Source organism: Piliocolobus tephrosceles, chromosome 2 (assembly GCF_002776525.5).
Source record: "Piliocolobus tephrosceles isolate RC106 chromosome 2, ASM277652v3, whole genome shotgun sequence".
NCBI lineage: Eukaryota > Metazoa > Chordata > Mammalia > Primates > Cercopithecidae > Piliocolobus > Piliocolobus tephrosceles.
In genome coordinates, this window is record NC_045435.1 from 187,081,070 (window position 1) to 187,199,283 (window position 118,214).

Consider the following 118,214-nt stretch of genomic DNA (forward strand, 5'->3'; position numbering starts at 1 on the left):
TTATGCACATGTACCCTAGAACTTAAAGTATAATAAAAAAAAAAAAAGACGTTATCCAGAAGTGTACAGTTAATTGCCATAAGGATATGTAGTAGGTGATAGAATTTGATGATATGAGCTTTAAAGAAGTTGAAAATATTTAATAATAGGAAAGACATATGTTCTAAAAAAGGCAATAAGATAAAAACAACCATGGCACCTCCCGGTCCACTGGGGTCTAGGGTATGTAAGAAGGAACAGCCTCCAATTTAGAGGACTCCTGGAAGAGCAATGTCCCCAGGTGACACCTGAGTTCCAGTAGGAAAAGAAGGGAAAGGGAATGGTTACAAAGGAGATATGAGGAGTTTTGTGAGTAACTGATTATGAATTCCATAGGGCAGAGTGAGGGGACTTGAGCAACTGGGGAAATGTTATATGAGAGTCCAGACAAAAATGCCTCAAGGCCTGGAGTAAAGAGGCCTAAACAGGATGGTTGGATTATTGTCCTAATAGTCTCTATTATGAGCTGAATTATGTCTCCCTAAGATTCACATGTTGAAACCCTTGGCTCCAGTACTTCAGCGGGACCACACTGCAGACAGGTCCTTTAGGGAAGACATTTGGGTTGGCCCTAATCCAATCTGCAAACTAAAAATAGTGATTTCAGAAGAAACCAAATGTTCTGACACCTTAATCTTAGACTTCTAGCCTCCGGAACTGGGAAAACATATATAATAATTTCTGTTATTTAAGCCATTCAGTCTGTGGTATTTTGTTATGGTAACCTTAGAAAATTAACACAGTCTTCTTGGTGAAAGTGAATAACAGTTCTAATTACATCCTCGTTTTTGGAACTGCTCTCTTAGATGTATTGTGCTGATGAGCTAGGAAGCAGTGGGGGCCAAGGACACCGACAATTCCCTCCAGAAGTATAGTTCTGTGGGTCCCCTTTCCTGTTTCGCCAAGGTCCAGTGTAATTTATTCTTTTGCCTATATTGTTTTTTAACTTACTTTTAATTTGTGATTCTTACTGATAATAAAATTGGATAACTATATTTATTTATGCAACAAATATTTATTGAGTGCCTATTATGTGCCAAGCACTATTCTAGATACACGGACATTAGGGAATGAAACAGATAAATCCCTGCCCTCACAGAGCTTACCTTCTAGTAGCTCTAACTAGGGGTTGCCTTTGTGGAATTTGATAGTTTTCAAACTGGAGTTTTCATTTCTTATGACCAATGTTTCCCTACTCCAATCCAAGTATTTTATTGTTACCAAATTCACCTTATAAAAGTAGAAAATGTATCATGTAACTATCCACCTAGAAAAAAATTAATTGATGCCTCCACATTGCCTTATAAATAAAATCCTTATTTCTCACTATGGCATTCAAGTTGTGCTTTGATGCTGAATCACTTGTTTGGGATCTGCCCCAAATTAGGGATCTGTATCCTTCCTGAGAATCCTTATGCTTTCTTTTTTATTGCAAAATGGACATTTCAGGACACCAAAAGATGTAAACTTGTTACAGAAATTCACCATATGTTCATTCCCTATAAATACTCAAAAGATACTAGCTCTTCCCCGTGTGACTGTCAGTGCTTTGCTAGAAGTTGCCTACTCTGTAATGCTGAGCTCTAATTGTTTGCTCAAGCTGGGGGCCTATACAGAGCAGGTGTGGAGGAGGAGGAGGAAAGCCCAACTATGCGGGGGATTTCCAGGTTGTCTGCTCTAGTACCTGAAAAGGGCTCCTGGTTTTCACTACTTTTTCTAGTGAAAGCAGCTGATTCTCTAAACAATAGTTGTGGCTATTATATATGTTTCCATTTTTTTAAATCTAGGCCAGTAATGTGGATATTTTTATGCATATCTTATTATAAGCATATCATATTTTCAGCATATCTTACTTTTGGCATATCTTACTGTAATAGTTACAGTCTAGGTAGGAAACAGGAGGTGCACTGAAAGTGATTTTACTGAAAACATTGTAATGAAGAAACTATTTACAGAGGTATTAGCTAGGTTAAGAGAACTAGGGGAGGCCGGGCGCGGTGGCTTATGCCTGTAATCCCAGCATTTTGGGAGGCCAGGGTGGGCAGATAACTTGAGGCCAGGAGTTCCAGACCAGCCTGGCCAAGATGCCAAAACCCTGCCTCTACTAAAAATACAAAACATTAGCCAGGTGTTGCGGTGCACACCTGTAATCCCAGCTACTTGGGAGGCTGAGGCACGAGAATCACTTGAACCTGGGAGGCAGAAGTTGCAGTGAGCCAAAAGGAACTAGGGGAAACCATTACACTCTAGGCCTGAAGGGGGCACCGGAAAGAAATTGTATTATTATTGACCCATGAGAGCCGAAGCCATGGAAAAGAGGCCTCTATACAGGCCTTGTAGTCATAGAGGGACAGGACTGTGGCCAAAATTTTGGGTTAAAGGAATGAAGAATACCCTGATATTTCTCTCCTCCCTTCTTTTGATTTTCTGCCAGTGCTTCCCATTGGTCAATCACAACAGGAAGCCACAGGTCAAGGGGGCCTAGTGATTTATCTATAGGCTTCCGAGGTCACGGCTTGGTAGAGAAGTAGAAACAACAGATTTGGGGAGGGAATCAGAAAATACTGCTATTATAAATATTCTCTAGACCACAGAAAGTAAAAAAAAAAAATCACTAGATTGTAGGACAATTAAAAAATCCCTATACATCTACCTTTCTATTACCACTTCCTTCTTATTACCACATTTAACTTGCTGAGTGTTATCTCTGCCTAGCACTGGGGTGGGTAAACTTTTTCTGTAAAGCATATTTTAGGCTTTGAGGTTTAAGAGGCAAGGGTTGGAAACATTATGTCCTATTTATGTAGTGATTTAAAATGTAATTATTTGAACATATGAAAAACAGCCATTCAAATTCAGTGGGGTAGATTTGGTCTGTGGGCTATACTTTGCTACCCTCTGGCCTTGAAAGTCGTCTAAATTTTTGCTAGCCTAAAATCCACCTACTTTTCAATGTCAAGTTCAAATAAAACCTCCCCTATGTGGCCTCTCATATTGGGACTCTGAGCTGTGAGTGACAGAAAATCAACTATTACGAGCTTAAGCAAAACTGAAGATAAATTGAGAGTTTGTTGGCTGTAGATCCCAGAATCCAGGAGCTGCCGAAATGCCAGCTGCTCTGGGGATATCCTGCTTTGCTAGATGGTAACATCAGAACATGCCCTCTTCATCTCCCTTTCTCTTCTCTTTGCTTCTGTCTTCAGTTTGGCTTCATCATCTCCTAGAGGCAGATCTTTTCCACAAGAAATAGAATACATATTTCTTTATGTGCCCAGGAAAGTATTCTGCTTGCCCTGTCTTGGTCATCCAGCCACCCTTTGATGAATCCATGTCGATGGAGGAAGGGCGAAGAGTGATGTGGTAGTGTCGAGGTTCAGACATGGCACACGTTTGGGAGAGAAGCTCACCTCTGAGGAGGGGAGAAAGAGGCAGTTTCCCAAAAGGAGGGTGCCTTCTGTTGCCAGGAGATGAAACAGGAGAGGCTGTCTATTTCAGAGAGAGAGAAATGTCACAATTACAGTCCAGTGTGTAGCGCTGTAACAGAGATAAGTCTGACGCCTCGTTACCACCCGCAGTACCTAACATCACACTTGGTAGACACATTCATGCGATTTTGATGAATGAATGACTCAGTTCTCCCAGCTGATTGTGTACACACTCTACTCCAAACCGGCCCGGAATTTTATCAGCTGCTCTTTATTGTGTACGTTGTATTCGGGGTTTTTATGGCCATCTATCATCTCTCTTCTAATTTCGGGTGCAAAGAGAGTGTATGAGACAGAGGCAGGCATGCAGTAAACATCCTGTGTTCATCTCAGTCCCAGAACCAGACCACAGAATGCTGACTACCCCGCTCATGGGAACGATTGTGTTTTGGGTGACCCGTGTGGCCTTTTCGTTGAGGTCTTCAGGATACAAAGCCCCCACCTAAAGACGCGACCCTCCCGTGGGAGGGGGGCAGGGCCCGGGGGCGGGAGCACAGCGGGGCCCCAGCCTCAGGCGCGTCACTGAGCACAAAGGAGACAACAGCGAGGCGGCAGCGGGCGCAGATCTTCGCTCGCCAGCCACTCGCAATTGCGGTTACAGACCTGCAGCTCCCCCTCCCCCACCCGCCCGCCTTTCTGTCTCCTCTCTCCCTCCGTACTGGACGGCCCCGGCCCATTTCCGGGCTCCGGGTATTTGGCATCGACTGGGGCCCGGGACGCGGAGCAGGTGGTGGCGGCGGGGCAGCGTGGTGGCGGCGGGGCAGCTGGGCCGCCAGCCTGGTGCGTCGGGGACCGTCTCCCGCTGCTTTGGTCACCAGCCCCTGCCCGCCCGACCCGCTCCGTTCTCCGGCCTGCGAGCCCTGCCGGCCGGACTTTGCGCCGCGTCCGGCGCTGCTGCTGCGCTCGGGGCCCCGCTCAGCGCCGGCGGCGGCCGGGAAGCCCGCGTTAAAGGGGCAGCCGGGACCCCGGCCCAATATGGCTGAAGTCAGCATCGACCAGTCCAAGCTACCTGGAGTCAAGGAAGGTAAGGGCCGCGGAGGGAGGGCGCGCGGGACCCTCCCCTCTCGCAGCCCGAGGTTCTCTCGGGTCAGGGGCGTTGCCGTTGCGGCTCCCGCGGCCCTCGCCCGGCGCCCGTCCTGCGTTGGTCTTGCCTGGACGTGAAGGGGATTGAATTCAGGTTCTAGTGTGGGACCTTGGGCAAGTCACCGACGTTCCGAGCCTGTTTTTTTCTCAAGGGGGTGGTTGAGGGGGACTAGCAGCACCCCCAGCAAGTGGCTGTGCCCGTGTTCTCGTGCATGGCAAAGCCTCAGTGAACGCTGAAGCCTGGGTCAATCTGACTTACTACGCTTCTTAAAAATCGAGGCCCAGCCTGGCTGGCTGGAAGGCTGGGAAGTGGGGAGGGGTTGACATTCGGTTCCGTGTGGAGCCTTTGTTTTGAAACATGACTCTGTCCCTCCTTCTTTCCCTGCTTTTCCTAGGCCAGCGTCTGGCTGGCTCACTGACTTTCCCACCTTCCTCAAGGTTTAAAAGTTTAGTCTTGGCTGTGTTCTGCGCGGGCGGGAAGCCACTATAAGCATTTTCTTACGAACAAAACAAAACAAAAAACACGGGGGAGCAGGGGACTGATGACTTTGTCATTGCTTTTTATACCAATGTCCAGGAAAATTGAGATTGATTGGTACTGACTTGGTTTCAGCTGACAGCAAGTAGCCTTTTGACTTCCCTTCTCTGTTTTTCCGCCAGCTGCCTCAGGACCTAGCGTTTTTTTTTTTTTTTTTACTGAGGTCTCAGGTGCTGGATCGCCTTGTGCCTTGAGTTATCTTTGTTTATTCTTTGATCCTAGGAAGCATAGACGTTCCAGAGTGCTCCTGCAGACCCCTAAGTTCCAAGGGCTTGCAAAGTCGGCTTTTGTTGGGAATGTCATTTGTTTCGACTGAATACTGTAGCGTGAGGTGTCGTGGAGATGTGGAATTGAAAATAATTTTTACTTTCTTGGAACTGCTTGTTTTATTGCCGGCTTAATTTGACTCAGTTGGTCTTGTGTGTGCTCAGGGCAGCCCAGAAATCTCAAGAAAATCAGGGACTGCTTGATGGCTTTCCCAGAGTTTCAAGCACTAGGAGACTAGTGACTAGTGGTCTCTGATTTGATGTAGAATTTCTAATGGGCCTAGTTCTGTCTTATTGTTCCAGAAGGATGTTAAAGCTTAGGCGTGAGATTTTAGCTTTAATACTTTTCTACCTTTCTGTCCCGGGTATGGCTTTGATGAAGACTTAGGACTTTTACCTGTAGAAAACAATTTTCACTCCGCTGTCAAGACTAAGGAGCCTGAGTGATAGGAAAGGCAGATCAATACTTTGAGAGTTCTTATCTTAGAGATTGTCTAGTTATCCTTTGCTTTTGGATATAAGGGTTTTTTTTGTGTGTGCGTATGTGTTGGGTTTGTCTCTAGAGAAAGAGTGATCCTTGTGCAGTGTGTAGTGCATGATGAGTAGAATGAAAATTGGAGTTCAAACAAAACCTGGTATGAATAGTATTAATCGTATAGTGCTATGATTTTATCCAATCCCCTATGCATTTGCGTGACCTGGAAAAAACATAAAACTCTTTACATACATTTGTATTACTCTCAGGTCTTCTGATTTCTTACCAAGACATGATTTATTTTAACGTATTGTTTCTCAAAGCGTCCACAAATACCTTCCATCTAAAAGTGCAAGATTTTTCCATTTCCACACTCTAGAGTTTAATACATTTAAATTAGCTTTCATTTTGCGTAATACGGTGTTTGGCGATCTCTTTTATGTAATTTGGTAAATTGGTAAGGAAATTTAGTGTGGCTGTTTCATTAAGTTAGAATTAAATATTTGTTACTTTTGAAGGTGGTCAGGAATTGAAGAGATCACTGTCTTTGTAAACATCTGACTTTTTTGATTCCAAGATCATCAAAGGAAATGATGTATTATCCTCGGAATGTCCTATTAATGGTGGTGAAGTTTTTGATCTGAGAAGTGTTCAAGTCTAATAAAAGTGTATCCTTCCTTAATATAACTCTTAATTATGGCCCAGTTACTCCCTAACAGTCTCTTTATCCTAATTAAAGAGAATGAAGCTGGTGCCCCTGATAGGGTAAAACATGCGCAAACATTGAGACTGTGGTAATACTGAAACTCCAACTTTATTTGAGAAGGGTTAGTAGTAGTAATTAGTTTAATATTCTGATGTAGATTTTTGAAGCCCATTCAAAAAAATTCCTGTATCTGTCTCCTCTACTTCTTAATTTAAACTTTTGGTAGATTTATATACAATTACAATTTATATTCAAGTTGGTATCATGGGGTAGATTTCAATAGAGATTACGAATAAAATAGTGTAGTGAATGTGTGCCCCTTTTCATTGCTGTTTAGGAGGGGTTGGAGCACCCTGTGACCTTTTGTCGTGAACATTTCAATAGAGGTCGTGGGTAGCAGCTGACATTAGGGTAAGGGGATATTTAAATATCTTTCCTAGGTGGACATCTAATGCTTGCTTACGTAGTTTTTAAGGAAGTCAAAAATACTCATCATTTGGACAGACCTTTTGAAAATACACACACACATCTATGGTAGTATTTATACCTTGGTAACTCTCTTAAACTGGGAGACGAAGGGAAATGGTTGAGTTCATATGTAGGTGAAAAGAATCAAGTCAACTAAGTGTCAGCACATCCTTTTTTTTCTGGTTAAAAGTATGTTTGGAACATCTGTATACTTTTTGTAATGGAAAACACTGTTGCCAATACTCAGGAATAATACTCTATTTCTTCTGAAACATTTGAGGTTCTAGATTTGAAATAATTTCCAGCCATTTTAAACTTCAGTAGATCTATAACTGAAATGCAAAATGCAATTTGCGAATGTTAGGGAAAGGAACAGGCATGTTTCAATAATATTCTGAAAGTTTCTTAGTTTAGAGTTCAGAGTTGAAAACATATTTTTCTAAAAAGGAACACTTTTAATCACTTGACAAACTTACATTTTTGGGGGGGTCAGTTTTAGTTGCTTCTTCGAATTTTTCTTTTCTGAACCAGCAATCAAGACTCCCTACTTTACTTTTGCTCTCCAAGTTCCCGTATGGGTAAATGAATTGTCCACTTGCCATAATTTTGCCATTTAGCCCTCTCTAACCAAGGTGTTGATCGAAGCCTTTCTGGACATTTTGGCATTGCGTCAACTTCTTTGCAATTTCTTAAGCATTAGAGCTTTACCACTTTTAGCCATGCAGTGCATGCTTTCAGCCTCTCCTATTTTCTCCAAGTGTTAATCTTTATTTTTCTTTCCTTACAGCAGTTCTCTCAATCTCGTGTTTTATGTTCTATTCTTCTATTCTTTAGGTGGAAAGTTCTGCTGGCTCAAAGTTGGTGAACACTGTGTGTATTGGTGTGCATGTATCTGCTTAACATCTGAAACCAGTTTGCCTAGGAGTGACTTACTTCTTGAAGTACAGGTAGCTAGCTATTCTGCTGGCAAATCCTTTTTCCTTAGTGAAAGGTACAATTTAATACATTTTTGGAAATGTCTGTAAAAGGAGACATACCTAGAAAGCACTGATTTATTTTAGGTTCAGGACACTCCAGTGGCATAATGTGGTAAATTAAGTTAATGGCATACATCCAGAACTTCAAGGGGGAAAGACATAAGATTATGTCTGGTACAGTCAGTTAACCCATTAGTCTAAGAAATTTAAAGCTTATTACATGCACACCAGGCATCTAAACAGATGGCAATGTCCATGAGATGTCCATATATCTGGCTACAGGGCAAACTCACTTTCCCTGTTTTTCAAAATTCCGTAACAGTTTTTGTTTTGGTTGTTGCTTTTTAATGAGACCCTGGCTGGGTTTCTTTGAGCTAAGAGTTTTGTGTCTTAGTTATCTTGCTTTACCCTCATTTGGATGAAGGTCTTTTATGTGGTCAGCACCTATTCAGTAAATATTTGCCTGTGTGAGTAGATGAATGAGTGAATTGATGAATACATTATTATTCTCCGTTGGTTTAGGAATCTTCTCTCTGGCATAAGTATTTTGTATTCTTTTTCAGAGTATAAGCTTTTAAAAGGCAGGGATAATACCTTTTAAACCATGTGTATCACTCATCATTTATACCAGCATTAAATTGATAAAAACTTGGATATTTTTTCTAATATTTTATGGGTATGTCTTGTAAATAGAATTCATTCAGCATAGATATGTATTACATAGAAAAATTAAAGAATTTGTTGCTTTCTCTTCTGACTTTGGAGATAATCATTAAGAATAGAATTTTAGTAAAATTTTCTAAATGCTGGTTTGTGTTTTTGATTTTTACTTGAGTAATAGGTTTAATTTTTTGTCTAAGTGCAAAGCAGTATCGCTCCGTTTGGGAGCAGGAAGGAATCTTACATAATTTGCATATCTGCTGTGTGCCGCGTGTTGTGTTGAGGGTATTTCCACAATAAAAACATTTTCCGTGGCACATGAACATGATCTTTGCTGTGGTATGGAATGCATGGAGTTGTTGAAAGAACTTTCTGAATTCATATGTGCACCAAAATGGCTTTCACAAAAGGGAAGAAAATAGTTTGTTGCCATATGTAGACTTGCAATACTTTTTTGAATGACCAAGTGAAGGGGTGGCCTGCCCCTCCACACCTGTGGGTGCTTCTCGTTAGGTGGAACGAGAGACTTGAGAAAAGAAATAAAGACACAGAGACAAAGTACAGAGAAAGAAAAGCGGGGGCCCACCCTCACTGGCACCGGCCTCTGAGTTCCCTCAGTATTTATTGCCAAAAAGATAAGGGAGTGAATCAGCAGTAAGACATACAGATACACGGAGATGTTCCATTTTCCCAGGGACGGGCAGGAGACAGATGTTTTTCTTTTACTGAGATTTAAGGGAATGGTACTGACCTTCAACCACACGCAGGCTTTAAACATTTGCCTAACAAAGCACATTCCACAGCCCAAAATCCTTTCAACCTTAATTAACACAGCGATGTTTTCTAGCAAGGACAAGATTGCGGGTAGAGTCACAGATTAACAGCATCTCAAATACAGAGCCAAATGGAGTCTCTTAAACTTACTTCTATCTATAACAACACAGCAACAGGCTGACCTCTCTTTTCCCCACAACCAAGGGAATTTTCAAATGGATGTAACTGTTAATTTGTAAAATACATGTATTTTTAAACTAACAGATACTTAACGGACAGCTCACACGTGGGAAACCATAGTTAATTGGTACTTTAAAAAGTGATTTCAGAGTAGAAAGCCTTAAAAAACACTGTTCTGGGCCAACTTCCTTATTTTCCAGATGAAAATTGAGGGTCAGGGAGGGCAAGTGAGCTGTATTAGACCATCGAGGCTGAGTAGCTAGGAATTGGCACGTTGGGGCCTAGAATTAGAAAAGTTTAGAACTGTGAGTAGTTACTTACACAGCTTATTCTTCCCTCCTTTTCTTTTTATTAAACTACCTTCTCTTTTTCTTTTCCTCCTTCCCTCTTCCCCTTCTTTCTTTTAAATTTTTCTGTAGATACATAAGATTCATTTCTGATGTGTTTCATTTATGTGATATGCCATATGTTTAAGACAGTAGAATGAAAATAATAAGACTTTTTCTGAGGATGGTTATTTTAAGGGTAATGTATCATATGGATGCTGAGTTAACGTAGGTTTAATTAAAATTTTTTACAGCTTTTATTTTTGATTCAGCAAATGAATTACTGAGTGAACTATAGGAAGTCACACTCTTGCCTCACTGTTTTTTCTGAGTGAACTATAGGAAGTCACATTCTTGCCTCACTATTTTTTCTACCTGAAAAATCTTGCAAAAATGCATGTCTTCTCTGGTATATTCATTCTAAAGAGGCTAATATTTAAAGGTAGAAACTCTAAAATTAAACGTATTGGAGAAATAAAGTCGTAGGCCATGGTCTTTTCTCAGCCCTTGTTAGGGACATAACAGTTTTTGTTGAGATAAGTGAATTTTTCCTCAGTGACAAAAAGCATGTGATACTCTACCATTCATAAAGAAAACAGTTATGGAGACCACTAAACTTAAGCAAATGCTGCTTGAAATCCCGATTCTCCAAGTACAGAAGCATATTTAGAAACGAATCGCTTTGACCCATAGAGGAGAAAACAAACATTAAAACAACTATATTAGCTGCTTCAGAGATAGCCACTGGAAGTGCCATTGGATTAATGTTTTTAACTGGTGACTCATTTAAAGGGGTCCTGTGCTTCAAAAATGTAAAACCAGGATAACCTAGATCTTAGATAAGACCCACAAAGGATAATTAGTTTTTATATTTAGAAAGACTTTGGGGATTACTTAGATGTTTGATTCTAGAATGTTCCAGGTGTCTGAATTTAAAAACCAGCGCAAGTGTTCTCAGATACTACTTTTAAAAGGACTGTTAAGCAGAAAACAATCATTATTTCCTTTTGTTATTTCGTTAAAAAAGCATACACACATACATTAAGTGTGTATGCATATGATAGTTGTTAGCCTACATTGAGAAAAAGGAAAAAAAACAAAGCAGTGGAGACTTTCTAATAAACCAGAACCAATGTATTACCAGTCTTGTTTACTTATCAGTGGTTCTTTCCTTTTTTTTTGTCGTTTTAGTCAAGTTCAGTGAATCATTTACATACAGTAAAAATTCCTTCTTTTTTAATGTGTAGTAGCTCTGAGTTTTGACAAATGTGTAGTCTTGGAACCACCACAACAATCAAGATACAGAGCAGCTCCTAACCCCAAAACTTCTCAACCCCCGTTTCATGCCCCCACCAGCCACTGATGTGTTTTCTGCCCTTGTAGTTTTGCCTTGTCAAAAATGTTATATAAATAAGATCATATAGTAAGTAGTTTTTTGAGCCTCCGCAAACATACTGTTTATCCATTCACTCATTGAAGAACATTTGAGTTGTTTTCAGTTTTGGTGGGTGTCAGTAAAGTCACTCTCAACATTTGTGTACAAATTTTTTTTGGTATGTGTGTGTGTGTGTATTTGAACATAAGTTTTTGTTTCCCTTGAATGGACTTTCCGGGTTATATGGCGAATGCATGTTAAAATTGTCAAACTGTTTTTCAAAATGGCTGTACCATTTTGCATTCCCACCAGCAAGCTATGTGAGCTCCAGTTGTTCTGCATCCTTGCTGGCATTTGATATTTTCAGGGCCCACTTAATTTTTTAAATTTTAACCATTTTAACAGATGTGTTATGATATCTTATTGTGGCTTTAATTTTTATTTCCCTAATGACTCATGATGTTGTGCCTTTTTTCTTGTGCTGATTTGCTTTCTTATTTGTTGAAGTGTTTGTTTCAAATTGTAGCTCATTTTAAAATAGACTGTTTTCTTATTATTGAATTTGAAGGTTCTTTACATATTCTGGATACAGTTCTTATTAAATATACAGTTTGCCCATGTCCATGGTTTTAAAAATCTTAATTCAATATCAGAATGATATGGGGTATCTAAACACCTTCGTAGCCCTACTTGATATTAGCTAAATCTCTTAGAGATGGTTTCAGGAATCTAGTTTTTACATACAGACTGTGTACTCAGACTTATGCATTGGCATTTGGAAAATACAGAATGAGTATACTGTGGCCACCTCAATACAGGGATCTTCTCCTAATTTCTTAAGTTTTTGCCGTGACAACTCATTTATCTGATAAAGAATGAGCAGTAATCCTCTCTGGTAGTTGAAATTTGTTGCAGGAACCTACAAACTACTGCCACTTGTTTTATGTAGCAAGGTAGTTCAGGATGGCTTTTATATTTTTTAATGATTCAAAAAAATGTTTTGTGATGTGAAAATCATATGAAATTCAAATCTCAGTGTCTGTAAGTAAGTCTGCTTACATACTATAGAGGCAGAGATGAGTAGTTGTAGCAGAGACCACGTGATTGGCAAAGCTTAAATTTTTTGCGAACTGGTGCTAGACAGAAAAAAAAAAGATTTGTTTTGGAGCCATTTTCAATGAAACTTTCAAAAAACTTTCTTATTTAACCCTTTTTGGACAGTTGATTTATTGGTATAAACACTGTTTATCATAACTTTGCTTTAATATAATGATGCCGTTGGGAATTACTGTTGCTTGAACGCTTATGACAGCTTATTTAATTTTTGAAGTGACTTCAAAAAGTACAGACTTAAATCATTTTTCTTTCTCTCTCTCTTTTTTTTTGAGACAGTGTATAGCTCTGTCGCCCAGGCTGAAGGGCAGTGGCGTGATCTCTGCTCACAGCAACCTCCGCCTCCCAGGTTCTAGTGATTCTCCTGCCTCAGCCCCCCAAGTAGCTGGGATTACAGGTGCCTGCCACTACGCCCAGCTAATTTTTGTATTCTTAGTAGAGACAGGGTTTCACTGTGTTGGCCAGGCTGGTCTCAAACTCCTGACCTCATGATCCACCCATCTTGGCCTTCCAAAGTGCTGGGATTACAAGCATGAGCCACTGCATCCAGCCTCTTTTTTTAAGAAGAAAAGAATTACACTCCTGGTAAATTTCTGGGGACTTTCAAAATCAAATGTAGGTAGAAATCTTACGTAAAGTAAGATTATGCCATATGCCAGCTCTGAGTAAGGGTCTGTGGGGCTTTCAGAAGTTCATGAGTATTCAACAGATTCAACCACCTTAAAATGTTTGCTTATTTTATTTTATTTTTTTAGCTTATATTATTGGCCCTGTGTAAAACTTATTACAGATATTTGTGTGAATGAAGTATCATTTCATCTTTTTAGAGACTTGTATCAGAGGTACCTAGGCTGATTTATCACCAGATTTTTCCTCTTGCCTGATGAGCATTTCCAGTCCTGATACAGCTCTTCGGTGACCAAATACCAGGGGAGTCTCCCGTGGACTTTTTTGGCTTTTGTTTTTCCAGTGAGTCATAAAGGCTTAGTCATTTTCCATTAACTTCAGGAGTTTTAACTGCATATAGTAAAACTGTGAATGACTTATAAGGATATCTTTCCCTCTTCACTGCTTCCCCATCAGCAACAAATTCTGTTTTGTTTATTAACTATGGAGGAGTCCATGATTGACTTTAAGTATTATATTCACTAATTTTTGAGTAGCATCTTCCCACCAAATACTTTGAAAATACTAGATTTTTCTTTTTATGTTATGAAGGTGTGTGTAAATATAGCATATAAGAGTTGACAAATACTGTGAAAGACTCTTTTTGTCTAGATGGGAGTCCTGACATAGAAGAAAGAGAAAGATAGAGGCTCACTTAATGTTCCACGTTCTTCCCATCTGTACATCTTGAGTTTGCCTTAATATCTGGACCAGTAGCTGTTTGGGAAAGGGCTATTCACGCTCAGTGACTACATTTATAGATCACTTTCTGGCTTTTCCTAGAAACTTTCAATTCTGTCAGTGATCGCTGGATTCTAAGTTGACATGTTTGCTTCTGTTGTTTTCCCAGCATTCTCTGGTCAGACCTCATTATTTCACATTGGTCTTTGGTGTATCCACAAATCGTTCCTTCTTTTTATAGTTTCTCCATTGAAGCTCCATAGAGCGAATCTTTGAAAGATCATTTTGCCTATGTGTGTATGTTAAAGGGGACAGACTGTAGGTGGAGACAATGGTTAGGGAGTTTTACTGTGTTAACCCCTGAATTCCAGGAATTTGGTTTCTGTGGCACCCAAACTCCCCAAAGTAGAATGACTATTGGGGCTTAAAGTCAGGGTCACCAAATAATTTACAAGCCAAACCTAGATATTTTGTGAGTAAAAAGGGATGATTCTAATAATTTCAACAGGATAGATATATTTTGGTGACCACCCAAGTGAAGGGGACTTTGCTGAAATACCACAGGAAGTTGGATATGATGACTGGGCGAAGTCACTGTTACAGAACTTTCTGACCGGCAAATGTAAAGTTTTAATTGGCTCTTAAAACCCAAAGGATACCTGTCTCCCATAGACTGTCTTGAGGTTCTTAATTTATTTTCTATTTCATAATCAATTACTAAATGAAACATATAATCTGCCCTATAGAATGTAGTCGAAATCATGGGGGTTTTATTTATTCGTATTTAGTAGTCACAGAGTTTATCAGAATTCTGTTTGGATAGCTTATTTTTGGTCCCTAATTTATAGGTTCCTCTATTCCCCAAAAACGTGGGGAACAGATGTTGAACCTATTTGTGCAATTGAAGGAAGGTAAGACATGGACACATTTCTGATTCCTACTACTTGGCATTCATTTACATTTTAAATAGAAATGTAACAGGCTACCTTTTTACTCTGCATTTCTGTTATGCATCTTTTCAGTAATTGAGCTCCTCTCAGAATTATTTTGCAGTATTTTCTTTAGTTTACCAGTACATTAAATAATTTATGCAAATTGAAATCTAGCTTAGAGTATAAAATTCAAGTTCAACTGATTAAATTGTTTGTAAAGGGAAGTACTTTGAACGTGGATTTGTAAGACCTGGTTTCACGTCTCTTCTTTACTACTTATTAGCTGTAAGAACTCAGAGAAGACAATATCTCTGAGCTCCAGTTTCGTTATCTCTTCATTAGAGATAATATTTAATGTGCTTTGGGAATTAACTGAAGAACTGGATATGGAAACATTTTGTAAAATGCAGGAGTATACATTTTCTTTTGATATTACTGTTCAAGTTGACCTGTAAATAATTCCACTTTGCTATCTTCCACACCATTGATCCTATGAGCCCTACTAACTGTCTATCTAGAATTTCCTTCTTCAGTGTCCACATATGTTCTACTTCTGTCCTACCTCCCAACCCCTGGCCTTGCTCAAATGCTGTTTTTCTGTAAAGTCTCCTGCTTCTTCCCTGTGTATCTCTCCAGCCCTCCTTTAAGTATTTACTTCCTTAAGCAACATGTCTTCATGCTGTATATCAGGCTGCTATTTCTCTCAAGATGAAGCTGGTTGCTGACTGATCTCGGTATTTCTTAAAGGTCCTCACACATGGGAGCTATATCCAGAAAACTTGGGAAATATCTGATAATTTGTTCTCAGTGAGCAAGCTTTTCGAGGTAACCAAATTAATGACATGAGAGTAAGAGCTATGATCATTTGCATGAATTCCCTGGCATAGGAGTCCGGGACAAGGAGCAAGTCTTTTGCTTTTTGTTGTGTGAGTTGGTCCAGCTCTCAAATTTCTGTAGGAAGTTGATTGGTGTTGCGATGGACAACTCCTGAAGTCAGAGTAATCTCCTTTGGAGGCAACAGTCTTCCTTGTTTAAGACCCTGGTAATCTTTGTACACGTTCTAGTAAAGTGATAGTCATTTTGTTGCTCTTACTAGAGTATGCAGTTAGTTTCTTAGATGGTATTGGGTTCCATCAGAATTTTTATGTGTGCTATTTTCTCTTTTAGATTCATTTTTAGATAAAGGGGGGAAGACTCTTACACAGTTTAAACTAGTCAAACATAGTGTGTATTTTTAAAATTCTTGATATAAGGGGAGACAGTTGTGAAGAATCTGAAAGTTTTGGGTTGGAAACAATGAATGTGCAGATTGCAAACTTGTCTTGATTTATATTGAAAAGGGAAGAGAGCATGAGCAAAAGAATGAGCTGAAGCCTTTTTGCTTTGGGGATGGTATGTTCAATTTGTACTTATTTTAGAATGGTCTCTTTCAGGTTCATATGGTGTATTAGAAGTTAACACTGGTTAGAAATATGCAGTGCTATGAAAAACAAATGTATGCTTCAAGGGAGTTACGATATAAAATTTTCTGAACCATCTGAATAATTTTGACTCCATATGAAACAAGTGAGGCAAATGATTCCTTTATAGCAGAAAAGGATTTGGACAGCTCATCTTCCTGTTCACAGATACAGGCTGCCCCTGATTTTCTTTCATTTCCTCTGCAGCGGGTATTACATGTTAACCAAGCAAACTGTAGGTTGTACTGAAGCCAATTTCGGTAGCAATCGTAGAGAAATCTAGGGCATTTAGAACACGTTCCAGATGAACATAAAAATTTGCTGATCTTCAAGAAGCCTTCTGAATATGGAAAGTGTTGACTTTCCCAGGCTGTCTGATCATCTGGCCCCAGGAAAACCTTTTAGTAAATGTCATAGTCCACATTTATATTCATTGGACAGTTAGTGACTGATAACATGGTCTCCTTTTACTCTGATAGTGAAGACCCTATGAGAACTGTTAGTTGAAACAGGAAAAGCTCACCTTTTTAAAAGGTGCTGGATTGAGCAAAAGATTAAAATTTATTTATGGTTAAATATACTATACAGATGGATAGAAGCAGATATTGTTATCTTGGATGCTAGAAATAGTGAAATCAACAGCAACAATGAAGAAAGCAATATTTGGTGTAGGTGAAAGTTAGCATGACAATTACCCTAGATGAATAGGCTTTAATTATTACATTTTTACGTGATGTGTAATACTTGTATCCAAAAGACAAATGTCTATTACTAACACCAAATCAACTACATTTCATTCTACCTTATTTTTAAGTTGGATAGATTCTTAAGAGGTAATTTAATCTGTCTCCTCACAGGTCAGGACATGAGGCTCTGATTTGGAAAGTGACTTGTCAAAGTTCATTCACTTGATAAGCTACTGACAGAGCCAAGACTAAAACTCTGACAGGTGTCTGGAATTAAGAGGGCTCTTTATACTATGATTTACTTGTGCCTTATATACTATGATAAAGTCCTTATATTTCTGTAAATTGGGCAAGTAAATCTATATTTATTACATTTAAGATGCTAAAGTGTCATGGAGATGTAGCAGAAAGCTTTTACTACAGCAACTCAAAATACAGAATTAGGAAACTACATTTAGATTTAGCTATGCCAAAAAGTTTTAATCTGCATGTAATATGCTGGTTAGATTTTGGTTGGCTACACTTCTACTCAACAGTTTTCCTTCATACTCTTCTTGATGGTGATAATTTGATGATTTTTCTATTTCAGTAAACTGTAATTACATAATTTTCACATAGAATTCAACTTTCTAATCTTGGACATTCAGCTGAAAAAGTTTGGAGTGGCGGAGCTCATTAAACATTTTAGACATTCTGATTTCCCCGTAACTCAGGTGGACAATGTGTATAGTAAACATGTATTCTCCCTCAGGTGGACATATGAGGTTAGAAAGAGCTTTAGACGTGCAGTAAACTATTGATTATATTGTTATTCCTTGCCAGGAAACAATGCTTCAGATTCTATTTCTTTTTCTTCCAGAGACAGGGTTTCACTCTGTTGTCCAGGCTGGTGTACAGTGGTGCAGTCAGCTCACTGCAGCCTCAAGCTCCTGGGCTCAAGTGATCCTTCTGCCTCAGCCTTCTGAGTACCTAGGACTTCAGGCCCATACCACCATTCCTGGATAATTAATTGTTTTTGGTTTGTTTTGTAGAGTTAGGGTCTCACTATATTGCCCAGGCTGATCTTGAACTCCTGGCCTCAAGTGATCCTCCCACCTTAGCCTGCACTGGGATCATTTCTGCAGATTCCTAAGAGCAAGTACTCACTGCATATTCCAGCACAGATTTGGTACTAAACAAGTGACTAGATCTGTGTTAATCAGTGACTTAGTGGGACCTCACTGGAACTAATACCTAATAGAAAATGACTAATTATAAGGATTTATTAACTTTGATGAGGCCAGTAATAGGCTCTATTTATTGAGCTGCTGCTTAGTGAGTAGCAGGTGCTTTCTTTGGCCCTTCACATACCTTATCTAATTTAGTCCTCACAACATTTATCCTTATTTTACAGATGAGGAACCTGAGGTTCAAATAAATTAAATACTTGTCCAAGGTCTTTTAGCCTATAAGTAAGCAATATTTGAGTCCTGATCTGGACTCAAAATACTCGTAAATACTTCTTAAACCCTTAACAAAATTCAAAACAGATCCAGGTTGTTGCTCTGTATACTCTGTTTGTTTGTATATTATTGAAGTCTTGGCATCCTCCTCACTGGAGTCTCTCAGTATGACTGGCAGCATAATGTTTTGCTTTTCTATTCTCAGAGTGCTTGCTTGTTTTCAGCCTTTGTTGGGAATAGAGAACTATCAAGAGTTCACATGTAACTTAAGTACCCATAAGGGGAATATAAATTTCTTTCTTAAAAAAAATTACCCCACTCTTGTGAAACTACTTGGAGATCCAAAGTCGTTGACAGAATCACTTCTTAAAATCTATGTGTAACTCCCTGTTACCCGTGTGGGGATTTTCTGGACGTACTTTGAAACACTGGCTGGCTTCCTCAAGTCTACTGTGGGGTCACCTTATTCTGTATAGACTGTATTTCCAGCGGAATAAATATTATTTTAATATAAGCTTACTTTTATTAAAATTAGGAAGACATAGCTCCTGATCTTCTGTGGAAGTGTCCCCCTAGATTGCATAAAACTGATTTGATTCTGGGAATGTACTCATGGTCTCATCTCAAGGTATCTTTTAGACAAACACATTTCTAGTCAGTGAACATGGCCAGTTACTGAGCATGTGGTGTCCTAACAGTGGAATTGCAGAAATTTCAAGATTTACACATTTGTTTTCTGTTCCTACCTTATGATTTCGTAATCCAAGATTTCTAGAAATGTGTATAGAGTTCTGACAAATGGTTATCAGAATGGAATTGTGAGCATTGCGGTTTGCTTTATGGGAGCAAGATTTTAAGAAATTATTTTACCATGCCTGTTTATCCGATGACTCTATCTAAAGAAAAGTTGTTGGGGAATTTTGAATATTGCTCTCATTCGTTTAAAGTTGAAATGAATTTACTAATTCTAATAAGAATGTGCTAGCCAAAGTATCTAGTTGCAAAAGAGAATTGGAAAATGGAAATATGTGACTCAAAGGATAAATAGAACTCGCAGTAGCTGGTCCTTAAGGAAGCTCTTTTGTCATATGAAGCCAATAAACCGGAATGGGTTTTCTTCCCCTGGTGTAAACGTGTACTTAAGTTGGGCTGGAAGTGATCTTTGGGTTTTAATGGGCATGACCGGGTTTATCCTACAGAGGTTTAGGGAGACGGGTGGCTTTTCTTTCTAGGCTAAGGCAAACAGTACTGGCTGCCAAACCATTTGAGGGCTTGTGTAAGTGCCAGGAAAAGTGCCATTCAAGTAGTGAAACAGCAGAAGGTTGGAGTTTCTTTAGGAATACATGGGGGAAAAAAATAAAATGAATTCTTACTATCTGGATATGCTTTGTGAAAAATTGCTTTGGAAAACATTGTCTACTACTGCTTATACAATGGTATTTACCCTTTTGAGGATGCCTCATGGCTATCAGTGGCCTGTTTTTTTCATAGAATGTCTGACTGCCTCCATGAGAATAATTGATAAGTACCTTTAAAATTTCCTGCAGTGCTCAAGTACAGTTGACCTTTGAACAATATGGGTTTGAACTGTGTGGGTCCATTTATACATGGATTTTTTATTCAATCAAGTGTAGACCAGAAATACAGTATTTGCGGGGTGCAAGGCCTGTATATACTGAGGTATTTTTCATATACCTGAGTTCCGCAGGGCCAACTGCAGGACGTGAGTATGCACCAATTTTGGTATCTTTGGGGTTCTGGAATCAGTCCTTCTCATGTATACCTAGGGATGACTGTACTTAGGATGGTTATTATTTCTCTCATATTACAAGGGCATAAACATAAGTGATGTTAGTTTGTTTAAGATTATTTAGTTGGTGAGTGACAGAGCTAAGATTGGAATCAAAGTAGGAGTTCTCTTGGTTACACCATGCTGCTTTCTTGTGCAATAAATATTCACTGAGTATCTCACAGAGCCAGTGTTCTGTGCAGTGTACTGCAGAAGCTACTGTATAACAGTTTCATCTTTCTCTATAATTTTAAGTCATCTCTTTATGTTTAATTATGAAATTTTGTAAACCCATTTAAAAAGTAAACTGAACAATTTAAAAACAGCAGAAGTGCTTCCTTTTTACTCATCTTTATGATTTTAAGAGTAATTATTTAATTGCTAAGTTCATATATTCCTGAATTCTAAAGCAAAACAACCATGTAAAATGCAGTTGTATTTTAAAGAAGGTACGGGAGACAAGAAATCTAGGAGAATGTTTCTTCAGTTGTGACTCGTTTAAGGGCCAGTCGAAATTCATAAATGTTCACATTTGTTCATCGGAATCCAGGGTACTTCAGTAAGTGTTTGGTAAAGTATTAGAGATTTGGTGGGTTTGTTCAGTACCAGTTGTATTTCAAGAATTGAACTCCTCTAACTATGTTGAATACCTGATTCACTTTACTTTCTAATCAGGAATTGGTTCACTTTGTGTCTGTGACTGTATCTGCACAGTGGTTGCTAGATAAATGTAGGATAGCTCTTAACCTTTCACTCTATTGAGGTTAGCAAAACTATTACGTTAGGCCTGAGGAAGAAGCAGCATAGGAGAAATGTAAATATACAAGCACTTTGAAGATAAATCAGTGGCTGACACAAGACCAGTAATATACTCAAGACCCTTGGTTGTCTGAAATGGCAAAGCAAATTATAACATCATTGTGTTTGCAAGCTCACATGCTTGTGCACGCATGCACATACAGAAGGTTAAAATGGTTTTATATGCTGTGAAGTCTCTACTTCAGGTTCACTGAGTGGTCCAGTTGTCTAAATTAGTTCTGTCGTACTGTCACATTGTGATTATCGTCTAGAGCAGTGCTATCTAATAGAACAACTGTGATGATGGAAACGTTCTGTATTCTGCACTGTCCAGAGTAGTAGCCACCAGCCCCGTATGGCTATTTAGCACTAGGAATATGATTAGTGAAACTGAGGAGAGCTGAACTTTAAAAATTAAATTTATGTTAATGTAACAGTTACATATGATTGGTGGCTACCATATATAGTGTGAAACAATTGTTTGTGACACTAAAGGATAGAATGATGATGGATTGATAGAACGTATTGATTTTGGTTCAGTTTAAGGATGTCATTTCTGTTTGTTTGTTTTGGAGACAGAGTCTCGCTCTGTCACCCAGGCTGGATTGCAGTGGCACGATCTCGTCTCACTGCAATCTCCGACTCCTGGGTTCAAGCAATTCTCCTGCCTCAGCCTCTTGAGTAGCTGGGACTACAGGTACATGCTGCCATGCCTGGTTAATTTTTTGTATTTCAGTGGAGTCGAGATTTCCCCTGTTGTCCGGGCTGGTCTCGAACTTGGGAGCTCAGGCAATCTGCCCGCCTCGGAGTCCCAAAGTGCTGGGATTACAGGCGTGAGCCACCATGCCCGGCCAGGATGCCATTTCTAACAGATGTTCCATTGAGCATTAGACTGTGAGGAATGCACATCATTAGGGGTTTTGAAGAGAACCTTAGTGACTGCTTGGTGGGAATAGAAAGACAGAGCCCAGGAATCAATTTGATGGGCACTCAGAATAAATAACCTCCTGATTGAGCTCATTTTGAGGTTATGGGATGTTTCTTGAGAAGAAAGGAAGCTTAACTTGAGTGCTTTCTGTTAATACCTGCGTCAGCATCTTCTAAGAATAGACAAGGCTAAGGCTTAACTTTTCTTGGGTAGCTTCTGTTTTGTTACTCCCCCCCCCCAAAAAAAAAAGGTTTTGGATTCAAAGCACCAATCCATACAGTTGATTCCTTTAACACAGGAAGCTTGTGAGGTTGTCCATGTTTGTGGGCATTTTAAAAATCATTTATGGTAGCCGAATCAGATAAACCTTATATGGAAAGTTTTATCTGTATTTGACAGTTTAACCAATGTAAGTAAGGACTGCTCTGTTTCTACCTTGCTACCTTTGCCCTGCTTTTTCACTGTTCCTCTCACTCCAGATCATTTGTCCTGTCGGATGGAAATTCTGACTCAGCCATTTTCTCTTTCCCAGTAAGTTACCCAGTTACTCTGTGGTCGCTGATGGTAGATGGTCTGTGATACTAAAGTAGTACTTCTGATGTGAGGACTTATATCATCTCAGCATTTTCGAAACCCACTTGCCTGCAATCTGGTGTATCTGCGGTTAGCTATAACATATCTATTTGCCAAACAAGTGGTTTGGGTTACTGGAGTGTTCATTTAACTTTGAATTTAGGGGATTAGAAAAAATGTAACTCAGGAACATACTTTGATAAATTGCGTGAGAATGAAATGTTGGGATTCAATCAGTAGTTTTACTTTTCAAAATGATTCTTTGCAGTGTGTTTATTGAAGTGTGCGTGTGTTGTTGGCACACAGTTAAAACTTGTGCTTATTACCCTTCTTGTAAAACTATTGATGATGCTATTATATAATTTAGTGTTCCCTATTTTAAGTTGCCACATGACAACTGAATTTACTTGTACAGTTGATACCAATAAAACATTTCTTTGCAGCAAAGAGCTGGTATAATTTCTCCATTCTGATAATGAAAACTGAACAACATTTCCTATTTCTCTCCTTACATTGCTGCTCAGGAATATTGTTGACAAATTTGGGACCACATGTGGGCTTCACTTTTGTTAATGTGCAAAGGAGCATTATGAAATGAATCAGTAAAATTGCTACTACTACTGATTTTCTTCCTCGTAAATATTTCTTATATTTACTGTTTAGATGCTTATATTAGAATAAAAACATGTATCTTTCTTTATTATGAAATATTTTGAAGAGGATTATCAGATTCTCCTTCATGGAAGATGAATTGGAAAAAACGGAAGTATTTAAAAAGGAAGAGAAGCTACATTGTAGTCCCATAGTATATTGTTAATGTTAGAATTTTGATTATCCTTTCTAGTACCGTCTAAATTTAAATTGAATAGTCAAGTAATTCATCTATAATCAGGGTATACTATAGGGAGGCATAAGATCAGCCCTAGACTCTGCCTATAACATGGAGAGTACATTTGGGACTTAACCTGTGCATTAACCTGTATGATATGCTACATGGATTGTTATCCAACAGACGTCAGAATATCAGTTGTTTCTACAAAACACCTACATACACTCTGGAAAATGTGAGTTGGGCTGGAACTAGGACCAGTTGATAATCACTATAGGTTGGCAGATTTTGTCCTTTTGAAGACAGTTTTACTTCTGGTTATCGGAAAAATGGGCTGTGTTTTAAAGTAAAGGGGGTTTCCAGTGGCTGAAACATTTAAAAGGAGTCCCAGCTGATTGCTTGGACAAGATAAGGCTGAATTTGACAACTATTAAAACCCTTTCTGATAATGTATCTGTAATTTTAATAAAGTGATAATTGGCATCTTTTTATGAACAGTGACTGAAATTTAGAAGTATTTGAGGAAACTAGGAAGCCTAGTCTGCCATTTAGGACCATTATAATTGGAAATATTTCCTTGGGATTACAGATTCTTGATACTCTTGACAGTTTGGTACTATAACCAAGAAGGTGACTTTAGCAGGTCAGATATTTGGAATAAATTTGCAGAAGATCCTGAGTTATGCTATTCTGGTGTTTGTAAAACTTTTTGTGAAAAAAGCAGCTTTCTGTCTGTAATGTTTATTGTAGGATAGTTAACCCTGAAAATGTCTTTGTTACTAGAATTTCTGAAGGTTTTTCTCCTTTCTTCTTCTTCTTTTTTGGATATCAACCTCGAGTTTTTTTTTCTATTCACCTTATACTTAATTTATTAACATTTTAAAATTCTTGGGATGATTTGGCAGTTTGCAACTACAGGGGAGTTCTAAGGATATGGGGCAGTTATCTAAAACCAGTAATTCAGGAGACTAGCTCCAGGTGGTGCAAATTCCTGCTAGCACCTCAGCACATACTGCTTTCTCTGCTTTAAATGCCACATATATCCTAAGCACCCCATTGCATTGTTTAGCTGAACAAATACATCCATATGTATACACACATTTTTCTTGATTCTGAGCTCTAATCTTAACAGTGCCACTCATTTAACTGTGTGATCTTGGGAATATTATTACAAATCTCAGAGCCATCATTTCTTTGTAAGTTGAGTGATCTGTTTAATTGTGGCCCAAAGAAACCAAGAATTGACCACGTGCCTGAGTATATCACTTTTCTAGGTATTCTAGGATTCTATTAGGCAACATATCCTTTCATTATAACAAATCTGAAATTCCAGGTGAAGGAATTTACTGTTGTTTGAGGTCATGTTGATAGACATGTAGCTCCATAGCCTTGTTTCAGATAAGCTGGAGGATGTGGATGAATCAATATGCTGGATGAATGTGGGTGGAGAAATCCAACGTCTCATGTTATGTCCTGTGCACTAGCCATCATTGTTCTAAGGATCTATCTTTTTCACAAACATTTATTTGAAAATCACTATCCTGGGCACTGGGATAAATGTGGGAGATAAAATGATCCATAATATTTTTCTTGCTTTTCAGGATCTAGAATGTATGCTGGGGAAACATGAGTAAAATTTTTTAATAGTATAATTAGTGCTACAGTACTATCCTGTAAACTACATGCTATGAAAGTACTGAAAGAAAATAATAGATGAGTCTACTGCATGTTTGTGAGTCAGCTACATAGGTGACATTTGAATGGGTGTCTTGTAGGTTGATTGTGAATTTTCTAGATGGTGGAGAGGTGGATGGGTGCTTTGGGCAGATAGAACACAAGGGATTCCACCAGCACTATCTGTGTAGTAATGGTGACTAAGTTTCTTGCCCATTTGCAGGGCTCTCCCGTTCTCTGTGTTTCATTCTCACAACAATCAAGCAACCAAAAATAGAAACCAAAACCAATAACCATAAGAATCTCTAAACGGATGAAATATTGGAAATATTGCTTGGTTCTTTAGTCATCTGTATAAGGTGTAGAATGAAAATCTTTGTTCTTCACAAAGGAATTACAAAAATTCTGTGTGGACTTTGTGGACAGTTTAGTAGTGGGATTATTATACTAAGGATAATAACTACAAGACAGTGAATCTGATTTAATTGTATTATGGATCTCTGTTTAGAAGGATCATCTATCTCCCAGACAGGTGGAATATCATGGCATATTGGAAAGAACAGGGCATTTAGAGACTTAAATTAGAAAAGTAGCCCTGCCGTTAATTACTTTGGCTAGTAACAAAATAAATGAAGATAGAACACCTATGTAGATTATTTACTTAACTTCTGGCAAAATTAGATGCCACTGCCCTCGCACTGTCATACTGTAGTTAGATTTTGTTAATTTCAATGACATGAAAATTTTAGAACACTAAAAAATGGAGAAGGATCAAAAGTTTGTGTTACCCTTTGTTCTCTAGTAAACGAATTGCTCATGCATTACTTAAGTGTTCTTTTGTTTTCAGCCTTGAGCCTGAAAGTGAGAAATTTTAGTTATCAGTGATCAGTAACTCAGAGCTATGTTTGCTTTTATGGGGCTCATAATTGGGGTATTTGAGTAAGCGTAAGAGAGTGTCTGCTGTCTATAGCCAAGCATCTCTAAGCTCCCTACCTGCCCTGCTGGTGGGGTTGGAGGAGGGGTTTGGTTTTGCTAATGGTATTGGCGGTAGTGATATTGATGTCATTTTGTTGATCTCTGTATAAACGTTGCTGAGGCTGAGAATGTAGAGGATTTGTCATTAGGATAAGCTCTATTCAGTTTCTCTGAATCCCATTTCTCTTTTACTCAGGTAATTTTATTAGAACTTTTAATAAAGAGAAGAAACTAACCGATTAGGGAGACATTTCTTTTGTAGGGCAGCATAAGAGTTTTATAAAATATGTTTATTATTTCACAGTGTCATTAATATATCTTAGAGACACGAGTCTAAAATTTAACAATATCTTCTCTACCCAAGTGGAGGGAAACTTGTGGGTGTTGAAAAGAGGATTAGAGAGATGAGGGCAAGTGGTAGGTCCCAGAGAGAGATTTCCCTTGGAGTTTTTCGCTGTAGTCAGTACCTAGGGTGTCCTGTAGGTCACTTAGGAAACACTGAAAGAATCTGAAGGATGGGGTGATGGGAAGAGGGTGAGAGATGAGAAGGTGCTTAATGGGTACAGTGTACATTATTCAGGTGGTGATTACGGTAAAAGCCCAGACTTCACTACTAGACAGTATATCCATATAACAAAGCTGCACTTGAACCCCTTACGTGTATACAATTAAGGAACTTCTTATTCCTGTTTTTTTCAGGTATAAATATAGGCCGACTGTGATTGCTAGAAGTCTATTTTTGGGAGATAGTGAGGCAAAGTAAACTAGGTCTCATTTTTATTTGCATTTTGGGGGACCTGGAAACCACTTTATGAATACATGTGCCATCTTTACTAAAAATTACTTTTATCCTTGATTTTAAAGAACTTAATGCACATTTATCTTCTTTTAACTAGTATTTAATAATACCCCCTCCCCCCTTTTTTTTCCTGATACTCTAAGCAGAAATATCTGGGGCCAGAAGAGGTGGATTTGATTTTCAGTTCGTTTTATTTGTTGGGTAGTCTTGCTCAAGCCGTTTTATTTCTCTGGAGCCTTAGTTTCCTTGTAAATAAAATGGGGATGTTGATAAAGCCTTTATCCTCAGATGGTTAGGAGGAATAAATGTGAAAGTGCCTTGTAATCTATGAAGTGCTGTATAAATGTCAGTTGTGGCTGTCTGTTATTACGAAACTTTCACAAGACAAAATGTATCTCTTGAATATCTTTCTTGTTCATAGTAGATGTTTTCATGTATGTAGAACAAAGGAAAGCAAGCATAATCCCTGCTTTTAAAGCAGAGTATGTAGTCTATCTACTACTCATAGCATTTACATAAAAAGAATAATTCACAAAATTCTACCATTCTATAAAAGGGAAAACAGACATAGGTGAAAGAAATAGCCTCTTGTTAATGTATTATTAGTCCAAGCATTTTTATGTGGGTGGAAGCTTGTAAAGATGTATCATGGCAATTGTAATTTCAGAAAGTCTTAGGATGTAGGTAAACGAACAAGGGAAGGGGAATGGTTTTTTTTCCACTTCCTTTTTAGGTTATGTAGAATTAGTTGGGAAAGCGTTGGGAATGTGCACATTATTTGGATAATATGTGAAAGGAACGTGTAGCCACTCATTGAATCAGAAATTTCTGGGTTTGGGTGAAACATGTACTCATTCTGCTTACTTGACTGAGGTGAAAAAAAGGAGTTCTTGATAGCAGGAGCACTGTTCACTGTTTAGATTTAGTTAATCTTGTGCATAGCTTTTAAACTTTGGAGCAGAATTTGTTTAGCAAAATGTCCCCCACTAAGTTTTTTTCCTCACTGGCGTTGCCAGTATAAATACAAGTTAAGTTCTTGATTCTTGTCCAAAATTTGAGACTGTGTTCATTTAGTGGAAGAGTAAACAAAATTTCTGCTGCCCTTAGGGGTATGTGTGTATGTGGGGGATGTGACAGGGGTTGGGAGGGACCCTTCTGTTTGTCCCTGAGAAAAAGGTAAGGGAATTCTCAAGACTCTTACCCCATCACTTGTCAATCTGAATCACCTCTTTGAAACAGGCTTTCAAAAGAATATTTTGTTTCTGAGTGAGAAAGAGAGAAACTTGCTGTAAATGAGCTTTCTAAAATAACAATCTCAAATATGTTTTGTGAAAAATGCTCAGTTTACTTATTTCTTTGTTGGTGAAAGCTGAGAAGATCTTAATCTAGTACTGTTAATGCCTAAGAAAAAAAATTTTTAAAGACTATTTTAGGCCTCCAAATTTGTTGTCATTTGGGCCAGAATTTTAAGAGACATTCAAATCAATGTTGGTTTGTTTTTTTCTCTTTTCCTTTAAAATGTTGAATTATTAAAGTATACAAATTTTGTCTCTATTTTTCTACTAATTGCCAATGGTAGGGCAGACAAGGGTGTTACCTGTAGAAGAAGAACGAGTAGTTCTGCATCGAGGTTTATGGAAAGCTCCTACAGTTATTGGTAGGGAAAGGGGGAGTGGGCTGTGTCTGGAGCTAGAGGGGTAAAGTTGGCAAGCAGATGTACCTGAAAAAAGGTGTGTGAGGAGAAGCAGTAAAGCGAAAACAAAAATGAGAGACTTAGGAAGCAAATGCAAAAAGAGAAAAAGTATGAGAGGTCGAGTTTGGTTGGTGTGAGGTGGAGCGGGGTGGTGATCACCCGATTTTCTTTGGTACGTTTCAGGTAAGTTGTGTACCAGGAATGCCTAAAAAGGAACCCGTTTCTCATGAGGGTGCACAGGGGCTTTCCTGTCATATCGCTTGCTGTAATTGCCTTTGGGGCTTCTGTGCTCTGGGCACACAGAACTCCAGAATGGCTTGTGGATTTTCATCTTTTTGGCTTTTTCCGTAATTGGCCCCTTTGCCAAGAATGTTTACCACTTCTGTCCATAGGAATTTTAATTTACCTTGAAATACATTTTATGTTAATTACTTTAAGGTTTCTTGATACAAAGTTTCTGGATGCATTCTGTTTAAATCACTCCCACTTCTTACATCCACCCCCAATTCATAACAAGCATAACTGCTGCAGTGTTTATGACTTCAAAGAATTGTCTTTAGTACAACAAATTGTCTTTAGTGCAGTGTTTATTAACTTACATTATACTTGTTTTCCTCTCTGATGTTTCACCTCATTGATGGCTTGGAGATGACTCATTCATCCTGAAATAGAGTTCAACGCATGTTTATTGAGTAAATGAGTGTTTATTAGGTGCATTCGATGCCATTCATGTATTTAGGGGGAGATCAACATCTCAATGAAAACCATTCTTTAAGGAAATGGGTGGGGGGTGTATATATGTACATATTTATGTATGTCAGCCAGTCGTCCTTTCCATTTCTGAGACCTGCTTGGCCTGTTGTAAATTAATTCACCGTATACTAATTTGTATGTACGGGCATCCCTCGTTTTATTGCACTTGCCTTTATTGCGCTTTGGACAAACTGTGTTTTACAAATTGGAGGTGTGTAGCAAGCATTTCTTAGTAATAATGTGTTTTTAAATTTAGGTATGTACATAACCTGTTTCGACTGAATTCCGTCGCACATTTAATAGACTATCAATAGACTATTAATAGACTATAATGTAATTATAGTCTATTGTATTAATTGTATTAATAGACTATTAATAGACTATAGTGTAAAAATAGTCTATTAATAGTCTATTATCCTCAGTGGACTGTTTATACTCTTTACATCAAAGGTAGAGGAGGTTGGAAAAGGAGAAAAGTTCTCTTCAGGCTCTGAGCTTGGCCTGGCTGTGAAATAGTTTCTGTAATTCTCAATCAGGTTACCGATTTACAAAATTGACTGGATATGTGATTGTTTTCCAGGTTGTACTAGAATACTGATGCAGGGAATACAGAGGCAAATCTTGAAAAAAAACTAGAGTGGGTTCAGAAGAAATTATATATTGGGCAAATAATATTTCAGTATAAATGAGATTATATGTTTGGAAACTCCTAGTAAACTCTGAAGTGCTAAGTCAGTGTGTTTGACAGTGCAGCTTGGTGTGTATGTGTTTGTGTACTTCCTCATAATCATTGAAAATCTTCTAGATCCTCTTGACTAGTCCAGGCCCTGCTCATATCTTTTGGGTACTAATTCAGCTTCTGCAGATTTAGGGACAAATCACAATAATAGAATATGCTTCAGTCTTGCTGTTTAGATACTAAGAAATCATTATGAAGAGTCATCAAGGTAATCAGTAATGCGTAAATTTTTCACACCTATTATTATGTGTCAAGCCATATCTTCATGTTCATTGTTTAGCAATATGTGCTATTGACAACATGAAATTAAGTTAATTTAATTATATAACTTAAAATGTAATATTTAAGAATATACATATAAAAATCATAGGAAATAGAGAAATCCATGAACCTACCACCCGCATCAGATGTTAATATTTTGCCTTATTGTGTGTCTTTTCTCTTTTTGCTTTTGAAGCAGTAGAATGGCTTGTGCAGCCAAGGCACTCATGCCCCTTTTCATCTCTCTGGAGAGAGAACTACTGTTTGGAGTTAAGTTTGTGTCAGTGCCATATTATTAAAAAAAATTTTTTTTTTACCATAGGTATACCTATCTACAAATAGTATATTTTAATGTTTAATGTTCTGCTGCCTAAAGTTAAGAAATATTTTTAAAATTATTGTACTTCTTCACATGATTCTCCACATGGAAAAATGTAATAATTTCATAATTTTTAATTTTAGTTGGCATGGTGTTAGAAACATAGAAAATATATTTTTGGCATTAACGTTCTGACCTAATAACGTAAATTGAAATGGCTTTTAAACTTTTTGTAATCTATAGAATGATGTGTGTTTCACATTTTGACCTAGTACCTATCATCTCTGTGTATTTCTGTGATCTGTGTATATGTAATACCGGAAAAGTTTCCCCAGAGTAGTTTCCTGTACTGTGTGTGATAGTCCCTTGGTATTTGTGGGGTGGGGTGTGGAATTGGTTCCAAGACCTCACATGGTTACTAAAAATCTATGGATGCTTCAGTCCCTGGTATAAAATGTGTTAGTATTTGCGTATAATTCATACACATTCTACTGTATACTTTACATTGTCTCTAGATTACTTATAATATCTAATACAGTGTAAATGCTATGTAAATAACTGTTATACACTGTTTCGTTTAGAGAACAATGATAAGAAAAAAAGTGTGTACATGTTCAGTACAGCTACATTTTTTTTTTCCTGAATATTTTTTATCTGTGGTTGATTGAAACCATGAATCCAAAACTCAGGGCTATGAGGGCCAATTGTCTTCTGTTGTTCTCTAGACTATTGACTTTTAAAATGTTTTTCTCAGGCTTAGTAAATTGATTTTTTGACCTAATAATAGGTTGCCACCCATAATTTGAAAATCATTAAGATTAATCTTAAAATTTGATCTAATCATAATTAATCTAAAATTAAGACTGACTTTAATATATAAGCACAAGCGTTTCCAGTATAATAAAGGTGTTGTAAATGATAGGTCAGTGTATCAAAATAACATTCTTTACACAAGATTTGATTATATTTATTTTAGCTAATTCATTAATTTTTTAAAATTAAGTCCATGTATGTCTTACCCATTTAAAAATCAGATATTAATTGAAGTGTTTGAGAGAGTATATGCTGGTTAATGCAGAATATTTTCTTTCCGTCCATTCTGACTATGGTTTACCTGGAGGGAAGGAGGCCTGTCATTGTGTCAGGGAACGGGAAAGAGCTCTTGACCTCTTCCTGGCTTAGACTTTGACCCCAAGCCCTGTCACCAGTGAACTCTGTGCCGCCTTAGAAAATCCCTTCTTCCTTCTGGATTTCAGTTTCCTCACTTATTAAATGAGGGTGCTATCTAGCTCATCTTGAAAGTACTTTTATTCTGTGAAATATAAGGTAACTAGGACCTGGGTTTCAGGATATTAGAATTCATTGAGAATATAGCTCATGAAAAAGAACAGGGCTTTCTGTTCGAATTACTGGTTTTGCTGTTACGTTTGAGTGAGGATTAAGCAGGTTGTATTCAGTTTAATGTAGTTCTTGGGCAAGAATTATTCCTTCGTTTAAAACCGTTTCAAAATAATCTTGACCTCCCCAAGATCTCCCTCCCTTGTTGTGGCAGTATCCCTCAGTAGTGAAGGACACAATTATGTCGAGTGTATATGTGAACATACGTAAGTGCGAAGAACGGCAAAGGAATGTTCTTCATTCTGTTTCAGTGAAATGCGCTCATAGGCAAATCCAAAGCTGCAGAAAAGAATCTACCACTTTTCCTAAGCTCTAGGGACTGTTCATGAGTCCTACTCAATTGCAGTAATCTGAGGCTTTGGGGAGTTTCCTTTTTTTTTTCCAAGCATGAATTACATGCTTGGAATAGAGTGAGAACATATCACTTAAACTACACGTTCTTTAAACAACACTTTCCATGATGAATCCCTTCATGTTTTGTCTGTTTGTATATTTACGAAGCAGGAGTTTAAATTGCAGCTTGGGGTAAACATGGACCTTCGAGACTTATTTCTTCCCATTTTGCTTCTAAGAAGACAGGTCAGGAAATACCCTTGCCTGGATCTTCAGGTGGAGGCAGAGTTGGGGCGGATTCCTGGTTTCTTTCAGGCTTCCCATTTTCTTTTGGTTTGTAGATTATTTGGGCGCAGCCCAAGGTTTAGAGGGACCTAGAGACCTAGTTCCAACTCGTGTCCCTGGGGATTGACCCACTAAAGAATGTTTAAGAAATTGAGAATTTTTAAAGTAGAACTCTGCCCCACCTGAGGGACTAGTGAAAATATATTTTTCCTTCAGAGACACCAGGGTAGACATCAATTGCTGGGAGAGGATCGTCTGAACCACAGAGAAGCATAGGTTAGATTTCTTTTAACACCTCTAATTATGCAGTTACCCACTTCTCTCTCAGTAGCAATATGCAAAGCATGATTGATACTTCTGCTATTTTCAGCAGCACTTACCCTCCTTTTATGGAAGTGGATTGGAATTTCTAGACCTCTGGAATCTGATTCTAAGTGTTCTCACCTCAGGCCGGTGGCCAAGGCTAACCAGTGTTTTGTGACACCCTGTGCTTGGCACTAAGCAGGCCCTATGGATTTTTGTGACTAAAGACTGCATACTTCACTAGTCACTATTTTATGCATTGAGAATTATGAAGTTTGTTATTCTGAAATATTAGAATTGATTTTTTTAAAGTAAAAGAAAAGTCCTTCCCTTTGTATGTTAAAGTATTACTAATGAGCCTTCCTGTCTCTTTTTCCTCCTTCGTCTTCTGTAGTATGCCGAGATTTTGCTGTCCTGGAGGACCACACCCTGGCCCACAGCCTGCAGGAACAAGAGAGTGAGTAATACCTCTCATTTATGCTCCTTCAGTTTTCTTTTTTTAGTGGTAGCTTGAGGCTGGTTTCTTAGGGCTTAGGTAGGGAGAGAGCACAGTCACTTGGCATCACCATCCGTACATTCTGAAGGATTTCTTTAGGCAAATGATGCCTGGGTGAGCAGTGAAGTTTCAGGCGTGTTTAAGTAAGACAGGCGGCCAGGGATTAGTAGACTGCTGCATCTCTAGGAGGAAAAGAGGGGTTTGAACCTTTTTTCTTGCCTTTTGTTGTAGGAGGGACATAATGGTTGTAGATTTATCTGGGGTGCATGCGTAGAAGAATCTATTCTTGCTCCTAGGATAGGGACCTGAACAGTTTTCCCAGGCAGCCATGGTATAAATGAGATCACATTGTGTATTTTTCTGAATCTTTTTTTCCGTGTAGTGATGGAAAGTAAATCTAAGCTACACATGTTATATTAAAGTACATATTTGTGAATATATGGTTTGTGAATTAATTCACATATAAATATAAAATTAAAGTTTTTAAAAATGCAGTTAATAAATAGAGTGACAACATGTAGTAGTAGAAAGAGCATTAGCCCTGGCTTTAGAATATTTGTGTAGATGTCCTGGCACTGCCACTTTGTTGCCGTGTGACCAAAGGCAAATTATTTAATCTTTTTGATCCTCTTTTTACTTCATGGAAAAGTGGGGATATTAATTCCTTGCTCTCTATTATATTTTGTTGTTGAGACAATAAAACAAAGTGATGGATGCAAAGCTATTGCTGTGGTAAAGCTCTTAAGATTATTATGGCATTTATTACTAACAAACTAAGGCATTATTAATTCCTGTCCTCAATCTTTTTGTTCCAGTTGAGCATCATTTGGCATCAAACGTTCAGCGGAACCGTTTGGTCCAGCATGATCTCCAGGTGGCTAAGCAGCTCCAAGAGGAAGATCTGAAAGCGCAGGCCCAGCTCCAGAAGCGCTACAAAGACCTGTGAGGATTTGGGAGATGGGAGGGGTAATGTCAAGACTGATTTTCTCTGTGGAGCTAGCAGACAGGGCAGGGGAAGAGGAGCCTACTTCTGTTCCTCTGATTCCTTTTACTGTTAAATTATAGTCTTACAGTGGATATCTAACAGTTTTTTTTTATTTGAAAATGTTTTGTTGTTGTTGTTGGAACGAACACTTGACCAGGTTTAAGGACATGTGGTTGATGGTGTAAATTCTAACATTTTTTTAGCTCTATGACTTTGGGCCAGTTAGTCAACTTCTCTGAATTTATTTTCCTTACCCATAACCTGGGGAAAATAATCTCTGTCCCCTCTGTCGCGTAGTTTCTATGGGGAGTCCAGTGAAATAGAGGACATCAAAGAACTTTGTGGGTTGTGTTGGTTCCTTTACTGTGTTCTAGCTGTGTTTGCTGCTCTTACTTTCCTTGCTTTTCAGTACATGGCAGAATGTTCTGAAAAGCTCTGAAGTGTAGACTCAGTTATCTTCATAACTTCAGTGTCTGACAGAAGTTCTCTCTAGTAGCCTTCTTTAACAGACAGATAAACGGAAGTGATCATTTCTCAGGTTTCTTTTGGCACAGTGACTTTTATACTGTTTCAGTGTTACAAAGCTCCCAGGATACATTTCTTGCTTGAGAGTGGCTCTTACATCCTAAATCTTTAATGTGGGTAGATTCAACCACAGATACTGTGTTGAGGAGGAAGGGGTAAAGGAAAAATGGAAGGAACCCCTTAATTTAGTTTAGTGTTATATTTGGGTAAAAAGGGAAAGCCAGTCATTTTTGCTAACTTATAGGAAGAGTTTGCCCTTCTGTTTATTATTTGTAGAGAGAACTTTATTAATCATTTTGTTAAGCTTCCTTGCTTTGTAAGTAAACACTTTTATCGATTCATGCTAAATCTGGCACCATGAAAGGAGACCAGAGATATGAATAAGACAGCCGTTACCTTTAAGGGCCTCAGGAAAAGACCTTGAGCATTATATATCTAGAGATACATGCATGAGTCACAGATAATTGAAATGTAAATTTCATGCCTATTTAGAGAGAAGAGACTGGGAAAAGCTTCACAAGACAGATGATATGTTTAATCTGAAACTTGAAGGTTAATTAGAAGTTTATAGTGATACAGAAATCCATTCTAGCCAGAAGGAGCAGCATGCATAAGGGCAGGAGGTAAAAGGACTTGGAATCTCATGTTAACTGCAAGAAGTTCAGTATTGCTGGAGTGGAGAGTGTATTTACGGGCAGAAGTAGGAAGTGAGGCCAGAAAAGTAGTCAAAAGCTGGATCATAAAGGTCACGATAAGTTACGTTAAAAGATTTCAGGTGTTGTAGAGTTTAAATTATAAGGAATGGAGAACCATTGAAGTAGTTTTAAATTTCCATTTTGGGATCTATTCTGGAGAGTAGGTGGGTGAAGGCTTGGAGTGGGCAAGATTTGAAGGCAGCTATTGTGAGCAGTGGTCAAATTAAGAGATGATGAGGCTTGAATGAAGACAGTGGTGGTAGTGGTGGTAGTGAAGGTCATGGTAATGGAGATAAAAGAGGAAGAGAGATATTTGAGATGTTACGAGGCTCAGTGTCACAGGTTAAGGTGAGAGCCAAAGCTAGAATGTCCTAGAGTTCTAAATTCATTGCCCTTTACATTATTCACTATTCTCTGTCAGCAAGGCCAGTTCCGAGGTTGATGCAGATGTTTAAATCCTGAATTAGGTTAATAACAGTATAATGAGCTTATTCAGAAATTATCAAGACAAACCACTCAAATATAAATCAGGAGTAGAGAGTAATATTTTATAGGTCCTAAATGAGAGAAGAACCAGGTATTGTATTTCTGCTTGAGACTTCAAGGTTTTAAAATTGTTCCTGGATGAAATAAGTAAGCTAGAAGGGAAGTCTTTCAGTTCACTCCCTGCAATTTTGAGAGCTGGACATCTCAGGAAGGATGGAATGCTGCCGTTCTCATTGAAGTGGAACCTTTTATTCAGTCTGGATACCGGGGCTGCTATCCCAGGGCAGGATTGTCGCTTGCTTACTGCTGCTTTCTCCATTGTGCTTTCCCAGGAGTCTGTATCATTAGCTGACTGAACCAGAGCTGGTACTTCTTGGAAATACGGTTTGAAATCATTAAGCTCAGATGAAACTTCACTTACTTATTTTCTGTACCAGAAGGTACATCCTCTGTGTCACTTGTGACCTTTAACACTTCATTTGGGTTTGCCTTCTCTGCGGTGCTTCTACTTTCTTCCCACTTACTATCACATCCAATGTAGTTATTAGTCACTTAATTCTATACAGATTTTACATTAATTTGGGAGTTTCAGGTAGATGCTTGAATGAAGAGAGATAGAGGCCTTCGAAAACTAAGTCCATGATTTTGTGTATGATTCTTAATTATTATAATGAGTGAATAAAAAGAAGAAATATAAATAGGAATTGCTCTGAGTAGATTTTCATTTCTTTGGTTTGAATAGAGAAGAATACTATGATATTAGACTTATAATGTGAAGTTACTAAGTGTACACTTTTATAGCTTATAAAATGGCATGACAGAATGATTTGTGGTTATTAGTGGTAGAGGCAGGACCGAAAACAGGCCCCAGTGGGGTGAAGTGATATGGTGGTATAGAAGAGGCGTGGAGTTTTCCACTGTTGGGTGTGATGATGAGATTCCAGTTCTACCACATATTTTCGTTGTGATCTTGAGAAAATAATTTATCTTCCCTGGGCCTTAGTTTTCTCATCTGTAAATGTGACTGTGTGAACCTCTTTGCATCTTTATCTTGAAGATAAAGTGAGAAAAATAATGTACTTCTCATATAGTGAGTATTCAATAAATTGTATTTATTATTTTTAGGAAATACATTATTTTTTATTTTCCTTATTCATGTTTTCACCTTTGCTTTTTAGTGAACAACAAGACTGTGAAATTGCTCAGGAAATTCAGGAGAAGCTGGCTATTGAGGCAGAGAGACGACGCATTCAGGAGAAGAAGGATGAGGTATAACTTAGTTACTGCCCCTCTCCCTCATGGAGAAAGGGGTACTCAGCTTTAGAGCAAAAACTTTCTGTAGTCACGGGCTCAATGAAGGTTGCTGAATGGGAAGCAGAATGCCTCTTATTTGGGCTGCGTTTTCCTCTGTGGACCATGGTTGTGGTAAAAGTCTTGAGAGATAATGAATAATTTCACATATGATGTGAGTTAATTTCCTATGACTGCTGTTACAAATTACTCCTGCAAACTTGGCTTAACAGAAATTTACTGTCTTAGAGTTCTGGAGGCTAGAAGCCTAAAATCTGAAGTGTTGACAGGGTCACGCTACCTCTTGGGAAGGATCCTTCCTTGCCTCTTCCTAGCTCCTGACTCCTGGCAATCTTTGGCATTCCTTGGCTTGTATCCGCATCACTTCAGTCTCTGCCTCCATTGTCACATGACTTTTTTCTCTCTCTGTATCTTTGTGTCTTCCTGTCTTCCTAGAAGGACATCAGTCATTGGATTGAGGACCCACCCTAATTCAGTATGACATCAGCTAAACTAATTACATCTGCAAAGACTGTTTCCAAATAAGGTCACATTTTGAGGTTTGGTAGAAATGAATTTGGAGAGGGCACACGGTTCAGCTTACTACAAGGTGTCTGCCCCGGGTTGTTCTTGCAGCATTAGAGAGAGCCGACTTTTGAGTGGAGCCTGCGTGGGATGCAGGGAGGAGTCCTTGGGAGAGGCCAGGAGCAGGCATTGCTCTCATTCTTTCTCTTTTTCTTAAAGGTTTCACTTTCCTGTGATCCATTAGTTAAAAAGACTAATCAGTTCGATTCTCTACATATTTTTAAGTCGTATTGTTTAAAGGCTGAAAATGACTAAAATTATTAATAGTGTTTGGTTTGTGAGAAGACTTGAATTTACCATTAGCTATTATTTCCATTTGTGTTATATTTTCAGCACTTCTTCTTTCTTTCTTTTTTTTTTTTTTTTGAGATGGCGTTTTGCTCTATCACCCAGGGTGGAGTACAGTGGTGTGATCTTACTGCAGTCTCCGCCTCCCAGGCTTAAGTGGTCCTCTTGCCTCTTGAGTAGCTGGGACTACAGACACACGCCCCCACGCTTGGCTAATATTTTTAAATTATTTTTTTGTAGAGACGAGGTCTCACTATATTGCCTAGGCTGGTTTCAAACTCCTAAGCTCAAGCTATCTTCCTGCCTCAGCCTCCCAAAGCACTGGAATTACTAGCATGAGCCACTGTGCCCAGCTTAGTTTCAGCACTTCTTACAAACAATTTATTTCATTTTACATCATTTCTATGCTACCTGCTTTCACACCTGTTATGCCGTACTTGGTCACTGTCTTGATTTATAATAAAGAAGAAAAGGATTTATTATTTTTAATAGTTGGATGACAATATGGTTTGTTATGCACCCAGAAACACTTTTGAGGGTTATAAGCATGGTATTAGTAATTACATAAACTGAAACTGTACTGGACAGACTGGCATTTATGGTCATCCTGTTAAATAGATGTGATCAGGGTCATCAGTAAACAGCCTACATACACTGCTACTCCTACTGAGCCACTCTTGTTCCTGTGAGGCTTCTTGTTCAATGCCAGATGAATGTGAGACACCTGGTATGAGTGTAGTGAGTTGTTTCTTAAACAAGTCATGATCGCATGATAATCAGAACTGCAAGTAAAAATTAGGGATTATTTTTGATACTTCCTGTAATACACAGGAGGCTCTTTCTTAGTATTTAATGTGTTGCCTCTTTATAGTAAAGACTTTGCTTTGGGGATGACACTGGGAACTAAGAAGTGATTATATTTTGTAGACAGGAACGCTTCTATTTAAAAAATACCAGAGTAATGAAGTTGGCTTCTTATAAATGCTACTGCTGTCCTGTGGGGTTTTTTTTCTCCTTTTAGGGAAAAACAGGATAGAAAGAGAAAATAAAACACTTTATTTAAATTATGTAGAATCTAAACAGTAATCATACTATATAAAGTAAGCAGTTCAGTGATTAACTCCAATTTTAAGATGTAGAAATTAAGTATTAAAGAAGTAAGTGACTGATTCCAAGTTATAAAATGCCAGAGAAATGTCTGTACAATTCAGGTCTCCTGACTGCTTCTGACTTAGACGTACTGTGGCATACATGAAACATGTGGACTTTGGAGTTACACTCACCTGGGTTTGGATTTTAGCTCATTAACTGTTCAGCTGTGTGATTTTCAGCATTGCACCTAACCACGCACAACCTCAAGTTCCGAAATGGGTTGAATCATGGTAGTTGTGCATACCCTAAAGGGCTGTTGTGAGGTAAATTAGATGAGGTACTTGCAGCACCTGGTACATGTTAAATTTATAATTGCCCTTTCCTTGATTCTGTTATAGAGAGAGATGTGCTGCATAGGGCAGAATTCAGGCTTCAGTGTGTTTCAGTATGGTGTGCTTTGGGAGGTCCTCAAGTGTTCACGCACTTGTCTTTACAGGTCTCCCATTAGCTTGCCCTCAGAAGAGTGGAAAAGTTAAATGAGAAATCCAGTTGTGTAGGTGTGTTGACTAGACAAGCCTATATAAACTTCATTCAGACTTTTTGACTTTTTAACTCATAGCTCAGATGAGAAGATGGCTACTGTGCCGAGGTGGTCTTTTGTCATAGAAAATTGTGACTCTCAGCTGACTAGTATGTTGTCAATATTAAATGAAGAAAATCTGCATGAGTTAAGTTTGTCATTGTGAGATATATGAAAATGCTTGTTTATTTTAGTCTGTTGGTAACAGGGTGCCTGAAAGGGAGAGGAAACTAATGCTGAGACAGTAGTGCTAATTCTTCTGGCCAATTTTTGAAAAAGAATTGCTTGTTACTCATGAACTCTCTTAGTTCCTTTTTTTCTTTTCTTTTCTTTTTTTTTTTTTTTTTTTTAAGACGGAGTCTTGCTATGTCTCCAGGCTGGAGTGCAGTGGCGCAATCTCCGCTCACTGCAACCTCTGCCTCCCGGGTTCAAGCAATTCCCGTGCCTCAGCCTCCCAAGTAGCTGGGACTACAGGCGCCCGCCACCACGTCTGGCTAATGTTTTGTATTTCAGTAGAGACGGGGTTTCATCATGTTGGCCAGGATGGTCTCGATCTCCTGACCTTGTAATTCACCCACCTCAGCCTCCCAAAGTGCTGGGATTACAGGTACAAGCCACTGCACCTGGTCTCCTTTTTTTTTTTCTTCCCTTTTCCCCTCAGTGCTCTTCTGCTTCCCCACAGGGTCTACTTGGTTAATAAGGATTTATTCAGCAGCAGGGCTGTGGAAAATCTCTCTCTGGGTTTCCACCCAAATCTCTTTTAGAGATTTTTGGGGTCAGTTTTCCTGGGTAGTTACCACCCCGTAAAATACCAGATGTGGAGACTGAGAACCTTTTTCTCTTGGAACAGAGATTTTTTTTTTTTTTTAATTTTTTCTGGACAACATTGTGTGTAAGAGGTAGTGGAGTTATACAACCTTGCGTGTGTAAATTAGCATTTCTAGCTTTGTCATAGTATAATTTTATTGTGTTTGTTAACAAAGCACAGATGTAAGGAAAGTAGTATTTCCATGCAGGAGACTGATGTGGAAAAGTTAAAAAAAATTTTTTTTTTTTTTTGGTCTTTCTAGCTTTCCTCACCTTCCTCCCCTCCCCCCCTCCCCCCGCCATCCCATCACCTTCCCTCTCCTCCTTCCTCTTCTTCACTTTCTTGCTGTCTCACTCTGTTTGCTCTTCTGTCTCTGTTTGTTTATTTTTAGCTCTTTTACATAGTTTCTCGAGTATAGTAGTTCTCTCTAGGCTTCCTATTGGAAGGAGCTTGTTAACTTTGGGTATACTGGAGCCTGTGAATTAGTGGTTAATAAAAATGGGTTAAGGTTAATCAGTTAATTTAACTTAGTTATTCTTAAATAAAACTCTAAAAGTGTGTGTGTACCTATGTGCATGACTAGGGGTGTGTGTGTGTGTGTGTGCGCGCGCGCATTTAAACTTAGGTTTAAAATATATGTGAATTTGCAGCTATTTTAGGAAAAAACTTTTTTTTCCCTTAAATAAATATTAGCATGGTCAAACATGTCATGAAAAGTTTGTGGCACTAGTTTAACTATTTGAAGCCATTTATAGCATAAACTGCTCAGGGTAAGCCTAGTAACCAATTCACATTAAAAAATGAATCTAGTATGAACCGTGGTATTTACACATAGCACTCTTAGAATTTCATGTTCTAAAATAATATTTACATATTATCTGGTAATATTTAGAGGCTAGATCAAACAACAATACCGTTTAGCTATTAAAAATTTTCCTGTGTTGTAAGTATTGTAAAAATAAGTTTATATATATATATATATGACTAGAAAGGGAGATGGGAGAGATGGGAGGCTTCTTGGGGTCTTCCTCTTCTTATTACACTGATGTTTGTACATCCATAGAATTGGTATTTTCCTGTTTTATCAAACAACCCTTTTGGATTTTTACCTGCCTTGACATCCCTACCGAGTTAGATGTTAATTGCTAGTTAATAACGAAGTTTAACAATTAAATGGAATGATTTTCTTTTTTTTCTTTCTGACAGTCATTCGGTAGTCACATTTTTAAATCACCTTTGGTTGTTTTTAAATTCCAGATTTCCTCTTTTTGAAATGCACTGCCATTGGAGGATAGAGGTGAAACGTTAGGAGTAACCCTCTATCCCTTATATATGTATATGATATAACCCTCTATCCCTTATGTGTTTATATGGTGTAACCCTCTATCCGTTATATATTTATACGATATAACTCTCTATTCCTTATATATTTATATAACTCTCTATCCCTTATATATGTATATAACTCTATTCCTTATATATTTATATGATATAATTATCCCTTATATATGTATATGATATAACCCTCTATCCCTTATATATTTATATGATATAACCCTCTGTCCCTTATATATGTATATGATAAAACCCTCTATCCGTTATATATTTATATGTTATAACTCTCTATCCCTTATATATTTATATGATATAAATTGTGTACAAGTTGAGCATCCAAAAATCCAAAATCTAAAATGTTCCAATGAGTATTTTCTTTGAACATCGTATCCGTGCTTCAGAAAGTTTCAGATTTTGGAGCATTTCAGATTTTGGATTTTTGGATTAGGGATGCTCAACCTGTAAATGACAAAAATATACCCCAAGGAACCCAACACCATGTTTCAGTTACTTGTCATCTACTTGGGAAAGATGTGTGGGGATCCTCTGGGTGCCACTGCACCTTGTTTATATTAATGCTGCTCTTAAAGCCATGTTTTCACGTCTTACGTTATGCTAATTGTTTTACCAGAAGTTAAGAACTTTAAGGATGTTTACCATATATACCAATCCCCCAGTGCTCATAGCATTATTCTTTAAAGCTAAAGAGTTTGGCACAGGGCACATGTCTGGCCTACTGAAGGGAATCACTACATCTATGTTTTCATTAAAATTACCTTTCTTTAGTATTCTAGAGATCCTTAACTGTTTCCTTCCTTATGGTTATAGTTTCAAATTTTCCAGAGTTAGCTGAGCTTGGGTAACAGAAGGGAAAGGTGAGATACAATGGTAAACTCCCATTTCAATTACTGTGTTTACTAGGAAGTCTTCTATCGAACAGGGTTATTTTTACATATCAGCCCAGAAGTCTATCTTGTTAATTAAAATATAACTAAAAATGACTTTAAAAGAGCTTAAGAGTTCATTTAGATTTGTTTTCCCAAGTTATGTAGAACATTAATTACCTGAATTTTTTAAAAATGTGAACAGAAGCTTCTGTCATACATTTGGAAAATTATAGGTTACTGGAAGATAATGTGGTTTTTTTTTTCTTTTAAAGTTTTAAAATTTACTAATACACATCTTGAAGAGTTAGATATGCTGCATGCCTTCTATTGAAAGTTGTGTTTTTTTTGGATAAAGTTTTGAGGCCAGTGTTCTCAGGAACCGGCTTGGAAAGTGCTGTTCTAGACTTACCATTAACAGGAAGGAAGCTGAGGACCAAGGAGATTGTTTGTATCAAAGGTGACTAAGCTGGTTAGCTACATCCAAGTACTGTGACTGATAATTGCCATCTTCAGCTTGTTTCAGGGGGATTTACTTTATATTGAAATTATCTGACAAAACTCATTGCATAGTAATGTTGGAAAGCAGGGAGGAGAGCGGACTTGTGCTAAACCTCAGCTATAATATAGCGACAGTTTTCCATTGAATTTTTGTCCTTTCTTTCCTCAAGCCTAGCAGACCTTTTCTTTCAAAAAAGAGCTGAGAGCTTAGAAGAGCAAAAAAGTTTGGGTGCTAAGATGCATGACATACTATGATTATTATTTTTTTGACTTGATTAAAAGCACTTTCTTTGACCAGCTAATGCATTATAAGAAGGGGCATAATTCTTTTTTTCTCTCCTGGTTCTTTACACTGAGAGAGTGGCGTATTACTATGCTTCCATTAGGACTAAATTCAGTAGCAGGAGGGCAGTTATAAGCAATTATATGAATAGAACTCTGAATTTCTGAGACTTTGATAGAAAAACTATCCCCTAAATCTGAATGTTAAAATGAATCTCTTTTCTCTTACAGCTCAAGTTAGACGTGATTTTAAGAGACACTGGGAGATAGTCACTACTAATATCAATTTTGGGGGGAACTTCAATTCTTTATCTGTACAATGGAAAGTTTGAACTATTCAATCTTAAAGCCAAATGTCTTTGACTCCTTAATTTATCATTTTAATAAAGCTGTGTCTACCAGGTCTGTGGAGCATAGTTTATAATTTTTGCTGGAAATTGGACCTGGTAATTTTCCTTTATGTTTTCCTCAGTTATAGTGGGGGAAATATTTGTTTACTGTAAAGCAGAACACTTAGGAAAATATAGTTCTGGTTGCTTAGTAAACATACAGCTCAAGGAAATGTTTACATTTCTTTCTACTTCTGTAGTAAACATTATAGAAATTTGGAAAATTCTTCTGTAACAAATAATAGTTTTTTGGAGAGTAGGGTATCTGTCCCGTTCCTCTGTTCCTAATTGATACATGACTTTGTAAGATATTAAAGCTAAAGAATCTGGCACAGGGATTGACACCTGGTAGACAGAGTTGTTAAAATGATACATTAGGGAGTCAAAGACATTTGGCTTTTTTTAAGATTGAATAGTTCAAACTTTCTGTTGTACAGATAAAAAATTGAAGTTCCCCTCAAATTCATTTTAGTAGTGACTATTTCTCTCCCAGTGTCTCTTTAAAACATGTCTAACCTGAACTGGAAAAGAAATTAATTTTAGCTTTCAGATTTAGGAGATAGTTTTTCCATCAGTCTTAGAAATTCAGAGTTCTATTCATGAAAAGTATACTTGTGTTAAGTAGGATTATGATATCTTTTACCTTTCACTCTGACTTGCAACATTTTGAGTGCCCACTTAAGTGTCCGACACTTGCATGGGTGTTTACATAGATTACTTATCAAAAAGTATGTATATATGTGTCAGTTAAAAGTGTTTTAATGGTACATTTTAAGTTTGTATTTGACATAAAGTCCGATTTGTAAGGCTATTTGGATGAATAGTAAAAAAAACAGCTGAGGATATGGATAAATATTGCTAATTACCTAGATTGAGCATCCAGCTTGTTTCTGCATAGATGTGAAAAAAATTAATTCACTTAAATTTTCTTTTAAAACTGTATATTGCAGTCTTAATGGGTTTTTCATTTGCACCTATTCATAAAATTTGAAGAATAGTAATTCTTGCTTTAAATGAACGTTAACGTTAACATTTAGTACTTCTTGTATTCCTTATTATTGATAAATATAAAGAAGTAAGTACCTCAAACTACCAATGATTGTTACTACCATTTGTACCAGTGAGTATCGTTCCCATATTTGTATGAGCCTTTAAGAATCTGATGATAGCTATAGACTTCTCTCCTTAAAAGTGTGCATGAGCTTATAAGTTTATAGGCTATTTTATAGGGCTTTCATAGAAATAATCTTCAGATTCAGAACATTGTCACTCTGCAGCTCAAAACCTTTAGTAATCCTTCATCCCCTATGTTACAGAGACCAGACTTCTTAAGATTGTCTAAAAGGAATTCCTGGGATCCAGCCTTAGACTGTTTTTTCTAGCCTCAGCTTTTTCTACAGCACTCCGTATCTCATGTTCTAATTGAACTATTGGCTGTTCCTTAGATAGGTGCCCATTAAAATGTTCACAGCTTGCTGATGTTTCCCGTTTCGACTTTGCTTGTTGGAATTCAGTTCTCTGTTCAAAGCCGAACACAGTGCAGAATCTTGTACTGATTGCTTTAAGCAAAAATCGTATTCCCTCTTTTGTACTCCCATGGACATTTTTTTGCGGCATTTACAATTTTATTGTAGTTATTTATTTGTTTTTTTAAAAGTTTCTATGAAACTTTTGTTTTCATAAAAGATGATAATCTTTTAGGGAACATTATGGAATGTTACTCATCATTCTGTGCCTCACAGTGCCTCTCAATAACTGCTAAAAATTTGCCTGGGGATGAACAGGTGGGAGACAGAAGGAAGATTGTTGTCTTTTTTTCAGTTAAGACAGTGGTATTCTAATGCAAAGTGAAATCGGAATCCCCGGAAGAGTTCTTTTCAATAGTTTTTAAATTAAATTGTAATTATAAAGTTTTGTAGTTTACTACATCCTGCCCCATCTAGACTTACTGAATCATCAGCTTGAAAAAAGGACCCACAAATATGTATTTTTAAAATTCTGTTGTGTAACCTGCTTTAGGAAGTACTGAATTTTGAATGTCTTTATATTGTATTAGATTTAAATTTCAATGTAAAAAAGCCTGTCTCACTTATCTAGATCATGTGCTACTCCTGTTGAGCAATCATCTGGCATTTGAAGATGTGAAACTAATGCCAGAAAGTCTAGAGAGCCATGGACAGAGCACATACAAACTTGGCAGTGGAATGTCACGCCCCACTGTATGGAGTTTGTTTGTTCTTTGGTAATGCATGTTTCCATTCTCTCTTGTCTTTACAGGACATAGCTCGCCTTTTGCAAGAGAAGGAGTTACAGGAAGAAAAAAAGAGAAAGAAACACTTTCCGGAGTTCCCAGCAACCCGTGCTTATGCAGATAGTTACTATTATGAAGATGGAGGTAACAATTCCTGCATCATGATCTATTCTATCCTTAGACTCGACCATAAAACACTCCTTTAATTTTGTTCATGAAGTGACCTTAGGGATCTGGGAATGTTTCTCTTATCCCCTGGCACTGGGTACATTTAGATATGTGGCAGAATTCTATTTGAATCTAATAAATTCATGTTTTGTTTTGCTTTGTTTTGTTTTGTTTTTGTTTTGTTTTTGAGATGGAGTCTCGCTCTGTCACCCAGGCTGGAGTGCAGTGGTGCTATCTCTGCTCACTGCAACCTCCGCCTCCAAGGCTCAAGCAGTTCTGCTCCCTCAGCCTCCCAGGTAGCTAGAATTACAGGCATGTACTGCCACGCCTGGCTAATTTTGTATTTTTAGTAGAGACGAGGTTTCACCATGTTGGCCAGGCTGGCCTTGAACTCCAGACCTCAAGTAATCCGCCCGCATCAGCCTCCCAAAGTGGTGGGATTACAGATGTGAACCACTGCACCCGGCCTTATCTGTTCTTTAGTTGGACAACCAGAGCCACTTTCATGGCTGCTCAAATTTGAATATGATTTTGTAAGAATTGGCATGCATTCTTTTAAACTTTAGCCACTTGGAATGCTTTATTATAATCTAAGCATATAAATGGGGTGTGGAAAATGGTGGATGAGTCTCTGGACTTAACCTTTCTCAAGAAGTCTGGGCAGTACTGTTTGAAGCAGGAAAGTGGTATGAAGAAAGAAGGTATACCATTCATCAGTTACTGGGTAACAAAGCTTTGTTCTGTGCTTTCTTGTCTTTTAAACCTAGGCCAATGGTTTAGCCTGCTGATGACAAACAATATTAAATTTTAAGATTTCCATGTTCATTGTTTTTCTTTTAATCCTTTCTTTGCTATTTGATTACCATATAGTATGATTTCTGAGGGAGTGATTCCCACAGTTTCGCCTCTCTGGTGCCTGCTTTGCAGTGTGGTGGTGGTGATGGTGTGGTGGTGGCAGTTGTGGTGGTGATTATGTATCTTAAAAATGTGTTGGGAAACGAGTATTTGCAAGTATTGTTGAGTCCTTCTCAAAGACCTGTCAAAGCAAAGACGTTCCTATAGTTTCAAGTGTCAGTATTTAATGAAATTCAGCTTGAGGACCGATACTTAGGATCGCAAGTGAACAAAACCTAAAGGCAACTTTTAGAGAGTAAGGAATTTAAGGTCAGTGATCCTAAAGGGCCTTACAAACCAGTCATCAACTGCTTTTCTGTAATTCCATTATGAAAGGTAAGTATGTGTTTCTCTGATGAGTAGAATGAAAGCAATGTATATGTAGGTGATGGGATTATTATAGTTTGAGTGTAATTTTGCCCAGTAACTTTTTTTGCTCTAAATTTACCATAATCAGTAGAGCTCAGCCTTTTCAGTAAGCAGGCTGATTCTCAATTTATTGCTTGATGTATTCTTCCTCTGTATGTAAAACACTCATCTCTTTTTTGATAGCCATTTTCTTTTTGCTGGTTTTTCTGATGAATCTGTATGTTATGTCATTTAAAAAGAAAACTTATTGCAACATTTTGCTGTGCTAAAGATCAGAAAGTAAAGTATTACTCTTCACCTTCAATTTAAATCTTAGAAATGTGGTCTGGTGTTTTTCCCTTTTTAAAAATTCTGCTTTGGAGATGTATTCACTGTAAACATTATTATTTTAAACTGTTCAGTCTGTAAAAGCATTAGGATGCCAAGGAATTAAATGTATTAAAGTATTAATTTTAGCATTCCCCTCTTAAAGCCTTATACTGACTCGAATTGAGATCAAACCTGTCTTTTTGATCAGAGTACTGTCATCCCGATTTGTTTCTTTAGGGCAGGAGACTATGTTAAGAATTCATTGGTTTTTCAGGGACACATAAAAGCTTTTAAAAGTATTTTATGTTTATTTTAGTTACTCTGATAAATTTGTGGAGAGTAGCATATATGCTTGTTTCTTTGGGGAGAGACAGACTTTGAGGGAGTATTGAGGAACAGGAAGTGGTGACCTCCTGAACGTGTGCATGTAAATACTCAAATTTCTCTTGCCTCAGCTGTGGTGTTGGGAGATTGTATATTGTTGAACATAGAGTCCTTATGAATATGCCCTTGTGTTAGACCAAGTTCAGTTCCACAGAAACCATATAACAATTCAGCCCTTATTTACAAAACAGTCCTTCGGTTCTTTGCAGTGGTCCTTTTCCAACACATCTGGGATATTCTTTCATTATACTTCTCTGTATGTCTTTGTATATCTATTTGATTTTTTGCCTTACTTGCATAGTAATCACAGTATATCGTTACAGAAATGGTCAATTTTTTCAACTTTTATTTAACTCGAACTTTAATACATCATCTATTAGAATGATTATTTATCGATTTTCTACAAATTTAAAATTGTATTAAACATTTGTCAAATTTATATCAAGTCTTAAATGGCATATATCATTTATTAGTGAATCCATGTTTTTCTTTCAAAGTGTCTTACTGAAGTCATATTAGTGATTTTTTTTTTTTAAGTCATGGTCTTTGGAGTCATAAGACTGTGGTTCAAGTCCTATCCCCTCCTTAGAACAATATTAATTTTAATGAAGTTATGTACTAAATAAAATGGAGATTATAAAAGTAAATCCTTCATTTGGATGTTAAGAAGATCAAATAATGCAATTTTGGTAAAGTACTTATTGTTTATACATATATCAGTGTTATATGTGTATAATGTAATATTTTGTATATCTCTTATTTTGAAAGTCAAACATGGAGGCACACATATAAAATGCAGATATATATGTGTATAAATATATGTGTGTGTGTATATATATGTATTATGTATATGCCAATACATAATACCTATATATGTTTTGGCAGTGAGGGAGTAAGTTATATTTGCCAAATAACTTGGTCTCAAGAAACAAGTCTCAATCCTCAACTGTATGAGGTTTTAAATCATTCAGATAGATTCCTCACCTCATCTTTTTCTTTCCAAGATTTAAAGCTGTCACAACAAATTTATTATTAGAGAATAAATTTTTTCCAGTCAGCTCTGTAAAAATGTAGTAACAGCTCTGTAATAATTCTGCAACTTATTTCCTAAAACTATGAATATCAATTAACTATTTAGAAGGAATTAAAAATCATAACATCACAAATTCATGTCAAAACCAATTTCTTTTTGTTTCTTTTGAGCTGGAAGGTAGGCTTCACTTGTGCAACTCGTGAGTGAGCCCATTTTTATTAACACTGTAAACTATTGTTCCCTGGATGTGATCATTAAGTAGCTGGTCTGTAAACTTTATAGCAGTAGTCACTTGATTCTCATGTGGTCATGATAGACTTAAAATAATAGTTTATTTAAAAGAGCAGGTAATTTTTTTTTTATCACCGGGTAATTCTTCTCTTTTGCTTTTGATTTTATGTAAAATATAAACTTAACCATAAATGATGAAGATAAATACTTGTACAGACTGTTTAGAAAACAGATTCTAATTTAGTATTGTCTTTGGAAGCAAGCTTTCTTTTCTTCTGGAAAGCTCAAGAGGAAACAATTTGAGGTTTTTAATGGAAACTTACATCATTCGTACATTTAGCACATATCTCTTGCTGTATTCCTTTAACATTAATATCAAATGAAACAGTTTTAAAGGAAAACATATAGTTTTTTACTTTCTTTATATCTCATCAACTTACAGCAGCTCTTTGATGCAGTTCAGTGAGTGGTTAATGCCATCACGGAATCTTGGCTATCATAGCAATTTTCCATGGAATTGGGATTTTTTTGTTATTTCCAAAACATAGTAAAAGTTTTAGAAAATGTTAAATCAGTATATTCTTGTAAAGTGCATATGAATTTACTGCCTTTGTTTTCACATTATATTTGTGCCAAAAAATGACCTGAGAAAGCACTATATTTGTGCTGTTTTTGAAGTGTATGTTAAATTTGGGGACATATACTTAGCATATATTGTATTTTTATACAAATAATACAGTATCATACAGTTTTTTGAAATGTATTTAGGAAGCAACTCCTTTTTATATATTCCATCAAAGCAACCCTTTGAATTTTTTTCCTTTGCCAAGTTTCAACTAAGATTGGTAACAATTATCTAAAGATAAGAGGGTCACGGACTCACTTAAAATTCTCATCTACTTGACCCTCTTTTACATTGAACTGTAATAGAGGGCTATTTTCTGAAGTGACTGGGTATGTTTGCTTTGGCCACATAAAGTGGACAGATGGAGGAATATAAAAATCTGTGGATCATTCCTCTGAACTCGAGAAACTAGCAATATTCTGATACAGTTTTATTGATATTTCCAGTAAGAATATTTGAAAGCCTCTGTCTGAGATTACAAAGCTTAATTTTTTTGTTTTACAAGATTTCTCAACCTCTTTTTACTCTATATTAGTTTCAAATTGGTTTATAAATAGAACTTAATGTTCAATGGCTATAATTTTGTTATTGGCAAATATTAAAGTGTTGTCAGCTCTGCCTAATCATGATCAAGCTCTTCTTTCACATTTGTTTCACTTAATTTTAGTTTCTTACTATTTTGGCTGTATACCCAGAATTCTTTAGGTATGCATGAACTGTTTCAGTAATGCTCATCCCCTCTTCTCAATTTGTTAAGTTGGAAAAGCAGTTTTCTCCATTTTTAAAGTACCTTAAACTGGGGCCCAGACTCTCCCTTGTGTAATGAGTTCATACTCTCATTAAATTAATCTGCATTTTTATTTTTCACATCCCTCTGCCTCCACTCAGACCAACCAGGGTCAAGGAGGGCCAGGGAATTGGGTTCTGGATTCTCAAGACCTTGTAGACTCCAAAGAGATGGAAAGACTGTGAAGCAGAAGAAAGAGAAACCAGAACATCCACTGGAGAACTTGGAAGAGCCAGAACAGCATCTTTCATCAGAGAGATCCCTGTCATCCTCTAGCTCTGGCAAAGAGAGGGACAAGCCCCAAATTAACAATGGGCAGCATGAAAGGAAACGGTCCGCTCAGGAGAGGCCCCGGCGACCTCTGCTTCCCACAATCAGTGGTGAAGTGTTTCTGAGCACTGAATGTGATGACTGGGAGGCTAAGAATAACTATCAGACTCGAAATTGGGAAAAACAGTCTCGACACCAAGATCGACTTTCACCCAAGTCCTCACAAAAAGCAGGGCTTCACTGCAAGGAAGTTGTATATGGGAGGGACCATGGGCAAGGTGAGCACAGAAAAAGGAGACACAGGCCCAGGACTCCTCCATTCTCAGAGAGTGAGGAGCAGCTCCACCTCCATGACCCAGGTAATAGAGGACAGTCTCGATGGAAGTCCTGGTATCATGTATATAACTACAAACCAATGAATTTAATAAGTATCTTAAGCAGCCTTTCTTTCTCTCCAGTTTGTGCTCATGACTTTGAAATAAATCCTAGAGCAACATATTGTAAAAGGTATACACTTAATCTCAGATCTGTAAGAAGAAGGAAAATATTTGTAACTTTTCCCTTCTGTGAGAATGCACTGATTCTTGGAGAGTTATTCCAGGCCCAGGCTCTATTAGAGGTACCCATTCCAGATGTGGTTCTTCATTTACTGAGACTGTGTATCAGAGATTCTGACACCAAATCAAAACTCCCGAATTTCTGGTTTTACTTCAGTGAACCCAGAAGAGCTGATGAGCCCATCTTGATAGTGTTTGTCTAACCAAAAGGCCGATAGAGCCGGAAATACTGTTATTTTTTAGGCCTCATCTTTCTCATTTGTAAAACGAGGAACTGGATAGGCAGTCTTCTAAGAAAGTGTTTTTCAAATAATATGCCTCAGTTCATTTTCATCAGAATCAGCTGTTAACTAAAAATGGAAATTTCTGGGTTTCACATATATTATCATCTCTGGAGTAAGGCCTGGCAGTTTGGACATGCTTTAGACGTGGAGGTGGATTCTTAGGAACTTAAAGTTTAAAGTCACTGCATTAAGTTACTTTTTATGCTCTAACTTTCTCCAGCTCTAACTCTACAGTTGGTGTTCTAAAGTACCAATACAGGTAAGTTATTGGTACCTATATAAGAATGAGGTAAATATTATAGATAAATCTCAAATTTCTGGCACCACTGAGGCTTAACTCTGAAGTCCATCATTGACACAGTAATGGCTCTATTTTCTATTAACTGCTGAGGTGGTGCTTTCCATGTGGCTGTACCAAGGAGCCAGTCGAGCCCTATCTGTGGTCAGAGAACTTGTTTCTAGGTTGTAGATTCAGGTTAAGTTGGTTTTTCCTGTCATGTTATTTCTTATTAAAGGACTTGGCTATGCAGAAAATTAAAATTTAGTTCCAGAAGCCATTCTGAGTAGCTGCCACAAATATCCTTGTCTTCGGCTTTGTGCTTGGATTTCAGCCAAAAAGATGGCTTTGTAAACAGTTACCAACTAGATACACTTTGTTAGGGAGACGCAAAGAGCTGTGGAAAAATAGAGGAAAGTGTGATGTAATCTGTCTTGAGTAGGTTTATGAGGAAATTACACCATTTTCAGGTTTAGAAAGACATTTTGGAGTTCCAGAGGCTTGGGGGAAGTATGGAGGAAGAATGGTGATACACTGACCTCTACATTTCTGCTTCTGTGAATCTGACTTTCAGGAGTGCTCTGAGGGCTAGTTAGGCTTTATGGCTTTTAGTTATGCTCCAGGATATTTTAAGTAGGCTTAGGAAGCATGACACTAAACACTGACTCACAGGCTCCACTACTAGAATTGCAAATGTTTTGTTTTGTTTTTTATTTTGCCACCACAAGGGATTAAAAAACCGTGTTACTAGGCAGATATTAAGATGGCTACAACATGAGCTGCGTTATTTCTATCATTTTATATTCAGCTTGCTTTTTACATTTTACCTTTCTAGCCCCTGTAGGCATTTGATTTTGTAACTTCCTGGAAAACAGGTCAGAGGATTACATTAAAATATAATTACTAGGTAGTGGCATCTAGCTGTTGTAAAAGCACAATTCTTAAAGTTGTTAGGACAGGCCAAATTTACATTTAACTTAATAATGAAGAAACTAGTAGGATGACAAGCAGCTGGTTCTAAGAGTATTTGCGGAGCAGCATTAATAGAATCAGTTGAAAGGGAGTGCAAAATGAAATTTTGAGTATAAGATAACTATCTACAGGGCAATGGGTGTACCTAACCTTTCAGAGTTACTTCTCTGTTGGACTATAAATTCTTAACAGCTTATCATTTTCTGCAGGTTAACTTCTAAACTCATAGGGCCATAAAATATGTGCACTTTTCTGCTGTGAATTGTTAGTCAGATATGCTGTGGCATTCCCTAAATGTCAAACTGGCTTATTACAAATACTCTTACATGATATCAAAAAGAATCTATCATTTTACCTTATTCCAAGCTCAGAATAAATTTATCTTCAATATCAGTACTTTAAACAATTTTATTCTGTAAATTTATTTAAGGCTGAAGTTTTGTGTTCATTTAGGGATGTTCTTACGTTCTCCAGGTGAAGGATGATGAATAGAAAAAAACAAGGAAGTGTTAAATTAAGATACATATGGAACTTGAAAATACCACTCACCTGCTTTTTTGAAAGCTAGTTTCCAGAGTCTGTTTAGGATACTGAGATGAGGGAAGCTAGTCTGTTAATTTCCTTCATTAATTACATTAAAAAAAAATGTAGACATCTTTGTTTTCTTTAATGACGGCCTTACACTTCTCTGTGAGTTCTTTTTCTATATCCTTACAAAAATTTTTGTCACCTTGGGTCCAGAGGACACTGCAGAGAATGGGCATCCTGACAATGCAGAAATTTAGTATTCCAAGCTGTGGGGATTTTCTACTTAATGAGATTTACACATTCCAGTGATACATCAAGGGTTTAAATAAACCGTTTCCCCTCTAAATATTTGGAACTGAGAGATACTACCTCAGATTCTGACTCTTACTGAGTCATCATTCTCTTTTTAACTGCCAGAGGTTATAGTGTTATCACCCTGTCAAACTGAATTAGACTCTTCAATGGAATATTGCCTTTGGTAGATTTTAAAACAATGTGTCTTTAATGAAATTAAAAGTGAAAAATCTTCTTGGCTAATTCTGTGGTGTACTTAAGGAGGCGTAATAGTGGAGAAAATTTGGTCTCTTGAAATTTGAGCACATCCCACTGTATTATTTCCCTGAATGGCAAAAGTGAAGGAGCTAGGCATGTTCCGTCATCCTTAATTAAGCTTTGGGCTGCTTATTGAAGTATCATTTTTTCTATACATTGGAACATGGTATATATAGCAGACTATTTGTCCACTGACATTGCCCAGTACTGAGTTCCGTATCTAATTTCATGTTCTTTGAAATCTGCCTTCCTAGTTATGACTAAGCTAAATAACTCAGGGAGATTTATATTCTGTTTCAAATGGTCCACTCTTGGGACTATGCCACTGTTTGTTGTTGTTGTTGTTGTTTTTTGCTGTCCCAAACCACTCAGAAATCTAGATTAAGTCCAGCCCAGCATAAGACTCAGTGGCTCTAGAGATGCTTTGAAGTGGCCTGTGCAATCAGGTTCTATTAGGTCTGAAGCTAAGAAAGCCATGTTTACTAGTCTTTGAGGGAAATACAGATGTGTATGAGTCTGTGGCTTCTGAAGCCACAGAAGCCAGGTTGAAAGTTGTACAAAGATAGGCTTCACAAAATACTTACATTCTCATCATTTGCCCAGTGTTTGCTTGTATTTTATTTTATTTTTAAATTAATAGCAAGTGAGTCAAGTGTGGTGAGGAATTTTGACAAAAAGCATTTTAATTTACGGTAATTTTAATGGATATAATACACTAAACAGGTGATGCCAATATTAATTGCTAGTAAGAATCAACTGGGGAGATTTAAAACAAACTTACCCAAGGACAGGGCACACCCAGGGTACTTAATTTAGAATCTGGGGGGGTTGGGGCAAATGGATTCAAAGCACCATCATGTGATTTAAATATGTAGCCCTGACTGACAACCACTGGCATAAAGAGACAATTGGGAGTACATTTTCTTTGTCCTCTGAATAGTTAATTTACTGAAATGAACTGTTTCAGATGAATAATCTTGTTCACTGTGTTCAAAATTTTTATTAATTCTAAATATAATACACTGTCGAGTAAAATTTTAAGGCCAGAATTGCTTTATAGGAATAAATTGGAATAGAACTCTGGTCATTGTACTGTCAATATAGCCCTAAGATGTCACAGTGCCATCAGTCTGATCAAAGCTGTGGGGAAGATCTAAAGTGAGTGGGTTTATTTACTCTCAGAGCAAAAGCCATGGCAGGGCCACTGCTTGTCTAACAGGTATTATCACATGACTACCAGGTGCTGCTGTTTCTGCTCCCTCTGAAATGTAAGTATGCAGACTGAGATAGATAGAAAGAAGCCTCTCCTCTCCTCCAGCCTTGACAGTGTAGCCTCCTTTAAACTCTGACTCTGTAATTTGCTTATCTTTAAATTCTTTTTGTTTTCTATGACTTTTTTTTTATATTGACTTTATATTTTTCTGGGGCCTCACTTGCAACTTCTTACATAATTTTCTGCTGTTGCAGAAACTATGTGAGAGGGGACTTTTTACCAGGCAGGCTTGGTTAGATATCGTTGTTTAAATGCATGCATTGTCTACATTGCCACTTCCATCCCTAAGGCAAAAATATTTTTAATGCACCCCACACTGAATTCTGGAGTAGAGGTCATATTGTTAGCTACTAAAGAAAATGTCCTTTATCTTAAATTACATAACTTTTCAGAAAACATTCTCAGTTGTTCTATTACATTGAGTTTTTTTTTTTTTAAGGAATTAAGCCAAGAGTGACGAAAGAAACTATACCTGCTCCGTCACGAACGACCCACAGGGATCAGGAATGGTATGATGCTGAAATTGCCAGAAAACTACAAGAAGAAGAACTTCTGGTGAGCAAAGTTGAAGGCAAAAGTTTAGATATATTGATGGGTATTGTTTTTTGTGTGTGTGAATTTAGTCCATCTTGAAATTATATTAATAGTCCTCTATCAATTGAGAAACCTTGTTTTTTCCTTATGAGTGGAAAAATCAAGACAATACGAATAAAGGATCCAGTTTTGCTTAGTGAGTGAACATTAGCAATGAAGTCCATAACTCCGTGTCTCCATCTCCATGATAGTTCTCCATGACCCTGCTGTAGGATTTGATAAAATCTAGAGTTCCTACTCTGGTTGGTGAAAGCCTACCAACTGATGATCAACCTCAGGAACGTGTGTCACAATTACTTTCATAAACCAGCGTGATTTGTACAGGATATGTACAACATAGACTCCAATTAAATTCTTTGTTTTTGTATTTTTGATATCATAGGCTACCCAGGTGGACATGAGAGCCGCTCAAGTAGCTCAGGATGAAGTAAGTTAATGAGTTTAGCTGATATTCTTTGGAAATATCCTAGTATATTTCTATCTGCAACTCTGCAGTTAATGATATTGACTGTATTTTGTTTAGGAAATCGCTCGACTTCTAATGGCTGAAGAAAAGAAAGCTTACAAAAAAGCCAAGGAGCGGGAGAAATCATCTTTGGACAAAAGAAAGCAAGACCCTGAGTGGAAGGTAGAGTGTGTTTTGTTTGTTTTCTAATTAGAAATAACATTAGAAATGAAAAGGGGACTCTGCTTTTAAGTTAAGCTCTGCAAATATAGTTAGGATATATGGATATATAAATTATCTGTATTGCATATGTGAATCTGATCTGAGAAGGTTCCATCAGCATGAAAAATCTCTGAATTTTTGAAAATATGTAAAAGTTACTGCTAAGATTGAAAACTCATTCTGTTCCCTTTAAGAATGAAATGCAAGTACTTCTGGTCATGAACAGTCTTAGTTTTCATATACAGTACTTTGATTATAGAAGAATGTAGCATTTTCACATGCTTTCATATTTTCACATGCTTTCATATTTTCACATGCTTTCATATTTTCCACAATGAACTTCTTTTCCCGTCTCTACTTTCTTTGTGCTTACATTATCCTTCATCTCTATCCTGTACCCTTTTCTCTTTCCTTTGAAGCAACATGGTTTGTGGCAGACTGAAAGATACATACGTATCACCAACAATTCTTATTTATGTCACAGTGCAAGACCTATCTAGAATGAGTTTGACTGTTATCTTTCCCCTCATTGATCAGAAACTGTAAACAAAATAAGCAGTTACTGCAATTCATTCTGCTGTGGTAGTTGCAAGTTCCAGTTTAGCAGACTTTATTCATCAGTGACAGTGCACAGGGCAACACTTTGGACCTCCATGGAAAGACAAAGACATTTTTCTGATAGTAGTGTAAAATGTACAGAGGAAGACAAAGCATAAACAGCTAACAAATAGAAGGTCAAGCTAGGTGGAAAAAGAGTGGAGGAGTAGGGAGAGAATTTGTACAATACAGGGTTTTTAGGGAGGGAGTTTAGGCCCAGAAGAATGAAACCTAGGTTGTGTATTCCTGATACAGTTGGTGTTTACCACTGGTCTCTCTTGAACAAATACCTCCGTTGGGCTTCTGGTCCCACCTCACAGTCTCAGTAATGGTTGTGAGGAAAAAGAAGATGTAGAAACCCTGCTAATAGTATTGCTGTACTCTTTCCTGTTGCTCAGTTACCCAAGTGTTAGTCTCAAAACAATGACCGTATTATTCTCATATTAATTATGTATATTTAGCTCTCTCTTTTAACTAACTCAGTAATTCAGGATTTTTTCTAAAATACTGTTTTAGTCAAGGATTCCCAAATACTTCTGTTAAATAAATTAAGCCACAAATAATTGCCCAGGAGTTACTCAGATTCTTTGTTACCTTAGCTAGGAAAGGGTAAGTATTGAAGGATTATAAATCAAGTGTGTCAGAGGGCAGTGGCCACATCTCTAGCAAGTATCATGACTTCTGTGATTTTTATTTTATAACTGGTACTGATACAGTTCCTCTCTTGGAAAAGTTGACTTGAATGTGCCTTAGTTTACTGGCTGGAAATCAGCCTAAGACAGGTGTGCGGAAAGAAGTTTGAGTGCACAAACCTGGATTCTGTAGACTCTGGGCGTCCACTGGTTCTTGTCAGTTACTGTGTCGCTATTATGTTAATAATCAGTGGCCAAGCACAACCATCTAGGGAAGCATGTTCCTGTGTGTTTAGCCCATTCCTCTGGCTGCTCTGACCAAGGCTGTCAGATGAGTGGGCTAAATTCACCTTCCATGTAAGCCCAAAGCATACCTTTGCAGCTGTAAGTTTTTTACCTCTGGAGTGGCTGTATATATAAATATATTATGTTGCTCAAGTAAATATAATTAATCTGAAATTACTGAGGAAGAGCTTGGCATGATAAACATATTTTCTAAACTTCATCTTTCCCTTTGATGATTCTGGATTGTGTGTGTTATTCCCTTTGATGATTCTGGGCTGGATGTGTGTGTGTGATTTTTTGTTGGTTTGTTTCTATTTTTTGTCCATAGCCCAAAGCAGCTAAAGCAGCATATTCAAAGTCGAAAGAGAGTGATGAACCTCACCGTTCTAAGAATGAAAGGCCAGCACGGTAAGATGACACCTGAAAAGGAAAATGAGGAAGTTGACTTTGGGGTGAGTAAGGAGATGTCAGTTGCCTAAGAAGAGTGTATGTTTTTTGGAGAGGAGATCCAAAAGTCTGCATTTGTGAGGTAGTGTCAAGATGTTCGGAGTTATTTTTCAAACTTTATTTCCAGTCTTAAATTGAGTTGTGCACATCAAACCAGGATTTTACAAAAGTTGGGGTGGATAAGGAAGGATGTACTTTTTGTTAGGACTGATTCTTACCTCTACATTCACTGAATTTATGCTTTCAGCTTGGGGAATGAGAGTCATTTTCTTTCCTAAATAAAATTTCGAGTTGTAAATTTTTACCGGGTTTCATAGCCGCACTGATGGGTGTGTGACATTTGTACATGCTCAAACTCCTTTCTTTCTGAGTCTCAGTGTCCTTGACAAAATCTTGAATGCTTGCAGACTGTCTAAATCCTGCTTGACAGATAGCTGTGGCTATGGTGTACATACTTTCTGATTTATCTCAAACAGTCGTGCATCATAGTTATGGAGCAGCTGCTGTCTTTCTACCTCATGTTGTCAACATTTAAGTCTCTGGGGAAGTAACCTCTTTTTTTTTTTAATTGCTTTTTGTTACCTTTCAAAGGAAATCATGATTGGAATGTGAAGAACTGTTAAACACAAGACAAAAAAGTAACACTAAATTTAACATTTTGAAAACTGAATTATTCAAATTTGAATTATATTCTTGATTATTATTTATCAATTCTTACAACATTTATTTCATTGAATAATTGACACTGTTGTTGCTACTCATGCCCACACTGAAGTTCCTAGACTTGTTTCCTTCAAGTGAATGTATTTAGTGTCCTTAAAAAGTAACCCTCTATTTTAAAACTCATTTGCTTTCAGAAGATAACCCTTCAGAAAATTACATTGGGTTTGTATTGCTCTGAGAACAATAGTGGCATAATCTGTCTAGTTATGTAAAATCTGTTTCTTTTGTAGCTTTTGGTTAAGCACATACCAAACATTTTTTTAGAAGTCTATAGGTTAGTACATTCCCAAAGTATCCAAGTAAAAGAAGCAGCAGCTAATCTGTTCTCACTTAAGTAAATACATCTGGATTATTATCCTTTTTTTTAGTCAAATGAATTTAAATCATCTTTAGGCTGATTCTGCGGTCTTCAAATCCTTGGTCTCTTTAGAATAGTAATACCGTTGACAGCATATATGATGGAACAGTATTGGATGATTTCTTAAGAAAGTTTATTAAAGTCTGAAAACAAGTTTTTGGAATGTAATACATACTTCAGAAATATTTGGCATACTGAAAGAGTGAATAATCAAATGATCCTGTATTAAAAATGACTATTATAAATTAATGAAAAGTGACTTACAGCTAGTAGAATAGAAATTTTTGTTTTTACCTTAGAGGAACATTTGTCTTTAAATGTCATTTTAGAAGGATTGTATATATGACAAAAAAAAAAGTAAGAATTTTATGAAACCTGTATTTTCATTGTTGAAAGTTAAAGCTTGTATATCTTGCATATGTAGATACCTTGCACAACTAATATCAGAATGTATGCTTTCTGGGTAGAATCTGTGGTTTTCCTCTTTCACATTTAATCATGGTGGGAAAGTTGAGCTAGCTAGCTATACAGAAAGAGTTGGTTTCAAGGATTGAAAAACATGGCACTTCCTAGGTCAAGATGTTTATTACTGAAGTGTGGTAATAGTAGTAGTAGAGGAGAAACAAATTCTCATGTACAGTTTGTAATACTTATGGTCAACAATCCAATTTCTTTGTCTGTTACAGAATTTTCTGCTCTTTGTGTATGTATGTTTAACCTTTGTTATTATTTTTCAAAAATTGCCATTTTTATTTTAGATTCTGGGGATACATGTGTAGGTTTGTTACAAGGGTATATTGTGTGGTACTGAGGTTTGTACTTTTGACTTTGTCACCCAGATAGTGAACAGAGTACCCAGTAGGAAGTTTTTCAGCCCTTGCCTCCCTCCCTCCTTTTGGAGTTCCCAGTGTCTATTATCCACATCTTTAAGTCCATGTGAACCCAGGATTTAGCTCCCACTTATAAGTAAGAACATGCAATATTTAGTTTTCTGTTTCTGTGTTAATTCACATAGAATAATGCCCTCCAGAAGCATCCATGTTGCAGCAAATGATACGATTTCATTCTTTTTTATGGCTGTGTAGTATTCTATAGTGTATATATACCACATTTTCTTTAATTAACTGTTGATGGGCATTTTCGTTGATTCCATGTCTTAGCTATTTGCCCAGCTAATTTTTGTATAGTTAGTAGAGACAGGGTTTCACCATTTTGGCGAAGCTGGTCTTAAATTCCTTGACCTCAGGTCATCTGCCTGCCTTGGCCTCTCGAAGTGCTGGGATTAAGGCATGAGCCACCGCACCTGACCTGGACATTTTAATAATATAGATTCTTCCAACCCCATGAGCATAGAGTGCTTTTCTGTTTATTTGTTTCATCTATGATCTCCTAGACTTGATAAACAACTTAAGCATAGTCTCAGGAAACAAAATCCATGTACAAAACTCAGTAGCATTTCTATATTCCAGTAAGGTTCAAGCTGAGAATCAAATCAAGAACTCAATCCCATCTATGATAACCACACACACAGAATACCTAGGAATACTTCTAACCAAGGAGGTGAAAGATCTCTATGAGGAGAACTACAAAACACTATTGAAAGTTTTCTACTGTTTTTAAGGAAATAGAGGATCACTTAGCAATCTGAATTGTAACTCTTGTAACTGGAAAAAATTGCATCCCGTGTTCCAAATTGTTTTAACTACAGGATTTTATAATGGTAATATTGTTATTCTACTTATTTTTTCCTTAGAAAAAATAAATATTTTATAAATCTTATTTTATTCCTTAAGCATTCTTATGAATGTGAAATACATTTGTCTCCCATTTTTCATTTATCCAGTATTTACTGAGCATCCTAATAATTGCTCACACGTAATTGGGGTACACATCAGTCAACAAGAATGAACTCTGTCATGTTCTCATGAGTTTGTAATTTAAAAAAATAATTATCCAAATAACTATTACGATTGTGTTAAGTACTATAGATGAAAAGTACAAGATGATAAGAACATAGGGAGACTTCCTGATTTAAGTGTCTAGGAGGGTTTCTTAAATGAATTTTGAAGTGAATTATGAAGTATTTGGCTGTATCACTAAGTTAAAGATGTAAATTATTTCATGAGAAAGGTAGGAAACAGGCAGTCTTAATACAATAAACTATACAACGAAGTATTGGTTAATAAGGTTTTTCTAACTTGGATATATATGCCCTAACTTTAAAACAATTGTCTCCGGTATAACAAAATAATTTGATGTAGGTCTCCTGGCAGCAAGATTTGTTCGCTGTGTAACATGAAACTAAGCAAAACAGTATACTTAAGAGCACTGAAGCCATTCTAGATTGATTTGTTTATCCTTACATGGACATGCTAGAAAACTTCTGGGCATCCTGTGCTTTGTTTCATAACTTTAGCGTGCTTTTCCATGATGATGAGTTGATGGTGAGGCAATAATCATAGATTGTTTTGGTGAGTCCCACTCAACTTCTCTTTCCTGATTTTTGACTGCCTAATGACTTTAATAAAAGAGAGAGCAACAGACTGGGTCACTTTAACTACTAACCCTGTTTTCTTGGGCCTGAGTCACTTCTTAAGCCACTTGTTTGCTTTTTGAAGCTAAGTTTTTTAATCCTAGAGTCAGATTAATTTGTCTCAATTTTTCTACCAAGTCTTACATTGCTTTTTAGAGATAAGTGTTGTAAATATCAGGTATTGAAGAAAAACACTATTTAATTTCCAATATTTGTAAACAAATGATTTAAAAATAAAAATTAGAAAAATGTATTATTCACTGTTTCCATTACTTATATGTATATAACAAATGCATGAAATGATATTTGAAAGTATAAGTATAGATACTTATGAAAGTATACTTATGAAAATATACAAATGCGTATATATAAACACACATATATACATATAGTCTTGTATACAGATGATGCTGCTCCTGATAAAAATACACACCTGTGTAGTAGAGCATACTAGAGTAGTTAAGAACACTGGTTTTGAAATCCAGTTGAGTTTGAGGCCTGGGTGTGCCACTTAACAGCTGTGTGAACATGGACAGATTATTTACTTCATCTAACCTAATCTGACTCTAAAATATGTATATGATAGTTAGCATATAGACTTATCCTAAAAGTTAATTGAGATAATCTATGTAGAAACCTGTAGCATAGTCCTTAGCACATATACCAGTTTATATCCCACGCTGACCTCTTATGGATGCTGAATACCTAGGGAAAGATTTATTGCTTGAGGACAAGATAAAAAATTTGAAAACACTTGCTTTTATTTTTACATGACAGAGCCCGTTGTACCAAACCAATTTTAACTTTACAAACCTCAGAATACTTATGGCTTCTAGATTTTACATATAAATGTACATAATGGCCTACAGTATGGTTATGTATTTGATAAATCTTAATCTGGTGCTATCCTTTAGTGCAAACTTTGAGTACACCTTTGGGAAATAAAGAATGAGAGGTTTTCTGCTTCAGTGCCACATGTTTGCATAAATCTATGTTAAGTAACTAATAAAAAGTTTAGTAAAAATTTTATTTTTAATTTTTTTTACAAATGTATTACATATAAGTTGCAAATATATTAAGATCTGTTTTGCCACCTAGTGGATAAAGGAACTTTGATCATGAAATTTTGTTTCTGTTTCCTCCCTCCTTTCTGCCTCCTACCCTTCCTTCTTCTCTTTTTTTCCTTTCCTTTCTTCCTTGACTTTATTATTTTCTTCTTTTCTGTTCTTTATTCTGTTTTTTCTTTGACTTGGGAAGATGCACCAAAACAAAGTTTATTTCTTATAAATGGCAGCGGTCACATCATACTAATTTTTGTTTATCTAGCACGGTTCCTAACGTATCAGTTGTTGAGGAGATACTTGTTTTTATTGAATTATGACATCAAAACAAAGGAAAGGGAAGATAAATAATTTATTCAAGGCTATGCAACTGTCCAAGAACTACAGTGTGAATTCTGAAGCATTTTGGGTTTTGATTTCATGAGAAAATGTTTTTACCTTTCAATCCAATGAGAGGTGGAGTTGTAGTAAGTGTTACTTAGAATGCCCCTTTAAATTCTGGCTTTCTCTTAGGCCACCACCACCTATCATGACAGATGGTGAAGATTTGGATTACACTCATTTTACAAACCAGCAGAGTTCCACACAGCATTTCTCAAAATCAGAGTCCTCTCATAAAGGTAAGAAGAGTATGTATGGTCAAGTTTAGGATCTTTTTTTTTAAAAAATATAAGCCTCATGTTGTAGTGGAAAAATCAAATTCTGTGTTCCACTAGAGTGCAGAAAGAAGTTATTCTCTCAGCACATTGCTGTAGCACTCCTCAATTATTAAAACAGTAACAAGACAAAAAACAGAAAACAGAACACTCTAAATTGTATGTAAGATATTCTGTTTATTTACATTTTCCTCTAGAAGCTTTCATCAGATTCACTTTTTTTTTTTTTTGAGACAAGAGTCTCACTCTGTCCCCCATGCTGGAATGCAGTGGCATGTTCTCGGCTCACTGCAGCCTCCACCACCTGGGTTCAAGTCATCCTTCCATCTCAGCCTCCCAGGGAGCTGGGATTACAGGCGTGTGCCACCACGCTCGGCTAATTTCTGTTTTTTTTTTTTTTTTTTTGTAGCGATGAGGTGTTACCATGTCACCCCAGACTAGACTCAAGTAATCCCTCTGCCTCGGCCTCCCAAAGTGCTGGGATTACAGGCATGAGCCACTGCACCCAGCTCTTTCATCACATTCTTAAAGGGTGATGGTGACCTCCATTTAGATCTGCAGGACTGCATTTTCTATAGTGGCTCTTGTTTCCTATCTGCCCGTGACTCTTATTAATTAGATTTAAAATATGCATGCACAACTCCCACGTAACGTTTATGCAAAAGAAAAATGGAATAGAGCATAAAGAAACAATAGGGATATCTAAACTGGATGAAACCTTTAAAATGTGTTACCAGAAAGGGGTCCCAGTTCAGATTCCAAGAGAAGGTTCTTGGATCTCGTGTAAGAAAGAATTCTAGGGGAATCCATAGAGTAAACTGGTAGAAGCAAGTTTATTAAGAAAGTAAAGGAATAAAGAATGGCTGCTCCATAGGCAGAGCAGCAGTGTGGGCTGCTGGTTACCCATTTTTATGGTTATTTGGTTATATGCTGATTAATACAAGGGGTGTATTATTCAGGAGTTTTCTGGGAAAGGGGTGGGCAAATCCTGGAACTGAGAGTTCCTTCCCTTTATAGACCTTATAGGGTAACTTCTGATGTTCCCATGGCATCTGTAACCTGTCATGGCTCTGGTGGGAGTGTCTTTTAGCATGCTAATGCATTATAGTTAGCATATAATGAGCAGTGAGGACAGCCAGAGTTCAGATTTGTCACCGTCTTGGTTTTGGCCAGCTTCTTTACCACAGCCTGTTTTATCAGCAGTTTTTATTACCTGTGTCTTGTGCTGACCTCGTATCTCATCCTGTGACCTAGAATGTCTGACCTCCTGGGAATGCAGTCCAGCAGGTCTCAGCCTTATTTTATCCAGCCGCTGTTAAAGATGGAGTCGCTCTGGTTCAGACGCCTCTGACAGACGAACAGTTGGGTTGTATTTGCTCTTGCAAGGATCTGGGTTCACTTATGTACATATTTATGAGAGTTGTAAAATGAAATGCTGAAAAAGATAGTTTCTTATATTGATTTCCTCCTCTACAAAATGGAGGCAGTCTAAATAGAAAGTGTCAGAGTTGTCAGGATCATGAAAGATTACATATGTAATAGAAGTTTGCAGAGTGCAGTAGACTTTGCAAATATATTAGATCTCATTAATTGATGCGTTTTTTGAAGACTTAGGTGATATTGTTAGTATTCATTTCTAAGTCTAATAATAATGTCCCAAAATGTCTTTAAATTACATTTTCTGCTGTTATTTAAAAATACCATTGCAAAAATGACACTCTGGAATACTTAAATCAGAATCTCTGGATGGAGGTTGTCAAGCATTTGCATTTTTCAGAAAGCTTCCCTCCCCCCAATTCTGACTTGCATCCCATACTGAGAAGAAGACAAAAGGCATTATTTTAAAAATAAGGTTAGTTGGACATTATAAACATCTTCATCAAAACATCCCACCTCAGCTTCCATCCGTTGGTGGCATTTTCACTGTCCCCGATTTAACAAAGTAGCTCGTAGTTTTCTTTCTCAAACTACATGTATCACCTTTTGAGGGGGACCTTACTGTCTTAGACGTACATTTGCTGCATAATACTAAACTATCACATTGATTCTGTGTATACGTCACAATCAAGAATAAAGTAGCATTTGAAATGTATAGAAATAAAGTTATTTTACTTGGGCAGGGAGAAAAAGCCGTGTGAGTTTCAAAGGTTTTTCTTTAATTGTGTTTCCTTTTTTCTTCCCCTCCCCAGGTTTTCATTACAAGCATTAAAAACCTAGGAATCTGCCTTGAAAATGGACTCACTATAGCAAATATTACTGGGTGATACAGAATGAATTCTACACTTATTTTTTTCTCCTGTGTTTGCATTCCTGGGATTTATCCTCAAGTATATTTCTGACCATAAATAATTTTTAATTCATTTCAAATATTTTGGTTATTTGTAATCACTTGGGCAGTATAAGAAAATGTAGCTTCTGAATATTGGCCACCTCTATGCTGCATATACTTCTTGGAGTATAGTATCTAAGAGCTCTGTAAACTGCCATTTTGTTAGGTATGGAATTTGGCATCTAGGGAGTAGGCTTTAATTAGCAATTCAAATTTTGTGGAGAAGAATGATCAAAGTAAAACAATGTTTGGATGCAACGCAGAATAAAAGAATATAAGAAATAGCTTTTTGTTGCATTAGTGTATGATATTTTGAAGGAGAGAGCCTTTGCTTTTTATATTCTTTAGGAAAAGAAAATCACTACCATAAAGTATTTTAAAAAAAGAAACTCCTGAAGCAATTGAAATACGTTATTCTGACTAGATGAACTATAGAGGTTTTGCATATTCCTTCTCAGCCCTCCTGGGGAGATTGGCCTAGATAGCATTCTTTAACAGTTACTCAGCTTTTGACTCAGTAGCAAGGCTTTCCAAAGCCCCTGGGCAATGGACCATTTATTGGTATTTATTGACAAAAATTTAGTTCTCTGAAATTTTAACTCAGATATATGAAAAATTTTGTATTCCATCTCTTGTTTTTGATTTACTTGTAGAGCCAAGGAAATGGAATTGAAAGATGATTGCGTAAGTAATGATGCCATCCTTCTCTGTGTAGACCGAAGTTTTTCTCTTGCTTAAAGTCATATCTATATTTGTTGATAACCTCTCAATAATGTTGTGTTTACATACCAATGATTAGATTAATTCAACTTGAAGTTGAATGTGATAAAGTGGTTATTCATCCAAGTATTTTTTTTTTTTTTGAGATGGAGTCTCACCCTGTCACCCAGGGTGGAGTGCAGTGGTGCAATCTTGACTCAGTGCAACCTCCACCTCCCGGACTTGAGCAATTCCCCTGCCTCAGCCTCCCGAGTAGCTGAGATTACAGGTGTGTGCCACCACACACGGCTAATTTTTGTATTTTTAGTAGAGAGGGGGTTTCACCATGTTGGCCAGGCTGATCTCGAACTCCTGACCTCAAGTGATCCACCTGCCTCGGCCTCCCAAAGTGCTGGGATTACAGGTATAAGCCATTGCATCCAGCCAGCCAAGTATTTGGTTTTAAACATTTGTATTCCTTTGTGCAAGGGATTGTATTTTGTGCAAGACCTTCAAGCCCCTCTTCAAGAAATTGAGTCTTTGTGTAGCTGCTGACCTTACAGCCATATTTATTTTCCCGTACTGCTTAGCTGACAAATGGCAATCAAGCTCATTTGTACTTCCTCTCTCTCTCTCTTCCCCCCGCTTCATATATAACTTGACTTGCTATTATTTTTCATTGTATAAATCTGAAATTCTTGGCATTTCAATATGGCATTTGTTTAGGAAAGAAACATATAGGTCACTAGAGAAAAACGTTAATTTCTTTCCTACTGGAAATTGCCTTCTGTTTGCCTTATCTTTTCAGATAGTCTTTAAAGTTGGGCAAAATTCAAACAGCTCATTTTGAGAAAGATTTGTAGTTTCATAAAGTTTGTTCATTTCAGGAATTTAAGTAAAATCATCTGAATTAAGTGTTGGGCAAATGTTAATCAGAAAGATAATCTGCATCCCTACATTATATAGTCGTTTTGGAGAAATGGAGGAAAAGGAAAATAACAGGACTTTTTATAGCTATGATAAAGAAAAACCTCCATTTAAATAAGGAAGTTGGAGACAAAATGGAAGGTCCTGGCCTTAAGTCAAATTCCAGATAGTGGTTTCAATATCCAAAGCTTAGGCCTTGTTTACTTATAGTAATGCTATATTTTTCTTTATCTGCCCTGTGATTTTGCTTCGTGTCCTTCAAAGTTTTTTTATTGTAATTTTAAAGGAAAAAACAGTGTATTTTTATTTGATAACTAGGCAAAATCATTTGCCATTTTTTATTTCATAAATATTTATTTTTCTATCTCATACAATGATCAGTTTTACTTTAGAAATTCTGCATTTCTCTTGCGTCTCATGTACTTCATCCGGTTATTTATTACTGTAAAATGTTAACTGGAGGTACTTCATTCAAAAAAATGTCATACCACTTAACACTTTCCCGGAATGCTAGTGTTTCAGCTGTCTTAGTAGGTGACCGAAGGTGGTATTTCCCTTGTGATAGCTAATTCAACATCTTTATTGAAAGTTTGTTACTTTTTTTAAAGGTTTTTAAAAGATTACAATTTTAAAATATTTTATGTTTATTTTATTTTTGTGTAAAGCAAACACTTTTTAAATAATATCAGAGTAATTATTACCCTATGAATAAGGAGATAGAAATGCAATTCAGCCAGTTAAATCCTCTTACTCTTTCTCATTCAAGTAATGTAATAATGTTTGAGACTATAGAAGCAACTCGTGTATTTTAATGAACTGCCAGACACTTTTCACTGTGTTCTCTGCTTTTTACTTGGTCATTTTTATATACATGTGGAAGCATTTATTTTTGTTGTTGTTGTTCCTGCTGCTAGAACACATGCAGTTTAATTTTTAGGCCCACAATGTATTATGCTTTAATGTTGTGATGTAAACTAATACTTCTGGCCTTGGAAAACCTTTCTGTTTCTGTATCTTTGTCCTTTGGAGGCCAGGCCTCATTAACACCTGTATTGTTGAATAAGCACAATATGTTATGGAGCTTTATCATAAGGCTGCTTGACATAGACACCCACTCTCCTCCACATTTTATAAATCATTGTTTGGAAGTAAAGTTAAGTAAGAGTCAAATTAAATGTTTTGACTTGAAAAATATTTGACTTTTGCGTTCAAACCACTGTTAGACATACGTATTTTATTAGACATAAGTATTTTACTTTGGGACTGGACAGTTGCTTTACATGTATTTAAAGGAACATTGTGATTTTCAGAAAGTGGCTTTGCATACTATTGAATTGCTAGTTCCTAAGTTACTTTACAGCCACCAGCAGCATACCAATAAATTACAAAAACAGAAAATGAAAATTAACCCTAGGTGTTCTGATGATAGAGAAATAGCTGAATTAGAAAAGAAAGATATGGATAGATGCTCTTAGGAGGAAAACCTTTTTAGAATGACAATGACCGCTTGGATCTAGGTCAACAGATTCAAAAATGTGTGACCTTGTGTTTGTGTTTACTGAACTCACTCTAGAAAATTCTGGACCCAATTCATTAACCCTCCTTTTCTTCTCTAATGTGTACTGAAGCTGAGCTGGATAATGAGGGAATTCATTGCTGACTGTTGCTCATCACTTTCCCTCAAAGTCAGAACTTTTCAGTATGAAAATAATTAGCTTTTAACTGATTATTAATTTTCTTTAGTACTGTGAAAACTTGTCTGAAATTGGTGTTGTGCCAGATTGGAAATACCTACTGTAATATGGTGCATTCATTTTACCCCATAAGTGATTAACATTTTAGGTCCTAGATTTTTAATGTCCTGCCTTTGTGTAAACATCACTTGGGGGAATACCGAGATGATTCATTATTCAGTGATTATTTTCTTAAAAGATAACTATGATGATTGGCTGTAAAATCTTCAGCCTAATAAAGGAGTGAGATCTCTGTGTAAACAGCTTTCTGAAGGACTGATGATAGAATAGTACTTGCAGCCAAAGGCTTTTTCCCTTTTGAGAAGATGGTATTTGTGTAGGGAGTGCTAAGGTAGACTTCATTGTACATCGAGTGCCATATTCTGATGAAACAATCATAACAAAATCAAAACCTCATGCTTCAGCAAGAAGGAAAAAAGATCTTTAAATTACTTTGTCTGTTACTGCTCATAGAGAACTATATAAAATGGTCCCATTTTCTCATTTCTGGTGGTGCCTGTGATTCTTAAAGCCATATCTGCTTATCTTACTGTTGATAGAATACTTTTTTCTTTTTAGCCCATGGTACGTAATATGGGCAGATAGAAGCAAACTGGAGACTGTCCTGTTAATGCTGCATGGGGCACAGTGTCATTCAAATTATTGGTGGAAGAATCTCTTTTATCCATGGTGAGAGGTAGGAATATTAAAGGAAAGAGTCAGGATATTGTTGCTCCTGATATTTAACAACTGTCATTAGAAATGCTGAAATTTAATTCTAGAGAAGTCAAGAAAAAAAGAGTAAACTGAGAAAATCTCACTACTACAGAGTAACTTTTACAATGAGACCTGCACTTTATGCCAGCGCTGTTTGTGAGGAGCAGTACTGCCTTAAATTAGTTTGACTCTGACTGATATCAGTGTACGTTACTTCCTTTATGTGACTGACAGTCAACTTTCCATTGAGATCCAACATTCACAGATGATCCCCAAGCATCCTGGTCATCAGAAGCTTTGGACCTTTTCTGCCACTGACTTATGGCTGATCTGTAACACAATCAATACATAATTTTATTTCATGTTGTCTGTCAACCTCTGAATAAACAGTGGCATGACCAAAAAGACTGGTAGAAGGAGAGAGAATTTCCTGGCCAAATCCTTCATACCAGGTGGCCACTTCTTGAGTAATTGAAAGTTGACTGTCTTCTATGGTGACGATATAGAAGATACTTCCAAAGGTTCTGTTATGCAGTGAAGACATTCAGATTATTTGTAAAAATTTCACCAACACCCTTGTGTATTGAAGTGCTTAACCATTAACAGAAAAAAAGGAGAAAACCAAACAAAACAGAGACATTTACTTGAAATGGGAGATTTGTTAATGTGAAGAGTGTTTCTATTTTATTACTTTTAAGAGAAAAGCAGGAAAACTTTTGCTATGATAAGAAAGACACCAGAGTGGTGATTCTATTTGATATCACAAGCTAACGCAATCGTGTAAGTAATCATGTTGAGTTGTAGAAATATGTGGCCCTAAAAACCATTCTCTTTCCCTTACATATATATATGTGAACACTGCCTAGTAACATTTTAATAGGTTTAAGATGCATTTGTACATTCTCAGCAAACTAGAAAATGTTTTTTCTCTTTTTGAGTAACTTCATAGCATAGGGAACCAGCACTATGCAGGTTTCAGCATTTCAGATAAGGACAGAATTAATTGTGTAACTTAGTGCCCTGTTATTCATTGCTGAGGTTCCTATATAAAGAACAGAAAAATTGAAAGATGGGTTTGAGCGACATTTTCTTCACAAAAGATCAAGGAGTAAGAACAAGTCAGGGAAGACAGCTAAGAGAACATACTATGACATATAGAATTGGGATACATTTTTGTTGTGCTGGATTTCAGGCTATAATTGCTAAAATAATTTCTAGCTATTTGGCGAGAGGGTTTTTGACATCAGAATTTTTGTACTTCTGGTCAGATTGACCTTGGAGATCCCTATGGTCTCTAATTTCAGCTCTTGCTGTAAACTGCAAGCCAAATGCTGTTTCTCAGAAAGAGCTATGTTTTTCTCTTCTTACAGGCAACCCAGTATTTATTTCATAAAGTGTTATAAATATTGAGAGGATACACTGGGGAGATAGAATATCAAAATGACGCTCCCAAATGAGAATTCTCTATAATGGGGTTTTCCCTAAGAATAATCCATCCCAGCACATATTTTGAAAAGGTGCTGAATTAAAAAGTACAAGAGTTTGCTCATATAAATCAAGTTGCTCAGGAAATCTGAGGTGATGCTGTCATTTGTCTCATAATTTAGAAAAGTGATCTCTTGAGAGAGACTACACATTGCCTGGGCACTTTCAGATTATTTAGTAAGTGCCGCTTTGATATTTGGAATGTGGATATGTTTATAAAACAAATGGATTGTTATTCCAAATGCTCATGGATTTATAACCAAGCCCCAGAAGAATATGCAGCTTTGAAATAGTTATTTCGTGGAATTGAACAGAACCTTGATGGAATATAGTTGCCTATGTGAGGACAGGAAACGAAGAGACTGCCTCAGACTACATGCCTATCTAGACATTAAGTGAAACTGTGAGGGACATTTTGTGGATGCCTTAAAGGTGACCAGTTGTGGGTTCTGATGGGAATATACACACCCATCTGGACGAGGCCAGTGGAAGCAGAGTCTCTTTCAGTTCACCTCCATACAGCAGAAGTTGTTCCTGCTCATGACCTCATTGAGGAAAATGAGAATTGTGGTGCTGGTGACTTTCATGTGTCTTGGGAGGTTCAGATGTTCAACATCGTTAAGGCACTTCCAAAACGCAAACCTCCTTTTTTAAATGCCAATTGTACATCTACATTAATTCATCTATGCAAGCTTGTGTTTTCATGGTTTGTTTTTTACACCATATTTCTCATTGGGTTCTTTAAACATCAAGTTTAATATTGATATTATGAATAATTTTTAAACCAAAGTATTCTCTAAGTCTTTGTGCTTTGTTTTCCTGAATGGTTTGACCAAGGTAAATATCAATCTTGTCCTTCTCTCTTAATAAAGTCATCCATTTGTTAAGTCAGTGGTCTCTGTCTCATGTTTTTGTTGTTTCTTTACAACATTCAGGGAAAGTTACGTAAATAGCAATCATAAGTATTATTATGATTATCTTTTACAAAATGACCCTAATAGGTCTGTTTAATAACAGTAAAATTTTCTCTCCATTTCTATACACTTTCTATAAATATGTATAACATGATAACGATGCCTGGTGTATTGAAATTCTCAATAAATACTGCCAAGTATGGATCAGTTGGAGAAGTAGCTTTGTTTTGTGTGTGGTGTTTGGTGGTTTGATTGATGTATTTGGGAGAAAAACAGGTAAATGGGTGTTCACACAATAATTCCAGTGGTTAAAGACCCCATGCACAGCTCTGCACTATACCTGACACCTTGTGGACACTTAAATGTATTTTGAGAAAATGGATATTAGTAACTGATTTATTCAATATTTTACCTTCATAAAAATTTTGTTACTTGGTTTGGTAGAATAGCCACGATGTGGGAAATGATTCTGCAAAAATTTATCAGGTATGTTAAAAATAATATTTTCAATGACTATTAAATTTATTTTTAAAGATGTCACTATTTAGCGATCCTAGAGCAGATTCTCTAGGCCTCAGATTCCTCTATGGCAAATATAGCAGGGAATCTAAATGATTTCTGTAGTCTCTGCTAGATCTTGAGTAGTACCAATGATGTGCAGGTGATACTGTTTTATTTAGTTGAAGAAGATTGGTATGTTGATTTCAACCTTTGGTCTCTAAATAAATACTAAAATTGCCAGTGGAAAAAGTTGATGCATCTAGAAGCCAATTTAAAAATTAAATATGCAAGTAAAATAGCTCCCTTTAATCTGTGGTAAGAGGTACTCAAGGTGATAGGGTGGTTTGTGGGGAATATGACTTGAGTCTGATTGTCAGGCTATGGCCATGTGGCCATGTTAAGAGGTAGCATACTAGAAAGTTCCTTCTTAAAGCAGCTAAGAGGCCACTGTCCACCTCACACACCTTAGAAATTTGGAGAAACCTTTAAGAGGGTTTTGGACTACTGCAAATCCTAGAGTCACAGTTTCAAGACAATTTTGCCTCCATTTCAAGGGCAGGAAGACCAGTTCCCCCTCTCCATTGTGTGGGTATCATTCTTAAATGAACGAACGCAAAACTAAAGGCTGCTGCAAAGTCAGTGTAGTAAAGAAATCTACAGGAATAAGGAGATGTGGGGTCCTAGTCCAGGTTTTGCTATGAGCTTGTTTCAGGAACTTGGGACATCATTTATCCTGCTGTATCTGAGTTCACTTGCCTGAAGCACTCCTTCAGGTATAACATTTGAGGATTCCTGCTTTCAAGGGCTGCTGGTTTCTTTTAAGATGTTGCCAGGAAGAGAGCAGCTTTATTCACTGCTGGGTGTCTGCAAAATCACAAAGACTTCCTAGACGTTCCATCAGGAAAGGCCTCAGCCATGATCTTTTGTTCTTTACTGCACTGTTTTGCTACTTCTATCTCCACATGCAGTAGATTGTCGTTAACTTGTTATGTGTTTTTCTAACCAATATCCGTCTCTGTGTTTTATTCCCAAGGCTGAAATTTGAGCCTCTTTCCTCAAATGGTCTTTGGATGTTCTTGTAAATTAACTCCACTAGTATGTCTTGGTTACCATACTTCCAGGACACACCCACTTTTCTTATCAATTCTGCAGCCTAATCATACAAATTTGGTTTTGGTCATGTAGATCATAACATACCCTTAATTATGCCTGCCATTTTAAATTATTTTGTGTCATTACCTGATCTTTGCCATCACTAGCAGTGCTCTTTGTGCCTAACTAATCATTTTGAAACCTTTCCTGCTGATCTGTCAATCCCTCATTCCTTCACATCTCTGACCAGGCTGCAGGGTCTCTCAAACACAGGTGACTCTGTCATTGACTCTAAGGGTTTATGTATGTATGAAAATGCCCTTTTCTGGTCTGGACAGTACCAATTGGTGTATATCAATTGGTGTGTAAAATTTCTTTTATGGATTATTATTTGGTGTCAAGCCTAAGAACTCTGCCTAGCCCTACATCTTGAAGATTTTCTCCATTTTGGAGTGGATTTTTGTATAAAGTGTGAGGTTTAGGATAAGCTTTGTGTTTTTTGCCTGCATGTTCAGTTGCTCCAGAACCATTTTCCTGATACCTTTTAAAAATCTCCCATTTCTAGTTTGATTCTGTTGTGGTTAGAGAATACACTCTGCATGATTCCAATTTCATTAAATTTGTTGAAGTTTGTTTCATGGCCTGGGATATTGCCTGTTTTAGTATATGTTGCATAAGCACTGAAAAGCACATGTGTTGCTGTTGGGTAGTGTGTTCTATATACTCATTCTGCTTGACTTACTGTGGGGTTATGTCTGCATAAAGTCATTAAGTTGAAAGTGCCTTTTCACGTTAATATTTTCAATTTATGATGGATTTATCCAGATTTAACACCATTGTCATACAGTCAGGGGCCATCTTTATGTTGAGTAGATCTTGTTGGCCAATTGGTATTGTTGAGTTCTTCTGTATCCTCTGATTTATGTCTAGTTATTTCATCAGTTGTCAAGAGAGGTGCTGAAGTCTCTACTTCCGGATTTGTCTATTTTTTTATTTCAGTTGCTATCAATTTTTGTTTCACATATTTTGCAGCTGTCATTTGATACTCCATATGTGTATGTGTGTATGTGTATATATGTATATAGCAGAGTTCTCCAAAGGGACAGAACGAATAGGATATATAAATATGAAAGAGTTTATTACGAAGAATGGACTTCCATGATTATAAGATGGAGTTCCACTATAGGTCGTCTGCAAGCTGGGGAAGAGAGAAGCTGATAATCAGCTCTGTCCAAGTCCGAAAGCCTCAAAACCAGGGGAGCTGACTGCAGCTTTCAGTCTGTGGCCAAAGCCCAAGGTCCCAAGGTAAGCCACTGGTACAAGTCACAGAGTCCAAAGGCCAAAGAACCTGAGGTCCAATGTCCAGGGCAGGACGAATGGAAGGAAACATCCAGCACGGGAGAAAGAAGGCAGCCAGAAAAGTCAGCAGGCAAAGATGATCCCATCATCTTCTTCCACCTGCTTTGTTCTAGGCGCACTGGCAGCTGATTGGATGGTACTCACCCATACTGGGGGTGGGTCTTCCTCTCCCAGTCCACCGACACAAATGTCACTCTCCTCTGGCAACGCCTTCACAGACACACCCAGAAATACTTTACCAGCCATTTAGGTATCCTTCAAGTTGACACCTAATATTAATCAAGATACATACACATGTAGGATTGTCATGTCTTAGTGGAGTGATCATTTTACCATGGACAGGTACTGGTTCTTGGCCTGTCAGGAATCAGGCCGCACAGCAGGAGGTGAGCAGCAGGCCAGTGAGCATTACCACCTGAGCTCTGCCTCCTGTCAGATCAGCAGCAGCATTAGATTCTCATAGGAGTGCACACCTTACTGTGAGCTGCGCATGCAGAACATCTAGGTTGCTGTCTCCTTAATGAGAATAATGCCCAGTGATCTGAGGTGGAACAGTTTCATCCCAAAACCATCTCCACCCCGCCCACCTACCCTTGTCCATGGAAAACCTGTTTTCTACAAAACCAGTACCTGGTGCCAAAAAAGTCGAGGACCACTGGTTTTGAAAACTTCGTAGTTTTCTTAGTCTGATATATATAAGAGAAAAGAAAGCCCAGGGAAACCATGTTCCTTAGGTTCTGAAGTTCCTTGACTTATTTATTTTTTATTGAGAGTCTAATGTTGGTTTTATAATATGATGTTTAGGTGTTTTAGTTGTATTTAGTGGGAGGGATAGGGAAAAGTATGTCTATTTTATTTCCTAGAAATGGGAGTCTCCAATATTTACATATTTTAATCTCTTTTTAATTAGGTTTTGAGATTTATTTCACTAGGAATTCATTTTGATATAATTACTTTTATTTTCTGTTCATTTCTGCCTATGCTGTTTATTAAACAGCCAACCCATTTTTTATAGATTTGAAATGCACTTGTAATAGTTCTAATTCTATACATTTTCTGTTTAAAAAATTTTCTTACCTTTGTCTAGTGCCACATTTTAAATTACTAAATTAATGTGTAGTGAGATACGTTCATTTTTATTACTCTTTCAAAAAAAATCTATTGGTATTATTTCATATTCCTCCAGTGGAAAATTAAAGCTGTTTTGGCAATTTATTTTCCTTTTTTTCCTTTAGCATGTTCTGCATTTATTTATTTTGCTGGTGTATTTTTTATTATGAAATCTGCATAACAAAGTATGAAATTTTACTATTTTAAGTGTACGATCCAGTGATATTAATTTTATTCACAGTGTTGGTCATTACTATTACTATTTCCAAAACTTCTCAGTCACCCAAAATATAAACTCTGTACCCATTAAGCAGTAATTCCCCATTCTTTCCCTTCCCCAACTTCTAGCAATCTAACCTTTCTGTCTCTATGAATTTGCCTGTTTTAGATATTTCATAAAGGTGGAATCAACCTACTTCTCCTTTCTTGTCTGGCTTGTTACACTTCGCATACTGTGTTCGAGGTTCACTCATGTGACGTGTATCAGCAGTTCATTCCTGTTTATGGCTGAGTATTCTACGTGTACATCACATTCTGTTTACGCAGTTACCTATTCACAGACACTAGATTGTTTCCACCTTTTGGCTATTGTGAATAATGTTTAAATGAACATTGTAGTACAAGTATTTGAGTCTCTGTTTTCATTTCTTCTGGTTTTATATGTAGGAATTGCTGGGTCATATGATAACTCGCTGTTTTAACTTTTGGAAGAACCACTAAACTGTTTTCTATAATCAGTGCACCATTTTACATTTCCATCAGCAGTTTCTCCACATCCTCATCAACACTTGTTCTCTCTCTTTCTCCCTGATAGTCATCCTAATTGTGTGTGAAATAGGGCTCTAACTTCATTATTTTGCATCTGGAAACCTAATGTATGTCTCAGCACTATTTGTTGAAGAAATTTTCTTTTTCTCATTGAATCAACTTGGCACCTTTAAGGAAAACCAATTGGCCATAAGTTTGTGGGTTTATTTCTGGACTTCAGTTCTGTTCCATTGGTCTATATGTTTAGCCTTATGCCACTACTACACTATTTTGATTACTGGAGCTTTGTAGTAAGTTTTGAAATTGGGGATTGTGAATCCTCCAGTGTTTTTTCTTTTTCTTTTTTTTTTTTTTTTTTTCAGGATTATTTTGGCTGTCAGGGACCCCATTGCAATTCCAAATGAATTTTAAGATTAGCCTTTTCATTTCTACAAAAATACTGTAGCAATTTTGATAAGGATTGCATTGAATCTGCAGGCCTTTGGGGTAACATTGCCATCTTAACCATACTGAGTTTTTCAATCCATGATCATGGAATGTCTATTTATGCTATTTTTAATTTTTTTCAATTATGTTTTGTAATTTATTGTGTATAGTCTTTCACACCTGTGATTAAATTTATTCCTTATTATTCCTTGGTATAGTAGAAGCTATTGTAAATGGAATTGCTTTCTTAATTTCCTTTTTTGATTGTTCATTACTAGTGTATAGAAACAACTGATTTTAATTTATTGATCTTAGAACCTGCAGTTTTGCTGAATTCAGTTATTAACTCTACTAACTATCTTGTGGATTCGTTGGGATTTTCAATATATAGGATTATATCATAGGCAAACAGGTAGTTTTACTTCTTCCTTTCAAATTGAGATGCCTTTGTATTAGTCTGTTTTGCATTACTAGGAAGAATTACCTCAGGCTGGGTAATTTCTGACAAAAAGAGGTTTATTTGGCTCATGGCTCTGCAGGCTGTACGATAAGCATGATACCAGTATCTGCTTCTGGTGAGGACATCAGGAGGCTTATAGGCATCGTGGAAGGCCAAGGGATAGCAGGTGTGTCATGGCAAGAGAGGGAGCAAGAAAGAGGGAGGAGGTCTCAGACTCTTCTTAACAACCAGATCTCATATGAAGTCATTACTGTGGGGAGAACACCAAGCCATTTATGAGGGGCCTGCTCCCATGACCCAAACACCTCCCACTAGGTTCCAACTCCAACATTAGAGAGCACATTTCAACATGAGATTTGGAGTTGAAATCCAAATAGTTAAACTATATAATTCTGCCCCTGGCTCCCCAACCCTGATGTCCTCCTCACATTGCAAAATACAATCATTCTTTCCCAATAGTCCCCAAAAGTCTTAACTCATTCTGGTATCAACTCAAAAGTCTCATCTGAGACTCAAGGCAAGTTCCTTCCACTTACGAGTCTGTAATATCAAAAGTAAGTTATTTACTTCTAAGATGCAATGGTGATTCAGGCATTGAGTAAGCATTCTCATTCTGGAAGAGATGTTGGCCAAAAGAAAGGGGCAACAGACTTAGCAAGCAAGTCCAAAACCCAGCAGGGAAGACATTAAACCTAAAAGCTCCAAAATAATTCTGGACTCCATGTCTCATATCCTGGGAACACTGGTTCAAGGGGTGGGTCCCCAAGGCTTTAGACAGCTCTACCCCTGTGGGTTTGCTGGGTGCAGCCTCTGTGGCTGCTCTCCTGAGTTGGAGTCCAATGTCTGCAGCTTTTTAAGTTAAAGGTGCACAGTGCTGGTGACTATCATTCTGGGGTCTGGAGGGCAGTGAACCCCTTCCCAAAGCTGCACTAGGCAGTGCCCAAGTGAGGACTCTGTGGAGCCTCCAACTCCACATTTTCCCTTGGCAGTGTCCTAGTAGAGATTTTCTGTGGACACTCTGCCCCTATAGCAGGCTGCCTGGGCACCTAGGCTGTCTGATACATCCTCTGATATCTAGGTGGAAGCTGCCAAACCTCCTCCACTCTTGCATTCTGCACACTGCAGACTTACCACTCTGGATTCTTCCAAGACTTACAGCTTTTATGCCTTTCAGAATGGCATCTTGAGTTGTACCTGGGTCCCTTTGAGCTTTGGCTGCATCTAGAACCACCAGAATGCAGGGAACATCTCTCCAAAGTGGCACAAAGCAGCAGGATCCTGGGCCTGGCCCCTGAAACTATTGTTTGCTCCTAGGCCTCTGGGTCTGTGATGCGAAGGGCCACCTCAGATATTTCTGTAATGCCTTGAGACCTTTTTAAAAATTGTCTTGGCCATTAGGACATGACTCCCATTTATTCATGCTGATATCTCTAGTAATGGTTGCTTGCTCAAATTCCTCACCTGGAAATGCTCTTTCCTTCTCTACCACATGGCCAGGGTGTAGATTACCCAAATTGTTATGCTTTTCTTCCCTTTTAATGATAAGTTCCAACTTTAAGTTCTTTCTGTGCTCCATATCTGATCATTGGCCATGAGAAGCTGACACACCAAATCTTGCATGCTTTGCTGGTGGAAGAAGAAATTTCTTTCACCAGATACCCTAAGTCACCACTCAAGTTCAGTCTTCCACAAAGTCATAGGGCATGGGCAAATGTAGTGATGTTCATTGCTAGGCATAACAAGAGTAATCTTTGCTCCAGTTCCCAGTAAGTTCCTCTTTTCCATCTGAGACTTCATCAGCCCAGCCTTCACTCTCCATATTTCTATTAGCATTTTGGTCACAATCATTTAAACAGACTAAGAAGTTTCAAATTTTGTCTTCCTATCATCTTCTGAGCCCTCCAAACTATTCCAACCTGTGCCTACGACCCAGTTTTAAAGCTTCTACATTTGCAGCTGTCATTATCACAATGCCCCACTTCTTGGTACCAATTTTCTGCATTAGTCAATTTTGTATTTCTATAAGGGAATAGTTGAGGCTAGGTAATTTATAAAGAAAAGAGGTTTATTTGGATCATGGTTTTGTAGACTGTACAAGAAATATGGCACCAGCATCTGCTTCTGGTGAAGGCCTCAGGAAGCTCCCAATCATGGTGGAAAGTGAAGGAGAAGCAGACATGTCATATGGCAAGAGAGGGAACAAGAGAGAGGGAGAAGTTCCCATACTCTTTTTAACAACCAGATTTCATGTGAATGTATTACTATGAAGAGAGCACCAAGCCTTTCATGAGGTATCTGCCTCTATGACACAAACGCCTCCCACCAGCTCCACCTCCAACACTGGAGCTAATGCTTCAACACGAGATTTGGAGGATAGAAATATCCAAACTATATCAGCCTTTTATATATTTTTTAATCTACTTTTTCTGTCTGGAATTTACAGTACAGTATTGAATAACAAGTGAAAGTGGGCATGAAAGGGCAATGCTTACCTCTTACAATGAGTTAGGAATTGCTACCTCCTATTTTTTGGAGGAGTTTGGGAAGGATTATTTTCCATTCTTACTTATTTAGAGAATTGACCAGCAAATCCATCTGGTCCTATACTTTTTTTTTTTTTTTTTGAGATGGAATCTCCCTCTGTCATTTATGCTGGAGTGCAGTGACGCTATCTTGGCTCACTGCATCCTCCACCTCCCTTGGGTTCAAGCGATTCTCCTGCCTCAGCCTCCTGAGCAGCTGGGACTACAGGCACATGCTACCATGCCCAGCTAATTTTTTGTAGTTTTATTAGAGATGGGATTTCACCGTGTTAGCCAGGATAGTCTTGATCTCCTGACCTCGTGATCCACCCGCCTCAGCCTCCCAAAGTGTTAGGATTACAGGCATGAAGTACTGCACCCAGCCTGGGAGTGTTTTAATTACTCATTCAATTTCTTATTACAGGTCTGTTGGGATTATGCATTTCTTCTTGAGTTGGTTTAGGCAATTTGTGTCTCCAGGAATTGGTTCTTTTCTTCTAGATTATCTAACTTATGGGTATACAATTGTTCATATTATTATAATCCTTTTTTATTTTTGCAAATTTGAGATAATCCTTTAATTTTTGTAAGATTGATAGTAATGTTTCTACTCTTATTTCTAATTTAGTCATTTGCTGCTTCGCTTTTTGTGAGTCTTAGCTAAAGGCTTATAATTTCATTTATCTTTTCGGATAAACAACTTTTGGTTTTGTTGATTTTGTTGTTTTTCTATTCTCTATTTCATTTATCTCTACTCTGATCTTCTTTCCCCCTTCTAGTTTTTTCCTGTTTCCTCAAAGTATAAAGTTAGATTAATGGTTGGAGATTTTTCTCTTTATGCGAGTATATACAGTTATAAGTTTCCCTCTGAGTACTGCCTTTGCTTCCTCCTATAAATTTTGGCATTGTGTGTGTGAGTGTGTGTTTATCTTTATTATTTTCTATTTCCTGGTTTACCTTTTGATTTTTTTTTCTTCATCCCATTGGTTTTATAGGGACATGTTAATTTTCACACATTTGTAGTTTTTCCATATTCATTATATTGACTTCTAATTTCATTAAATTGTGATCAAAGAAGATACTTTGATTTTGATTTTATTAAATTTATTAAGAGTTATTTTGTGGCCCAACATAGTCTGTTCTGGACAGTGTTCCATACGCACTTGAGAAGATTGTGTGTTGCGCTGTTGATGGGTGGAGTGTTCTATGCATGTATGTTAGGTTTAGTGGATTTATAGTGTTATTCAAATCTTCTACTTCTTTATTGGTCATCTGTTTAGATGTTCTCATTGGTAAAAGTGGTATATTGGAGCCTCCAACTATTATTGTAAAACTGTTTTTCCATTCAATTCTGTCAGTGTTTGCTTTATATATTTTGAAGCTATGTTTGGTGCAATATATGCTTATAATTTTTGTACTTTCTTGATGAATTTACTTTTTTATCAATATATAATGTCTTTATTTATTTTTTGTAATTTTTTTAGACATGAAGTCAATTTGCCTGGTACTAGTATAGCTATCCCAGGTCTCTTGATTACCATTAGCATGGAATATCCTTTTCCTTCCTTTCACTTTAACCTATTTGTGTCTTTAGATTTAAAGTGAGTCTCTTGTAGACAGAATATAATTGAATAATTTTTAAAAAATCCATTCTGCCAAACACTGCCTTTTCATTAATGAATATTAATCCAGTGACAATTGAAGTAAATTTTGTTAAAGAAGGACTTCTGCCTGTCTGTCTTCCGTATGGATAATGCCTTTTATTCCATTCCTCATTTCCTCTATTATTATTTTCTTTTGTGTTTAGTTGATATTTTTAAATGAATTGTTTTGCTTCCTTTTTCAGTTTCTTTTATTTTTTTAAATATTGTCTTGGTGACTACAATGAGGATTACATTAATCATAATAAATTTATAACAGTCTAATTTGAATTGACATCAACTTCAGTAGCATACAAAAGCTTTGTTCTCTTTACACTTGGATACAGGATGGGGAACTTCACACACTGGGGCCTGTTGTGGCATGTGGGGAGGGGGAGGGATAGCATTAGGAGAAATACCTAATGTAAATGATGAGTTGGTGCAGCACACCAACATTGCACATGTATACATACATAACAAACCTGCACGTTGTGCACATGCACCCTAGAACTTAAAGTATAATTAAAAAAAACTTTGTTCTCTTTATATTGCTGTTGTGGCATATTATATCTTTATACATTTTATGCCCAATAGTATAGATCTATAATTATTTTTATGTCTTTGTTTTTTAAATAATGTAGGGTGGGGATCCCCAACTCCTGGTACTGGCCCATGGCCCATTTGGAATTGGGCTGCACAGCAAGGGGTGAGTGGTAGGCAAGTGAGCATTAACTCCTGAGCTTCACCTACTGTCAGATCAGTGGTGGCGTTAGATTCTTAACAGTGTGAACCCTATCACGAACTGGGCATGCGAGAGATCTAAGTTGTATGCTCTTTATGAGAATCTAATGCCTGATGATCTAGGGTGGAGCAGTTTCATCCTAAAATTATCCCCACCCCTGGTCTGTGGAAAAATTGTCTTACACAAAACCGGTGCCTGGTGCCAAAAAGGTTTGGGAATGCTGCTGTAGGACACAAAAAGTAGAGTTATAAATTAAGAATACTGTAATGCTGGATTTTACATTCACTCATGTAGTTACATTTATCAGAGCCCTTTGTTTCCTCACACAGTTTTGAGTTATTACCAGTGTCCTTTCATTTCAACCTGAAGGTCTACCTTAGTATTTCTTTCAAGACATGTCTAGCGGTAACAGACTCCCTCGGTTTTTGTTTACCTTGGAATCGCCTAATTTCTCCCTCATTTTTGCCTGATACAGAAATTTTGGTTTTCAGTCTTTTTCATTCAGTGCTTTAAATATGTTGTCCCACATGCTTTTAGTTTTCAGTTTCTGATGGGGGAATTGGCTGTCAATCCTAATGAGGCTCCCTTGTACAAGAGGAGTTGCTTCGTGTTGCTGCTTTCGATATTTTTTGATTTTTGAGAGTTTGATTATAATGTGCCTCAATGTGAGTGTCTGAGTTTATCTTAGTTGGGATTTGTTGAGATTCTGGGATGTGTAGATTCATATCTTTCATATTTAAGACAAATGTTTTAAAGTCTTTGTTTAGTAAGTCCACTATCTGGACTTTCTCGAGGATAGCATCTGTTCATTTATTTTGTTCCTTTACGTAGGCCATATTTTTCTGTTTCTTTATATATCTTGTGATTTTTGTTGAAAACTGGACATTTGAATATGATAACCTTGGAAATTAGATGCTCACCCTTCCCTGGGGTTTGCATTTTCTTTCTATTTTTATTGTTGAAGGTTGTAGTAGTCCATTGTCTAGTGACTTTTCCAAACTATTTTGGCAGAGACTATATTGCTTGTCACATAGAGTTTTTTAGTTTTTTTTTTTTTTTTTTTTTTTTTTTAGTCTTGTGTTTGACAGAGATTTCCTTGAACATCAAAGGTGGGGCCAGTGTCAGGAGGCAAAAAAGTACTTCTTTCAGGCTTTGCAGATTGGCTGTTTTCTAGGACCCTTCCCTTCTTGAACACTTAGCTCTATTTTCATTGAGACAAGAGATTCACCCAAGGTGAAACTTAAGATCTTTTGAGGTCTTTGTTGAACATGGTTGTTGCCCTTGGCATATGTATGGCATTCCAAATTCCCCATAAATATGGGTACCTTTGATTGCTAAGAAACTCTCTTCCCAGGTTTCTCTCTTAAGCCTTGGTCTGTCTGTTGTATGTCTCAACTTTAATCTCTTGTCTTAGATATCAGTGGGTTGCTTATCCACTTTGAAGTGTTTTCAAATAATGCCCACCACGTTTCTGGCCTTGGTGATTTTTTCAGTTAGACCCACTAAGATAAGCACCTTGCATGACTCTTTCAGATCATTCTGTCAGGTTAGAATAGGCCTGTATGATAATTTGCATATAAGGTTTGCTATACTTCCTTTGGTATTAGGGACCAGGATCCCATACTGGGAATGTAGGCTGCTTTCTTCAAGAGTGTTGCTGAGTCAGGAGAGTGTGGGGCATGAGCAAGTAAAATGCCAGAAGGCTTTTCAACCACTTATAAATTAACTTTTCCTTGATTCCATGTTCACTAGGTTGCTGTAAGCCTTTGATTGTTTTCCAGAGTTCTGACAATGTTGGTTCTGAAAGTTTCTGCTTGTTTTTTGATTTGTGTGTGTGTGATTGAGATTGGTGGGGGGCAAGAGGTTTGAGACTGTCTACTTGTCCCTTTTGCTAATTCATTAAGGAAATTGACTTGTAGATTGTTAGAAAATTTATCTTAATACTTTTAATGAAATAATTGTTATTAATACATTGTGGAGCACTGTTTAGCTTTCAAATGAAGAAGATCTCAGCCATAAAGTGATCTACAGTATATATTTTTAAATGAGAAAAGAAAGATGGAGAAAACATGAAAGTTTCTCATCATGTATCTGGAAAAGGGAGGTTGAGGGATCATGCCATTATGTGTGCGTATTTGCTTATATTAAGGAAAAAGGAGTAACAAAATTTTTGAGTTTGCTATAGGAAGGAAGGAAATATGTGTGTGTAGGAGATGTAGAATCTAGATATAATGGAATATTTCCTTATTTTGTAGATTTGATGTGAGAATTAGGTGTTTCAAGCAATCATGAAACAAAATTTTACAAATACAAAGCAAACTTTAAAAATTAATGTAAAATGAAAGACATGAACTTAATTGTATCCAACTGGTTAACATTCATACAGAAATGAACCATTTAAAATGACCTTACGTGTCTGTCTGTCTCTCTCTCTCTCTCTCTCTTTCTGCCTCTCCTCCCTCCCCCATCCCTCCCTCCATGTCTGTCTCTCATCTCTGTCTCTCAATAGACACATCCACGTATTTAAAAAAAATCTTCAACTGTGTTTGTCCATTGAAAAGGCCTAGAAACGGCACACAATAGCAAGGTCAGACATGCAAAAATGAATAAGTATAAATAAAAAGTGTATATTGGTAAATATTAATGAATATTGACTTTCAACAATATTGCATGGGTTAAAAATGTAAATAAATTAAAATACATGAAAATGATATATAAATTGTGAAAAAGTAAAAAGATTCTGATTAATAGGTCTGGAGTGGGGATGGAGATTTTGCATATTTTTTTCTATTTCTTGTAAAAATTTCAATGGTTTTGGGGGTACAGGTGGTTGCTGGTTACATGGATAAGTTCTTTAGTGGTGAATTCTGAGATTTTGGTGCATCTATCACCCAAGCAGTGTACATTGTACTTAATATATAGTCTTTTTTATCCTTCAAAAAAAGTTAAATTTTTATTTTTAGTTCTGGGGTACATGTGCAGGATGTACAGGTTTGTTACATAGGTAAATGTATGCCAAAGTAGTTTATTCCACCTGTCAACCCATCACCTAGGTATTAAACCCAGCATGCGTTAACTATTTTTCATTTTTAACAAATTCCCAGATTATTTTTACTCTTTCTGTCTAAGAAAACGTGGCGGTTAGCAAGGCATAGTTTCTTCACTATCTTGGAAGAAGTAAAATAGTATTAGACTTTAATATGTCAGGTGTGACTGATGTAATCATTATTGTAACTATAAAAAGAGTAGTGAAAGAGTATAAAACTACCTGTGAAGCAGATTCACTCTTCACTCGTCACCTTATCTGAGTCTGGTGAGACAACACACTCATACACAAGTTACATGAAGTGGTTTATTACTTACCAATAGGCATCAAAGGACAACAGTAGCCTAGGATTCTTCACAAGCCAGTCCCCCAAAGATCAGGAAAACGGCCTTGGACAGATGGAGTCTCATCTCTGTGGGTCTAACTTGCAGTACAGCTGAGGGAACCTGGAAAGAAGCCCCCCCCAGAGTTTTATACCCAGAGACATCGTGTTTCACTGTGATTCAGTGCTAAGGCACTGAAAGACATCCTGTTTCTCTGGGAAGACTGAAACAGAGCCCAGGCTCTTATGGCCAGGCCCCCCGTACCTCAGGATGCTGCATTTCCACCACATTCCACAGTTATTCTTGAGAACTACGAGCAAGAAAAAGGAGAGAACTGGATTGGTCCAAGGCCAGCTGGACAACTGTCCTGCACTCTCAAGTTAATAGTGAAGGAAATGAAGTAATAAAATATAATTGGGTTGAAAAGAACTTAAGAAAAAATGGAAGAAATAGTAGTCAGATGGTAGACTGAAACCCAAATATTTCAGTTGTTAAATGTTTGTGAACTAAATGTTTCAATTGAAAGACAAGATTGTCAGACTGATAAAACTATATGCAGCTTTATAAGAAATATTTAAAATATATGACAAGGAATGAAAGTAAAGGACCAAAAAAAAAAAAAAAAAAAATCATGGAAACCAAAAGAAAGCCGTGATAAATATCAGAAAAGATAATCTTTAATGAAGAATGTTATGGCCAGGAGTGGTGGCTTATGCCTGTAATCACAGCACTTTGGGAGGCCAAGACCAGCAGATCACTTAAGATCAGAAGTTCGAGACCAGCCTGGCCAACATCGTGAAACCCCATCTCTACTAAAAATACAAAAATAGGCTGGGAGTGGTGGTGCATGCTTTTAATCCCAGCTATGTGGGAGGCTGAGGCAGGAGAATCGCTTGAACCCGGGGAGGCAGAGGTTGCAGTGAGCTGAGATCACACCATTGCACTTCAGCCTGAGTGACAAGAGTGAAACTCTATCTCAATAATAATAATAATAAAAGAATATTACTGGAGAAAAATAGAAACATTTTGTAAAAGTAAAAACTTCACCTCACCTGGAATATTTGAGAAACTGAACAAATGAACTTTGGTAACAGTCAAAGCTTAGCTAGATCGAACTGCTGAGGAAGTTGCAAGTTATCTCCCATATTGTGCTCCCACCATTCTAAACCCACTTTCTCCAAACAACAGGCTGTTTTATAATTCTATGAGTAGATACAAACAAAATCTTTTTAATATGAGAATTTCCTCAAGGTACAATCGGACTACACTGGAGAGAGCGATTTCTCACCAAATACAACCTTTTGTCTCTGTTGCCTACTGTAATGCCTGACACAGAGAGCTCAAAAATCATGGATAACTCTGTGGATGGAAAGAAAAGAGGACTCCTAAGGTGTTCTCCAACTCTGACGTTCTTGGAATTCCAATTTACGGAGCAGAGCCTTACTCAAGACCTGATGAATACATTAATAAGTATTAGGAAGGGGCAAGGGATGAAATAGGGATCAGAGGAGATCATCTGAAAATAGCTAGTGTTTTTAATCTATCAGTTATTTGTAGTTTGTGTTTGCAGACCTGTTTGGGTTCAGAGATTTGCGAGGAAGGTCCCTTGTTTTTCTTTGTAGTTTTTACTAAGGAAGGGGATGGAGAAAAGGGACAGCCTCACCAGGATTGTGTCAAATGGCATGTCTGTCTATAAGTGTCAAACGACATGTCTATGTGTACCCTCTCCTCTCCTCCCTATCCCTGGGGATCGTTCATCTTGGATTCCCAGAATCTTTTGCACTCAGCATTCAATGGCCCACCTCCAGTTTCTACCTACTGTCAATCCTGTTACCCTCTAGGTGGTCCTCTTTGAGAAGCTAAACCACACAAATAGCTGTAAAGAACACAAAAAGCCCACACCTATCCTGGAGGAAGAAGCATTCTGTACCTTGACAAAGTTTGAAAATGCAGTCACTCCCTGTATTAGGCCATTCTCACATTGTTATAAAGAAATACCTGAGACTGGGTTATTTATAAAGAACAGAAGTTTAGTATGGTGGCAGTGGCTCACACCTGTAGTCCCAGCACTTTGGGAGGGCAAGGGAGGCAGATAACGTGAGGTCGGGAGTTCGAGACCAGCCTAGCCAGCCTAGCCTGTCTCCACTAAAAATACAAGAAGTTAGCCAGGCATGGTGGTGCCTGCCTGTGGTCCCAGCTACTCAGAACGCTGAGGCAGGAGAATCGCTTGAAACTGGGAGACGGAGGTTGCAGTGAGCCGAGATAGCACCACTACACTCCAACCTGGGTGACAGAGCGAGACTCCATCTCAAAAACAAACAAACAAACCCAGAAATTTAATTGGCTCATGGTTCTATGGGCTGTGCAGGAAGCATAGTGACAGCTGCTTCTGGGGAGGCCTCAGGAAGTTTGTAATCATGGAGGAAGGCGAAGAGGAAGCAGCCACATCACGTGGTGAAAGCAGGAGCAAGAGAGCAAGAGGGGAAGTGTCACACTTCAACAACCAGATCTGGGGAGAATACTATTGCGAGGACAGTACCAAGAGTATGGTACTAAACCATTCATGAGAAATCCACCCCCATGATCTAGTCACCTCCCACCAGGCCCCCCCACCCAACACTGAGGAATACAATTCAATCTGAGATTTGAGTGGGAATGCAGATCCAAACCATATTGCTCCCCTGGTCACAGCCCCCATAGTTGGCTCCCACAGGCCATGTGACTGGCCTCTTGGCAAGCTCTCACAGTGGTCCAGCTCATGCCCCTCAACAAGCCTGAATTAAGGCATAAGCGCTTCCTACCCTCTCCCCACTCTGAGGAGAGATAGTGGTTTTCCGCACTTAACACATCAGTGATTCTCCAAAATCGATCCAAAATTTGATGAAATCGGCTGGGCACGGTGGTTCACACCTGTAATCTAGCACTTTGGGAGGCCGAGGCAGGTGGATCACCTGAGGTCAGGAGTTTGAGACCAGCCTGGCCAACATGGTGAAACCCCGTCTCTACTAAAAATACACAAAATTAGCCAGACATGGTGGTGGGCACCTGTAATCCCAGCTACTCGGGAGGCTGAGGCAGGAGAATTGCTTGAACCAGGAGGGAAAGATTGCAGTGAGCCGAGAGCGCCACTGCACTCCAGCCCAGGTGATGGTGCAAGACTCCATCTTAAAACACACAAAAAAATTGATAAAATCTCTCTCAGATTTTTGTTTTCCCAGTGATTTTATACCGTCAGTCTGCATGAGAATTTCAGGTGTCATCTAACCATTTTTTACCACCTCCTTTGAAGTTTCTGCCTGATACTATCACTTCAGAATGTACTATCTGTAGCATATTGTAAAGTAGAAAAACAATGCAAGAGACATATGTGATTTACAATTTTCTAGTAACCATATTTTAAAAGGTAGAAAATTATGAGTTGAGAAAATTTTAATATATCTAAAATAGTATTTTAGCATGTAATCAATACATTATTAATTATATATTTGACATTTGTTTTTGCCACTGTAACTCTTCCAATACGGTGTATATTTATAAGACTTTCAATTTGAACTAGGTACTTTTCAAGTGCTCAGGCGACTAGTAACTACCATATTGGACAGTCCACCTGTTATCTACGTCAGCTTCAATGAGCAACATTTAAACATGTTAACTAGTGTTATACAATTACGGAAGTGAAAGTGTTTGTTTGTTTTGTTTGTTTGTTTTGAGACAGAGTTTCGCTGTTGTCACCCAGGCTTGAATGCAATAGCGAGATGTCGGATCACTGCAACCTCCGCTTCCTGGGTTCAAGCGATTCTCCTGCCTCAGCCTCCTGAGTAACTGGGATTACAGGCATGTGCCACTACACCCGGCTAATTTTTTTTTTTTTTTTTTTTGTAGTTTTAGTAGAGACGGGGTTTCGGCATGTTGGCCAGACGGGTCACAAACTCCTGACCTCAGATAATCCGCCCACCTTGGCCTTCCAAAGTAATGGCATTTTATACACTTCCCAGTAATTGGTAAGTATGAAGTGGTGTCTCACCTCCACCAGACTGAACTGTTTCTTTACATGTTGTACTCTCATTTTGCCAGCAGAGGGCACCCGGAGATGGCAAGACAGTATTAACCTTGGCGCACTCCCAGACTGAGTCTACTGGATTGGCTGAATGTGAAAACCTAGGCACTAATTCAGTTAAAAAAAAAAAAAAATCCTACCTTTACAAAAGCAGTACTGTATCAATGAGTACGCATATCTCATTGTGTTTCAAAGATGCTAGTAGTAGATGCTAACTGTAGAAAATCTGAGAATATTGCCAAGTAGGCTTTAAGAGAAGAGTTTGAAGAAAATAGAAAAGTGCATTATTGCAAAAAGTAGCCGGTCATGGTGGTGCCTGCCTGCAGTCCCAGCTACTTGACTGGCTGAGGTGGGAGGATCGCTTGAGCCTGGGAGTTCGAGGCTGCAGTGAACTGTGGTCACATCACTGCACTCCAGCCTGGGTTACAGAGCCAGACTCTGCCTCAAAAAAAAGAAAAATAATAAAAGTGCATTATTGACAATAAAATTCCTGATAGAGGAGCCAGAGGCATATAGTCATATATGTTTTATATGTACATAAAACACAGACCTAAATATGTATCTATAAGAAATTGCCCTTACATATATGAGAAATTTGCCTGATATACACCTATATGTGCATATATAAGAAACTGGCCTCTTATAGGCATAGCTCATTGTGTTTCAAAGATACTGTTTTGTTTTTTGGTTTTTTTTTATGTGAAGGTTTGTGGAAACCCTGCATTGGGCAAGTCTCAGCACCATTTTCCTAACAGTATTTCAGACTTCTTCATTATTGTTGTATCTGTTATGGTGATTTGCAATCAGTGATCCTGAATGTTACCATTGTAATTGTTTTGGGGCATCATCAACTATGCCCAAATAAGATGGTTAATTTAATAGATAAATATTGTGTGTGTTCTGACGGCTCTACCAATAGCCATTCCCCTCACTCTCTCCCTCACCTCAGGCCTCAGTATTCCTTGAGATACAACAATATTGAAATTAGGCTATTTAATAACCCTACAATGGCCTCCAAGTGCCCAAGTGAAAGCATCTCACGCTTTCAATCTCATGCTAGAAATTGAAGTTCAGTGAGGAACGTATGTCAAAAGCTGAAACAGGCTGAAAGCTAGGCTTCCTGCACCAAACAGCCAAGTTGTGAATGTAAAAGGTTTGGAAGGAAATTAAAAGTGCTACTCCAGTGAATACATGAGGGATAAAGTGAAAGAGCCTTATTGCTTATAGGGAGAAAGGTTTAGTTCTCTGGATAGAAGATCAAACCAGCCACAGTGTCTCCTTTAGCCACGCCTAATATAGAAGAAGGCCCTAATGCTCTTCAATTCTGTGAACTATGAGAGAAGTGAAAAAGCTGCACAAGGAAAGTTTGAAGCTAGCAGAGGTTGGTTCATGAAGTTTAATGAAGGAAACCCCCTCCATAACATGAAAGTGCAAGATGGAGCAGCAAGTCAGCTGCTTCAGAAGCAAATTGTCCAGAAGATCTAGCAAAGGTAATTGATGAAAGTGGCTACACCAAACAACAGATTTTCAATGTGGATGAATTAGCCTTGTATTGGAAGAAGATGCCATTTAGGACTCTCAAAGCTGGAGTGAAGTTAATGCCTGGCTTAAAGCTTCAAAGGACAGGCTGACTCTCTTGTTAGAAGCTAATGCAGCTGGTGACTTTCAGTTGAAGTCAGTGCACACTTACCCTTCCAAAAATCTGAGAATCCTTAAGACTTATGCTTAATCTACTCTACCTGTGCTCTATAAATGGAAAAATGAAACCTGGATGATAGCACATCTACTTAAACAGCATGGTTTGCTGAATATTTGAAGCCCACTGTTGAGACCAACTGTTCAGAAAAAAAATTCCTTTTAAAATATTATTGCTCACTGATGATAAATCTCATCCCCCTAGAGCTTTGATAGAGATGTACCAGGATATTAATGTTGTTTTCATGCCTGCTAACAGCATCCATTCTGCAGCCCATAGACCAAGGAATAATTTGAACTTTCAAGTCTGATTATTTAAAAAATACATACTGTGAGGCCATAGCTGCCATAGACTGTCATTCCTCTGTTGGATCTGGGCAAAATAAATTGAAAAACTTCTGGAAGGGACTCCACATTTGCAATACCATTAAGAACATTCATGATTCATGGGAAGAGGTTAAAATATCAACATTAACAGGAATTCAGAAGAAGTTTATTCTAATGCTCATGGATGACTTGGAGGGCTTCCAGACTCCTGTGGAGAAAATAAATGCAAATGTGGTAGAAATAGCAAGATAACTATAATTGGAGATGGTGCCTAAATATGTGACTGGATTGCTGCAATCTGATGATCAAACTTGAGTGGATAAGAAGTTTCTTCTTCTGGATGAGCAAATAAAGTGGTTTCTTGAGATGGAATCTACTCCTGGTGAAGATGCTGTGAACATTGTTAAAATGAAAACAAAATATTTAAAACATTATATAAACTTAGCGGCTAAAGCAGCAGCGTGGTTTGAGAGCACTGACTCCAATTTTTAAAGTTATATTGTGGCTAAAACTCTATCAAATAGCGTCATATGCTACAGAGAAATCTTTCATGAAAATAAGTCAGTTGATGCAGCAAATTTCACTGTCGTCTAATTTTAAGAAATTGCCACAGCCACCCCAACCTTTTAGCAACCACCACCCTGATCTGTTAGCAGCCATCAACATCAAGGCAAGACCATCTACCTGCAAAAAGTTTGCAGTGTGCTGAAGGATCTTTAGCAGTTTTTAGCAATAACATATTTTTAAATTAAGGTATGTATATTGTTTTTCTATACATGATGCTATTGCACATTTATATTAAGGTGTAAACACAACTTTTATGTGCACTGGGAAACCGGAATATTTGTGATTTTTTTTTTATTGCAGTGGTCTGGAACTCAATCTGCAATCTCTCAGTGGTATGCCTGTGCAACATTAAATTAGAGTATATATAGGTCATATACAATATGAAGATGAGGGAAAAAAGAATGCAGATGCACATAGATGTGCTAGTAGAAAGCAAATGGAATTTCTATTTTTGATTTCTTTGTTTTTTGCCTTCCATGTGGTAGAAGGGGATTTCCTGTGTTAAGAATGAGGAGGCAAGGTTGGAAGTTTGAGGAATGTGAAATACGACAACAAGTTATGTTCTACAATAGAACAGTGAGATTTAGAAGCTTGTGAAGAATGGTGGCAGTTTAGAGGAAGGGCTGAGGCAAACAATAAAAGGGACTGACTAGGAGTTGCTGAGCACTGTGGATTGAGAAAACAGCTGTGATTGGATTGTGCTCATTTATTGTGGCATCAATCTTCATAGCTGCTTGGTTTCAGCAGCCACATCGGCAACCCCTATGTAGAAGCAGAAGATGTGAATGGTTGAGAGTGATGCATTGTTGGGGTTTAGATGGGCATGTGTAACAGGGAGGTCTAGAGCCAGAGGAGAGAAAGAAGTTAAGGTAAAGCACTATGAGATCTTTGGATGAGGCCGGGGGCAAGAAGTAACGTTCTTGGAGAGTAGGGAACAGTTTTCCATCAGATCACCACTAGGTCAGAGTTCAGGGGTCACGAAATACGGGAGTTAGTGTAAAGGATAAATTGTTATAGTCAGAAAGAAAATATTTTAGACATGGTATAGGTCTTGAGCCCATATAGTAAATAACTGAGGTGGAGTCCAGAGAGAGGCAACTATGGTTGCGGGGCCAAAGACACATCATCCCACGTTGTTGGAAATATCATTTTTATGGACAGTGAGTCCCAGGACATGACAAGAGGAATTATCGTGCAGGCTTGTATTAATATCAAAGAAAACAGATCAGGGAGGGGCAACAGTTTCGTGATGCTGAGCTCCAAGTTAATCCTTGGATAATCAGGAATTTGTGTAACTTTATAGGCATATGATTTGGCAACGAAACAAGTACTGCTAGGACAAAATGAGAATCCTTTCAAGATAATAAATTTTAAATGTTTTCAGTCCATGCACCATGTGGTTTAAGAGCTTCAGACAGATTTGGGTTTAGAATTATGTCCTTGACTTGCCAGCTGTGTGGCTTTGGCAAATTATGTATGGGCTCTGAAAGTTAGCTTCTCTTTCAAATGGGAATAATAATATAACATACTTCAACATTTTACAGCGCCCTTTTCGAGGAAAATAGTCAATAAATGATAGCTGCAGAATCAAAGGTAAGAGAACAAACCCCGATATGGTTATTGATAAAAGCCAGAGCATGTTCAAACTATAAAGATGCCCTGAGTTTATTATATAGAATAGCCACGCTTGTGGGCAAAGCAAGACTGAAAAAGTAGCTGGGAGATGTTCAAGATTATATAGTAGAATTATCAGATTTCCAGCTGTTAGCTGGAATCTATAGCACCATCTTTTTTCTTTTTGTTAGACTTTCTGGTATAACTCCTCAGTGTGGATATTCCTTACTTCCCAATGTAAGGAACTCAACACTGCTCAAGAAAATCACTCCATTTTGGCGGGGCTGGGGAGAGGGGAGCAGCTGTAAGAGTTAGACTTTTTTCTTTATGCTGCATAAGTCTCTTTTACTTGGTTTCCAATCATTTTGACCTGCATGTGCCTCTGGCAGTTCTATTTTCTCTTCTACATGACAGCTCTTCAGCCATCTGAAAACAGTGACTGCTGCTCCTGAAATTTTACCACTCTGACATAGACATCCCTGGGGTCATCAGTATCTTTTTATGATACAGCCCAGGGCCTTTGCACTTCTGATTGTCTCCTCTTGCCTATTTTAGTCTGTCTTTATCCCTGTTCAAATCTCACCTCCAGGCATGGTCTGATTGCCACAAAACTGAGTTCAAGCTATTGCTTCCTAAATTTGAACACCGTTCATGCAGTCACAGCTCACATTGATCTTTTATTAAGCTTTCAGTCTGTTTTCTCATACACCATTTTTATGAACATCACGAGAAGTACAGGTGAGTTTTACAATAAGGGGCAGAGCTTGCTGTTTTTCCAGCGTTCATTTTGTTAGATTTGCTTGTTGTCTGTGTTTGATGATTTTTTTTTTTTTTTTTTTTTTTTTTTTGGATACTGACTTTGGCAAATCGAATTTATGTGCAGATTTGATGAACACTGGATAAGTCTTTGGTGACTGACAGCTGCTTCATTTAGAGTCCTGGAAAAATGTCGTCTCAGTCAAAGCCCCTGAGCTTTGCCTCTTCCTGGCACATATGGGAAGGTGGGAAGAAGGAGGGCTGCACGCTGTCTCTGGCAATATGCCTTTTTCTTATTATAGATGAGATAAAAACAAGGGCTTTCAAACTCTAGTGCTTGTTACACTGGTCCATGACAGCATTTTCTCATCAGAATCAAAAGTATTATTTGTTTTGGGGAAGGATTATTTTTGGTTTTCAAATTATGCCCTTTATTCTACTTAGAATTTAAGTATTTTTTTTTTTTTTAGTTTATAAAACAAAAGTGGCAGTGAGAATTTTAGAAACTTGTTTACTTGGGACAATAACATTTTTCAATCTGTTGATCCACCAAAAAAAAAAAAAAAAAAAAAAATCACGAAAACCTCAATTTTGGGAGATCGTCGGTCTCTAACTTATTGAGATGCATTAAATAAGTTGAGTAAACTATAAATGTTTTACTTCTTCTGAATACTAATTTCTACTTAAGAAATAGTTGATACAAAAACAAACAATGGGGAAAGGATTCTGTATTCAATAAATGGTGCTATGATAACTGACTAGCCATATGCAGAAGATTGAAACTGGATCTCTTCTTTATGCCACATACAAAAATTAACTCAAGATGTATTAAAGACTTAAATATGAAACAGCAAACTATAAAAACCGTGAAAGATAGCCTAGGTAATACCATTCAGGGCATAGGAACAGGCAAAGATTTCATGACAAAGATGCCAAAAGCAATTGCAACAAAAGCAAAAATTGACAAATAGAATTAAAGCACTTCTGCACAGCTAAGGAAACTATAGACAGAGTGAGCAGACATCCTACAGAATGAGAGAAAATGTTTGCAAAATATGCATCCAATAAAGGTCTAATATCCAGCATCTATAAGGAACTGACATTTACAAGGAAGAAATAACTACTGCATTAAAAAGTGGGCAAAGGACATGAACAGACACTTTTCAAAAGAAGACATACATACAGCTAACAATCATATGAAAAAAAACTCAAAATCACTGAACATTAGAGAAATACAAATCAAAACCATGATGAGATGCCATCTCATACTAGCCAGAATGACGACTATGAAAAAGTCAAAAAGTAACAGATGCTGGTGAGGTTGTGGAGAGAAAGGAATGCTTATACACTACTGGTGGGAGTGTAAATTAGTTGAACCATTGTGGAAGACTGTGGCAATTCCTAAAAGACCTAAAAACAGAAGTGCCATTTGACCCAAGAATCCCATAACTGGGTATATACTCAAAGGAATATACAATTTGTTCTGTTCTAAAGACACATGCACACATATGTTCATTGCAGTACTATTTACAATAGCAAAGAAATGGAATCAGCTTAAATGCCCATCAGTGAGATAGACTGGATAAAGAAAATGTGGTACATACACACCATGGAATACTATGCAGTCATAAAAGAGAATGAGATCATATCATTTACAGGAGATGGAACTGGAGGCCATTATCCTTAGAAAACTAACGCAGGAACAGAAAACCAGATATTGCATATGTGAGCTAAATGATGAGAATACATGGGCACATAGAGGGGAAAAACATACACTGAGCCTTTCAGAGGCTGGAGGGTGGGAGGAGGGACTGGATCAGGACAGATAACTAATGGGTACTAGACTTAATACCTGAGTAATGAAATAATCTGTTCAACAAACCCCCATGACACGAATTTGTCTATATAACAAACCTGCGCATGTTCCCCTGAACTTAACATGAAAGTTAAAAAAAAAAAAAAAGAAATAGTCGATAAATTAGAACTCACTGTGTGTTTGGACTGAATAGCATTACCAAGACAGTAGTTGCAATGCTCACAACTCCTCTGCGAGGTAGGGAAGGCTGCACGTTCTCACTGTACAGAGAAGGAAGCTATTGAGTGGCAGGGCCAATGTGGCACAGTGGGCTTGGTTTTTGCACCAGCACTGTGATTGCCTCTGGAGTGTTTAGATCAGGCTATTGAAATATAGCTAGCATAGTCATGAAATAGAAGCGTACATTAAATAGAAAGTGAGGTAGTAGGTAAAGCTTCTGTTTAGCCTTGCATAAGTCAGATTAATTCTCTTGGCCTTAGTTTACTCAACTGTTAGACTCTGTTTAGTGAAGCCCACTTCCAGCTATGAAAATCACGTTTTTTGCCACGTCGATGGAATGCAATAGGAAGGAACAAAGGAATAACAAGTATATAAAATTAAAAAAGAAATGTGGTTAAGGGCTCTCTCTCTTTCTCTCTCATAGGTGTGGGTGTGTGTTGACGGGTGTCTCCTAATGGAAATACGAGGTAGCTGTAGGGACAAATTATAGGAAAGAGAAAATACGTGAGAGTAAGGGTCAATATACGGACATTGAAATTGGTTGCTTTTTGTTTATGATATTGGTGGGAAAATGACCAGCCCATTAATCAGGTAGGATCAGGTGGCATAAAGAAAGCCTAGGTTACCTTGGTAAATGCCCAGTCTCTCCTCTCTTCCTCTATCCTGTTCTATCTATTTTGATTGACATCTTCAGCACTTTTTGATCTATAGCAATTAAAAGGGAGCTTCTGCTGATGGAAGCTTGTCAGGGCTTTGAATCTGACACCAGGACCAGAGGGAGAGCTGCATCTGCCGTGGGAGTCTGGGCTGTCAGGAGATGACAGGGGCTTGCCCTTCCAAGGGGAGATCGCCTTTGGCAGGAGTAAGTGCTTTCACCCAGAGGCAGCCCTGCTAGTGAGATGAGAGCAGTGTGTACTGAGTTAGCAGACTCAAAGGAGCGAGCTGGCAAATAGAATCACGTCACATCTGCCAGAGAAAGTGATCAAAAGCAGCAGGACCCAGGCAGCTGGCAAAAGGTGACCCCTGGATACTGGGCTGCTTCAAAAACACAGCTGATCCCAAAGATTGTGAGAAAGTGAATGAGTGTGCTCACTGTAAATCTCTGCCAAGTTAAATAATACATCTCGCTCCTTCCTTCCCTCTCTTTTTCTCTTTCTTTACTTTTAAAAAATCCATTCTATCTAGTTTACTACTGATACGGTTTGCCTGTGTCCCCACCCAAATCGCATTTTGAATTGTAACTCCCACAATTCCCACATGTTGCAGGAGGAACCTGGTGGGAGGTGATTGAATCGGGCAGTTCCCGTGCTGTTCTAGTGATAGTGAATAAGTCTCACGAGATCTGAGGGTTTTAAAAATGGGAGCTTCTGGGCCGGGCGCGGTGGCCCAGGCCTGTAATCCCAGCACTTTGGGAGGCCCAGACGGGCGGATCACGAGGTCAGGAGATGGAGACCATCCTGGCTTACACGGTGAAACCCCGTCTCTACTAAAAATACAAAAAACTAGCCGGGGGAGGTGGTGGCGCCTGTAGTCCCAGCTACCCGGGAGGCTGAGGCAGGAGAATGGCGGGAACCCGGGAGGCGGAGCCTGCAGTGAGCTGAGATCCGGCCACTGCACTCCAGCCCGGGGGACAGAGCGAGACTCCGTCTCAAAAAAAAAAAAGGGAGCTTCCCTGCAGAAGCTTTCTTCTCTTGTCTGTCGCCATGTGAGACGTACTTTTCACTTTCTGCCAAGATTTTGAGGCCTCCTTAGCCACGTGGGAACTGTAAGTTCAGTAAACCTGTTTCTTTTGTAAACTGGGCAGTCTCGGGTAGGTCTTTATCAGCAGTGTGAAAACAGACTAATACGACTACTTACAAATTATTTGGAAATAATGTTTTGTACAAGGTATATACTTAAAAAAAATTTTTTTAATTTTTTTGTTTATTTTTTATTTTTTTAATTATACTTTAAGTTCTAGGGTACATGTGCACAACGTGCAAGTTTGTTACATATGTATACATGTGCCATGTTGGTGTGCTGCACCCATTAACTCGTCATTTACATTAGTTATATCTCCTAATGCTATCCCTCCCCCCTCTCCCCACACCACCACAGGCCCAGTGTGTGATGTTCCCCTTCCTGTGTCCAAGTGTTCTCATTGTTCAATTCCCACCTGTGAGTGAGAACATGGTGTTTGTTTGTTTTTTTTGTCCTGGTGATAGTTTGCTGAGGATAATGGTTTCCAGCTTCCAAAGGACATGAACTCATCCTTTTTTATGGCTGCATAGTATTGCATGGTGTATATGTGCCACATTTTCTTAATCCAGTCTATCATTGATGGAATTTGGGTTGGTTCCCAGTCTTTGCTATTGTGAATAGTGCCACAGTAAATATACATGTGCATGTGTCTTTATAGCAGCATGATTTATAATACTTTGGGTATATACCCAGTAATGGGATAGCTGGGTCAAATGGTATTTCTAGTTCTAGATCCTTGAGGAATAGCCACACTGTTTTCCATAATGTGAACTAGTTTACAGTCCCACCAACAGTGTACAAGTGTTCCTATTTCTCCACATCCTCTCCAGCGCCTGTTGTTGCCTGACTTTTTAATGACTGCCATTCTAACTGGTGTGAGACGGTATCTCATTGTGGTTTTGATTTGCATTTCTCTGATGGCCAGTGATGATGAGCATTTTTCATGTGTGTGTTGGCTGCATAAATGTCTTCTTTTGAGAAGTGTCTGTTCATATCCTTTGCCCACTTTTTGATGGGGTTGTTTGTTTCTTGTATATTTGTTGGAGTTCTTTGTAGTTTCTGGATATTAGCCCTTTGTCAGATGAGTAGATTGCAAAAATTTTCTCCCATTCTGTAGGTTGCCTGTTCACTCTGATGGTAGTTTCTTTTGCTGTGCAGAAGCTCTTTAATTTAATTAGATTCCATTTGTCAATTTTGGCTTTTGTTGCCATTGCTTTTGGTGTTTTAGACATGAAGTCCTTGCCCATTCCTATGTCCTGAATGGTATTACCTAAGTTTTCTTCTAGAGTTTTTATGGTTTTATGTCTAACATTTAAGTCTTTAATTCATCTTGAATTAATTTTTGTATAAGGTATAAGGAAGGGATCCAGTTTCAGCTTTCTAAATATGGCTAGCCAGTTTTCCCAGCATCATTTATTAAATAGGGAATCCATTCCCCATTTCTTGTTTTTGTCAGGTTTGTCAAAGATCAATGGTTGTAGATGTGTGGTATTATTTCTGAGGGCTCTGTTCTGTTCTATTGCTCTATATCTCTGTTTTGGTACCAGTACCCTGTTGTTTTGATTACTGTAGCCTTGTAGTATAGTTTGAAGTCAGGTAGCGTGATGCCTCCAGCTTTGTTCTTTTGGCTTGGGATTGTCTTGGCAATGCGGGCTCTTTTTTGGTTCCATGTGAACTTTAAAGTAGTTTTTTCTGAATCTGTGAAGAAAGTCATTGGCAGCTTAATGGGAATGGCATTTAATCTATAAATTACCTTGGGCAGTATGGCCATCAAGATACTGATTCTTCCTATCCATGAGCATAGAATGTTCTTCCATTTGTTTGTGTCCTCTTTTATTTCACTGAGCAGTGGTTTGTAGTTCTCCTTGAAGAGGCCCTTCACATCCCTTGTAAGTTGGATTCCTAGGTATTTTACTCTTTGAAGCAATTGTGAAAGGGAGTTCACTCATGATTTGGGTCTCTATTTGTCTGTTATTGGTGTATAAGAATGCTTGTGATTTTTGCACATTGATTTTGTATTCTGAGACTTTGCTGAAGTTTCTTATCAGCTTAAGGAGCTTTTGGGCTGAGACGATGGGGTTTTCTGAATATACAGTCATGTCATCTGCAAACATGGACAATTTGACTTCTTCTTTTCCTAATTGAATACCTTTATTTCTTTCTCCTGGCCAGGACTTCCAACTGGTACCATTCCTTCTGAAACTAAGTCAATCGATAGAAAAAGAAGGAATCCTCCCTAACTCATTTTATGAGGCCAGCATCATCCTGATACCAAAGCCTGGCAGAGACACAACAAAAAAAGAGAATTTTAGACCCATATCCCTGATGAACATCGATGTTCAAGGTATATACTTTTGGATGTGGGTGTTCTGATTAGACCCCATTGATTGCTTGAGAACACTCTGCCCCTACTAATCTGAATGCTTCTGCAATAGACTACACTTAATTGTCTTTTGCCTCCCATCAGTTCAGAGCCACATGTTTAAATGAAATGAAAAACTGCTTCATTTCAAATTCAAAAACAGTGTATTTAGCTAAAAGCCATGCCTAAGGAAGAAAAGTAGGGTATACATTTCTGGATATGAGAAGGAATATTTTAATCACCTGATTTATGGTTCTTTGGCTACAATCTTTGTTTGTTCTTTCATTTAGCCTTCAACTTTATGAATAGAAGAGGTCATTTTCTCTTGAAGGTAATTTAGTTTTCCATTTTCTTTATAATCAGATGGTAACTATTTCAGATGCACTCTCAGCAGGAAAACATTGAATATTTTTAAATAAATGCACTTACTGTAATTAAACCAGCCATAGCATGTCTGCTCATTAAGGTTTGAATTTTGTCAAATGTTTGCTGAAAACATATCCTTATGTCCTAGAAAACCAATTCACTCTTCTATTACAGATATACACATTGAGGAAACTGAGGCCCAAAATGATCATAGGATCTGCCTCATGTCACCTAGTTTATTCATGGCAGAGATAGTTCTTGAATTACTTATCCTTGACTCCCACCCTTGTACTCTTTCCAGCCTGCTGTGCCACCTCCCTCTCCAAGTAAAAATGTGTTACCCAGTGAGACTCAATCAATGATTACTACATTCTTGTTATTCAGAGTGTGGTCTGGGAACTAGCATCATGGACAATCCCTGGCAGGATGTTAAAATGACAAATCTTAGACCCCACCCCAGACCCATGGAATCAAAATCTGCATTTTTAACTCAATTCCTGGAAGATGTACAGATTGAATTGTATGATGAACCTAAGAACCTAAGTTCTCACATGAAACTTTTTAATTGAATATATTTCATTAGGTTTTATAGGATTGTAAAACATATTGTGCAGTTTTCATTTTAACTCATAAGGCTGTTAATGATTCTTTAATTTCGCTTGTTAAGTGAAGAAGTTTAGCACTATCCATTTATTTAAGTGCAAAACTAAGAATGATCTCTAACATTAGGCTGGCTATTGGATAAAGTAAGACCTTTTGGGACTGATATTCAAGGCCTTTCATAATTTGACGTACAATAGGGGGCTGTGATGGTATAAACAGATTTTTAGATGTGAAATGGACAGTTGTTAAACCGGACTATCCTTTTTCACTGAGAAATACACAATGTGTTACAAACTCAATCTTAAAACACTCTTTGCAAACATAAGTTGAAGGCAGGAAATTTTTTTGTCCTCTTCCTTATAAGTGAACACCAGTGGTAGGAAAAGGTCTGCCATCACAAACTTAAACTATTTAATTCCTACTTTGGAATGGAGGAGCAGAAGCTGCCTTTGCACACATCATTTTGATTCATCTCTTTTTTTCCCCTCCTCTCCATCTGTATAGTCGGTGCCTTGTCCTCTTGTGTCGTCCTGCTCCAGAAATGTATTAAACAGTCTTGTTCTTCCAAATCATTTTCTGTAATGCCAACAGAAATGCCTTTAAAAAAAAAAAAACCAAAATTTGATAATCTGAGCTTAAAACTTCCAGTGTCTTCTATTCTTATAAGATTAAGTAGAAACTTCTTAATAGACCTACATCTTAATGTCCACCATGATTTGGCTCTGACCCAATTTACTAATGCAATGTGTTATCCTTGCTTGTGCTCTGGATAAGAAAAAGAACATTCCTGCTCTACAAAAGGCATTATGGAAAAAATGGGAGTAATTTGAATTTATTCTGTAACTTTGATCTGTGTATCACAAGAAGTATTGCATCAATGTTAAGTAATTTTACTAATTTTATTAATTGTAATGTTTATGTAAAAGAACATCCTTCATTTTAGAAAATTACACTCAGGTGTTTAGAGTGTAATTCTGTTTGCAGTTTTCTCTTTAGAAAGTATTATACACACACACACACATATATACACATACACATGTATATGTACGTCTGTGGAGAGAAGGAGTATATGAGAGGGAAAGAGAGAAAGTATGCATGGGAATGCTGAACACATGCAGTAAAATGTTAACATTCAGGAATTTAAGACTTTTAGGATTTCTTTGTGCTATTACCGCAACTATTCTGAGTCTAAAATTTCAAAATAAAAAGTGGAAAAGAAAATAAATTTTTATCAGCTTGTCATGTGGATCATCCTGCTGCCATTACATTTCTGTTATAAGATAGTAATCCACAAAATAGCTTCATGACTTATTTTTTAATGGAATGAATCTTATGAAGCAACAGGCTTACTATGATTCAAGTTATATATGTTATATACACCTATCTATTTCAGTATAGAAAATAGACTACAACAGTAAATATACAAATGTTAAGGATATAGTGTCCTATGGCAGTGGGATGATGGATGATTTTAACTTATATTTTCTTTTGCTTATCTGTTTTTTCATAATTTATTCAAATGACTTTTTAAAAATTAGAAAATATCCATGCAAATTATTTGTTAAACTTTATTTCATTTTGTTTAGAAATTAAGATTACAAGTAATGTATTTGCATCTTACTTTGCAAAGTATTAGTGTCTATTTTAACATTGCCTAATCAGCAATTCAATAATTTCCCTAGTATTTTGTTTTTCTTAGTTGTTGACAGAGAAAAACAATTGAAAAAAATATTGCTTTTTCCTCAACCATTAATCAATAGTTGTCATCTACTTTAACACTGGAATTTTTACTGCAGCTGCTAGAAATGGAGAGACTGAGTGGTTTGGATAAATATATATACCTTTGTCATGAACCCACTGGAAAAAGTATTATTAAGTGCGAAAGAGAACAAAAGTCAGGTACAGAGAAAACCTGAAGAGACAAACACCCTGTATGTTCTTTCTATTTAAGGGACAAAAGTAGTTATGTTTGTTCAATAACTAATTAATTGCCTCAATAATTGCATTTTGGCCACACCAGGACACTCATTGCTTATCAAAAGGTGATTTGCTAATTAGGATTTTTCATCTAAAAACAGTGAAGAACCGAAAATAGAAAAAGGAAAGCTGAACTCTTTCTTAGGGTTTTACTTTTTCCTCTTCCGTCATCAGTCTTGGGAGAAAGACTCTGTACTTTTGAAATTTAACAATACTTTTTTTTCTTATTTTTTTCCCTGCTTAAAAAAACCACAAATACTGAATCTAAATTAGAAACTTTGTAATTCCAATGCAAAAAATAACTCATTTATGTTTTTCTCAAGCAACACACACACACACACACACACACAGAAGCAGACGTACATGGACACTCACATATACATATTTATTTTACTAAAATAGGATTCATATTATTTTGAAACACATCTTTTAAAATTGATATATTGTAAATACCATTCCCTCTAAGCATTGTTCCACTACAATTTTACCATAAACAACTGAAGTTAATTTACATTTATTTGATACTTATGGCATTTCAAATTTTTTTACTCCCCTAATAAAGACAGCACTTTGATAACTATCCCTCCAGCTAAATATTTGTTTACATTCGTAAATGTTTTCTTATGATAAACTCCTAGAAATATGATGAAAAGATTAGACTGTATTTAAAAATAATTGTGAAATGTATTTCTTTTTTCAGAGTGTAAATAATGTTGTATACTGAAACTCTGAGAAACACAGGTATGCTGCATAATCCATGTCAACTTGATAGCTTAAAAATCCTATCTTGTTTTAAGACACATTTTCTTGATTACTAGAAAGATTAATCTGTTAAATACACTTGTCGGCTATTTATATTTTTTTCTTTTGTAATTTATCTTTTATTTTATAACTAATACTAAAATATGGAAATGTTAGAGGTGAAAAATTTCTTGTTTTATTTTTTTAAAGCCAGAGAACTTATTTTCAGATAAAGTCTTAGAAGAAAACCTTATATGGAATAGATAACGTGTACCTGAACAGGTTGAAGTGGGAAAGCAAAACTTAGATAAGATGTTTGAGCAGGGTAGTAGACGTTTTCAGAATTAATGGAATAGAGAAAAAATGAGTTAAAAAAAGAAAAAGAAAAAACAACAAAAAAGAAACAAGCCACAAACAGGTAGAAAACAAATATAATTATGTGTTAAAGAAAAAATTACCCTAATGCTTATTAAAGACAATAAGAAAGACTTTGTTAAAGCCTGGTGGGGGGTGGGGGGTGACTATCAAGATAAGCGTAAAGACCACTGAGATTGGGTCTTGCATTGGGAAGAGAGGTTGAGCTTGGCCCCGAATGTAAAAAGGAAATGTAGGAATCCATAGCCAAGGAGCACGGTGAGGGTCGCTTGGTGAAAAACTGCTAAGAGGAAACATCAAGGATCCGGGTGGTATTCCGGCTAAGTCTACTTAGTAGGATCCTTGCTGAAGGCAAGCCAGTGTGATAAGACATCCAGGAAGGGCAATGAGGGATCTGATTAGATATCGAGGGTGGAGGACTTTCACTAAACTGACTTAGCCGGATTTGTGCTAAAACTGGACCATGCAGAGATGAACTCAGAAGTCCAAAAGTCAGGCCTTGTTGGAAAATTGCTCATAGGAACCTGAGTAGAGTTTGGCCAAGGAAAGAATCGTCGTCACATACAAGTGAAGAGAGAAAAAGACCTCCGTATTTATCACAGGCCAGGACAATTGCAAGAATACCTTGTTACTGCTTTTTTCCTCACCCTCTTTCAAATTCTTTAGGGAATTCTTAAAGCTTGGAGAATGTTTCCAGTTTAATTCAGTCTGATACTTAGAAAAAAAAATTAGGAAAACCAGAATTATGATAACTTAATGATTGGTTTCTCCTATTATGCCAAAGCTGCAGGAGTATAAGGGAATACTGCCTACTTCAGTGTTGAATGGACACGTAAATCACCTGTAGGTCTGGGAGGAGAGCCTGGGTTCTGCATTTCTGTTAATCTCCCAAGTGATACCCTTGTCACTGCTCTAGCAAAGACAATAGGGGGCAAAAAATCAGCTGAACCCTCTTATTTTAGACACAAATTACTTCAGACGTGTGGGGACATCTACATCTACCTGTATGGCAAAGTACATGACCATAAACCTTTACACACACACACACACCCCTACCTACCCGGGAATCTGGATGAAATGTAATAGAGCTTGAATTAAAGTAAGAGTAATCTCCAGGAACACCGAGGAAAGTGAAAACTAGAGTCTACCTAGCTGAACTGCTGTGAGACAACAGAAAACTATTGACCTGATTTTCCAAATGAGTCCTAGAGAGGGGAAGGTGACTTGCTCAAAATTGTATCTTTGTAAGCCCAGTGTAAGCACTTGTACAATTATTCAATAGAACCTGAAGAAAATATTGACAAATAACAATGGGAGAATTCCTGCATTACCATATAGTAAAACGTACTGTAATGCTACTATGTTGAAAACAACAGTAGCAACTGGAGAGAGGGGACAGTGGAGATCAGACATGGTAAGTTTGAGAGACCTGTTAGACCTCCAAGTGGAGATTTGATGTGGGCAAATAGACACATTTCTCGGAAGTTTAGGAAAGAGGTTCCATATGGAGACTTGGAAGCATCAGTGTAGATATGGCATTGAAACCCACAGAACTGGATCAGATCACTAGAGATTGACTGTCTCTTGAGAAAATAAGAGGTCTAAGGATGAATCCTGGGGAACTCTACAGTTCAGAGCTTGGGAATATGAGGCGGAACCAGAGTCAAGACTGAGAATGAGCGACCACTGTAAAGGAAGAAAACCAGGAGAAGGCAGTGTCCTGGCAGCCATAGGAACAGGAGAGAAGGCAGAGAATCTGAACACAGTTGTTGGTAGGAGGGTTATTGTGAAAGTTCTCTCATGATTACCTAACTTATGGATGAAAGTTATTAACTAAGAGTGATGGTGGAGAAAGATAAGGTGGAAAATGGCTACTGATGCATTGATTTAAAAAGACAAAGTGAAACGAACCTGGAAAAACTTCAATATGTGTGTGTGTTTATGACATAATTTATATTAAAAACATAATATCCTATATATTATTTATATTAGATATATAGATATATATTGTATCTATCTATATATATTTATATATATTAGATATATATATCATAGAAAAGAGTATAAAAATACATATAAGATTTCCCCAGAGAAAGTGGAGAAGGGAGAAACCTAGTTTTACTTTATAAACAACTATATTTCCTTTTGAATTGTTATAACAAACATATTTTGCTTTTGAGTAAAGGTAAGAAAAAATAGTTGGTCTTGCGGACCTTTGTTAAGGAAGTAACAAATCTGATACAAAGGTAATAGTAACCTTGGTGAGACTGACTGCAGGATGGCTCCGCAGGTTCCCAGGTCCTTGGAAGACATTTGGGTCTTAACGAAGGGTCTTTGTCCCGTGAGGGATGGTCTGTGTTATCTTAGTTAGCTCGTGCTGCTATAACCATGGACTGGGTAGCTTATAACAACAGAAATTGATTTCGCACAGTTCCAGAGGCTAGAAGGCCAAGATCAAGGTGCCAGCATTGTTGAGTTCTGGCGAGGACCCTCCTCCCGTTTGTAGACTGTTGACTTCTCATTGTAGGCTCCCATGGCAGAAAGAAGGTGAGGGGGTCCCTTTTGTAAGGGCACTAATCCCACTTAAGAGGGCTCCACCCTCATGACCTCATTATTCTTAAAGGCCCCACTTGTAAATATATCACGTTGGAACTAGGATTTTACCATATGAATTTTGAGGGACACAAACATTCAGCCCTCTGTGTACGCCTTGCAGAGCCATTTCTTCTTTGGATGTCTCACTGTGGGGATAATAGGGTTTTGGGGTAACTGTATGACTTTGTTGTCCTTGTTTGTTTTTGTAGTAAAAACCTCTGACATCAGGTACCTGATACTGAGACAGATATTCAGACATACGGTGTTTTTTCACATTAAGTCAACATTTCCCAAGAAGCTGGCCAAGTTCACCTAGAAGCCTTCTGTTTCACTATTATTAACTTCTCAAGACTAAGAGTTGGTATATACAGGACTTTTTTCCCTATCCTAGAGAAGTACTAGGACAAGTTTCTAGAGATCTCAGAATTGAGAGTCTCTGAATGTGGCCAGATTGCAATCTATAATTGCAGGTTTGGAGCTAATTCTTGATAGCATTAACCTCATTCAGAGTTGATCTGTGAATCCTTGTGCCAACCTCGAGATCTTCACAGTCATCTATAAACTCAATAGGAATACTGGCTAATGACTGCTGGATTTTGTTCTAAGCTGAGGCCATGTGACAGCCCCTACTTACTCCAGAAAAGCTAAAGAAATCTTTGGGATCTCTATCTTGGATTCCAATGCTTCCAGTGGCAGTTAGGACTCTGGTCTTCCTGGGATTTTTTTCCCAAGAGAAGATAAGGTAAAAGATTTCTGGGGGCGATCAGGGCACAACCAATCAGTTCCAGGGGGCAGCCTGGACACCATCACTGACCTGGAAGTAGCTCAGGTGCTGATTCTGCCTCCAGGGTGCACACACCCTTATGTGATGAAGGAGGAAACTCATGGGGTTTCTGGACAACCTGGCCTTCAGAGAAGGACCTAGGGTTAAACACTGGGTGTTCCTACACCTAATATGAACTACAGAAACAATTCTAGGCTCCATCAGAATTCACAAATGATTGGGAATTTCTTAACTTTGGAGCCTTTCAGAGATGGCCTGATGTACTGCAAAATAGCTGAACAGATTCTGGGGACATTGGGGATACCATAGCTAATTCCATAGCCCTAAGTCTTTTCATTTTTTTAGACAGAGTCTGGCTCTCTTACACTGGCTGGAGTGTAGTGGCGTGATCTCAGCTCACTTCAACCTCCACCTCCCGGTTTCCAGTACAAGTGATTCTCCTGCCTCAACCTCCCGAGTAGCTGGGATTACAGACACCTGCCACCAGACTGGCTTTTTTTTTTTGTATTTTTAGTAGGGTTGAAATTTCACCATGCTGGTCAAGCTGGTCTCGAACTCCTAGCCTCAGGTGATCTGCCGGCCTCGGCCTCCCAAAATGCTGGGATTACAGGTATGAACTACTACTGCACCTGGCCTGGCCCCTAAGTCCTCTTAATGCCAGGAATCACCTTAGGGTTTGGGGGCTTCAAGTGAAGGGAAAAAGCAAAGGGAAGTGCTCACAATTAAAAACACTGGAGTTTTCTTAAAGAAAAGGAGGCTCCTTCTGACAGCCACTGGACATTTTGGGGGAACCATCAATTCTGGAGATCCTGTCTCCGAGAAGAGTGTCTGTGTCCCTTCCTTCCACTGTGGTAGGAAGAAAGCGTTACATCAAACCCTCTGAGGTCAGAAAAAACAGTTGGAATTGTGTGAATGAGGTTCTGGAAAACTAGATTTCTGAAGCTAGACACCAGTGAGATTAGATCTATTCTAGAAGCCATTAGGAAGACCCAAGGTGAGGTTCTGAGGCCCTCCAGACTCTGTGGGAAGAGCATGAGAAAATCCCATTTCCAGGAATGAGATTAATCCTGGAATGCTGTTGCAATTCCATTGCTGGCTGACTTTTGCTTCTGGGCATGGCTGACTGTCTCTGGCAAATTTTCACAGGTTTTGGCCTATTTAAAAGAACAGCTCTACTACTTAGAAGATCCGTGGGTGTTTAGGTAAATTATTTATGGCCTGAAATCTTGTACATTCACTCTCCAAAGGAGTAATGCAAAATGGATGAGGCCTGAGTTCTACCTCAATGCATAAACCATGCTCAGTCTTCTTACAGAATGGTCCTCTCTGTGTGGAGTCTTTTGGCAACCTCTGTGGTTTTTAAACTTTTATGGCCCAGACTTTGCTCAAGGTGAAGCAGGTGTCCATGTAGTTTTATTTTAGCAGTAACATTCTTGTGGAATGGTTGTTTGATTCTCTTCTCTCATTGGGGTACTTCTGGGCTGAGCTTCTAGCAGGAGAACACTGGCTGTTATGAGTATTTAAAATTTTAAAATAATATGGAGAGGAAATATTATTTTCATTTTGCTGAAGAAGAAATTCACAGTATGATAAAGTACTTTACCCAATATTACACAGCAGATAGTTGAGTCTATTTACTAACGCAAATTTGACTTTGAGATATTTTTTCCATTAGCCTAGAGGTTCTGAATCTTTAGCATTCATCACAATTACCTAGAGGCATTTGTAAAATACCAATTTCTGGGTTCCTCCTCAAAATTAATGACTCAGTAGGTCTCTGAAATTTGCTTTACTAACAAGTTTCCAATTGATGCTGAACATTACAGATGAAATATTTGTGTTTTTCCAAAATCGATTTAAGTCCTAACCCCCAATGTGATGGTTTCTGGGAGATGACTAGATTATAAGGGTGAATCTCTCATGAATGTGATCGTGACTTTATGATAAAGAGGTCCTAGAGAGCTCCCTCCCTCTTTCCTCCATGTGAGGTTATGCTGAGAAGCTGTCTCTGAACCAGGAAGCAGACCCTCACTAGACACCGAATTTGCCAGCTCCTTAATTTTGAACTTCTCATCCTGGAGAACTGAATGAAATAAATTTCTGTTGTTTACAGGCCACTTTGTTTAGGTATTTTGTTACGGCAGCCTAAACAAACTGATGCTGCTGGTACAGGAACCGTATTTTGAAAATCACTGGCCTGAACTATGCTGAGATCTTGAAAATGCTTTTCTCCTGTAATTCTGCTTTAGTTTATATTGCTTTTTAGTTTATAGAATGTCATCAACATCTGTTATATATGGGTAATCTAATGATAGTTTCCGGTCATGTCAAATGATAATTCTCATTCTTTGGACTTTCTACTTTGCGAGAAAGACTTTAGCTCCAAAGGAGTGTAGGTAACTTAGTAACTTGGTTTTATTTCCTTGTGAATATAGGGCAAAAATCTTGCTTGGGTCTGGCTGAAATTATTTATCCTCTGACATCTGTAGTAAAACTTATTTTTCCCTTGAAATATTAGAACTTAAGCCCTGAGTATACCATTTTTGTTTGAGAATATTGATGACCACATTTCCCAGCTTTCTGATGATTCTAACTGCTTAGTACTGACTCCCCGTTGAACATCTGTGTGATCGTGCCTGATGCTCCACCTCCATGAGCATGTATGCACGTATTTGCTTGTCAACTCAGAGTATTGCTTCTGTGTGGATCAAGTTAGGTAAGAGACGCGAAAAAGATTTGTACATTCTTCTAAAAATATGAAGTGATATTATTGTATTTGAAAACAAAAACCAGAATGAGCAGGGGCCAAACTGTTTTCCTGGGATAATCTGCCTCTAAATATATCAATATAATGAACCAATTGGTCTGTCTGCACACGTACAGATGAGTAGGAAAGTACAGCTGGTTTCTAACATCTGTAGGATATACGTGTCTCCCTGTTTCCAAGATCCTGTTGGTCCTTGGCTACTTTTAATTGGTTATCTGTTACTTGTGTCAGCAGAACTCAGTGAGGTTTCAATGTGACTGTGATTATTGGAATCTTGAGGACAACTGTGTCATAATTCACTTGTCAATGGCTTATGCTGGGAGTTGCCATAAAATTGTGGCCCAAGTATACCTTAATGGGTGGCCAAGTAGAGATCTTTATTTCCTTTATTCTAAAAGATATGTAAGTGCCATGATGGTTTCTGGAACTAAAATATTTAACTTTTAAAATAACATGGTCTTTATCCCCATGGGTACATTAAAATGATGGTGCTCAGTTTTCATTTAGTTACTCGCTTGAATGAGAATGTGAGTAGCTGAAAGGGACCGAAATGTGTGAGTTGCCTTTTTGAGAGGAATCAGAAATTGGTTGCTAATGGAGAAAACTTCTGAACTCAGAAACTCATTATATATTCTGTATTTTTTTGCAGAAAATACCTAAATTACCTATGAAACTTTCATGAACAAGGCAATTTTTGAAGCTGAAAAGCATAAAATAATGTTGAAGCTCTCAAAGTGAAGAAGATAAAATTGTTCTTCACCTCCTTGCCAACCCCACCCCTGCGTTTCTGGCCTAGTTTTTTAGTGGAAAGTTCTCTTTTAAAATTCCTCTTCTTTCACTTCCTCTTTTCTGGGAGATTGATGTCTAGAGAATTTTGTTTTGCCTTGGATAATTCAGAGAATACATTTTTCTTCACTGGATTCAGTACATATTTGTGTCTGTACTATTTTTTTTTTTTTTTTTTTTTTTGGTTCCAAAGGGTGGGACATCATCTTTGGCTTTTTCTTGATGAGCTGGAAGAGCAGAAAGGGAATACTGGTGACCTAGAATCATAGGCACATGAAGAGCCTGGGACAAAGAAGAAACAGTGAAGACAAAGGACCTGTGTGGCTGGTTTAGTGAATGCAGAAAGAAGTTGCAGGTTTGACCAGGTGTCACTGCCAGCACAGCTGCAGGGGAAAGGAGTAAGGCGGGAAGGAACTCCCATCTCCCACTATTACTCTATTATGGGAGAGTGTAATCGTGACTTTATGATAAAGAGGTCCTAGAGAGCTCCCTCCCTCTTTCCTCCATGTGAGGTTATGCTGAGAAGCTGTCTCTGAACCAGGAAGCAGACCCTCACTAGACACCGAATTTGCCAGACACTAGTGAGATTAGATCTGTTCTAGAAGCCATTAGGAAGACCCAAGGTGAGGTTCTGAGGCCCTCCAGACTCTGTGGGAAGAGCATGAGAAAATCCCATTTCCAGGAATGAGATTAATCCTGGAATCCTCCCATCTCCCACTATTCCTCTGTTATGCTGCCTACTGGCAGAAATTCGGTTCCCAAACTGGGAATGATTGTTTGCCATGTTTTGAGCCCCAACACTGCAGAGTGTAGAATGAGTTTAGAAGTAGGGGAAACTGGATAATAAATTAGCACAATCTCCATAATTTTTGACACAAAGAATAAAATTTGTTAGTGTATTTTCTATTTATATACTATCATCAGTGCAGTTTCCTGCAATTAAATATATAATAAAGTTTCATCAAGTGGCACTTTGAATTAGTAATTTTCAACTCAATGCATTTTTATTCTATAATTCATGAGTTTCTATTTGTTTCTCTGTATCTTTGGTAGCAAATATTTTAAATTAGCATTTGGCAATTCATAATGTGGGCTTTTCACCCACTGTGTTGATTGTAGGACTGAATCTCCATGTAAGTTGCAACTACAAACTGTCTAAAAATCTAGCAAACATATTAAAACAATTTATAAAGAATCAAAGTATGTAACAAATTATTTTCCTCTAAAGAGAAAATAATTTGAGAACATATATGGCAGAATTTTTAGAGAAGGAATTTAGAGGTCATGTAATCAATGAACCTTGTTTCTAAAGTTACTTCCACATAATAGTCAATTCCTTCTTTATAGATTTTAGTGCTGGACTGAGATAGTAATAAAAAAATTAATTTAGAGATAAAGTAAATTGACTCAACACACATGTTTTATTAACCCAGTTTTCTTGAATTCTATGAATTGGAAATATTTCAGGTGGATGAATAAGTAAAACACATGCAAAGAGAAACAAGAATAGGCTAGACTGGGATGTTAAGTCAGCTTGTTAAAAGGCTTATATTTAGAATCTACAATAACAAAAAGGCAAGCATTATCCTTTTTTGCATAATATTGTTTGAGGAATGCTCTTCCTATATACTTACAGGAAAATAATTTGATTTTTTTTCTTTTTTTTTTTTGAGACGGAGTCTTGCTCTGTCGCCCAGACTGGAGTGCAGTGGCGTGATCTGGCTTAGGGCAAGTTCTACCTCCCGGGTTCATGCCATTCTCCTGCCTCAGTCTACGGAGTAGCTGGGACCACAGGTGCCCGCCACCACGCCCGGCTAATTTTTTGTATTTTTAGTAGAGACGGGGTTTCACCGTGTTAGCCAGGATGGTCTCGATCTTCTGACCTCGTGATCCGCCCACCTTGGCCTCCCAAAGTGCTGCGATTACAGGCAAGAGCCACCATGCCCAGCCAATTTGATTTCTTTAGTGGAAGAAATTACCAAATGGTGCCAATTTGATTTCTTTAGTGGAAGAAATTACCAAATAGTTTATTATAGTGAGGCAGGAAGTATGCATAGATTAATTTGGCAAGCAGTTATGGAGGTCCTTCTATAATGGAATAGAACTACGGCCTATCCTTTATATATAAGAACCAAGAGAAACTACGAAGTGAGAAGCCAGGAATGGGGTCGAAAATTGACTTGCTTTCTGGTCAGTGCCCCTTGTTAAGCACTCCTACTCCCCTGAACCGTTCAACAGACGTTAAAACATCTCCTTTCCAAAATATTCATTTTTCTTTTGTGCATTTGTTCCTGCCTTTCTGTTAGCATGAAATGCCCTCTTTTCCCCCCCTTCCTATTGAAATTCAGTCTGTCTTTCAAGACCCAGTTCAAATTCCATGAGTTTCATAACCCCCTCCTCCAGATTCTGTTAGTTTTAATCAGTTGCTTCTTCTTTACTCCTAAAAGAATTTGCTCTATTATTTTCTACATCTCCCGCACAAATAATTCCTTATTTCAGATAGTGTTCTCCTTTGATAAAGTAGTACCATGGACTATTATGGATGAAAGCTTTATATTCTTTGCCCCAGAAGACCATACATATTTACATTCAAATGCATTTTCATAGGATTTGCTAAGAAGAGGTAGAGAGTTTGAAAGGTGGACTGTTTAAATATCTAATGCACAATTGTTCTTGGCAATGAAATGCCTGATGTTTCCCTTCCCCTCTCTTCTTTTTCTTTCCTTTCTTTCCTTTTCCTTCCACCATCTTTCCTCTTTATTCCCTCCCCTCCCCTCCCTTCTGGTTTCCTTCCCTCCCTCCCTCCTTCCTTCCTTCCTTCCTTCCTTCCTTCCTTCCTTCCTTCCTTCCTTCCTTCCTTCCCTCCTTCCCTCCCTCCCTCCCTCTTTCCTTTTCTTTCCCTCCTTTGTTCCTTCATTCCTTCCTTTCTTCTCTTTTCTTTCTTTTCAGTTTATTTATCCTTTATTTAATGCTGTTTTTTATTTTTATTTTTTAGTGACTCCAAAATTTGGAAACATTTTTCTTAGAATAGAAATGTATTTTAATAAAGAAAATTCACTTAGAAGCCAAAATTGATATACTTTGAATAACTTTGTTGGCAAAAACAAAACAAAACAAAACAAAAAACAAAAAAAACTGCATTACTCCATTTCTAATATTATGTCCTCACAACATCACAGAATTAAGTAGTGGAAAAAACACTGAACTTAGTGTCCACAAATATGAGATCAACTTCAGGATCTACCAGATAATAATATTGTGAACTTCAAAATGAATGTAATATCCCTGAGCTTACTACAACTCTGTGAAATAAAAAAATAAAAATACTATAGGATTGTGGAGATTGTGTGAAATCCATATGAAAGCACTTTGTGAACTGTGTGCCACATTATTTAAGTTGTAGAAGTTGTTTTCATTATCATTATGAATAAGAATACGTAGATTATAAGATCATATTTAAACATGAACATCAAATATTTTCTAGAATATAAAACATTTCAAGGAAACAAGGAAGGGTACTTAGTGACCCGAGTCAGTAAACTTTATCTAAAATGCCTCAATTATTGTTCATTATATAATACCTCATTTTAAAAAATCAAAAATGAGATCTAAAGTTAATTTGCATTGTATGTATTGAATTAGAACCAATGAAAAGAACTATAATGCAGTAGGAGTGGAAATGATCTTACTACAGACAACTCTGTCATTTAAAAAATCATTTCTTGACCCACATTCTGTGTGTCAGATGTAGTATCTCTATATTACTAGGAGTAAAGAGCCCGAGAGTGGTAGAATTGGAAAAAAGCTTTGTTTTTTCAGATATTACTTTTTGTGGTTTAGTTCTCCTCAGAGTGATTAAGTGCTGGTTGGCCTTATCTACCTTTGGGTTTGTACTTTATTAAGAGACCCTGATGGTTTAATGGCATGTAAGTTGTATTCCTGGGATTCTGCTTGTTAGGAGTTTAATGCTGAAAGCAGATGACATGTAAACTGTGCCTGCAGCACTCATTACACTCAAATAAAATAGTCAATCATGAGTGAGTACTACATAGAATCACTACTCTTCATTTTGGTTTTATTTATTTATTTATTTATTTATTTATTTATTTATTTATTTAATTATACTTTAAGTTCTAGGGTACATGTGCATAACGTGCAGGTTTGTTACATATGTATACTTGTGCCATGTTGGTGTGCTGCACCCATCACCTCGTCAGCACCCATCAATTCATCATTTATATCATGTATAACTCCCCAATGCAATCCCTCCCCACTCCCCATGATAGGCCCCCAGTGTGTGATGTTCCCCTTCCTGAGTCCAAGTGATCTCATTGTTCAGTTCCCACCTATGAGTGAGAACATGCGGTGTTTGGTTTTCTCTTCTTGTGATAGTTTGCTAAGAATGATGGTTTCCAGCTGCATCCATGTCCCTACAAAGGACACAAACTCATCCTTTTTTATGGCTGCATAGTATTCCATGGTGTATATGTGCCACATTTTCTTAATCCAGTCTGTCACAGATGGACATTTGGGTTGATTCCAAGTCTTTGCTATTGTGAATAGTGCCGCAATAAACATACGTGTGCATGTGTCTTTGTAGTAGAATAATTTATAATCCTTTGGGTATATACCCAGTAGTGGGATGGCTGGGTCATATGGTACATCTAGTTCTAGATCCTTGAGGAATTGCCATACTGTTTTCCATAATGGTTGAACTAGTTTACAATCCCACCAACAGTGTAAAAGTGTTCCTATTTCTCCACATCCTCTCCAACACCTGTTGTTTCCTGATTTTTTAATGATTGCCATTCTAACTGGTGTGAGATGGTATCTGATTGTGGTTTTGATTTGCATTTCTCTGATGGCGAGTGATGATGAGCATTTTTTCATGTGTCTGTTGGCTGTATGAATGTCTTCTTTTGAGAAATGTCTGTTCATATCCTTTGCCCACTTTT

The 118,214-nt window shown here is 37.6% G+C and overlaps 1 protein-coding gene across 2 annotated transcripts; it reads left to right on the top strand.

Moving 5' to 3' along the window:
• Window positions 1-3,895: 3,895 nt before the first annotated feature.
• Window positions 3,896-73,325, top strand: CCDC50 (coiled-coil domain containing 50). Of its 2 annotated transcripts, XM_023214748.3 has the most exons (12): window positions 3,896-4,548; window positions 33,176-33,238; window positions 34,093-34,219; window positions 37,147-37,237; window positions 46,280-46,397; window positions 51,155-51,682; window positions 56,206-56,321; window positions 56,743-56,787; window positions 56,884-56,988; window positions 58,870-58,949; window positions 64,177-64,283; window positions 66,509-73,325. In XM_023214748.3, exons 1-12 carry the CDS (start codon window positions 4,500-4,502, stop codon window positions 66,526-66,528), a joined length of 1,449 nt encoding a protein of 482 aa, XP_023070516.1. In that variant the 5' UTR covers window positions 3,896-4,499; the 3' UTR covers window positions 66,529-73,325. The 2 variants fall into 2 exon arrangements, with proteins under 2 accessions (XP_023070516.1, XP_023070515.1); XM_023214747.1 differs by lacking the exon at window positions 51,155-51,682.
• The last annotated feature ends 44,889 nt before the right edge of the window (window positions 73,326-118,214 follow it).

What these genes read in the sequence shown, in the direction of transcription:
- CCDC50 (XM_023214748.3), top strand. Translation starts at nt 4,500, where the DNA reads ATGGCTGAAGTCAGCATCGACCAGTCCAAGCTACCTGGAGTCAAGGAA. An exon ending in GCTCCACCTCCATGACCCAG is followed by an intron (nt 51,683 to 56,205) that starts GTAATAGAGGAC and finishes TTTTTTTTTAAG; the next exon opens with GAATTAAGCCAAGAGTGACG. An exon ending in CTCAAGTAGCTCAGGATGAA is followed by an intron (nt 56,788 to 56,883) that starts GTAAGTTAATGA and finishes TATTTTGTTTAG; the next exon opens with GAAATCGCTCGACTTCTAAT.